The sequence below is a fragment of the Plectropomus leopardus genome, chromosome 18 (genome assembly GCF_026936395.1).
Source record: "Plectropomus leopardus strain MGB_pleo_1.0 chromosome 18, ASM2693639v1, whole genome shotgun sequence".
NCBI lineage: Eukaryota > Metazoa > Chordata > Actinopteri > Perciformes > Serranidae > Plectropomus > Plectropomus leopardus.
In genome coordinates this window covers 5,356,190-5,500,368 of record NC_142193.1, presented here as the reverse complement: position 1 = coordinate 5,500,368, position 144,179 = coordinate 5,356,190, and the positions used below count along the sequence as shown (strand labels likewise).

General features: G+C 37.9%; 5 protein-coding genes and 1 long non-coding RNA gene across 8 annotated transcripts in view; 2 read left to right on the top strand and 4 right to left on the bottom strand.

Moving 5' to 3' along the window:
- The window catches only part of spns1 (SPNS lysolipid transporter 1, lysophospholipid), a 20,148-nt gene extending 10,814 nt beyond the window's left edge, over positions 1-9,334 (bottom strand). The window contains exons 1-3 of the mRNA XM_042504528.2: positions 9,087-9,334; positions 1,328-1,543; positions 453-518 (exon numbers count right to left, since the gene is read on the bottom strand). Of these exons, the coding sequence (XP_042360462.2) occupies positions 453-518; positions 1,328-1,535 (274 nt within the window). The 5' untranslated portion in view covers positions 1,536-1,543; positions 9,087-9,334. The remainder of the gene's footprint in view (positions 1-452; positions 519-1,327; positions 1,544-9,086) is intronic.
- A 2,829-nt stretch (positions 9,335-12,163) lies between these two features.
- nfatc2ip (nuclear factor of activated T cells 2 interacting protein) lies at positions 12,164-18,733 on the bottom strand. The gene is made up of 9 exons (XM_042504551.2): positions 18,614-18,733; positions 16,614-16,712; positions 16,367-16,427; positions 16,137-16,278; positions 15,446-15,526; positions 13,866-14,106; positions 13,616-13,760; positions 12,712-12,827; positions 12,164-12,622 (listed from the first exon to the last, which is right to left on the bottom strand). Exons 1-9 carry the CDS (start codon positions 18,623-18,625, stop codon positions 12,461-12,463), a joined length of 1,059 nt encoding a protein of 352 aa, XP_042360485.2. The 5' UTR covers positions 18,626-18,733; the 3' UTR covers positions 12,164-12,460.
- Positions 18,734-19,982: 1,249 nt separating this feature from the next.
- sgf29 (SAGA complex associated factor 29) lies at positions 19,983-36,310 on the bottom strand. Of its 2 annotated transcripts, none has more exons than XM_042504566.2 (12): positions 36,267-36,310; positions 34,285-34,370; positions 29,180-29,315; positions 28,098-28,165; positions 27,625-27,700; positions 27,381-27,453; positions 26,635-26,699; positions 26,408-26,537; positions 24,541-24,687; positions 23,623-23,658; positions 23,057-23,219; positions 19,983-21,224 (listed from the first exon to the last, which is right to left on the bottom strand). In XM_042504566.2, the coding sequence occupies exons 4-12, from the start codon at positions 28,161-28,163 to the stop codon at positions 21,108-21,110; spliced, it is 873 nt and encodes a 290-aa protein (XP_042360500.1). In that variant the 5' UTR covers positions 28,164-28,165; positions 29,180-29,315; positions 34,285-34,370; positions 36,267-36,310; the 3' UTR covers positions 19,983-21,107. The 2 variants fall into 2 exon arrangements, with proteins under 2 accessions (XP_042360500.1, XP_042360499.1); XM_042504565.2 differs by having other exon boundaries at positions 28,098-28,171; positions 36,267-36,306.
- On the top strand, positions 35,573-37,770 carry nupr1b (nuclear protein 1b). The gene is made up of 3 exons (XM_042504605.2): positions 35,573-35,800; positions 35,941-36,076; positions 37,391-37,770. The coding sequence occupies exons 1-2, from the start codon at positions 35,704-35,706 to the stop codon at positions 36,066-36,068; spliced, it is 225 nt and encodes a 74-aa protein (XP_042360539.1). The 5' UTR covers positions 35,573-35,703; the 3' UTR covers positions 36,069-36,076; positions 37,391-37,770.
- A 24,515-nt stretch (positions 37,771-62,285) lies between these two features.
- doc2a (double C2-like domains, alpha) lies at positions 62,286-141,403 on the top strand. The gene is made up of 11 exons (XM_042504543.2): positions 62,286-62,631; positions 81,641-81,970; positions 89,173-89,252; positions 103,511-103,585; positions 105,099-105,208; positions 109,087-109,213; positions 110,000-110,059; positions 128,585-128,802; positions 133,636-133,717; positions 136,641-136,737; positions 138,040-141,403. Exons 2-11 carry the CDS (start codon positions 81,646-81,648, stop codon positions 138,174-138,176), a joined length of 1,311 nt encoding a protein of 436 aa, XP_042360477.1. The 5' UTR covers positions 62,286-62,631; positions 81,641-81,645; the 3' UTR covers positions 138,177-141,403.
- On the bottom strand, positions 77,671-100,579 carry LOC148186423 (uncharacterized). Of its 2 annotated transcripts, none has more exons than XR_015774841.1 (3): positions 100,400-100,579; positions 98,523-98,644; positions 77,671-77,892 (listed from the first exon to the last, which is right to left on the bottom strand). It is a non-coding gene; the product is annotated as an uncharacterized LOC148186423 (long non-coding RNA). The 2 variants fall into 2 exon arrangements; XR_015774840.1 differs by having other exon boundaries at positions 77,671-77,871.
- Positions 141,404-144,179: the final 2,776 nt, after the last annotated feature.

The window sequence follows — 144,179 nt, the reverse complement described above, 5'->3', positions numbered from 1 at the left end:
TGAATTTTGTATATTTACATATTACAGAGATGGTAAAATGATGGTTTAAAATCAATAACAGTCTCAGCAACACTTCGTGTAAAGAACATGAGCTGCACAGACAAACTGAATGTGCTGCAAAAATATTATTCAAGCTTTCACATAATTTTAAAATCATTGCTTCCCTGGAATATATCATTCTTTTTTCTAGAAAACTTGGACATCCCGCTTTCAATCAAATTTCAATATAGAACTGTGAATAACTAAATATAAAATTGTTGTTTTTTTTGGAATTTTCTGATGTTAATACTTTTTTGAACAGAACGGATGAATGCTGTTTTTTCAACACTGCATCACTAAATGAGATAATTTAAAAAAAAAAAGTCAGTGCTGATCTGAGGTCATTTCTACATGTTGTTTCAGTGATTAATGGATGGAAACACCTTGAAGGATTATTTTCATTGACTTCTTACCTGTTTGTAGTAGGCCGGACATCTCGTCATTAATCCCAAAGTACTGCTCGATGTCTGGGAGAACACCTGGTGGAGTCAACACAGTGGTTTTCATTTCACTTCTCAAGAAACAATTAACAAGCACAAAAAGGGTTAACATGGAGGTGTTACAACTAGCGCTGAAATGATTATTTGGCAACAATTTAATTCTATTTTTTTTAAAAACAAAACATAATGTATATTCTTCCAGTTACTCCACTGAGACGATTTTCTGTTTTTTTTTCTGTTATAAATTTTGAAAAACTGAATCTCTTTTGGTCAAAACAAGACATTTGGAGCTTAGACTTGGGAAACCATAAATGAATCACTTTAAAAAAAGAATCATTAGATGTAGCCCAAACACCTTTAATCTGGTGGTATCTAACCAGTGAACAAGGAAAATCTTTGCAGAAAACAAAGCCATTGTTCAAACTAATTTCCAGTCTTTTAGTTAGTGCACAGCTGGTCATCAGAACATGCCAAAGTTCATTATGTCCGATGGCAAGAAAACAATTTAACGTTATATAAGAATCTAGTTTTTAAAAGCATATGAATGATTAATTCATAGTTATGTGGGTTTTAAAATGAACTTTACTTTCAAGGAAATGTGCCGCTTCTTTCATTTGTTAGTAACAAATTCTTTACTATTATCAAATTCTTCTTTCCAGTAAATAATTAGATGATTGTAACATTCATCTTTCCTCTAAGCGTGGCTTTTTAAAACTCCTTCCATTAATGCTCTTGCTCAAAGAGCTTATCAAATAAAAAAACCCTGATGAGCCGCTCTGGAATATACATCTTTAATATTAAATAATATTCTGATTGGCTGTGATGCTGCAGCAGGTGGAGGTCAGCACCTGCGACGGTGAACCTGTCCATGTAGTTGAGCAGGTTGATGTAACACAGGATTAACACGGTCAGCAACGCTCGGGCGCTCGACACCCCGCTGGCTGACTCCTCCTGCGGTCGTGATGCCGCCGCCCCGCCCTGCTCCTCCGGGCCCTCCGCCTCGCTGTCATCTGAGAAGAATGGCGCCGAGTCCGATGTGGGCTCACCCAGAGACATGGCCGCCGCTGAGGAGGGGGATTGATAACAACAATTAGTCCATCATAATCATTATTCATTATTTATTAATGCAGATTTTTAAAAGCAACAAGGGTGACAGATTAAAATGCTGTTTAATTACCAAAAACATTATTTGTTGGTTTACATAGCAAACAAGTGATTAAGAGCAAAAGATGTTTCAACAGAACCATGCACACACATGGCTTTATAAATCTCAGAATGGCAAAACTCCAGCAAAACTGAACCATATTATTCATAAGTTCTGGTATCACAATTAAGTTGTTTTTTTTAACCGACAAGTGATGCTGAGTTTTGACCTCTCAAGATATTTTCTTCCTTTATTATGCACCTTGCAAGTGGGTGAAGTTGAGAAAGAAATTTCTTCTCAGCTTTTATCAAATCAGTCCCCTAGATCTTCTAATAAATCTTTAAAAGAAGGTTGTCTGCATATTTGTGTCTTTATACAAACACATAAGTTTAGTTATGAATCTCCAGAGACTTTAACAGACGCCATTAATGTCATTAACCTTTATCAACTAGATGAGCATGCAGTGTGTGCCTTTAAGAAATTTGAAAACTAAAATGAAAACAAAGTGGAAAATTTAAGCATGTAGACGATCCAGAATTCTTTAGGCATGCTGTCTTTTTTTTAATCACATAATTAAAGACGAGGGTTAACATTGCTCAAAAGAAATAAAAAAGAATTGAAAAGTAAAAACAAAAGTGAACTGTATTGTGGAAAGAAATTTGACCTTAAGTAGTCGTCTACACAAAGTGGCAGCTGCTACACAGGAAAATCCTGTTTGGACTGATCTCGGTACAGTACAACTGTTACAGAAGGTCACAACAAATACTCACATGAAAATGAAACTGGGATACTAATCAGAAAACAGTGCCTAAAAAGTGTTCGGTCCTCTGCCAGTGTTGGTGTTTTAATGTCTCGCAACATTAAATCAAAGTTCATTTAAAGTTTTTTTTTTACTCTAATACCCCAATATCATCATTATTATCATCCCTCCCTATTAGCAGCAAAGTGTACTTTAAGAAACAAAAGTACTTGTTATGCAAAGGGGCTATTTTCAAAGTGTTACTTTTATTGTATTGGTGGCTATGATAAACTATGGTCTTTTTTACTTGATATGGATAGACCTAGATAGATTGCCTGCCGTGCTGTGTCATACAGTGAGAAGACAGCAGCTGCAATCACTTTTTGGCAAGTTGAAAATTGCATTTTATGCATTGCATTGGCCCTTTAAAGGTATTTACACAGGTCAAAATGACTGGTGTGATTACAATTAGTCAAACAAAATCCCAAGAATTAAAACTGTGAGGCAGAAACAACTTTTCAATAACAAGATAGTAGCTGCAATCACTTTTTGGCAAGTTGAAAATTGCATTTTATTTATTGCATTGGTCTTTTAAAAGGTATTTACACAGGTAAAATGGACTGAGTGGGCTATAATCTCTCAAATACATTCACTCTGAATGAAATTTAGTCACTTTGAAGCAAAACCAAACTTTCTGTGGCAAGATAACAGCTGCAATCACTTTTTGGCAAGTTGAACATTGCATTTTATTTGTTGCATTTGCCCTTTAAAGGTATTTACACAGATTAAAAAAAAGATTACACTGAAATAATCAACTGATATCTGATGTTGTTGTGCAGAACAACATGTAAATATGCAGTCTTCAGAGCAAAGCCAGTACTTAGGGACTGTTCTGTAGCTGTGGTGCTTCCTGACATTTTGGGGAACTTTTTACTCTATAGTTTCACTATTACTCAAACAGAATATTATTTTGGGCATTATTTTTGTACAATCCGAGTTGACATAAGAAAATAAGAGGGGGAAAAAAACCCAAAAAAGTGTAAAAATGAAATTGATTTTGTGCTTGAAAATGACCTTCTTTGAAAAAATACTATTTTCTCAGCTTTTTGTCCAAAATGTTGCTTTTTTAATGAAAATTCACAACTTCAGATGTTGTTAAAAAGGCAGCGGGAGAAGCTAAAATTAAATTTCATGTGTATGAAAGCTGACTAAAAACATTTCATTAAAGAATACTTCAGTCACAAAATGACTATTTTGTTACTTTGAATTCATGAAAAAAACTCAAATGCCTCCATGGAAATGGCGAACCTAATGACTGATCAGGGTACCACGCTTAGCAACAGCAAAACTACATCTACTATATCAAATCATCAGTTTACAAACTCTCACACAGCTTGTGCTGTATCATCTAAGTCTCATTTTTCCAGTCATATGCTCAGTTCTTCACAAACACATGCATTTTCACTAAATCATTTTAGTATTGGAATCTGGCTTTAAAGAGAGCACAAAGAAGTTGCACTTTTAATTCAGTTATGACATTTTCTGTGAGGATGTACGTGTTTGAGCATGTGACTAGATAAATGAGACTTGGATTATAGTTCACGAGTTCTGTGAGATTGTGTAAAAAAGATGTCTTATTATAGTTTCTGCTGATAAATGAGGTCCTCATTTACTTTCAGAATTTTCTACGTTTTTGGATTCTTCTGTCTAAGTGGAGGCATGTGAGAAAAAACAATGATTTCTTCAAGTATTCAGGACTCACATGTTGAGTGACTGATGGGTATTTTGAGGGTGAAGTATTCCTTTAAAACAATAGTCAGCTGCCCATATCACCATGATATGACAACCATCAATTTTTATACCACAATATTCCTAGAAACCAGTATATATCGCTGCAACTCTACAATCCGTAAATCAACATGTTTGCTGTCTTCCATGGAGGCATGAAAAAGGCATATGAAAAAGATTTCTTCACTAATAATATGTTAACACTATATGACTGAGTGATTTACAAATAAGTGCAGTACTTGAGTTGAAAACAAGTCAATAAAATGAAGAATATGGCTGAAGCAGGGTTCCTGCAGCTTACAGCGAGGAACATTTAAAACCTTTTTAATACCACTTCGAATTGAGCTTAAGGCCGATTTTCTAATACCCAAACTTGAGGAAGGGCAGCTTTATTTTGCCCAAATGTTTACTATAACATAAAACATGACTTTTGAAAAGAACATGTTAGAAGACAATGAACATACTATATTATCATAAAATAATTCAGTTTACCAATAGGAGTGAGAAATATCTCACATTTCTGAGTGATTTGTGTTTTTAAATCTGCATGTGAGATTCCCATCATGACGAGTTTAAGAAAAGCATTCAGTTACTTAACAAAAAAAAGTTAAAATTTTGATACTTTACAATACCACGTCCAAAAAAACCCCAAATCATAAAAACTTACTTCCTATGTGAGAGCATTTTTAAGACTTTATTAGTTAATTTAAGTTAATTTAATACCATTTAAGGCCTCATTTTTAAATGTATGAATTTAATGACTTTTAGGACTTCTTAAGGATGTGCGGGAACCCTGGGAATATTTAATGCAAACACTTTCAGCAGCAGTAACGAATTTAGACTCTATTATCTTTATGATACCAGTTACAAACTCTCACAGAGACTCCCTGGAGTTTCTGCCCATTTATAGGCAACTCCAACAACCGCCACACAAGCTCTTTCTCCGAATTTCTAGTCTGACCGGTTTAAAACGGCAATACTCCAGTACATGTACTTACATTCCACGTATGATTAAGGACAACTAAAACAGAATACGTGAAAAAGCAGCTTCACTGTCTGCAGCAGGGAAAGATAAAGCTGCCGCTGCACAGAGCTGAGGGCCCTGAGCTGAAGAAGAGGAAGAGGCAGAGAAAGGAGAAGCCGAAGTGGACATGACTTAGTGAAACTACAATCATGTGAGCCTCCCAACATGCAGCAATCATGTCTGCAGAGGAGCTCATGACTAAGACGCTGAGCATGCAGTGCTGATGTGGTGACTAATTTGTGCATCCTCGTGCAAAAGATTACAGCGCACACACATCACTTTTCCTGTTAAAGACGACTGCACAGTTACAAACTCATCACGCAGATTAACAGCAGATTCCCACTGGGCGGTTCTCTGAAGCTTTAATGAAATGTACATGTTATTTTCCTCTCAGACGCTGCTCGTGTGACTGAGGATGTTTTTGTTGGAGATAAAGCAGCTGATAATTTTACTTTATCAGCTGTCAATTATTTAGCAATGTGGTCCTGTTCTCACTTTGTTTTTTCAGCTCACTGCAAACTAAATCTGACATGTTTCCTGGTCAAGATGTAAGAAAACATAAAGCTGCGGCATACAAGAACATCTGAAAATTACTATCTTGATAAATCATTTGGTCTATTAGACATGAATAAAGACAGATTAACAATTCTAAATTTCCAAATGACTTGTTTCACTGACATATGATACAAAAATGTTCCATTTAAAATAATATTTTTTCCTTTTTTCTTTAAAAAGTGAAAAATCACAATGTTTGGCCATTTGGGCTTGATAGACAACTTTATTCTTCCTGCTCCTCAACATTAAATAAAGCAAAAAAGACTTACTGGTTTAGTGTATCAAATGTCAAATATTGTTCATCACAAATTTATGCCCAAAATGACATCTTCAAATTGCTTCTTTTGGCCAACCAACAACCCAAAACCCAAAGTCTCTTCATTAATATCATACATTTTGTTTATAAAAACACTTTGTAAACTGTGTTTTTAAATGTGCTATATAACTAAAGTTATTATTATTAGTAATATTATTATTATAAATGACAAAGAAAAGCAGTAAATTTTAACAGTTAAAAGGCTGGAAACAGCAAACATTTTTAGAAAAATGACTGATAACTGATTTGCAAAATAGCTGGTGATTAATTTTCTTTTGATCAATTAATGGACTTGTTGCAGCTCTATTTTTAAATGTGGGCATTATTGCTTAATAATCATTGCTTAGCTTGAATGACTAGTTGATTATTGGATTGGTAGATATGAAGAAAATGAATCACTGGCACTTCCCATCATTGATTATTTGTTCAACTCAATTTTTAAAGCAAAAACACAAGAGATTCTGTGGCTTTAGTGTCCTAAAAAGAAGGATTTGATGGCTTTCTTTGTTTTCTATGATACTTAAGGGAACATACTTGGATTTTGGACTGTTGGTTGAACAAAACACAACTCTTTCACTCTACACTTTAGAGTCTTTTAATGTTTTTTGTGACATTTTAGACTAATTAATCAATTGGTCTAGACAATAATCACAAATCAATAATTGCAGCCCATGTCCTTATGCTCGGATAATATTGATGCGTTAATATCACAACCACTACTACTGCCACTCCATATACTGATGTTATCAAATTTACTGTATAATATTATTGAAAGTCTCATGTTAAAAGCTTAAAGTCATGTCCATCTTTTTGAATCCCACACATTAAAGGCTGCTGGTGTGATTAAAACCTAAAAATAATAGCATTATGAGTATTGAAAAGCTTCCTCTGTAACAGATTTGGCCAGAAAGACACTGTAGGAGTGCACTGCATGCACAGAGCGGCCATCCAGGTGTGTTAAACTTTGCCCCACTTGCCGACACAACTCATTGATCAGCGTTGCCTGGGTTCAGACTTTTGAACCCACCCTACTGGGTACGAGTTTGAAACGGAGTGTCAAAAGTTGACAGTTCTGTCTGACATCAGGCAATGATCAATAAGCTATTAGTACAAGACCAGACTCTCACTAAGCAGTTTCCATTAACCCTCAAATTGCACAAATTAAAATTGTGAATACAAAACATGCCTAATGGAAACACATCAATTTTGAAAAAAACTCCAGGTTATCAAAAAAAAAGTTTTTTTTTGCACTTGCATGAGGTGAAATGCTTCTGATAAATTTGGTAGTTATGTTAGATAAATCAAACAAAATTTCAAGAGCAAACACAAACTATAAAACTAGCTTCTGTGACATCACTCACTGCTTTGTCGACTCTTGTTTTGAAGCCTAAAGTTCTGCATTACAGCCGTTACCTTTTTTGTTTTTTAGAGCCAGAAGTGATCATTATGGGTCGACAGATCATCGGCCTGGCAGATTATCGGGACCAATATTTGGCATTTTGCAGATGATCTGTATCTGTATTTCATTTTAATAACTGCCGATAAAATTAGTTAAATAGTGCTCTACCTTAGCTCCGCTGCAGCTGTCTCTCTCCCTCAGGAGAGACTGTATATAAAGATGGACGACGCACCCCCACTTATCCCGAAATGCTAAAGAAAAGATCCAAAAGTGCAGTATTGGAATATCACACTAAACCAACACTGAAGATGTCAGTCTGCAATACATGCAAAGAACGTGTCAGCATGGGGGGAACTTTAACTTTGTAAAACCTCAAGGAGATATTTTATTTATTCATTCATTTTTTAGTTAAATTTCACTTGACTTTATATAAAAGTTGCTGGGAACTTGCTGTATATGATGCTGAAAACTGCCATTTTGATTTAACATTTTCTAAAGGCATTTTGTATTGGAGTTTGTTATATTCCAAATTCTAAATTAAAATTTTATTGTAAATGCATAACAGTTTCAAATATCGGTCATGTGTCTCAGTTACTACTAAGAATTGTTATCGGCTCTGAAAAACCAATACCGGCAGACCCCGAATGACCATATTTGGGAAGGTGGGTGGGGCTGTGGAGGAGCAGGGGTGGAGCTGACTGAGAGGACACTGTCAGCAGACAGCCTGTCACTCAAAGCCGCCAGACCTTAATTACGTGTAGCTTTATAAGCTTTATATTAAATTATAACCTTTAGAAATTCACTCCTGTAGAGCTGTCATGAATGCTGAAATTAACCACAGAGACGACATTTTTTTGTACCAGGCTGTAAATATGTTTATTTCTGCTGTAAAGTCACATTTTACTCTGGTTTGGAACCAGCCACATAAGGCTATTTAAGAAAGTACAGTTTTTGGCACTTCACGTTGGCTTTATTTTGTAGCCTCTGTGGTTTATTGCTTTTTAACGAGCACCCCAGACTCCTTTCAGAATTTCAACAGTTTACCGTAGCTTAACTCTCCTCGCAACAAACGTAATACTACTTTGATGAGAATTCACATGGGACATTTAAAGGGGTCTACCTAGCACATTCAGGATGTTATCAGTTTTGTGCACCAACCTTGGCGACAAAGCTAACGTTAGTAAAGTTATGCGGAGGGAAAGCCACACCAAACTCCATTCAGGATTCTGTCACTTTTACATACCCAGCTTAAAAGCACACAACGCGTTACCTTCAAGCGCTTTACGTGTGGCAGTTATCTTTTGATAAATTCGGCAAATAAATTAGACGATTAACTGAAAACATTTTCTCACAAACGACTTATTTCGCGTATTATCTACATCGATTTGTTGTGAAGCTCGGCGCCAGACAGTGAAATGGGAAATTCGCAATGTTTTGAATGGAGTCCGGCGTGAGGTTTTCTAAACAAAAGTATGGCACATGTTATAGTTCATTAAACATTTACTTTGCTTTCATGAGCTTTTATGAGTTAACAAAAACAGACTGGTTTAATTTTATCGTCCACTTGACGGTTCATTGTGCGGCTAGCTGGAGTTGAGGCGGTTGGCAGTGAGCGGGTGTTAGCCTGTATGTTGTTGTTTACCTGGCAGGATGAGTCAGGGCTGACGCTTCTCTGTCCTCCCGCCGCCGCTGCAAACACTGTCGTCGTCACACGGAGCTGCGAGTGCTATTCACAACCCATGCTGAGGGTTAACGGTGAAAACGTCTCCCGGGAACACCGTCTGTCGGGAAAACTTTTAAATAAAACTAAAACAATTACTCCGGGACACTTCTGAGATAACAATTCTGCACCGCCGCCATGTTGGATCTGACTACGCTGCCGCCCCGTCGGTCACATGACTTCAAGATCTGCAGGTCACATGATAATAACGATTGGGTAATATAAACAGTACCATGCATGTACCACGGGAGGAGCCATTATTATATTGTTTATACATAGGCTGTATATAAATAGAATACATTTGTAAGGAGTCTATGCGTTTATACTAAAGTGGTGAAAATATACACACAGATACTTAAACTCCAGTACTGCACAAGTTCAGTTTTGAGGCAGTATTTTCATTTTATACTACTTTCTACTTGTATATATCTAAGGGAATTTGTCTTGTGCTGAGAGCATAAAAACATAAAACAAAAGACATCAACCGTACTGGACAGCACATTATAACATGAAAAAAAATAAAAAAAACATCATTCAAAACCACTTAGTGCATAGTGCTGAGTTCATACTGTATTATCAGAGCAGATCTATCTATCTATCTATCTATCTATCTATCTATCTATCTATCTATCTCTGTTTTCTGATATTTTTTTGTAAATACTGTCATGTTTTTTGTATTTGCCCATTGGACTTTAGAAATTATTACCGATGAGCTCTGAAAAAATGAAAGGAATGGAGGTGATATTGATTATAATCAATATAGCAATATTACCAAAATAATATTAAAAGCATCAAGACGCCTAGAAAAGTGAATAGAATTACATCTTACACCATATTATCACAATAAGAAGACTAACTGCTATCCAGCAGGCTAAACTTCATCAAAAGGATAAAGTACCAGTCCTACTGCCGTCCTTCTGTCTCACTAAGTGGGAAGGGTGAGTGTCAGGGGACATGGTGGCTCATCTGTTCCTACGGGTCCACATTACCAATGACGAGAAACAGACAGATTATTAATATATATCACAAAAAGCAACTATCAGTAGCCCCCACTATTGTTTGCTTTAACCACTGGGCTCAGCAGGCTTATATTTGGGATAGGCGTCTATATGGGACAAGCTTTTATTTCCTTTCACACAAAACTGTTGCCATGCAAAGATGGGAAATACAGTCAGTGTTTATTTAAATGTCTTTTTTTGGCATCTCTTACTATATTGGTATAACCGTCTTCTTTGGTGCTCATGATTTCACTAAAATGAATCGTAGAGAATCACCATGACACTATCTCGATCCAAAAATTCCTAATCTTCAGCCAACCATGTGTGCTGTGTGTCCAATTTAACGAAAGGTTAAATATATATATATATATATATATATATGTAGAGAGAGAGAGAGAGAGACGATGTCAATGCATCAGCAGTAATAACCTAAGTATGTAGAGGTACAAAATTATTTGTCAGTCTATTGTTTTGATAAACAAAACATAATCATTTTTGATTACAGATTAATAATTTAAGCCAAACATTACAGAGTTCCACTCCACATTATACACTATTTTTCGACATTTTAAAGACCAGAAAATGAATCGACTGATCTAGGAAGTGAAGTGATTATCACATAGCTTTATATTGAAAAAATCATTTGTTACAGCCCTAGTTGGCTTAATACTTGAATGTAGAGAGGGCAATAAGGTAATAATATTGTGATGCAGTATTATTTTTTAAGTATCTGTATCCCAATATACAGCATTACATTTCAGATCAACTTATGTCTGATGATGACACTGTTCAGGAAAAAAACTTTGTTAAAATCATTGACACAAATAATCTCACTCTGATGGATTCTGATAATGTATAATGTTTTCCATTGTATTTAGAAAATCAAAGGATATATAATAATACAGTCTTTTTGATAGATTTGCTGGAGTTACTTATTCGTGATTTTTAAGTATGTGGTTATTCTAGATACTTACTTTTATTAAGACAAAGTATTATTATTTTATTTTGGTAGTTTTTGTTGCACAGTTGCAGTAAATTGTCATGCTTTTTGGAAATTTCAAACTTTTAACAGATGCTGTAGCACCACCTTCAGGACTACAAGCCCAAAGTTTTAGTTGAGGGACTTTTAACTTGATCTATTTGCAAAGTTTAAATTTTTCATGCATGGGAAGGCAGGTATTATTTTAGGACTATTAGCAACAATAATAATAATTGCATTGGCAAAGGTAGAGTTATCACGTCACAGTTGTGTGCCTCCACATACCAGTCAAGTTGCACCCACAGTTTACATTTATATCTGTGGAAACACGGATGCTTCACACACATCTTCCCCCCAGCAGCACAGAGGATCTCTACAATCAGCACAGTGTCAAAACTAGTGTCACCAATTCTGTCTGACCAAATGTCAGTGTTTTTGCAGAAAATTATGAATATGAAGTTGACCTTTTGAATATAAAATGCAATCACTTACTCAATTGATCCTATGAGACATTTGTGTGAAATTTTGTAATAATTAACGTTTGAATTCTGAAGTTTCAGTCAAAAACATGTTTTGTAAAGTTAAATTGACCTTTGTCCACCAATTTCTTATGAGTTCATTCTTGAGTCCAAAAGGACGTTTGTGCCAAATTTGAGGTAACTCTCTCAAAGCCTTCTTGGGATATAATGGTCACGAGAATGAGATGGACACAAAGACCTTTGACCACCAAATTCTTATCAGTTCATCCTTGAGTAAACATTTGTGCTAAATTTGAATAAATCCACTTTGGGTGTTCCTGAGATATGTTCACAAGAATGAGACAGATGATGTCACAGTGGCCATGCTTTTTAACCTATAACCCCTAAAATCTAATCAGTTCATCCTTGGGTCCAATTGGACATTTGTGCCAAACTTGAAGAAAATATCTCAAGGCATTCTTGAGATACCGTGTCCACAAGAATGGGACATTCAAGAAGATGTTAAAGGATTAATGTCCTCCACTCAGACTAATGACCTCAGAGTTTTCTTATAGATAGTAACTTCTACTCCTTTTATTATTTAAATAAAAACAGTAAAAAAAAGTAAGAAAAGGTTATTGTACAGTCACAAAAAGATTTAAACAAGTTAATAATTATACAACAATTTCATAGCTTGTCATTTTTACCCTTTAAAAAGGTTTTGAATAGGCTCTCAACATATAATCCAATTCTTTGTATTTTCATCATTTACAAATAACTGATTTTTACAAATAAAGTGAACTACCGATGAGTGGCTTTCTGGTTTTTTTAATAAACATATCATAGATGCATGAAATTAATCTACATCCAAACTTCGATGATGTCTCCGTCCTCCATGTCGAGCTGCTCTGGCGTCTGGCTGTGTTTCACTTTGCAGCCATCGAAGTGAAAGCAGACCTTCCTCTGAGCGGTGGTCGTCATCCTGGACAGGTACTGGGAGAAGATGGAGCCCAGTGGTGCGTTCTGAAACACACAGATTATTACATCACTGGTGTGTGTGCTGATGCTAAACAAACCCAAAGCTGATGACAGAGAGGAGAGGAACTACGAACTTTGTGCAGAGAGAACTCCTGTGAAGAGTCTTTGTCTTTGCTCTGCAGTCTCACTGTGATGCTGCTGCTGCTGCTGTCTGCTTTCGTTTTATCCTCCGCTGCCATGACGACGCACTCTGCATAATGAACAGAAACATCATTTGGGATTATGTATTTTTCATTTTCTGTAGTCTGAGGTCTTTTTAGTTAGCAAAAGTTTCATGTTTGCCATTTTGTCATAATTAGCATAATGAATTCATAGCATCTTTGTGAGGTCACAGTGACCTTGAAATTTGACCAGTAAAATCTAATCAGATTATCACAGAGTCCAAGTGGATGTTTGTGCCAAATTTGAAGAAACACCCTCAATGTATCCTTTAGGTATTGTTTTTATGATAACGGGATGGACAGACGCCCCCAAAAAATAATTCAATTGAAACGTCTGTTGAACATGTAAAAAAGGAAAGAATGAACATATAAATACACAGAAACATACAGACATGTCTGACACGGAGGAAGAAGTGCAAACTTATTAAATCCCACCTCTTCTCCTGTTTCTGCAAACCGGGAGCATGCTGATCGCCAGCTACTGTATCTGATACACTGACTACACAGAAGTATCTCACACAGACCCACTTCAAAAATCCACAACTATCCCTTTAACGTAAAAAAAAAAAAATCAGGTTTACTTGATCTGAATTTCTGAATTTTTAGAACTGAAATTTCAGACTTAAGTTGCGAAATAAAAAAAACAAACCATGATTTTAGGCTGAAAGCTTCAGAAACACATAATGAACTGTTTCTCTGACTGCTGCTCCCAAAACGAAGGAAGAACCTTCAAGCTTAACTGTGAATAACTGCATTTTTTACGATAAGAGCAATTTGCTAATAAAGAGAAAAATAGCTGGCGTGCTGTGTGACCCACCTATGATGTCAGCGATGCCGAGGCCGAGCTCGCCGACAGTGGCGTCTGTCGGAAGCTCTGCTGACTCCCTTTCCAGCAGGAGGCGAGAAGGAGGAACGTTAAGGATGGCGGACAGCTGGGTCAGTACGTCACTTAAAGGTGTTGACTAAAAACAAACAGACCCCGTGTTAGACACAAAAAGTGTGTACTACTGCACCTACCAGTGTTAGTGTTGCAGGTGTTTTTTACAGTATTGTCTCTGCGTACGTACAGACAGGACTGGGATCTTGTGGACATCCGTTCGGCAGCGGATCTTAAGGGGGATCTCCCGCACTGATGAGCTGTACGGAGAATCCTGAAGTCTAGAATCAGGGCTCGTGATGATGACATCGTCTTCTTTAGGGTTCACGATGATGATGTCGTCGTCGACTTTTTCACCTGGAGGCGAGCGAAATCTGGACCATTCAGGAGACAGGAGAGAGTTCACCGCCCGGAGCTTTCTGTCGATCTCGCTGAGGAAGACACACGAGGTTTGCTTTGTTTTTGTGGGAAGCACTTTCCATGTTCTGACTTGTTTTATATGCATGTTGAATCAGCAGCATTCACACTAATGTTTTTCAAAAAAGTTTGTGTGTGAATGCTTATTTAGCAGCACTCATGTCAACTACTAGCACTGCATCCTTTCAGCTACAGAAACCATTCAAATATCAAAATGTTCAGCCCTATTTTTTTCTGTTTCTACCTCTGATCAGTTTTTCAAATACTTCTTTACTTTTTTTCTTAATAAGATAACTCAATGGAAAGCATCCTCCAACCTTAAATGCTAGTCCTGCATATTTTCAGCTACAGGTTTCACTCAAACTTTTAGGTCACTACAATTTCAGCTATTTCAGGTTTATTATGGGTGTGTGTATTGTGCGACCTATAGTTTATCACATGACCTGTGATGTCACCGATAGATATTTTTTCCTTTCTGCATTTACAAAATTTTTCTGACTTAAAACTACTGTAGGTCCCAAAACTTTCGCTTCTCATACACAATTTAAACATTAAAACTTGGTATGTTTGACTTGTTTCAGCTAATGTACTTTAGTTTATACTAAAAGGACTTTTTAATTTTCTGCTTCAAAGCACCAAGAGAACTCTTCCACTGTCTCACTGACTGTTAAGTTATTTCATCAACTCTTGAGCAAAAACTGTGATTTCTAATTCATTTATTATTTCATCCTCACACAGGACATGTCTGCATCTTCAGCAAAGTCTTTGGGTGTTCTATGTGAAAATTTGAGCAATGCAGCTTACAATTTTTGATTTTGGATGTCTTTTTCAACTAATACCTCTCTGTGAGTTGTCATGAGTTATACTTCTTCTGTATATTTTTCATCCAAGTACTACTTCTGCATACTTTTTGCTACAGCAGCCATTGAAATGTCAAAAACACTAAGCCCCTGTGAACATATATTCTTGTTTATTCTCTCAATTTTTGTTTCTATCGTTCATGCTTTTTTTTTTTTTTTAAGTACAAAGCACATTCGTTCAGCATTTTTCAAGTCTTTCAGCTTTTAGCTTCTTTGGGTAATGCTGTTCAGCTTCAATCTCTGACAATTTAACAATGAATTTTCCAGTTTTTTTCAGCAGTGCAGTGAAATGCATTTTACTTTCATGTGTTTGAGCTTAAAGCTTCCTCTATTTTTACCAGAGCTTTCCAATTTCAGCTGTCAGTTTCACATGCATTTGCTGCAGGAAGCTGATTTTATTTTCTATTATTATGATCATATCTTGAGTTATGTCAGCTGTTTACTTACTTATTTTTTACTTTAAACTGTAACTGAGCAAAGAAACCGGACTCACTTGATCTTCTTTGTGACCTGTCTGGACTGTTTCTTGACCGGACTCTCTGGAGGAGGAGGAGACGGGCAGCGGATGGCTGCTCTGAAATAAAGGTGAGAAAACATATTTTTAATAAATAAACCTTGAATTTGACTAATTATGTTAACACCCCTGAATAATAACAACAATAATAATTGTATTTATATAGAGCTTTTCAAAAACAAGTTACACAGTGCTTTGAAAAGACAAGATAAATTACTCAATAAATAATAAATAAAAGTAGAATCAATACAATATTGTTGACAAGCAGAGTATAAAACACACTGAAAAGAAGTTAAAATGACCAATTCAAGAGAAAGCAAGAAAGCAGGATCTTAGACTGCATTCAGGCGTTAGTATGTCAGTGAATTACAAAAATTACTCACAATTTATTTTCCAAAGCTAACCAGTGTAGAAATACAAAAAGAGAGAGGTTGAATTGAGTAAACACGAATACAACAAGTTTCAGTAATCTAAGCGAGATGTAATAAAAGCGTAAATGATTCTTAGCAGATAATGGGGATGTGTTTTTTTACGATTTCATGAAGTAGCAGAATTTTCCAGTAATTCCAGAGCGTTAAATCCAAAAGTTCTTTAGTTGAATTTACCTGTTGTGAAGGAAACATTCAAAGTAGATTTACTGCTTGTATTTCCCACTTTTTAAACCACTTACGGCTCTGTTTTCTTCCCTGTGTGTTCTGGTTTGTTCTCCTCACATTCTGGTTCGTCCTCCTCAGAGTCACTGAGGGAGATGACGGCTGCTGACGGCCCCCGAGACGAAAACAGCGACAACAAACTGTCGTCTGCAGCGTCGTCTGTTCAGAGACACAAACATTCAGTAAATCTTAAAATCATCTGCTATTGAGTTGAACTCTTACCTGAGTTTTTAACTTGAACTTTTACCTGACTTTTCCTTTTCAGTGAACATAGCTGCCACTGGCTTCAGCTGCAGGCTGCTGTTTACCTGAAAACAAAACCACTCAGGTGATTTTGAAATCATTTTTGGATCTTCAGACATCAGTCATATCATCACAAACTCTCACAAAGTTCTAACGTGTGAAATGACCTCACAGTTTTTGTTTGAGTCAAAAGAAAAATTGAGCGCACTGTTCTGATGTCAGCTCTTACTGACCGCTGGCTGTTTGTTTACCTTATTGGAGTAAACAGGCACTGAGACGATGGCTGAGGGGTCGAGGATGCGTCGCCGTTTGGGTGGAGGCTTTGTAACCTGCTGCTCACTGTCAGACACCTGGAGAACAGAGACAGAGGCTGTGTTCAGCTGCTCTCTACATGAGATATGCATTTTTAAAAATACATGAAAGGTATATGATTTCAGTGTTTCAACAGAATGACAGTGCATGTGTGGCAATAGCTGATGACGGGGGGCAGACAATGACAGCAAGCTTACATTGTTTTTGATTCTTCTTTTAAATGTTTATGTGGGTCTGTGAACGCAGCACAAGGAGAGCCCTCCATGAGTTCTTTTTTTCCTCAGGAGCATTTTGTTGACATGGGATGTATAACTGATACTTGCAATCTATCGATCTGATCAGAGCTGATAGGATCAGATCGATTGGAGAGGAGAATGAACAGTTAGGTTTCACTGTCAATGCGTATGAGGTTCTGCTGCTCCATCTGTGTCCAGAGTACACCTGCACTCCAAGAGTGTGATGCAGTGAATAACAACACAGTATATATATTTCAACAACGCTCCTAATGAACAGTCAAGTTCCAAAAATAGAACATGTTTCTGTAAAGACAGATGTTTTGATTGTGGCAGGCTGCCACAAATTAATACATAAATGTGTGAGAAGCTTTTGATTTGTGACTGATCAGGGTGATGTTTTGAAGTCGTTTCATCGGTCAGGTGTTAAACCAGTTTCTGAGGCCACCCCCTGAAAATATGATTTATTAATCAACATTATCGCCTGTTTCTTTAGCAAAATCTTAACTGGAGAACTGAGCATTAATACACTAGTTCATTGAACTAAATGTATCATTTTACTCAACTCCCCATATGTATGATAACAACAAAAATATTATTAATTATTAGATACTATTTTAATCTACAGTTTCTGAATGACTGTGCCACCAAACAAAGAATACAACTCAAGGAAAAAATGTTCAGATTGAATGTACAGTGGTCGTAATTAGTATTTCTTTACACTTATCAACAGAAAAATACTTGAATGTTAATGAAGACAAAAACCTTTATCAAAATTAATTACCCACCAAAAAAGTCATTGTTAACTTTTGTAAAGTAAGTTAACTATTGATGCAAGCTTTCCAGGCAACAATTTTCAGGAGAGCAAGATATGGTGATCTTATTGAAAGTAATGAACTGCTGTAGAATAAGCTACCCAACAGTATATAAAGGAATTTAAATTAGCACAATCTGTAACATCTGCAGCAGTAGAATGCATCATGCACATTAACGCACCAGGAATATTAATCCAAAAACACCAAACAGAACAGGAAAACACTGCCAGGGAACATAGTACAGTATAATAAGCGCTTTTATCTATCATACTTAGATTTTTATAGATTAGATAGATTTTGCTGATTAAAAGTACATACAGAAAGTAAGGATTTGAATGCAACACTTTTAATTAGTATTTTTCAAAGTGTCTTAACTTAACTAACTCAAAGTAACATCACATCTACTTTGAGTTAACTTAGCTAACTATAGCTAACGTAAATCTGTTTTCTGTAAAGGATTCGGCGATATTATGGTTACTCTAACGTTACTTAAAGCCAAACAAATCCGATACAAAGTGTTTAGTGTTGCTCAAGTAGTTAAATATATATTTTAATAGCCATTAGCGGAAACCAAAAACGAAACCGAAAGCATTGTTAGCAGACCCTCTGTCACCTATGATACCTATAGGCTTTTATTTTGAAGAACTCTGATTAGACAATCACAGAGCCCTTTAGGTGCACTAGAAAATCAAGTTGTTAGCTAACCGAACTGAAGCTAATGTGCACTTCGGGGGTAGTTTAATCAATTTCTGTGGTTTCACACCTTAACTTATCACTTTTCGCCAGTAGCGCCTTACATGGCAACAACATTACACGTGTTGTTTTGGACACAATTCGTGGATAAAGAGGTATTTTAATACGATAAACGCAGCAGATGTGTCAGACACTCACCGTTTCAGCCATGATTGTTTCTTTTTCCGCGCGCTCCTGCTGCCTTCAGGGACTGTGGGATATAATGCCTCACTGGGATTCTCTGCGGTCTAATGTGACGTTCAGGTACTATAGGAACTATAGACAACATAAATGAAGGAGCAACTCAGCCACGATGACAAGCTAGATTGAGGACAGTTTAATTAGCAGCGCCAGTGGCGTAAAGTAACTAAGTTTATTCATTAATTGACAAAAGTATGTAAGTGTAATCAGTAAAATTTAGTTTAAGTAGTAAAGTAATATAAAATTGCCCCCTGTGACTGTTTTACCATTATATGTTATATCATTAATTATGACTCATGCATTCATGTAAACGCAGGATTTTACTGTTGTAATTGGTCGAGGTGGAGCTCATTTTGAAATAATCATAACTTATGATTATTTTCTTCTTCTTCTGTTTTTTAAAAATAAATTATTGTTTTTACAATAACATTTCATGGAACATACAAACCTCTATACACATATACATATATTAAGTATCATAACAGTAATAATGAATAGCATTAATTGAATCAAGACAAAAGGGAACGAGGGGTGTTAAAAAGTCTACAAAAGAAAGAGAGAACATAAATTAGAATGTAAAAAAAAGAAGAAAACGACATTTAGGGAGGGTGATGGATGCAATCTTTACTCATCAGAAGATTCATATGGATCTAAAAAAGGCTGCCAGATTTTGTAAAGTTTCTTATATTGTTTTTATTGGTCCATTTTTTTAACAATTCTTTTGTTGATTTCTGATCAGTTTTTGTGTGTGGCCTACTGGGTTTTCAGTCTCAACACAAATGTGTTCTTATTGAATAATATCACTAATAAGGATGTTTTCCATTATGGATAAATTTTTGGATAATTTGATCGTTTGGTTTGTTAAAACAGGGAAAATGTGAGAAATGCCATCACAATCCATAGCTCAACATTATTACTAATACAATTATTACAACTATTCAAAAGGAAAAGCAGCAAATCCTTCAACTAATTGACTAATAATTTCAGCATGAATTTGTATAAACCATTGGGTAGCTTAATTTTCATAACAAAACAGATTTTAGGATTCTTCATATGGTTTGTGCGTAAAAACCTTAATCTGCAAAGTAACTCTCGAGTAAAGCTGCCAGATAAAAGAAATGGAGTAAAAAGCACAATATTTACCTCTGAGACATAGTGGCGTAGAAGTATAAAAGTAGCATGAAAAGAAAAGACTCAGGTAGAATACAAGTACCTCATTTTTGTACTTCAGTAATACTTGAGTAAAAATATTAACATAACTGATTCCAGTGCTGAATGTGCAATTTTAAATGGAGAAAAAAAACAAAGAAATGAAGCACTGAAGACATTTTTGTGACTCTGGGTTTTAAGTTTTTCTTTCACACAACAATAATCAACACTTGACATGTAAAAAATATACACTTTAGGCCCTTCATGGCAGAATAACCAAACAGCTCCCAGCACAGGCAGCAGCTGGACGCTGAAGCTGGTGTTTGGAGTAAAACGTTCCTCTACTGACCACTAGATGCTGCTCCTTCTCCTCTGAATTTAAACTCCGTTTCTGTGTCCCAATTCCACACTACATACAAAGTACACACTAAGCCTTACAGTATCCTGTTTTTGCAGTAGGTATTCAAGGATTCAACATACAAAGCAGTTTTAACCCTTTAACACCTGGAGCGACATTCGCTCTGTTGTGCTCCATTCGGACATTGTTCACAAGAATTTAAACCTCTGAAACCTGTGAGAATTGTTGGTTTTTTTTCAAAAACATGGAAGACAATATAATGAGCAACCTGGCAAGAAAAGTCCTGCAAAATATTAAATATATTTTTTTTAAAAATTAAAGTCGACAAAAATGACCTGGAAATTAGCTAGGGGCATTATTAAATATTAAAAAAACTAGGAAAAAAATTCCAGGGGAGGAAAACAAAAAGCAAATTATAGAATTTCAAAGTATTTGATTTTCTTCAGCTTTGAGCAGCTCCCACACTCCCGTCGTGCAATGCATTGTGGAACAGCAATGTACAGCAACAGCTCACTCAAAAATCTGAGGTTTTTAGTCTCAATTCTGACTGTTTTGAGTATTTTAAATGCTCTATTTTGTCACTTTTTTCTGAGTGAACACTGTACAAACTGAAAATTGGCTTAGAATCAGTGTGCAGTATGGATTTGGGACGCAGCATTTTTTTTCCCCAGGAGATGATCAGGTCTTTCTGGTCAATTCCACTTCTCCTCTGTGTCTTAGTAGCGACAGGTCTTATGTAAGATGTTCAAGAACTGAAACGAATGTCTGTTCAGGAGTGTTTTTGCTTGTTATTTAAGTTATTTAAAACACTAGCAAGAGAGCTTGATTTGAGTTTTGACAAATATTAACAAACATTTTTCATACAAAAATGGAAATCAGTGCAATTTTAAAACATAAAAACGCTCCCAAACAGACTTCATCTCTGCCCTGATGTCCAGCTGTCGCTCACTTCTTCTTGTTCTCTTTGCAGGCGACCACGTACCGCTGAGCCACGTTGAGCGGGGGAGAGTAACCGTCAGCGTACGATGTGTCCTCAAACAGCACTGAGTAATCGTCCTGAGGCTGAAAACAAACACACGCTGAGGTCAGTTTAGAGGAAAGCTCCCACATCATGAGAACAATCTGGGGGAGCGTTTTCCTAAACACAGTACATTTAATCAGGAGAAGCTTCAGACCGAAAGCTTTAAAACATGAAGACATCCAACAACCAAAAGCAGCATTCAGAGGATTATATTTTGGATGTGACAGAGTTTCTTCACTCTGTCGTCTGCACTGCAGGATCAGACTCTGAACACACAGTACATCTGTAACAAGAGTGAGGCTGTGTTACTGTCAAAAGGCCAGACAAACTACTTTGACGTAGTCTCATGGTTGGTGGTTTTAGCAGGTGTGGGTCATTGTAAAAGAGGAGCTCTGCTGCTTAAAACCAGTCAAACCACAGTGTCTTTCTATGACCACTAACAGTGGTTTCTCATTCACAGCCTCTGTGCTCTAATCAAGTGCAATGCCAAAGTTGTAAAGTTTTCGTTTGTGTGCGTCTGTGTCTATCATTCTGTGTCCTCTCTTTAAATGTGGACATTTTGCGGTTCCATGAATATAGGGTCGGCGAAGCACTTCCTAAGTTTTTTTCCTCAGCAGCAGTTTGTAGAGTCTCAGTTGAATAATTGACCTGTCAACCCGATCGGAGCGGATTAGATCAGACTAATTGACAAGAGGAGCAGCTGCTGCAGAGACCCGGTCCGACCTGAGTACATGAGAATGAGTACTAGAGCGGTAGGTTATTATATATGTATATAATGGGGGAGCAAATGTGGAGAGAAACATAATTGGCGGGGGGTCTGAGGGTAATTTAATATAAAACAAATTTCATGCTGTTGTACACCACCTGCACTAGTCGAGATTAGTTTGATTCGGGGTACAGAGAACAGCATAATAACTGGGTGGACCCTGTATGAGAAAATGAGACTGTCATTATAATATTCAGAGGTGGGCTTTATCATTAGGGCCCCAACTAAAAGGGCCCACGCAGCTATTGATCTATTATAATGTTTAGATGTGAAAAATACTGAATCATGTGCTGATTGGTATTATGTGCTCATTGTGCCCCAAAATAACTCACAGAAGGCCCCAAAAGCTCCCTTTAAAAAAACAACATTAAAAAGACTAAATTTAGAGTAAAGAGAACATTTAAATACATTGTGCAAATAAAATTTTTGGACTTTGACTGCAACTTTTGCTGTTTGCTATTAATATTTTGCTAAGGAAAACAAGTTTTGAGTGCTTCTTCTACAGCTGCCAACAGCCTAACAACATTCCCTGTTAGAGAATAGGTGAAAACAAAGTAAGACAGTTTTTCTGGGAACCTGGCCCCCAAATCATTAAATATGTCTGTTTAGAATAAATGAAAACAAACGGATTCCCTTACTTCATTTATTCAAAACTCCCACTGATCTGTAACTTCAGTCTGTGAAATCAGTCCTTACTGGCTAAATAATCTGAGAGTGACACAAGTTTTTTTGGCTCCAATCTCTGTTGATATTTAGGAGAGCGCTCAGATGACCTGATTAATTTGGCATTGAAGGATAAAACGCTGAGCTTATTCAAAAATAAAAACAGTATATTATATTTTTTTGTGCCTATTTGTAAAAAACATCCTCAAAACTCACTACAGCAACAGGGAAAATGTAGCTTTGCAACAGTAATGATTTGGACTTGTGACACCTGGTAAAATATCATTTCACATGATTACTGAGCTCCCATTGACACCAAACTTTTGGCATAGCTCACTGTGCACCGACAACTTAACGTTGACATCATACATTTGCATTAGAGATCACAGCAGCGTTTTTAACCCTTGCTAAAGATACGTCAGAGCTGCGTGCTGGCAGTCTCACCCTGTGTGGTGGAGTGTGGATGAGGGCCCGGTAGAAGCAGGTGGTCTGGGGGTAGAGGGCCAGCACCAGCTGGTCCTTACTGAACAGGGCCTCTGGATCCGTCTCTGGGTTGGCCTTCCACTGAGGAAGAGGGATGATCCGCCGTCTGCTCAGAGTGTGTCTCCTGCACACACACACACACACGCACACACACACATACATACACACACATTTGAGACACATGGAGTCTGTTTGGAAAACCAGTTTTTGAGTCTGGAATCAGTTGATGAGATCATCCCTATAAGACTGTTTATTAACGTCTTCCATGTACATAAAATGTATTGTAACATCCAACTTTCAATACATTTAGATATTTTTCCCAGTCTTTTATTTTGAAATAAGCATTTATCTAACTGGGTTAAATAAATTATTTTGTATTTCAAAGTAAAGCATGAATTTAAAGCTGACAAGGAAAAAAAAACATAAAGAGAAGAGGAAAATGATAGAGCTCAGAGATTTAAAACAATGACGACTGCGGATGGAGAACACTTAATGACGTTCATGAGAAAGTATGAAAGAGAACTCACTCTTTGCCCTCTTCATCGATGTCGTCCACTTCATACCTGCGGAGAGAGGTGAGGACAAGTTTATATTTGACAGCAATCAAACTTGAGTTTCTCTTATTTTCGGTCCTGTGTGACTTCACATCCTGAAGGTCAAATCCTGATATTTGAAGTACTTTACACTTTGTGGGGACAAAGTTATGACATGAGGTGGAAAGTTAGTGTCTCTGCAGATAAATGTGCTGCCACACACTTCCAGTGGGTCACAGCTGGTGACTCCGAGATTACTTGCGTGTAAGTCCGTGTGTTGTTTTTCACCCTTTGTAACCTTAGCAAATTGGTTTGATTTCTTTCAAAAACAAGTGGACAAAGACACAAGCCCCTGAAACATGACATGACTTAAAAATTAGCAAAAAAAAAGTTTAAAAAAGAAAAAATCCAAGAATATTACCTGAAAATATGCTGTAAAAATATGTATATATTTTATGTATTTATTACATTTTTTTCTGTATCAGAATATAAAATTATTATAATTATATATAGTTTTCTTGACAATTTCCGCTCTTTCATTGAATAATTTTCTCATAAGCATTCCCTCATTTTTAATTTCATGCAATTTGTGGGACATTTTGCCAAGTTGCTCATTGCCTTTTTTTCCTGCATGTTTTTGAAAAAGAAAAAAAAAAAAAAATCAAACCAATGTGCTCAAGTTTCAAAGGGTTAAAATAGCTTGTGAAAGGCCTCTGAATGCAGCACAAGAAAACTGATGTAGATACAGGTTTCACAGGGTTAATCGAAATCCTGCATGATCTTTCTCTAAGTGACATGTTGAATGCAGGGCTGTCTTTAAACTACAGTATTGTTACGTTCACTGCAGTAAATGAACTGAATACTTCCTGCACCTGTGGTTATGATGTGTGTTTGAAGTGTGTGTTTTCTCACTTGTTGGTGGAGTGGTTGTAGCTGACCACTTCGGCCAGGATCCACTGCTCGTCTCCGTCCACCGCTTTCACCCTTGCTGCCACCTTGTCACCCTGTTTGGCCACGTAGTCGCTGCTGGCCGGGGTGGCCCCGCACAGAGGAGGGGGGCTGAGGGGGTGACACAGAGCAGGACGATGAGAAGACTTTAGTTGGTGTGTGTGCGGAGCAGCAGCTCCGTCTGTCAGAGCAGCTTTGCTGTAGAGGGAGTTTTTGCCTCGACAAACATACATTATATATAACATTTGGTCACCAGAACTCATTGAGAAGCTGCAAATGAAGCAACAACACGTCCATGGACACCTAACATAACAAGAAAAGATAAAGTGGCAGCTTGAGGGACACAAACATGATTTGATTGGGCTCACTCTGTTAATTATGCAAATTTACTTTTTGCTTTATATATTTAGATTTGCACAAAATAGTTACATTTTTATGTTTACTTTGTCCAACATTGTTGTTTTAGCTGTTACATCTATTTTTGTGTCAGTACATTGAGAGCAACAAAAAATGGGAGTCCGATTCCTTGCATGTATTCACATACTGAGTCGATGAAGCCGATACTAATACATTTATCTGTCCGTACGTTTACATGATGGTAGAAAAAGTCAAATTATTGTTAGCGCGATAAAATTGGACTTCTAAAACAAATGTAAACATGTTAGTGGGACTGAAATTGGACAAAACTGAATTTCTTGAAATCAGACTAACACACCCAGATAATGCAAATGTAAGTCAAGCTTTCTATCATATAAACACCTCAGTCGGACTGGTTCTGCATGTGTTCGCAGTCGCCGTGCTGGCCTCCTTCGGTATTTACAGACAGGGACTGTAAGTTACTTGTGAGGGAGAAAGGGGTGCTGCTAAACGGGTCAGGGAGTTTAAAAAATGTTAAGTACTTAGGAGGGACTTGTGTTTTTAATTTTGGCCTAGGTGAGGGACATACAACTTGAAAAGGTAGTGTTCTATATATTTATTTTTTTATTTTAAATGAAACGTCACACCACAGCCACCCCACTCCTCCTTTGATAAATAAAGTACAGTCCCACAGAACCTGCACGGAAGCTAAACGACGTACTGCTGTGGACGGGGCTGCAGCAGAACATATTTTAGTTGTCTAAAAAAATCAATATCAATGTCAATATCATTACCATTCTGTGGAGTATTTTTTTCCCAATGGAGTCTAACGTTTTTGATATAATGGCTTCAAAACCCTGTCGGTAAGGTAATGTTTATTGCACCTGGATTTAAGGGGAATATCTCCACCTACCGTGGTGGAGTCAGACATACTTCCGTCAATAAACGGACTCTCCCCCGGTGCTTGTCTACTGGTACAAGGACAGTAGTCCAAACTGTGCATGTTAATGTGCTGAGTGTGTTCATGACTCATCTGCTCAGCAGTATCAAAGACGGGTGCGACCATTAAACATTCTCCCTACATTACCCAAATCAGACTTTCGTTTTCATTTCAGTGCATCAATCATTTTGAAATCATATTTTTTATTACACTAATTAACTGCTTATGTAAACTGAGCTGAGAAAACAAATGTGCAAATAACAGACTGATCAGACACCTCAGGTGTTTACCTGGTTTCTGACAGCACTGCAGGGAGTAAAATTCATTTCTCTCAAGATCTTATCCAGTTTTATGATACTGATGTCCCTAAAAAACCACTAAGTTACCAGTTTATGAAGTGCCAGGAGCTCCAATCCAGTGAAAACAGCAATAAATTCTGCATTTGTGATGTATTACAGGAATATAGTGTGGTGAAAACTGTGTCCACAGGCTGTAAAGAAAACAAGAACCAGCAGTGAGACGAGCAGCAGCTACCTTTCCCCCGGCTTGCCGATCCACAGAGGGAGCGTCATGGCCGACTGCTGGAGGAGCGTCATCAAGACGCCTCGCCTCATCGTCTTTCTGGGAGGGTCACTGTCACTGTAAACTCCCGCTATCTTAGCAGCTGTAAAAACATATTAAAACAATTTTAAGACAGATTAAAGAAATCCTACTGCAGATTTTAAAAGAGAAATGGTTGAATTTTATCATCACACACATACCTATTCTCCTCTCCTCCAACAAAGACTTGATCTCTGCTATTTTATCAAGAGCATGACGCAGAATGCTGCGAGGAATAAAAGAAATAAGTGTACAGAAAGCATTATGAAAATCAACTCTAACGCTTACATTTTTTCAATCCTTAACAATGTTTGTGAAGGTAGCAACAAAATTAATCAAGCTGAAATTTGTTTAAATAAAAAAGAACATGTGCTTCTTAGTATGATTGTTTCTCATCAGTCACTGTTGTGCAAATGAAAATATATTGCCCAAACTGGCCTAAAGACACAAGTTTTTGCACTCTTGTCTATTCATTGTTCCTACAGGATTCCCCAAAACAGTTTGAGAATCACTGAATTGAGGGGATAGTTCACCCAAAAATGAAAATTCGGTCGTTATCTACTCACCTCATGCTGATGGAAAGTCCACACTAGGAGCTACAACATAGCTAGCCAGTGATGTTTTTCAAAACAACTTCACACTTCGGGCTTCAGGACACTCAGAATACTTCAGACAAGCAATATGGAGACATTTTGAATTATTTTGTATTTTTTTTAAATGTTTGAATCCTGGTCACCATTTGCTTCATATGAGTGCAACACCTTCTCCCTGTGAAACTCAGGCAGTGTTTTGTGGACTCTGAAACTACACCTAACTTTCCATTGGCATGAGTGTGAATAGAAAACGACTTAATTCTAATGTTTGTGGCTTCTTTAAACCTGTGGCTTTAAAGAAGGTGGCTACTCACCCGCACTCTGCCTCAGCATCTGCTTTGGCTGTGGTGTACAGTCCTCTTAGCTTGGTCCGGTAGTATGGAGAAGCTGGAGGAGACAGAGACAAAGGATGAGAGGGAATCAGGACTCATATAACTGCAACTGCTAACCACTTAAAACAGCAAAATTATGTTAAGATCTAACAATGGTTTTGGTGTGAAGACTGTATCTTCTTTACAGTGTTCGTGAATGTAAGAGTTCACAATGTTCATGACTGACTTTTGTTTTCTGTCTGCATCCTCTCGTGTGTTTTCTGAATGTTGAGCAGATTATGTTCACTGCGTGACCTCTCCTCCTGGAAACAGACACATGGTTATTTGGATTTGGTCAACCTGAACAACCTGGACAATTTTATACAAATATTTATTGTAACATAAATCGTGACTTTTTGATATTCATGCAAGAGGAATTTGGCATATTTTATATATTGAATGAATAAATAAAATACTAATAAATACAAGATGTTGCCACTTATTTTGAAATTGTACAATGCAATGTCAGGGAAAAGAATAATACAAAAAATCCTATTTCCCATGTCTACGAATTTTTAAGACTTTTAAAAGATATATTTAAGACATTTTAAAACCAATTAAGACCTTATTTTTTTGATAAATGAATTCAGTGCCTTTTAAGGCTTTTTAAAGATCTGCGGGAGCCGTGGTAATGACTATTAACCAATGACATTAACTTACCTGGGTCTGTTTGATGAGCTGATGGAGCTCTGTGAGCAGCTCAGCAATCTTGGTGTCTGCTGACATTTCTGTTCCTTGAATGATAGGATCTTGTTAGATAAATATATCTTGTTAAATATAAATATAATCTAGTATTGATAAATACTAAACCCCATAAAGAAATCCATTATTTTAAAAAACACAGCCTTTGGAAAAAAATAACATTGTGAAAATGTGTTATAGATTTTAACTATTATTACAATTGTACATTGGATGAATGAAAAGTTGATCCTTCTAGTATGGATTAACGTCATAATAGGTTTTATATCTCCTGAATAACTATGCATCTCTGAATTGACAGATTTCTGAATGGGGATCAGATAATGGAGCTCTGTGAGCAGCTCGGTAATCTCAGTTTCTGCTAACACAAACCTTTCCTGTTCTGGCATTTTAGGCAGGGTCCTGTTATAACAGCGCTGACACATATAAAACCCTGTTAGACAAATCTGCCAATTCAAAGGCACGCGCCGCGGCTTTTGATAAGAAAATGTCTGGAAGCAGTTGGTAGGACCAGAACAAATAGCGTTAAAATTTTAATTTTGTATCAAAATGGTATATTGGATGAACACCGAATAAAAAAGTAGATACTATCAGCTTTTCCTGATGTCACACTAGGCCCCTATACAATCGGAATAATACAAAAATAATAAAAATATTCTAAAGAGAAAGATTTCTTAATGGAGTATGGTGCATCTAAATGTACAAAAAAAAGGGCTCGTATTGGGGCTAAAGCCACAACTATGACATTTTGGGTTTAGATGGTGAGAAATTGCACAAACTTTGTATCAGAAAGCTGGCTTAAATGCTACAGTTGATTTTAGTGGTGGAAATACATGAGTCTGTAACATAACAGTTGCTTTATGGCTAACTGTTAGTTGACTGGGTTAGCAAGTGGTTTGTTTCGCTAATGTTAGCTAGGTTGCTAAACTCCGAGATTTGTTCTCCTGCAACAAAAACAGTAGCTGCATATATTGCCACTGTGGTAACTTTATATACACAGTGTGCTTTATCCTTTTCTTTCCATGACATGTAAAAACACTTACCGTGTTAGTTTTCCCCGTTTATTTATTTGTCGACTTGCTAACTCCACAGATTAGCTTCTGTTTCTTCTTCTTTGGTGTCGAGACGGAATTGGCAAACCAGCTTTACACACCGCCGACAGCTGGACGGAGGGTGGAACTGCAGGTTTGACACAGAAATACTGTCGGCTACTTTTTACTGCACTGAAGCATACAGACTCAGATAATAATAATAAATAATAATAAAAAATAAAAATACATCCTAAAATCCACTCAGTATTAAAAAATAATTAAAACAATCTTTTGACTGATTTTGTGAAGAAAACTACAAGCAGACTTTAAGGGACGGTGCTCTATTTATTAGAGTAAGGGGATAGTTTTGGTGTGACAAAGCTACCCCCTTTGGTGTATAAATAAGAAATATAAATCAAGTACTTTGAAAAACAAAGCAAAGCAGAAATGGGATGGTAATACAACACCAGTAAAACAGTACAACTAAACACAAGCGAGACCAAACTAAGGTAGAGCTAGGATAAAATTAAAACCAGAGGACAAATAATACAAGATGCAGCATGCATAATGTCAATGTAAAATAATACAAAGAAATAGACCCCCCAAAAAAAAAACCCTATAAATGAAGAACAGTCCCTTAGTACTTTTGTACAAGTAATATTTTGATTGCAGGTGTTTTACTTATAGAGGAGTAGTTTTATTTTGTTGAATTTTTACTTTTATCTATGGGCCTATTTCCTCCACCTATGCAAAATAATATCTGACAACATACATGCATGTACTACACAGTTCATGTCCTAAACTGTGGACAGTCCTCCTGAACTACACAGATTAGCTTGTAGATCAAAGTCAAACCTATTTCTGAGCCCATGTTTTACACATATTGACGGTACTTTGGCCTGTGCCAGATATCAAGTACAAACTGTGCTATTATCAGACTGTCGGCAGATAAACATCCTGTGCATTAATCAATGATTAATGTCTGCGGTGGTGTGATGCCCTAAAACTGAAGCCAGCGTGTCAGTCAGTCCGTAGCTGATCATTTTAAATGTGAGCTAAAGACATTTTAATAACCACGCCTTCAGATAAGCTTAATGAAATCATAAACTTCACTGTCAGCTGTCTTCCAAAGAGCCAAATATCTGGACATAAATACAAAATTAGTAATAAAAATGAAACCACTTTATAAATCTTACAATCTTATCAGTGTTTTAGTATTTTCTACAGTCTGATGATCAGACCCAAGTTAATGGCTGAATGACATCAATAATAAACCAATTTCTGCACCACCACACAACAACAACAACAACAACAACAACAACAACAACAACAACAAACCAAACAAAAAAAAACATGAAAAGCCATGAAACATCTATCAAATATTGTTTGGCTCCTCCACTATAGGGATAAACATAAGGAAGCAGTAATGCATTCACTTAATATAATAATAAAAGATGTTTTTTATAATAATTTTATATCTTTTTATTTATTATAATAATAAATTACCCTGTTTTTCCTGACATTATTTCCTAAAACCAACAGTTTTATGTGTGGAAAGAAATATGTTTTTCCTGAATCAACAAGATTTTTATTTCAGAATACTGGAAAATGCTTTTATGAAAAAGTCCTATTCATATATCATGACTTGATCAGATAATAATCTCATATACTTTTTCAGTTCCATAAATTAACTTGACAACTATCTTGCTGATTCAGGAAAACAAACAAAGGTTGTCTTCCCCCCATGTAAACTTCTCTCATAATTTTAAGATTATTATTTCATTAATTCAGCAAAAGGAGTTTATATTTTTTTCACATGAAAACTTTCCTTATAATTACAATATAGTGCCCTCATTAATTCAGGAAACAAGATTTTTTTATTCATGAAATTTCTTTTCAGAATTCTGAGATTATAATCCTGGCAAGAGCAGATTTTTTTCCATGAAAACTTTTCTCAAAATTTTGAGATAATAATCTTATTAATTTAGAAAAAAAGGGGGCTAATAATTTTCCCATGCAAACCTTCCTTAGAATTCCAAGATAATAACCTTGTTAATTCAAGAAAATCAAGAGCAGATTTATGTCTCCATGTAAACTTTTTCTCAAAATTTTCACATTATTTTTTTATCAGTTCGATCAAAAGTGCTATTTTTTCCATTAAAGTTTTCTTAGAATTATGAGATAATTATTTTGTTAATTTAAAAAAATAGAGCTGATTTTTATTTTGATGAAAACCTTGCTCTTAATTCTGAGATTATATTTTCATTAATTCACAATGAAGGATTTTTTTTCCCAAGAAAAGGTTTTGTTCTCCAGAATTCCAAGATAAAGATCTCCTTAATTCAGAAAACTAGAGCAGATTCTTTTTTTTCCTCACAATTCTGAGATTATAATCTCTGTAACTCAGAAAAACAGAGCCGATTTTTTTCCTCCCTTTAGTGAATTACACTTGTGTATAAACACAATCAAAAATGTAAAAGAAAACAACAACAAAACCCTTCACATATAAACATCTGGACCATCTAGAATTAAGACTCCAGATATCAACAGTGAGCTGAGAGGAGTCTGTGGATTGGGAACAACATCAGGGAGTGTTTATGATTTATGAAACATAAATAACCTATTTAAAACAGGGCTACAATGCCTGTAGTGAGGCCATAAAGCTGATATTTTATCTGTAACCTGGTTTACAGCGCTCTGTGTACACTGGGTGTGTTACAAGTTCCTGCACTCACAGAACCCAGGCCCAACCTTAACAGCTCGGCTCATATTTCTGCAAATATTGACAGTGCTGATACTTGTGGTGGCGAGACGAGGATGAGGAGAAGGAGAAAACACACAAGTTAAAAAGTGCAAAATTACATGTCAGCACAGCCAGAGCTGAGAGGAAACATCAGGAGCTGTGAATAACAAAAGCTGCTGCTAAAAAAGCAGAAACATGAAGGGCGTCTGCTTATGAAACAACTCCCCCTCACTTTGTTTTCTCTCAGACTAAAGACGGTTTATGACTCATGAGATGATGATTAAACTTTGCAAACTGTCACATAAACAAACTTTCCTTATGACTTTATAACATAAACCATTTTACTACAAGAGTGTTAAAATTCAGAGTTTAAGTTATTAACCTTTGTTAGGTTTGACTGACCATAATAATTATGATTTCCTCTTGACAGACTTACATATATGTATATAGTTGATACTGACAATGACAGAGGGGAACTAAGTGCTTTCACTCAAAAAATGTGCTTAACCCTTTGATAGCTGAGCAAACTCGCTCAAAAAAATCAAAATCATAGGAAGAGGGCGACAAGCAATTTAACAAGAAATGCCCCCCCCCCACAAAAAAAACCAGCAAGAAACTAGTAAAAAGTTACAAGAAAGTTACCTGAAAATAAGAAAAAAAAGTAAAAGTAAAAAAACAAACAAACAACAAGAAAATTACCCCCTAAATATCCTATTTTTCAAAAATATAAAAAAAATTCTGTAACATAATTTTAATATATAATGAAAATAATTATAAATATAAAATAATTTCCAGATCATTTCCTTCTTTCCGTCAATTGCTTGTGTCTAATGCTCAATGCAGTAGTTGGCAGCCCTATCAAGTCACTATATGCATAATTTTTGCGCACGTTCATACATCTGCACATGCAAACACAAGATCGTATATCAGAGGGCATTCCATGCAAACAGATGACTCGAAATCTTCAGTCAGATTGATTTCACCTAGATTAAGAAAAACTGTGCATGCAAACACAGATAACGTTGTGTTAAACCTCTTTTGTCTCAGCGATGCCGGCATGCTGTCTAAAATCACACATTGGAGGAGCATGACGCAGCCGTTGTTTGGGTCTGTAAAATTCTGAATTACAGCACATCACAGAGACGAACATTCAACAGTACATTATACTCCACTACATATTTTTAACACTTGGAGTTAGTAATTTCTGTAGAAAGTAGGATTTTACATTGAAAACCAGGAGATATTTAAGATAATATATAAAAACGATTTTATATAAGATGTGATGACTATGTTCAATCATGGAGTGATTCCAGGAGGAATGAAGGATGGTTTGACCATGAAGAGTCGATACACACTGTTCTTGTTTTTCATCTTGTAGCCACAATGTTTCACTGTTACACAGCCTCTGACCTTTTCTTTTTTTTGAGACAACAGATTCCCTCTTTGAGGACATTTGTTCCTGGTGAACTTGTCCTTAAGAATTCCTCTTCAAGTGACATATTTCTTCCAGCTCTGCTCTGCAGTGCAGTGACTAAAAGCAAAGCTCGCATGTCTCACTGTAACATCTGAAATATATTTAAGCATCGGATGACGGAGGAGGGTTGGTGTTGGAGGCCTGTAATTACAGCGTGATGACGGGAGGATGAGTGGAGTTTAAATTCGTACTATGACAAAATGTTTCCTTCTAAACAATGTCTGTGTTTACAGCTGCACTATGAAACACTTTCTTATGTTGAAATCCTCTTGGCTACATGTATGTGCTAATGCCAGACTAAAAACTCAGTCCTGCCCATTTTATGAACCATCTTGCATGGAGCAACTTATTTAAAAATACATAAGATGGCCTGAGATTGACCTTTGCACATCATGAATATAGTTAAATGTATACTATTAGATACAGTGCTGAGAAAATGGAAAAAGAAAACGAAGTTTGCAAAGAGCTTAAGTGTAATGTCCGCTCTAAAACAAGACACAGCAATAATTTTATGTTGAATAAATCACCGCAGTAAGTGTTATTCTCTGTACTTGAACGTTTAAGATTTTTCTATTCAGTATTGCAGATCTGAGCATGCTACATCTTTAACTATCTCAATCAAATGGTTCTTTGTTTATTCTACTGTAATATTGTTTACACGCTAGTTTCTGATTTGACTATAAAGTGTCTGTTGTTTATTCATTAACCTGGATGTGGACGCGCACGTGTTCAGGATGCACGATGACCTCTGTCTGTCTGCACTTTTCCTCTCTGATAAGTTCAGTTCAAAGTGTATTTTACACTGAAAGTCACAAGGTGTTTGACAACATGATAGGATGAGATATCATACACATACTCATACACACACACACACACACACACACACACACACACACTTACCGTGGACTGGTTCTAGAGTCAGGCCGAGGCCGTTTGGACAAACAGGGACACAGAATCAGGTCAGGACTGTGTGAACGCTGCAGCTGCTGATAAACAGAGAAAACAAAGCTGGTCTGATCACGAATGAAGGTCGGAGTCAAATGTAGGACGTTAAACACAGGAGTCCATACACTAATTCATCTTTCTTTAACTCTTTGAATACCTCAATCACCGTCACTGATCACAAACCTCTTGTTCCTTAGCAAATCTGTTTTTTCCCCAAAATATAGGGGAAAAAGGAAAAAAAAACAACTTATAGATATAGACAATTTTTTAAGGGCATGGGAAAAGTTTCTAGAGAACTAATTATCATAGTTATACATTTTAAATTATTTAATAGAACAATCATATTTTTAAGCATGTTACATGTTGCTGACAAATGTAAAGTTGCTTTTAAATCACAAAGAAGTGAGCATCACTGGGGCATATTGTGGTGCTTTCTCTGTCAGTGTGACTGATAACAATGAAGGATACGATATGATACAAATGTGTTAAAAATAGTGTACTTCATCACTAGGGTGGGAAATGAAAGGCTGGTCTCAGTGTTGACCTGCAGCTTTAACACTTTGAAACTTGGATCATCATTTTTCTTTGTTGGTTGTTTTTTTTGCATTTAGATGTGTTTCACAAGCTGTCTGACCCTTTGAAACCCAGGCAAATTGATTTGATTTATTCCAAAAACAGGCAATTACCAACAAAAATTAGTTTTAAAAAAAAAGTGGCAATAGGGACAAAGGCCAAGAGAACCATATTTATATATATCATATTATTATTTTTTCAAATAAATGTTACAGGAAAATATAATGAAATATATAAAATAAATACATTGACTTTTTTTTTTTGTTTAATTTAAACAGTTTTAGGTCATTTTCTTGTTTGTTTCCTTATTATCAGGGAATTCTGTTCAACTTTTTTTTTTAAAACTAGTTTCATGTAAATTTTGGTGCCATGTCTTGGGAAGTTGCTCATTGCTCTCCCAATGTTTTTGACAGAAATCAAACCAATTTGCCCTGGTTTCAAAGGGTTAATGATACCTTTAGCTGGTGAACTGATGCAACATTTCTTCATGAGAAAGAGGAAACCTGCCGGGGGAGTGTCTCTCTCTCTCTCTCTCGCTGTGTGTGTGTGTGTGTGTGTGTGTGTGTGTGTGTGTGTGTGTGTGTGTGTGTGTGTGTGTGTGTGTGTGTGTGTGTGTGTGGAGGAGGAGCTCAATGTATCCGTTATAAAAACACACCGAGACCTTTGTCAAAAACAGCTTGTTTTTGTGCTCAGGCAAAAAGAGGGAAACTGAGTGTAGCTGGAGGGCCTTTCCATTCTTGTTTGTTGTTTTCAAAGTTTGACAAACTTTTTTTCCCTGAAGAAAATCTCAGAGAAACAAACATGAGTCACGTCGACGTGAAAAACCTGAAACCCACCAACTTTGAAGACGAGTACTATGACAAATATGAATTTTATAACTTGACGGATAAATACACAGGTGAGTACTGCTTTTTCCCCTCCAACGTTCTGGCTAACTTTGAGCTGAAGTTACCTTGTTGAGTGACTAGTTCACACGTAGCTTTTTGTGTTCATTTGTGAGACTAACATTGGACTTTAAATGTGTGTTTTCTCGAACAGAGGGCTCGGCCCGTAAAGGCAGGACAAAGAAGGAGGCCAGTGAAAACACCAACAGACACAACCCCGCCGGACACGAGCGCAAGATTGTGGAGAAACTCCAAAACTCGGAGAAGAAAGCCAAGGAGTGAATACTGAGGTAATGGTAATATATTTATTTATTTTGCTGTTAGCTGTATATTTATGTTTCTTTAACTATGCCGAATTTAAGGGCGACCGTTAGATTCATGGTCAGTGAAGTTTCTGAGTCATCTGATGCGCTCGGTTTTGAAATAGAATTGGTCAACTCTTAAATTGGCAAATCTCCGAAAGACATCTGGCATACTGACCTGCCGAAAGTTCAACCTTGAACTGTTTTTCCTCCGCAGTACTCAAGTGGGCGGTGCTGTTAGTTTTTTGTTCGTGTCTTTGTTGTCCTACATCGAATTAGATAGAGCCTGTTTAGTTTGTGACTTGGTAGGTCGTTGACTAATTTTAAAAGCTTAACAGACACTTAAAATTGGCAGTTTTCCAAATGACATTTGTCATAATAAACTTTTGAATGTTCAAATAAGTCTGTTAGTGTGGAGGATCTAATCTTAGACATGACAAACATTTTCCCATAACCGCCCCATGTTTGGGCTGTGAGAAGCTGACTCAAAAGCTGATTTTTGCTCAAACATTAGTCTTAACTTTTTTTTTCTTTTTTTTTAACCAAATGGCTAAATTTGGGCTTGAGTGCGTTAGATGTGCCATCAGTGAAGTTGGTGACTCAGTGTATGTGTTCTGTGCTTTAACCCGTTGAAACCTGCAAACTGGCTTGGTTTAAAAACAAAAACATGGGGAAAAGGTGACAAGAATCTTAACAAGGCCCCAACCATCCCCAAATTAACAAGAAACTAGTAAAAAACAAACAAAACAACAACAAATTGACTTGAAAATTTTTTTTTTATTAATTTATTAATAATCACAAGTACACTTTCTGCCCCCCACCGTTTTTTTTTGTTTTTTTTTACAATTTTCTGATATTTGTTTCTCTCTCTGTCTCTCTCTTATTGTTTTAACATTTTCAGGTTGTTTTCATGTCACCTTTTTACCAATTTCTTCCAATTTGCTCATTGCCTTTCCCCACATGTTTTTAGGAGAAGTAAACCTGCCTGCTCAGGTTTTAAAGGTTTAGACACTTGCGAAAGTCGTCTAAATGAAGCATAAGAAAAACTGATGTCGGCTCAGGTTTCAAAGGGTTAATGAATCGCTAAATTCTTACAATTGGCAAAAAAAAAAAAAGACATCTGAAACATGCAACTTGACAAATGTTTGGGTCATTGGTAGGTCAATTTTAGGAGCTGCATTGGGGCAAAGCTGCTAGATTTAAGACAAGATAAAATGGAAACACACATTGAAAAGCCTTCAGTATAGTTTAGTGTTTTTGCCTCAACCAAAACAAGATGCTAATATTATTTTTCAAATCCAGGGCGACTCGGACGGCTCATCCCGGATACCGACCACAGCCTCTTTGGCGACAGAACGAGATGTACAGACGGCAGGGGCGTCCTGAAGCTCCGATGGGCGAAGGTTTAACCTGGGCGTGAAGAGGAGCCTGCAGATCCAGAAGTTCCAGTGAGGAGATCTTCATCATGGCAGCAGACTGCAGCTCCGCCGCCCGATGGTTGTTGTTAAGCACTCACCTGTGGCGGGGTGCACCCAGGGTCCCAGTCCAGACCATGACGGTGCACATGTGACTGTGGTGGTGGTGAAAGTTGGGTGATTTCTGTGTGTTGACAAGTTTTAAGTGGGCTTTTTTTAATAAAAAAAAAAAGTATTTTACCTATTAAAACGTTTTGTTTTTCAAAAGACTTGACTTTGTGGTATTTTTTCTTCTCTCAAAGACATCATACTGTGGTGAAAAAGCATTTAATTAAAGTAAATCCTGTATTCAGTTGGACTGGAGGTTAAACTTTAATACTTTTTGGCACAAATCAAAGATAACACTTAAGTTATCTGGAGGGAAGTTGTGCAGCAGTTGCAGTACAATGTAGGAAATAAATAAATAGGGTGAAAATATTGTACACAATGCCAAAAAAGAAAATAGGTGAATGGTAAGTGTCATAAATATAACTACAAAGGTGCACTGCAAAATAAACACATAATGTAAAAGTTTATGCTGAGTATCACTGAAAAAAAGTAAAAGTATTTTATTATAACAATTATTATTTTATTACATTTTTATATTTTAAATTATGTGAAAGAAAAAACATGAAAAATGAAAACAAATATATACATATTTTTCATTTCAGCACTTTGTTAAGTCGTTTTCTTTTTTGTCCACTTATTTAAAGGAAACTTTTTTTTTTTTTTAAGGTTTTGCTAATTTTTGGGCTATGTCTTATTTAGTCGCTCATCGCCTTCACTCCATATTTTTGAAATAAATCAACCCATTTTGCTCAGGCTTCACAGGGTTAAATGTCCTCTGAACCCCCAAACCCCCAAAGGCATGTTTTCTTAAATCTTAAAAATATTATAAATCTCCAGAATCACATCATTTACCATAGCCAGAAAATGTTAAATATGGATATTTATGGTTAAGGGAGGGTCATGAAATTTTCCCCCCGGTTACTCTAGGAGGCTCCAGGAATATATATATATGATTTGATTTATTTAGCACATATAAAAAACAGCAATTTTATACATTTCAATAAAAAGAGACATGCAGGGGAAACCCAGAAAACCATCAAGGGGCTTGACAAGTGAAGTTCCCCATGGAACTATCAATCAGTGCATACACTCTCTTATCATTGATAAGAAAAAACTGTTCTAAAATTGTTTAAAAATATATGTACATATAGGCCAAAATAAAAAAATATGAATGAGAAAGGACAGGCAGATGAGCAAAAACAAGTTATGTAAAGAAAAGGAAGAGAACAGTACAAAGAAAACAAAAACAAAACCTCAAGACATCAATTTGGACTATTGTTGTGGTAGGATATTTTTCATATTTTTTTTTAATAAAGGGGAAAGTCTAACCAGGTGAGGAGGAAATTAATGCCATATCTTGGAAGCTCTGTGGAATATCTGTAGCTCCAGGAAGAGTCATGATATTAAAAAATCCCAGACTCTAATAAATAAAGTCCCTTAATACTTTCCTTAGTCAAATTTATTTATTTTTTCATAAAATTGTGTGAAGTAAAAAGTAAGCTATTTTTCACACAGATGTCCTCAAGTAAAATAATGATCACAGTGAAGATAAATATTGTATCTGATTATATATTATCTTCCCACAACTGTTAAAGTGGGTGCTACTCGGACTTCATTCAGTGTTCCAGTTCAAAATGATGGCGTTTTTACAAATGACATACTCCTGTGCGAAATAAAAAAAAAAAATCTGCCCTTTTCCTCAGCTGCCCGTAAGACTCTGGATCCACCAGCAGGCGGCAGCGACTGTCATACTTACTGACACCAAATGTGAGCGTGTGAACTCTCTGCAGTGCAGGGAACTTAAACACAACCGCATGAACAGATTAGTGTTCAGTGAGTTTGCACTTCCAGAGAGCAGCATGATAAGATCAGAGGGAGGCTTCCTTTAGAGCTGTTTTCTCTGTAATATTTTAACCGCAGAGCATCAGACCCTCCAGACAGTGTTTTCTTACAGTAAGTTTAAATTTTGCTGCATCAGGACTGCAGTTTCAAAAATGAGGTTATGCAACAGTATAGAGTTATGTAAGAAAAACAAAGTCTGCAGCGCTCTCGCTGAACTTTAAACACCCATTAAAGGGCAGACACAACTAAATATTGTTGTTTCAGCACTGTAATATCTGACAAGATGATTTAAAAAAAAAATACAAAAAAGCTATGAAACCGATTACCTTTAAATGTAAGTAAATAAAACTAGAAGTCTTAATTTATGTTAACTTTATACCTAATTGTAAAGTTTACTTATTTTTTTTATATTAAATGAATTTTGTGGAGTTGTTGCAAAGTAAGGATGAGAAGTTTAAATCACCTTTAATTCATTAACTAATTCATGAGTTCATTCGCTTTTGAAGAGCAACAAAAGCAGAAATAACCCCCAAATTAGCAAGAAATAGTAAAAGTATAAGATTTTATCCCTGAAAATTAGTAAAATAAACAAAAGATGTTAAAAAAAACATAGAAAAGACCTTTGGAAAAATGCTTAAATATGTGTTAAAAGTCTTAAAAGTGTTGTCAGTGTGTGCTCAGTGTGGCCCAAAGTGACCACTATAGAGCTTCATAGTTGTATGAAAACTACCAGAACACATCATTAAGCTGCACTGTTGCACATGAATACTGCGTTAAACGCTAAATCATGAGCACTGCAGCCTCAGAAACATATGACAGCAGTACATTTGTAATATAATCATTGTTTGTGCATAGAGAAATTGGAGTGCAATTACAATCTGACCTGATGGCTCTCTGGCGGAGGAGCGGAGCACGGCCCGTTTGGCTCGCTGGAGGATGCTTCAGGGCTGTGGGACCGAGCCAGGCAGCAGAGAGTGAAGCCAGGGCCAGCAAAGCATTCTGGGGGCTTTACCAGAGGCGAGGAGGCAGTCACAGTGGGTGAGAGGAGAGCCAGGGCCTGCTGAGCATGCTGGCGGCTCCACATCCACGGCTGTTTCCACAGCCACACTTTAGGTTCACGCAGCAGATCACTCACATTCAGCCACTGACAAGACAAGACGCTGCCGCACCTGAAAGCATGATAGATAGATAAATAACATCTCTGAAACACTGAGCTGAGGAATTTATCTGTCAATCTTTGAAAAAGTCATTAACAACATTTACTGCTGTTTTGTTCAAAGAATCTTTAAAGACTCTTTTAACTGCCTAGAAGAATAACCATATTCCATCTGCTGTGCGATAAAAAAGATATAACGTGCTTGTCATTGTGAATGTGTGTTATTTCGTAGGAAAATAAAAAGAAAACATGAACACAACTAGAAAGGAGGACCTCTGCTAAAGCATGGACGTATGCAGGGTTTTATAAACAACGTGATCCAAAATATGCAATATTTAGGCAAAAACTCATGACAGGCTGGGAGCAAGCTATTGCTTTGGTAAAACAGTTATTAATGACCATATGAAAATTATAGACACATTCCGGATTTAAGTGTCATATCAACATGTTCATAAAGCATTAATCCTACAAAGAAATAGGCCCCAGAATAGGCCACTCAGAACTGAGTTTTTTTTTCTAATAACCACCATCACCCAAATGTTTATTGTAACATAAAACGTGACTTTTGAAAAGAAAAAGGTATATCACCTGCATCAAATTTTGAAAAAAAACCTCCCAAAACCCTCTTTTGAGTGGAACACATGGAGGATAATGAACATATATTATTATTAAACTATCTATTTAGTTTACCAACAGAAGTGGGAAATATCTGGCATTTCTGTCTGCTTTTCTGGGTGATTTTGTGTTTTTCAATCTGCATGTGAGATTCCGCCATTTGGATTCCCATCATGACGGGCTTAAGAAAAGGAATTTATTAAATGATTTTTTTTCAGAAAAAGGAAAAAGATGTTACCAATTATTTTGAGACTTAACACCACAACGTCAGAAAAAAACAATTAATCAGATCTTCCTTCCCATGTGAGCCTTTTTAAGACTTTAGAAAGATGAATTGAAGTCAATGAAATACGATTTAAGGCCTTATTTTTAGATGAATGATTTCAGTACCTTTTATGTTTTTTTTAGGATCTGCGGGGACCCTGCTACAGTGCAAAGCAGTTTTTATACAATGAACTAGCATTTTCTTTATCATCCCGTGGTCCCTCTACCTCACTCCTAGCAGATTTCTTTGTCAGGAGGAAAGAAAACCGAAGTTTTATAGACAAACGTTTAGTTAATGTCTGTAGCAAATCACATTCAGCCAGGTGATTTTTCCTCTGGACACACTGCTCAATCCACTCCTACAAAGTTATTCCACTATATTGTTCACGGTTTGTCTCTCCACTACATGTGGTGTTTTCCTGATATCAGACAGAGCTGTCATCTCTTTACTCTGCGTTTCATCTCGGTGGAGTGAGCTGATTCAAAGGTGTGGACCCAGAAAAACCTGCAGTGATACTGGATTGTGTAAAGGAATTAGTCATTATCACGAATATATGTAGTTATAACACCACGGCTAACAACCAGTCAAAATCAGAACAATCAGTCTCTGTATTTGTCTCTGATTGTTTGACTCTGTCTGTTTGTCCCTCAGTTTTTGTCTCTCAGTTTGTCTTCTGGTGTTTGCCTTTCACTGTCTCTCAATCTTTGACTCTCAGTCTTTGTCTCTCAGTTTTTGACTCTCAGTCTTTGTCTCTTAGTACGTTTACATGATGCTGGAAAAAGTCAAATTATTGTGTTAGTCTGACTAAAACTGGACTTTTAAAATAAATGTAAACATGTTAGCTATTCTGTCATGTAAACACTGTAGTCAGACTTAACTGGACATTGCTGCGCAGGCCTCCCTCAGTGGTGACGGATAGGGACTGTTTGTTATTTGTAAGGAGGGAAGAGGTGCTGTAAAATGGGTCAGGCAATAAGAAAATGTAAGAACTGAGGAGGGACTTGTGTTTTTAATCTCAGCTCAGATAAGGCACATACAACATGATAAGTTAGTATTTTGTATTTATTTTAAATAAAACGTCCAGCCACCCCCGTCCTCTGACAAATAAAGTAGGGTCCCACAGCACCGGCATGGAAGCTAAGTGATGTACTGCTGTGGACAGGGCTGCAGCAAAACATACTTAAGCCACCTAAAAAAATCAGTATTGGTTTAAATTTACACTATATTTGAAGATTTTCTCCTCTTTATCATCCAGTAATAGAGCAGCAGTTTTGCCATTCAGTGGCGTAAAATGACTATTTTTCTCAGTGGAGTCCGGTGTTTTTCATAGAACGGCTCCATATAATCATCGATAGGAGCTCTTTTACGGCAAGCTGAAGAAGTAAAAATATTCTAAATTTAGCAAAAACGTGCTAATATTATTTTTTAGGTGGCTTAAAACTAATCATTGAAGGCAGAGTTTGCTCTGCCAGAGTTTGATTATATGTACATGACACCAAATTTATTGTAAATAAACTGTTGTGGTTGTGATTATATATAGCATAGACTGTATAAAAAATATAGGTTTATTGCAAGTAGCTGAAAGGGGGCATATCTTCACCTGCTGTGGCAGAGTTGGACACACTTCTGTCAATAAATGGATTCTCCCCTGTTGCTTGTATACTGGGACAAGAACAGGAGTCCTGTTAAATTGCCTAATTGAGCCATAAGACTTGACTAAACTGTGCATGTAAACATACTAAATTTTTGACCCTCAGTTTGTCTTTTGGCGTTTGACTCTCACTGTTTGACTTTCATTGTCTTTCTCACAGTATTTGACTCTCACTGTTTGACTTTCATTGTGTTTCTCGCAGTACTTGATTCTCAGTGTTTGACTTTTAGTTTTTGGCTCAAAGTGTTAAATTCTCAGTCTGTGACTCTCAGAGCCAGACTCTCAGTGTTTGTCTCTTAGTTTTTGACTCTCAGTGTTTGTCTCTGTGTTTGCTCTGATGCTGTCGGGTAAATCTGACAAACAGGAAGCAGAGCGGTTCGAATCTCCCTTTCACCTGCAGCCTGAATGCAGCAGCCAGCAGGATTTGGCTCCCATGTTGAAGCAGGGATCAGGAAATATTTATAGAGATGACTGTTGTTACATAATCAGCTTCACCATACGGAGTCAACACAACAATGCAATTCAATTTTTTGTTCCGCGTGCGCATGCACGCACGCACACACACATGCACATACACACACACACACACACACACACACACACACACCTCCCTCTGCAGAGGAGATACCAGTGCTTTTGAGAAACTCCCCTGGTTGCCTAGCAACTGGTTCTCAGGATTGCCAAAAGAGACCACAGATCATTTGTCTGCTGTTATGAGTGTGTAATATGATATACTGTAAATGTGTGTTTGTGTGTGTGTGTGTGTGTGTGTGTGTGTGGTTCTCTGATCGTATGTCCCTTATGTATGGTGTCTTACAAAGGCTCCACTTTTTCATTCTTTCATTGAAGTTTTAACTTCATTTTATATGATGTGCCCCCACTTATCCAGGCTATGCTTAAGTGGGGCTAAAATGTTTCGGATACAGCATGGGATACGGCTGCTGCCATCCTGCGATGGTGATGTCATTGTCCAACCAATCGCGAGCAGCCCCACTGAATGCAAGTGTACGGATTGGCTGTCACAGCTGTCAATCATGGCTGTGAAATCCCCTTTGTGTAAAATTTAATAACTCTTTAAACCAAACTTATAAAAAAACGATCACAAACATCAGGGTGATGGGAACTACCTTCATTGACTTCCGGATGATCTGCTCAATTTTATTTTATTTTGCACGTACTTTGAGTTTTTAGTTTGGCCTATGTCCCATTCACTAACATGGAGGGGCGAGCTTTATGACCTATACTGCAGTCAGACACCAGGGGGAGATCCAGATTGAATGACGCACTGGGGCCCCTATTTGTCCAAAAATGGCTCAAACATGTAGGGCTGTACCACTCCAGTAGAGCAGCTGGGGGAGTCCATGTTTCCACTGTAGAGTTTTTTTTTACAGTCCAGAGCGAGTGGTAGTGGTCCCGTGAGTGGGTGTGGTCTTGACTGCTTCAGAGGTTATGGCCCCAGTGTCTTAGAGCAGCGAAAACTGCCTATTTTTCCATGACTTTGAAAGCCTACTTTACATACTTGAGGATGTTTATAGACATTCAAATTTGGTGAGCTGGTTAATAACATATCTCTCTATGGTGTAACAAACTCAGAGCACATTTTTATTTTTACTTTACATGGACTTTAATGTTCCAATTTTGGTAGGTCATAAGGGTGGTGGGGCAAAGGCTACATGGATTTCTCATATTTAGTTTTTATTCTGTAAATATTTTAATCTGTGAAGAACCCTATAAGTTTGAAAAGTGCCACATAAATAAAGATGATCATTACTAAAGATTATTTTATCACACTTAGAGTGTAAACTGTTCTCCTGGTTCATAAGCACATGAAACATACGAGAAATGGTTTCTCCTCCGTTTCCCATTTTCAAAGGTCAAAGCTGGCAGGTTACAAATCAAAATCAATAACTTTGGACTTCCTTCGTGCAGCTGGTTGACAACAAAAGCTATGCTCAAAACAAGGCAACAAAACACAGCAAAGTTTTATATGAAGAGTCAGGGAGATGAATAATGCTTTAGTATACCTGCTAGTGTTTTACACAAAACAACAGTCCGATGTGTATGAGGAGGAAAGATACTGTCAGAACACACATTCTACTGCTGCCACACCTGATATGTTGGTTTTATTACAGTGAACATGAACATGTCTGTGTGTATTTGATAGACCTTCAGCTACAGATATAGCATATCATGTTCAGAGTGGCCCATTGGTCAATAAATCAGTCTGCGAGGCGAGAAAAATCTGACACAGTGATGACAGTCTCCCAGCTCCCTCAGTTGTAGCTATGGAAGCAGCTATAATCAATATTTTGACAATGTCACTTAACGTCCTGTCAATCAGTGCTTGTGCATGTTGGAAAGAGGCAGCAGAATTCACTCTCTTATAACGTTTAAAGATGAAAATAATGTGGAAATGAGGAGAGTGTCCCCCACACTCACGCTGATCATTAATTTATTAAAGCTTTGACAGCAGAATAAAATCCATCAGTGAAAGAACAGAAAGCACTTTTTTCTGATGTTTTCAACTCTGAAGCAGCAGTTTATAGAAATGTTTCATATTTATGCCATAACAGTGTTTGCTCTTTACATCTTTCTTTGAGAGTTAGAGAATGGATTGAGTCAAGTGTATCAGAACACAGATCAGTATTTGTGTGTTTTTGTGGTCACATGCAGTATGTGTGTCTTTATCTTCCACAACAGCTGATGGAGGCAGCGGTAAAGCAGCAGCTCCACCATTCAATGGGGTAAAATGGCTCTTTTTCTCAACGGAGTCTGGTGTTATTAACATAATGGCTTCAAATCCCTGTCAGTAAGAGCTGTCTTATTGCAAGGTAACGCGGACAAAATATTCAAAATATAGTGGACACTTAAACTGGTATTGAATTTTTTAGTTGCCTTAAAACCAATCAATGAAGACAGAGTTTGCTCAGCGTTGTTTGATTATATGTAGATCACGGATTGTGATTCTGTCTATATTATAGACTGTAGCTGAAGGGGGGCATATCTCCACCTGCTGTTGCAGAGTCAGACATACTTTCATCAATAAATAGATTCTTCCCCAGGGTTTGTATACTGGGACAATGACAATAGTCCAATTAAATGGCCTAACTGAGCTTTTACTGTAACTTGATAAACTGTGCATGTAAGTGTGCTCACAGATCAGAGTGGGAGGTTTGCTATTAAAGTGGCCCCTGAAGCTGACCTTTGAACTGGGCTCGTGCTGTATGTGTTTGGCCCTCAGGGGACAAATACAAATCCGTTCCTGTGCCCTGAAATGAAACAAGCAGCAAGTACCGCATGTCATGTGAAGCAGAACAACCAATCACAGTCAGCACATATCCTTCCCACCCTGCATTAATATAAATTTGTTGTAAACAGGAAAAGTTGATCATTTTAGTGCAGGGATACTCAGAGCTCTACATCTGTTCTACACAATATTTTAATACACAATATTTAAATATACACTTCAAAAACATCTGGCGGAAGCTCAGCTCTGCACTCAGGATATTTGATTAGGCTATGATACAATGCTGGTTATGGTTGCTTAGCAACCTCAGAAGCAACCTGCCTCTATTTAAGTTTATTTAAGTTGGCACAGAGTAAGCACAAGAGAAGCACCCAGAGCCTGACCTCATATTTTGTTTATTTTTTTATTTGTTGGTGTCCAACCCATGAGGTATCAGCCAAAATACCCCTGTAGTATCAACACTACTCCTTGATTCCTTAATTTGAAACGTTTTGTCTGGGGATCTGATCCTGGACCATCCCAACTCCCCCCGCAGATCAGCAAACTTTCTGTTGCTGCCGTGTCTTGGGCTGCCCAGTGAACATCACCCTCTGCTTGGTTAGCACGAGCTAACACAGTAGCGGCAGACAACATCCAATGCTAGGCTGTTAAACATCCCAAAAAAACTCACAGCAGGTGGGTTTCCATTAACCCTCATATTGCTAGTCAATTTCAAAAACTCCCATTTATTGCCAAAAAGGTTTTTTGCTTTCATGAGGTGGTATTTCAGGCGATTCAACAAAGCCATATTTCCAAAACCACAATGGAAACACTTTTTTTCCTGCATTTATAAGTCACATGATGCTATGGCTATGCACTTGTTAGTAGGAACCGGCTCCTCTGGGCATGTGGGAACTCTTCAAAAGTTGAGCAGATCATCCGGATATCACTGAAGGTAGTTCTCATCTTCATGACGTTTGTTCAAGTGTTTGTTTTTATGTTAAGTTCAGTTTTAGTGATTTCAACCCTACAAAAAAGCTGATTTCGCAATTGGTCGGACGGGTGTTTGGGGGGAAATCCCCATCGTGGATATCGCTACTGTGCAAACTCAAGCTCCAAATGACATCACCTGCACAAGATGGCAGCGGCTGTATCCGGGATATTTTAACCTCACTTAAGCATAGTGAGGGGTACGTTGGGATGCGTCATCAATCTTTATATACAGTCCATGGTCTGCATCTACATTGGACAAAAGAAAAAAAAATGTTGTTTTCATCTGTGTGGCCACGGTCGAGTAGCAAAATAACATAGTGCATAATAAAGATAGAGATCAAATTACTGCGCTTTTTAAACCAATGTTTTAGCCTTCAAATTCCTATTACAAAAACAAAATTTGAGTCTCAATGGTCGTCAAACGGCTGTTAACAACTTCCACATTTTAGCTTGTGGGTCTTTGCAGAAGTCGTGCTGCCTGGTAATCAGAACAGATTGGTTATAATGTGTAAATAGTTCAAAATATCTGCAAACTGTTATTTGCCAGTAAGTTATCTTTTCCCTGAAGAAGATGAGCTCCTCACTTTATCCTGCACTGCAGTCTAAACATCGGAGGACTGTAAGAGCGGAAAAAATGAGGCTCATTTACAGACACGCTAATACCCAGCGATGTGTGTATAATGATGATTGCAACAATAAAGAAAGCTCCAGTTGTACTGTAGGAGACAATCACGCTCCCAAAGGGTTTATATCACAATTCAAGCAGCCCTCTGACTATTTAAGCCTTTCTTGTTCTGCACACACTTCATACACTGCTTTCTCTGTGTTGGGCTATAACATAAAATGTACAGACATCACATCAGTTGTGCAGCAGAGACTCTGGAGACTTCATGAGGACATGATTAAAGACAAACAGAGCGAAGAACAAGTGGGAAATATTAAAAAGAGACGGAGTGAAGCAGATATTATCCAGGCGCTATCGGCTCAGTTTGTCTTACTTTACTAACTGAATCACACATGTGGGTGAGAGTCATTTACATACAGCTGAGGAAAATCATAAATCTGCCTCTCAACACACCACCCAGACACAAAGGAGGCATTGGAAAAAGATTTATAAGCAGAAAAAAACTCCAAATACAATTCCATTGCAACTGGTGTTGTACAGCAGTGTTTAACTGGGATTGGTGGCCGAACTATTAAAAACATCACTCTGCATCTGGACACCAATGAGGCCAATAAGGACGACAGAGATACTTGCAAATCGGTTTTACAGCTCTGAGATTAACAGCAGGGAATTATGATCACTGCTTTCTCTGCAAAAGATAAATCTCACTTTTATAATACTTTTCTCATGCAGTTATACACAATAACTCATCATCAAGCCTCATGATACAGTGAGGCCATGATTATAATATATAAAATAAAATATCTTTGCGTGTGTGTAATCATAATTATAAACTAAAAATAGACTCCATACTAGGTGTCAACTGATATTGTTTTTTCATGGCCTATACCAATTATTAGTAGTTAATGAGACTGATAGTCAACGTTTACAATAAAAATGAAAATATTTTTATCAATATTTAGAATTTGGAGTACAACAAACTCCAACACAAAATTTTGTTTTAGCAAATGTTTAATCAAAACTGAAATATTCAACATCATATACAGCATATTCCCGCAATTTTTTTTACTAAGTCAAGTGAAAATTAAAAAAAAAAAAAAAAAAAAAATAGCTCACTAAGGTTTCACAAAGTAAAAGTTCTTCCCATGCTGACACTTTCTTTGCACTTTTTAATTAATTATTCATATGCTGTAAAGCCCTCTGAGGCAAACTGTGTTTTGTGATAATGGGCTTTATAAATATGAAAAGAAAAAAAAAAGCCGATACAGATAATCAGCAAAATGCCAAATATCTGCCCAAATAGAGTGGTGAAAGGATGACATATTTTTGTAGGCCATCCAGGAAGTTGGCACTGAACTGGTTCCCTTGTCAAAAACCTTATATAAACCTTATTTTTGAATGGGATTTACCATTATCGCTAAAAATAAGGTCTCTGACAAACACAAGTTTAAGAGACTTTAAGAGACATGTTTTGTTTAGCATGATAATCTTCACAAGTGGACACCACTTTTGTGTATTTTGAAGCGTAAATTAAATTGCCAGAAACAAAAATATTGTTAAGCTTTACACGAACTACATTGGGGTTGCACGACTTAAACATCACAACTACAAACACTGTAAAAACATGTTAGAACACGATCGAAAAATATTCTAAACAGATAAATCTACAAGTTGCAATGCCACTCTGTAAAGCTGTAAAAGCAGACAAGTGGGTTTATGAGTTTCTGTGTCTGCTATGATGACGTCTAACGTCCCTGACAAACACTGTAGTCCCATTTAGCCACTTGTTGGCAACCGTCTTTTTAAAGATGAGCAAAACCTTAAACGTTCAAAAATAGTGTTTAAGCGGACATATTTTATGTTGCAGAACAAAACGTCTCAATATCTTTAGCCCGTGTTAACCACAGACCATATTTAAGGCATTTTACCGAAAACCCATTCAAAAAACCCAGAGACTTTAAGACGAGGGAACGATGGACATCTGTGTTTTAGGACTCATTACTTCACCACTCTATACTCAGCCAGGTCAATAATTTGTTGACCCCTACTCCATAAAGCTCCTGTTACTCTTCCCAGGATATCTCAAATTGTCTCTCCCATTTGCTGAAATTGCAAAACTGACCGTGGGACTCATTTCCATTACTTTAGAGAGTGCAATCTAATTGCTAGATACCGGAGTCACAAAGCTTGTGAGTTGTGTGGCATCTTAACGACTACAATAAGAAAGGATCCAGGGCTATTCTTACCGGGTTTGCCTTCTAAAAGAGTAGCAATCAGCGATAACCATTATAAATTGAGGGAAAAACCTTAGCTCCTTGTACACAAATGCATATTGTTGAAATGCATGAAAGGGGGGGTCAGACTGATTATACCTTTTAACTGCTGTCTATATACACGTCGGATTTGTTTTGTAGTACTGTGAGCCTTGTGTTATGAAAATTATACAAATATGATAAATAAACTTAACAAATGTATTACTATTATCAAACTTATGATTACCACTGGTTCTAGTATCATGGTGTACTGCAGTTCTGTGTGTGGTTTCTCCAAGTTGTGTCGTCGTACCCCAGCAGGACCCGTTGCTCTGCAGCTGTGGGTAGATACAATCAGCGTCAAACACTGTACTTTCTCAATATCATTTCCTTCACATTTATTAAAGAGTGGTAACTGGAATGTAACAGGAGTGTTACTTTGGTTGCCAAAAATGTAAGTGTATCTGCCGTGCGTTATTGTGGTTTGACAGTGTGCAACATAACTTGACTTACACAATGTTCACGTTGCAAACCTTAGAGCTGAATTCGGGATGAATTTTTTAATGTACCTGGTCACATTAAAATGTGGCCAATATTAGAGTCCAATGTGGACTGGTACTGGCCCTGACGTGGCCAGTAGTAGTGAATGAGACAAAGGGCTTTCTTCATTCTCTCCCTATGGCAATTGTCAATGCTCGTGCAATTTTTAGATTAATATGGCAACCCAATAAGGAGAAAATGGATGCACACAGACGGAGAGATTTCGATCTAAAGTAATTTTCATTTCTGTGTAAAACACTTTAAAATGCTGAGTTTAGTTGTTGAGTTTCTAAATATTTCTCTTGAGGAAATCCCCCCTAGACCTCACTGGAGGCTTGGGTTGCAAATGATAAAGGTTGAAAATGGTCCCCCTATTGTTTAACAGGTGAATACAGTGCTGAGATACATCCATATGGAATATGTTTGGAAGTGAGAGCATTTGTCGATGATTTTTTTTTTTAATTAGAAAATTTTCTCAGTTATTAGTTTTCTTGTCACTTGAACTTAAAACCTTAGAGATACAATGCTAACTGTTGTAAAGCTCTGAAGGGTAAACACATTACCATCATCAAGAGGTCGAAGGCAGATTCAGATCCTTTTCTGAAGTAAAATCATGCTGTTAAAATACTCAACTGCAAGTAAAAGTCTTGCATTCAAGACCTTATCAGCAGAAATCTGAAATTAAAAAATGTTTGTGCAGTAAAATGTTTCCCTAGAGTAGAAGTAAAAACAGAAAATGAAATACTCTAGTAAATACAAGTACCTCAAAATTGTACTTAAGTATAGTGCTTGAGTAAATGCACTAAGATACATTGCAAAACTGGTTTGCAAACAGTGTTTTTTCATATACCTACTATGGCTGCAAATTGTAAGGACTCTCTTTAATCGATTAAACGGTAAAATTAATGATTGATTAATCATTAATCTTTATTTGAAAAAAACACTTTGCTTATTTTGAAAAACACAAAATGTGTTTTATCTGCAGTCAAAGCTTAAAGCAACATGTTGCATATACTTTGACAGCACTTCATAGCCTATCAATTAATTGCTTTAATTTCACGTTTGATTAAATTCTTAACAACCGATTAATCTGTCATCGATTAACTGATATCATCCCTAATACCTACATAGCTCATCAGGCCTCATGACTCCTTCAGGAAGGTAACCGCAATGACAGTTCTCTTGGTCTTTTTGCTCACTAGTTTAAAATAAAAACCACAGAATAAATCTGTTTATTCATGCGTTAATCTCATGTTTATGCAGCAATTCATCCTCTAAGACGTTACCCAGTCTCTTGTTGAAATTCCATTTAAGACTCAATCAGTCTGTTTCCTTTTCAGCTGAGAGAATATAATTATAAAGGAATTAACAATGTACTCATCATCCCGGAGATAGGAGATTAAAAGTGTCCAGAAGTATCCCGTTATTGTTTCATAAAGCTCGTAAACCCTCTCCTGGCATCAACATAGAAATGCTGTGAAGTGTTTTAGTCGGAGAGGATCTTATGTGTCCGTGTGAGGAAGCTGAAGACGGTTAACAGGATGAAGTTGTTGCTGTCAAACCAAAGGAGGGTCATTATTGTGCAGTGTTAAATCTGCGGTTGCCTCTTGACTTCATTTGGCATCCAGCGAGTGTGAAAGGATAAAAGTCCGTATGAACACGACAGAAAGACAATACTGTGTTTACAGCTTCTTGTTTTGAACAGGAATCAGATTCACTTGTCATAGCAGCAGTGATAGAAGTACTCAGATCCTTTACTGAAGTAAAAGTACTAATGCTTCACTGTAAAATGTTACTTCTGTTAAATCTGAAAAAGGTAAAAAAAAAAAAAAATGAACCAGGCAGAATTTGAAAATACATTCTCTTTCAGCTCTCTCATTGATTTGTTCAATCTTATTAAATTGTATGATTGCATGTGCCACATTCAGCCCCTTCAAGAAGATACAAGGTAATTCTAAAAAAAGACTGTATATAAAGATGGACAATGCGACCCACCTTACCCCCACTATGCATAAGTGAAGCTAAAATACCCCCCGGATGCAGGCGTTGCTATCTTGCTGGATTCTGCGCAGTAGCAATATGCGCGGTGAGGGAGTTCCCGCCAAAACACCTGTCCAACCAATCCCGAGCAGCTCTATTGAATGCGAGCGCACAGACTGGCTGTCACAGTTGTCAATCATGGCGGAACATCCCCTTTTTGTAGAACTGAATAACTCATTAAAACTGAAATTATCACAAAAACAAACACTTGAACAAACATCGGGGTGATGTCACCTTCAGTGACAGCGTACTATGAATTTTTAAATTGGCCTATGACCAATTCACTAACATGGAGGGGCGGGCTTTATGAAATATACTGCACTCAGACACCAGGGGGCGATCGAGATTGAACAGCTTCACTTAGGACGAGCTGTCGTGTTGTCCATTATTGTACACGGTTTATGTGTGGAACAGCAAATAGGAATGCCCTCTCTCTGACAGACATTCAGTCATTTCTTCCATCCCAAATAAAGTTATTGGTAGCCTGTTCGGCCCAGACAAAATTATTGGATGGGCTTCTTACAGGCCTGCGACTGCATATTTTTTTTACTCATGTCATTACTGATTGCTAACAGTATGTAATGTATACAAATGTAACAAAAACTGCTTTTAAAATAATATGTCTACCCTTACAACAAGCTAATAAAGCGTGTTTTGATGATGCTACTCTTATGTTAGCTTTTATATAGTGGGGGACGGGTTGTGTTAAGGATTGCTAGAGTGCATCAAGTCATGATTTCAGTCCCACCTAAAATACCCAGGACACAGAAACAGTGAAAAACAGTCAAGTTCCCAGTCTTCTCTCATTTTCAAAAAGTATTTTCTAACACTTCTATAATTAATAATTTAGCTTTACTCTTTATTCATTCTCTCTTGGCTTCTCTTCTTGAACTTCTTTAAAGACAAATACAACAGCTGGAGCTCCATTTGGTCTTTCTTCTTCTCCTGATAAGCAGCCAGAGGCAGACGCTCTGATCTCTCCTGATTAAAGAGGTGATAATGATTTAATGGATCTCTGATTTCGCTCCCAATGTACCTGTGAGTAAGTGATGATCACAGGTAAAGTGTCATGCTATGGTGGTGCAGGCGGTCATGTCTTCACGAGATGAGCACTGTCCACTTTGATGTCTGCTCCCTCTGAGCCTCATTATTTCCCCACTTCCTCTGTCTTCTCTGTCACTGTTGCTTCACGGCTCTTTGTTAACTCACAGTTGTACCTCAGAGATTTTATAAAGCAGTGCAGAGTTTAGGACAGGATGTAATTAGCAAGAAAAAGAAAAGAAAACTGCAATTTATTACAGGTTCCGGTAAAAATGCAAGACTGGAGAAATAATTCATCCATTTTTTAAAAAAATTGTACAAGAACCTACTTTTAAAGAACGGGTTTATACTGTTACACCTACTTAAAGGTGCATTTATAAGATCTGGACATAATTTTAGTTTAAAACCTTCAAATGAACTAACCGCATCAACAGAATGTGAAGAAGTCACACCTTTGACATTATGTCCAAGATGCCTATGTATGGTACTGCAGAGATGTCCACTGCTAAGCAGCCAGGGACGGGACGTCCCTTCTGTAATTATTCATCCGGGCCTTAGAGCCAATGAGTCACTGTAGCCTCTAGTGTGCTGCAGGAGAGGATGAAGAAGTTGAGATAGTCGGTGTTGTGTCAAAGTGTGTTCCCTTATCAAATACCTTCTCCCCTTTGTTAATATGTAGCGCCTCCCTTGGTGGTCATGGTTAGGCCTAAAGGTTTGGGTCAGGTTTAGGTGGAAGGGAAACACATATTGATGAGGAAACAGTCCACAACACAACATGGAGTCAATGCATACAGCGAAAAAGTTACAGTCTCAGTCATGTTAGTGTGTAAGAAAAACACAGCAATGGAAGAAGTTCTACAAAAACAACTGTTCCACAACGCAAGCAGCTCCCGGAAAGAAGCATCATTCCATGGTAAAGAGAACAATGTAAGAAGAAGCAAAATTAGAGTAAATATTGGTGTGGCTTTCCAACGCTGGAGACAGCTCTTTGAGAGTTAAAAGATGCAGTTTGATGCTGGACTCTTTCAGACTGGTAAGTAACATCTAACATTGACAATTTACAGAAACATATCTTCAGTGTAACTAAATGTTAAGAAAAAGTTTCTGTTTCAATTAAATAAATACATTTGTCACACACAGAATGTATATGGCCTATATTGTAAAGTGACATTAAGTATGTTCTGAAACAGGCTGTCTGCAAAGCATTACTTAAGTCTGGAAGTCAGATCCACCTCTCGCTCCCCCACAGCTCACTGACTGCAAATAACCATGGTGATAGTTCAAATGCCAAACTAAATGCTTTAAAATGGGAGTCCACAAACAGCCTGTCCTCAATCGGAGGTCGTCAAATACAGCTGCTTTATCAGTAATTTCAACATCAGATACTGGCGCTAAAAGCCACCTTCTAATATACCACTGGGTGGCGTCAGTTTGTAACGTGGCTGGATGGAACCTTTTCCGTTGTTAGAATATGCCACTGGTCTGTCAGATGCTACCTGGAGTGGCAGTATGATATACGGACGAGTGATGTCAGTGGCTGGACAGAACTTGTCTCGGCCATATGATATACTGTTGGACAGCATAAGGTTGACTTTCACTCAAGAGCCCAGGGGCCTCATGTACAAAGGGTGCGTACGCACAAAAACGTGGCGTACGCTCTTTCTCACGGCAAAGTTCAGATGTATCAAGAGTGAAATGACCGTGGAAATGTGCGGTGCCTCACGCCAACTTCATAGCTGGCGACGACGCTTCTACAGCCGTTGATACTTTGGCGACACTCAGAGGTGATCCTGGGAAACATAAAATAAACACGTGTAACCAATCCGTCCTCTGAATGATGACTTAATGATGTGCACATCAGAGACACATGAACAATTAACACCAGTGAACAATTAACACACACACACACAAACATACGTGTCTCCAATTACATGAGTGGATATAAAAGCGTGCGCAAAGTGGTGCAAAAAGTACCGCTGAAAACAATGGCAGCTTTAGCAGCATTAGAGGACATTGCAAATGGTGCAATTAGAAGAGAGCGTGTGTTTCGAGACAGAGACGATGTACTGGCACACGATGACGACTGGCTCATCAGCCGCTTTAGGTTCCCGAGGGCAATCCTCGTGGAACTGTGCGCAGAGCTGCGGCCGGCCTTGGAGCGCAACTCAGCCAGGAGCCATGCGCTGCCTGTGCCCATACAGGTGCTGACCACACTGGGGTTCCTGGCAACCGGGGCATTCCAGAGGGAGCTGGCCGACCGATCGGGACTGTGCCAGTCGACCCTCAGCCGAGCCATGCCAGCCGTATGGGACGGAATTATCCGCATGTCAGCCAGATATATCAAATTCCCGTACCATGCAGCTGAACAGGTCAACATTAAAGCGCAATTTGCAGCGAGAGCCAGTTTTCCTAATGTAATCGGAGCTATCGACTGCACACACATTGCTATAAAAGCGCCGTCACATGATGAATTTGTATACGTGAACAGGAAACACTTTCATTCCATCAATGTACAGATCATATGTGATGCGCAAATGCAGTTAACCAACATTGTGGCGAGGTGGCCTGGTTCAACGCACGATTCACGCATTCTGAGTAACAGCATGGTTGGGAACAGACTACAAGCTGGCACTGTGCGCGATGGGTGGCTTCTTGGTAAATAAATTTGTCGTGTAATTGTCCTAATATTAGTCCCTGTGATGCGCATTGAGCATGTGCGCCCCCAAATCATATCCCATCTTCACCGCATCATTACAGCGGTTAGAGTTAGTGACTTGCTGTGTTTTGCTGGTTAAACTACAGTTTCAGATCTTTCTAACAAGCCCCTATTTGTCACTGTGTGCAACGTACTCATGTTAATAACCCCGTGCGTAAAGACTTATCTGCCTCACCTTCTCCCCGGCGCACTTCTGCACTAATTTGCAACAATAGTGTGTGATCCGTGTAAGTGTATAAACTTAATGAATGGAAGCTTAAAATCCCGTCTTACTCATCTTTTGTTTCTTATTTTCTGATCGTGCAGAGAGGGGAATCTCAGGTGCAGGGCTTATTTAAATATGATTTTTAAATGGGGGCGTGGACAGGGAGTGGTCGGGTACTCCAACATGTGCGCTCAATTCCACGCTGATTGGGATGTACAAAGGGAATGTGCTTGGATTCATGCGTGCGCCCAGATTCATGCATCAGGATTTTTTTGTGCGTACGACGTTTTCTGGATTTGAGCGTACGCCATGTTTCAGTAGGAAATCCACGCAAGTCTTTGTACATGAGGCCCCAGGTGTTCGCTTCCAGTTTTAATGTAGAGCCAAACCAAGATGTTTTTTTTCTAAACCTGAACACCAGCTTATGGTACCTGAACCTAATCACATGTGCACCAAGGACAAATGAAATTTAGTTTTTTCTACCTTCTACCTTCTTCTACCTTCTTTATGCCAATTCTACCCATCTGCTTTTGTTGACATCCTGGTGTTGGTGTCTAATACTAATCACATGCATCTGTTGACATCCTGACATTGGTTGCCATGTGCTTAGTTAACGACACATAACCAAAGCTTTTGTTGCCTAATCCTAACTGTCTGGTTTTGCTGACATGCCATCAACAGCAGATGCAGGAGGATACCTAGAGCATAAATTGTAGATGCAAAAGTCCTCTGACAATGCTGCGATATTGGACGACTTGGGATGTGTTGCCACAAACCAATGGGTGACCAGTCTAAGGTTTATCTATTTACCCCTGTGGAACTTTGAACCACGAGTAGCACTATGGAGCAGAGTTTTATTGAGTTTTGTTTGTATTATGCATACAAAGATGCCGATTGACAGTTTATGGCACAAAAAAGCGAATAGTAAGAAACAACAAAACAATACAGGACACCATTAGCAAACTCTCCAAACTCCCAGTGAGTTTGACGAGCCAGATGCTTTTATAGCAATGCAATAAAAAGCAGTGTTCTCTTGTGTGTGTGGAGACTTTAGTCTCATTATCTACACTTTCCAAACACGAACAACTTGACAGTCTTTGCTGAAAATCATCCCAAGGAGCTCTTCAAATGCTTAAGTGAATGACGAGGACAGAAGTCCACCCGAGGGTTTTGGGAAACTGATGAAACTCTAGAGAGACTTTCTGTTTTGCTCACTAAGATTTTATCATGTTTAAGATCAAGCTGTCTTCAGGGTGTGAAGTATGATAAAAACAAAAGCGTGGGTGATGAGAATTAATCAAGAGTGAACTGAGCACATCATGAATAACTAATGATGTCATACACAGCTGAAGTTTTGGAAATGTTTCTGGGGGCATGACTGTTGATGGAGCAAGGTTTTAGTCAGATTTTTTGCTGAGACGAAAGAACTGAAGCTTTGAAGTGTGGACCCTCGAGATCGAAAGCATTCAAAGACATATGAGATGAGAAAGTTGTATCGACGTGAGCTGAATCAGAAACAAACGGAGATTCAGGTGAGAAGGCAAATAACTGCAGAGTGTTCACCAATCACAGCCACCACTACAAAGCAAGGGCCTTATTGTGAATAACAGACGCAATGACGGCACATTCAAATGATGTGTCTATGCCTAGAAAGTAATGGAGTACAAAGCAAACGTTTCCTGTTGGTGAACTTGAAGTGATGGTTGAGGAGAAGACATTTTTGGAACTGCAAGTTGGCAGAAAAATTACAATACAAGCTCTACGAGAAGGTCAATGATGAGGTGAATTATGGAAAACAGAGAGAGAGTAAACAGATTAACAGCAATATTATTGTCTACTGGAAAGGAAGCTATTACAGGTTGCATGAGTCATACCTAAGTGAACAAAAGATGCTAAAAAAATTGAAAAGACACAATCAAGCAGGACTCCACTGAGGGAAACAGATAACGTAAGGTAACGTAAAGTGTGAGCTCTGGTTAATTTATCTATTTTAATTTGCTCCCTGTCTGCTGAGGTCTCCTTCCTCTGTGTGTATTTAACATATGCGCACACAGTGGTACAATATCCTAACAAGTAGTGCTCCACGACTTATGTCCTAAATGTAAAATTTGAGAGGTTGGGTTTAAGCAAGTGAATTTATGTATGCTAGGTGTAGAAAAAGAAATATGGAGACAACATACCTTAAAATGACTCAAAGATCACTTTAAGTTCACAAGGCTTCGAACACCCTTCTCCTGGGTAAAGTCCTGTGTTTTTTGACCAATCGGCTGGCCCAGCCTGCCCCCTGACTATCCATATAACTTCCTTCTTTACTCCCGTCATAGAACTGTTTGATAAGTTGAGAAAAGTACATCATTTTACTGTAATGCAATCTTTAAAATCAGGAAAAAAACATTTACTCCATATCACGATATAACAATATCCCATATGTAAGACAAAATATATATAGTCTCATATCTTGATACAATATAATATCTTTATATTGCCCAGCCCTATACAATACACAAAAGTGACACTCAGTACATTAAAGTGAATGGTTCCATACTCTCATGTAGAGAAATGCAGTAAAGAGGAATCCCAAAACTTTTATTTCTTGAAATACTGCATCATTTGCATGCAATTATGCAGAATAGTGTCTGAGTTATAGAGGGTTACCAGTGACGCCATTAGCGGAGGATTAAGAAATGAAGGTTAACAAAGGGAGAGGGTGGATGGTGGCGAGGGAAGCGGCGGTGGACGGAGGAGTCCTGAATGGTTATTGTCTCATTTCTTACGGGCCATTAGGGTTAATAACACTGAACCTGAATAATACATGACCGATTCACTGGCAGCGCATAACTCCACGGCAAAGAATGGAGGAGGTTAACATTTTCAATTATCTGACTCATTATCATGAATAATTAACAGAATGGTGAGTGTTTGGCTGGTCATGACAATCAGCTGCAGTGAGTGAAGGAACGGCAGAAAAGGTGCTGAGAGTTTAACAGACGCAAGATCTTTTACCGTCACACTTCACCAGGATTATAATTAAACTTTGTCCGTCAAAGAGCAGCATGATGGCATGATCATAGATGATGTAGTGTGCCTGTTGTGTAAATGATTTTCTTTTTCTCCTTCCGTATTAAAAAAAAAAAAGACCCTCAAAATAAACGAAAATGGGGTGTTTGAGAGGAAATGTTGTTGATTTCCTCCAGAAAACAAAAAAACGTAATTCAATCCATATACACAACAATGGGAAATTGTCATAAACACCTCTTTTTGGATCAATATAACCTTATAATGCATTGACATAGAAAAATTAATTTAACTCTAAACAGGTAAGGAGACGAAGGTCTTTATTGCTTGCTTTATTGCCCACTTTTTGAAATATAGTATGTATTTTGTTACATTTTAGTTTTTTTTTTTATTTTTTTAGTTAGTTAAATAGTTGTGTTTAAGTTTTTTCCTAAAAAAACATTTAAACATTTTAAAAGTTCCAGTGTGTAAAACGTAAGGGGATTTAGTGGTTTCTGGCAGTGAGGAATACAGATTGCAACAAAACTTTGAATGATTAGAATTCTTTCAGTGTTTATGTCCGGGAGCTCTTTACCAGGAGCTCAATTATCCCCGGAGGTCTCTTCCTCCTGGAAACAAAGGGATACTGATTGAAACCAGTAAAAACACTTAATAAAGCGAGATTGCGTTAAAAAATGACAAACAGCATGTCACTCAAAGTGGTTTGCCCTTAATTATGCTTAACTTTAAGCCGTAACAAAATGTAAACTGGTGAGATATTAAAATAATCATCCCTCATAGCTCTGTTTTTTTTTAACCGGTCTAACTTTAGTATTTTCACTTGGGGTCTACAGATTCCCGGGGACAATATTTGGCATTTTGATGATTATCTCTATCAGCATTTTATTTTAATGATTGCTGAAAAGTTTATTTAAAAAATGAATGAATGAAAAAGTGTGCGTATTACACACACCCAACACTAGAGAAGGCAGTCTGCAATAAATGCATGGAAGCAAAGTCAGCATGGGAGGAACTCTTACTTTGTAAAACCTCAGGGAGCTATTTTTATTTATTCATTTTTTAATTTAAATTTTCACTGAACTTCATAAAAAAGTTGCAGGGAACTTGTTGTATATGATGTTGAAAGCTTCAGTTTTGATTAAATATTTGCTGAGGGCATTTAAACAGAGTTTTTTGTTGGTGTGTGGGGATCGTCTTTATAGGGTAGATTTCTGTATTTCCCTGGCACAAAAGAGGAAGAAATTACAACAAAATTAACATAAATTACACATAAAAACATTGTCGGCCAAATTATTATTTTAAAAATTCTGATCGGTATCAGCCCAGAATTTCAAAATCAGTGCATTCCCAGTTCAATTTCAAAGTAAATTTGTACTTTTATAAACTTTTAAAATTATTTTTTAGAACATTTGATTTTTTTATTGACTTTTTTGATTATAATAACACATGTACATCAGTTTATTAAATGATAATAAGCACATAGTCTTATCTTTAAAAAAAATTAGCTTGGTTGTTTATTTGCATTTTGGATTTTGGTAGTAACGTGCAGTATTTTTACACTGAGCTGCAGCAAACAACTTTTTATTTTTGTGGGTGTTTTTTGGGGGGTGGGGGAGTTGACAGGGGGAGGCTATCTTTGGGGCCTAAGTGTGCAAGAACCACCACTGTTCTTTACTCTCTCCAAACAAGGCTTTTCTTAAAAGCTGATGTTTCCATTATCTAAAAATACCTCCCCAAAATGTGCATTTATAAAACAAATTGCTTCTTGTAATCACGACGCATTGATTTATCTCCCATAAACAACCTTCTCTCTCAGAGATGCAGATCTGGTGAAAGGCTTTTCTCCGGGTTGGTTTGGTTTGGTTGGACTCCACCGTCAGCTGGTGGAAAATTGCTCCATCTGGGTTTTACAAGACAAAAACCAACACAGCAGCAGCAGCACTGGCTCTTTCTTTATTTTGTACTGAACTGGCCTGAAGGGATTTTATATCACGTTAGAGAGAAATGGAAAGAAGAAATGGGTGGATGAAAAATGGAAAAAAAAAAGTCAGGGTTCCCTCGTCCATTTGGCATGCATGGATGGGTAGAGAGAGAGAGAGAAGAGGGAGTGTGTGGGTGGATGCAGAGAGGAGTAGAAGAGGAGGAGGAGGAGTAGGAAGGATATATATTTATATATTTTTTTAAAGAGGGGTTCCTTCACTCCAGGGACACCTATCTGTCTGACCAGAGGAAGTGGAAGAAAAAAAGGGGGGAAAGGAGGGGGGATGCAGGTCCAGATTATTTACACCCTTTCCTGGAAGGGAGGAGTAAAAAAAATGCTGCTCTGCATGTGTAATTGTACATATGTGTGTTGGATGCACACATGTATCATTAGGCGTCATTAAGCACAAATTATACAGAGAGAAAGAGAGAGACAGATGCTGTTGTTGGCACATTATTTTGCCCCCCCTCCCCTCCCAATCTGCAGCCAGGGGGAGGGAAAAAGAAAGAGGAGAGAGAGAGTGAGGGAGAGTTAATCTAATACATGTGTGGTGTGATTAAAGGAAGAGCTTCACTGCTGTTGACATTTCAGATGAATGTGACGCCTGGAGAAAGGGATATTAAACATACAGGAAGATATCAAACAAGGGCAGGAGAAAAGGAAGAGAAAGGGTTAAAAATCCAAATCTATCAGAGGGAGATCTCCCCTCCTCTCTCTCTCTCTCTCTCTCTCTCTCCCCCCCTCCCTCTCTCGACCACTTGGCTGCTCGCTGCCTCTCTCTCCACCTGTTAGTGCGGACCCCTCATGCACTCACATCCACCTGTTTGTGTAGGAATCTCCTCCACTCACAATCAGAGGTAAGAAACATTTTTTAGTTTGATTCTCAGTGCTGTCTGGTGCGATTTGCTGCTCTTTTACTGGTTGCTGCCGTTTCTTGTTTTTTATTATTCACTTCTCAGAGGCTTTTGCATTTTTAAAAAATAAAAAAAAATTGCCTGCTTTTTCTGTGCTCTCGTCTGTTTCTCTTTTTAGATGTGACTGCTCTGCATGTGCATATCAGCAGCAGGAAATCATTCCTTATTTTACTCAATACTGCACAATTTTTAAAACTTGCACTTTACTTGAGTTCTGGTGCTTTTTATTCCATTTAAAACTTCTACTGCACTATATCTCAGAGGGAAGTGGAGTAAAGTCTGGAAGCTGTATTTAATAGTTGCATTTCAGATTGAATTTTTATCAAAATATGTATGGAAATGAATAATTTTAATGACATTAAGTTGTCTTTCTTATGAGGTTTAATTAATCATGATGCATTGTTAACATTATGAAAGGTAGTCCATTAACAAGAGAGTATTTTGTTATAAGAAATAGTTTACAACTTTTAAGGTAATGTGCTATAAAAAAGACTTCTTAGATTTAAGTCAGATTTTCTGGTATGTGTACTTTAAGAAATTAAAAGCTTTTGTGATCCAGTGATGACAGCTAAATGTTAACAGCTTTATTGTATTCATTTTGTGCAAATCATTTTTTTTGTAAAAAAATAAAAATAAAAAAATGCACAAATTAACTTTAAATTAATTAATACAATACTGGAACAGACCCCTGTGATCTGACATTAAACAATGGGTTATAAATGGTTAAAATGGGCTCATCCATGATCAGTTTCATTCTTAAAAAAACTATTCACATGTTGCTTTGCATTTGTTTCAATAATCCCATAATATATAATACACTCTGCATAATGGATACTTTAACCTTTAATAAACTTGTAATGAAACTGCCTTGTTTCAGGCTTCGTGATGGGGCTTTAATTTATCATTTTCAGCATATTTTTTTAGGATTATAGTGTAAAAACACAAATTGTAATCCTTCAGTTTATCAGAAAACAAAAAAATCCTTATATAAGGGAGATGACTTGATACTAGTATAGTTTTCAGATTAAACTTTACTAAAATATTGTGTTGAATGAAGGAATTTTACTGTTGAAAACATGCTTGTTTGACTTGCATGCTGCTCTTGGACGGACTGGTTTCTGTTCAGTGCACACAGAGGTAATCCACAGCCTGAAGGGATTACACTTCATGCATGCTTACCCTGATACGCCCTCCACCATTCTTATACCAGGTTTCTTTTACTCAGTCTCATATCAGTTTCACTCTGATTTGTCAGTGATATTAATCCTTTGCTTAATCAAAAGTAGTGATATTATGCTGTAAAGTATAATAATAATAGAATAAAAATGATGCAATTTAATCAGCAATATCAGCAAAATCTGCTTAAAAAGTAATTTATGTGGTTTTGCTGACCTCTCGTGGTTGTCTTCTACTGATGTAGATGTGCAGTCTAGGGCGTGTCAGTTCCATAGACTGTATAAATAATGGACGTAGCTACCATGACGTCACACATTCGTCTCGTTTTGAAGCCTCAAGTTTGGAATTTGCGCTGTTGCCATCTTGTTTTTTGCCTGTCCCTCAGGTAGCCCACCCTGAAATATGTGTAACTTTGGGCGATAATAGAATGTAAATTGGTGCGGTATAGAAAAATAAACCCACTGTACAATTGTCATGAATGTTGAAATTCACCATGGAGAGCAAAACCGTTTTCTGTACCAGGCTGTAAATGGGTTTATTTCGGCTGTAAAGTTGGACATTTTAACATGGAGGTCTATGGGGATTGACTCGCTCTTGGAGCCAGCCTCAAGTGGCCATTCAGTGAACTGCAGTTTTTGGCACTTCTGCATTGGCTTCATTATCCGTTTCAAAGGTTGCCGCTTGGTCAGTACACAGAAACCAACAGGGATTATGCTTGATGTGTCTTATACATTTAAGACAAGTCAGTACTGCCAAATTTCAGCCTGGCATCCTCACTAGTTCGGTGTTTTAGCAGCCCTAAACTCAAAACTCTGGCGCTGCATGTCACTGTCGACAGGCAAAAACGGAACGACGCTTTGTGATTGGGCGTTATAAGCCATGACGAATCCTTCTCTGAATGGTCACACCTCATGTCATGTGACCACTTTGCGGAAGAAAACATGCTAAATCAGCCTGTGAACCATTACTACCCGGCGTTATTTCAACATTTATAATGCGTTACAGGCGTTGCTGACCTTGTTGTCTTTGTTAGCAGCTGCTGTGGAGTTAAATTCTAAATTTTATCACGCTGCTACTGCTTACATGCACAGGGGGCAAGTTATTATCTAAGCGATTTGCAACAGTTACCGTGTTCAGTGATGCTTCCAGTTTACAGCGGCTTCTGCATGCACAATGTACCCAAACAGTCATGTGATATGCGTTTTAAGGCGTGGATGGAGATAAGAGCTGCAACGGTGCTAAAATGCTCATATGGGTGGGAATTGTTTTTGTTTTAAGACTCCATCTCATATTTTAAACAGATCAATGTTCTGACCTAATAGTTATGCTGGTTGCACAATCAGGACATAAGCCTTCTTCTTTCTAGACTGGGTGTAAATCTCTTGCCTTGTCAGGGGTCGGCAGAAAGTCAAAATTTAGGCTGTGTCTATAGTAACGACTTATAGTAACTACTGCTTGTAACAAAGTGGCACATCTCATATTTAGACTTTAAAATGAGTGGGCTTTTTGGATAAAGTATTTGGGACAGGAGCAATCCTGTATGTAGCAATCCTGTATGTGTAGAGTTTTCGATCCTGAGATCAATTTGAAGTTTTTGAAGAGATGTCGCCGGACTTGCAGTTTGTATCAGACCACAACACAGCACCACCTGCATTGTAGTAGTGGAAAGAAACATGTTTTTATGCAAATGATGTGTTTCAAAATACAGTTGGAGACATCATCAGCATCCACAAGTCCACTGCCATCCGCAGGGTGTCACTGGCACTGAGCTGCCACCTTGGCAGTATCCTCACCTCCATACTGACAGTGATAAAACAATGATTCTGCCAGGCCTCTGGCTTTCTTTGCATCATGGGCTTCATTAATGGGACTCACATTTAGATCCAGGCACCATCTGAACATCAGTATCTTTATGTCAACCACAACCATTCAAATGTTCACACTGCTATGTTATGTTGTCTTTGATTTGGTGGCGAGATGACAAACGCATCCTCTGGGAGAGAGTTTTATACCAGGACTTCAAGGCTGGCAGAGTGACTTGGCTGCACCTCTGTGACAGCAGCTACCCACAGAAACACTAGCTTATTACACAGATAATCACTCTGTGGAAAGAGCGAGAATGGCCTATAACACCATTCACTTGTTCAGTTGTTGTGCGACTCATTAAAGTGCAAGTAAGCTATTGTGCATATCTTTCAAAAAGTTTCCTTTGCACATATATATCTATTTCTTCTGTTACTTCCACTTGAACTTTAATATTTGCCTTTATGCTGTCTTTATTCTGACTTATTCATTTCATGCCTCCAATTATCTGCAAAACTGAAAAACTGAATAAATATGTAAAAATTGAGCTTAGTACAAAACAAATGAAAATTTAATATAATTAAGTTGAAAAATTAAGGTCATTAAATTTAGTAAAAAATATGGTTACAAAGAAAGTGAGAAAACTCAGCAGATGTTATTCATATGTCAGCACCATGGATAGCGCCATCTGCTGAAAGGGGGAGAGGGAGACAGACTGTGACGCTATCCATGGTGCTGAAACTTTGAATCAGTGCCTGCTGTCATTTCTAAATATGAAAGAGACAAAGATGAAGAGACTAAATACATAAATAAAGAAACAACTTGCCACTTAGTTAGAAATTCAGGCTTGACAGTACCCTAATCATTAGCATTTTTAAAGTTTCACTGCCTTCACATGGAGATGAAGGATGCTCCCCTAAAACTGTCTGCACTGCGATAGCAGCGTTCACTGTCCTCCACACACATCTGTGGCACCAAGAGGATCCCCCTCACCAAGCTACACTATCAGTCACTACAGGAGGTAGATGTGCACCCTATGGTCCCTGCAGTGCACTCGTCAGTGGACAAATAGTCCGTACACACCTAATTAGCTAAGGCAGATCTGTCCTACTGTTTAAAAACATCCTTATCATTGAAATAGTGTACTGCTACAGTACATACAAATACATTTTCTGCAAATAATCAATATAAAGGGCAACATGGAAGTTAATATCGCCCCGGTTCCCTCGACAAAAAGCTAATTGGACTTTTCCACTGGATTTTGGGTTATTGCAGAAGATAAGGTCTGTGGCCAACACTTTATGATGCTTGCAAATTTATGACACAAGTTTTGTTCAGCAAGATGGTCTCCACAAATGAACACCACTTTTGCGATTATTTAAGCGTAAATGCAATTGCCAAAAGTAAAAAGCTAACGTTAGGTTAAAAACGAACAACACCATGGTTGCATGATGGAAACAAAGTAGGAGGGCTTCGGCTTCCTATAGGCAGCTGACACATCACAGCAATAAGAAGGTGCTCTTTGGTGAAATAATGGAGATATTTGAAAAAAAGGCGCTCTTCTTCTGATAAAAAGCTAGTTCATGATGGAACAGAAAAAAATTTGCCAACATGTCTTGGCCAACACAAGGCCTTCATAAGGGCCTGTTTGTAAATAGTTAAATAGTGAAATTCCAATATGTGACTTAGGCTAACTGCTAGAACGCTGCTTTTTTCCACTGTTTCTTTTCAATAAAAAAAACAAACAAACAAACAAAATCCTTACATATATCACTTTTTTCATTTAAAAGAACAATGAAATATTCAGTGAAATTTTCTGCAAATGTTATCACTGGAATCTCTGGTTGGCAAAAAAAAACAACCAAAAAACCCTTTTTATTTCAGATTTTCAGTCTAAAAAAGACAATATGCATGTAACTGTAGAAGATCAATTCTTCCTCAGGTTGTTAAATCCCCCATATTCTCATATTCTGTTTGGCTGGAGTTGGTTGTTTGTTATTTCTTGAACATCATTATTTTTCCTCCATTCTTCCTCAGAAAATGCCTGTAACGCTCGTTTTTTCTTGGCTCATGCAACTTCTTCAAAACAGCCCGTACCATCAGGTCTGTGTCAGTATTGATTTACATGCAGCTGTTGGAGGGGATGAATTATAATGCGCTGTTTTGGTAACGGGAGAGTTTCAAATCCCAGAGAAAAGTTTGGCAGGCGGAGTGAATTAAATTATGTTGTTTTCTCCTCTAACTGCAACACGTGGTTAATTATCCATGAAACAGGACAGTGAAGTGTGAAGCAGCCTGGTGGTCGGTCATCACTCTGGATAAATACAATATTATCTACTAATAATTATCAACAGTCTGTCCAAGTCTCCCCTCTGCCTGGTGCATGCTGGGAGAAGCTCCTGTCAGAGTGGTAGTAGATTTGACACACATGGTATATAAGATTAATGGGTAGAGTTGAAGATAGTTGATTTTAAAAAAAAATAATTAAAAGAAGAGATGGCATCAAAACACAGATGGAGAGTAATGAGTCAGAAATTTGGGAGAGGCTTGAGTTTTAAGCAAGTACGAAGTGTACAAAATTTTAAGTGAGTCAGAGTCATGGTATTTTACAGGATAGCTCAGAGTGGTGCCTGCGTCACCTCAACTATTTAATTTTAGATGCAGATGGAATATCAAAGAATATACAACAGGTAGTTCCGACCAAGCAATCTGATTGGTCCACAAGACATTTAGAACATGCTCAGATTTGCATGATGGCACACCTTCCTCATCACTGAGAGAATTACTTTGCTGTTTCTGAATCACCACTTTTGAAGAAATCCCGATTATCATACCAATTGAGATAGTAGACAGCAACATCAATGAACATCTATTTCACTACATTGAAAAGTGAAAGCTTGAAGAAAGCAAATAAGGATGATCACATAAAGAGCAACAGCCAGCTCACTGATAAACTAACTATATGCTAACATTAACCAGCATAATCCACCATGTCCTGAACAGACACTTTATAAACACTGAGAAAAAGTGACATTTGCGTGTATGAACATAAAACAGCAAACTTCACTTCAAAACAAAAAACTTCTCAGTTCAGAAATATACGCAAAGTAATTGGGACTGCAGTGAAACGTTGTTTATATATATATATATATATATATATATATATATATATATATATATATATATATACGTATTAGTTGCTGGCCCATGGCCTATATATGTTACTTAATGTTTCCTCATACATATTGTAAGAAAATGCAAACACAACAGTTTGTATGATCGTATGAATTGGCACGCTGTTGAGTTATGGAGGTTTAGTTTAAGAATAGAAACATCCTGAAGACATATTTTAAAATGGCTGAAAGTTCACATGGTTTTGACTTCAGAAAAACCTTGTGTCATGTGACTTATCCACTGACGGGCCACTGTGGACCGCTTCCCTCTTTACTCCCAGCAGCACACTAGTAGAGTGATTGCAACCTTCCAAATTACATGGATTATGCACAAATTACAGGCTCATCACCATGTAATATATGTACAAAGCATTAGTGCCCGAGGTGCATTACTTTCAGTAGGAAAATGAACAGTACATGAGACGGCCTGGGCTTGCCATAGGAAATTAGTTATGTTGATTTTCTAATATTGTGCTTCCAAACAGACAAACGTTAAACCATGACTCATACACATCATGATTATGGACCACATATTCAGACAGTCTCTCCTTAAGGACTTGGCTGCTCTCAGATGTTCACATTAAAACTAACAGGAGTCATTTTTACCCAGAATGAAAAAAGAGAGATTGAGTGGGTGTGAAGTGGGCGTGATGGTAGCAGAGCTCCCAAAGAAGGTTCATGATGCTGTTGGACGGCAGACAAGCACTTTGTTTGAAACATAATGAGTTTAACGTTATTCCCCCGAAATCCCGAAACTCTACAGCCACATGTCCTGCCTGGCATGGATGAAACAGATGTGATCCCTCACCGACTTCCCATCTTTAGAGGCTGTGTCCAACAGACATTTTTTTCTGAGGCCACGTATTTAGGCCATGCTACAAACAGCAGCAACGCGACAAGCCGCTGGACATGAATTCAGCGTTGAGCACTGCTGGTTGGGTGTTTTTTTCTGAGCGCCCAGAGTTCAAATTTGGGAAAAACGTTGTGCACGTCACGATCACTTCAGCGGTTCAGTCACAGTGAAAGAGAGACGTATATTACAAAGACAAACCGTCATATATGACATGTGCAAGTGCAACAACAACAACAACAATGGAGGAGAAATCTGAATTAACCCTTAGGGCCTTGTGCTACTTGAAGACATCTTTCACAAGTATTTAAACCTTTGAACTCAGCTAAGCAAATTGGAGTTTTTGCTTTCAAAAACATGGGAAAAAAGACAACTTGGTAAGGAATGTTCCACAAATTGAATGAAATTAGTAGATTTAGAATTTAAAAATAAAAAAGCTAGGGAAAAATAAATGGAAAGGAAAAAACTACAATTACTTTTATCATAAACAGATTTTATGTTACTAAATTATTATACATTTTAGGCACTTTTCTGTGTCATTTCCTTGTGTATGTTTTATTTTTTACTTAAACTTACTTTCAAAGAGTTGACTGACCAATGCATCTTCACATAACGATTTGTATGATATCCTATAAATTAGTCGCCAAAGAATGGCATGACATCCTTAATGCAGAGTTATGTCATCAACTTAAAGTTACTGTGGTAAGAGTTTATGGAAAGAAACATGGTGAGGATGTACCTTAAAATGACTCAAAGTTCACTCAGAGTTTACATGGTTATGAACACCAGACTCAAGGGAAAGATCCTGTGTTTTGTAACCAATCCACTGCCCTCACCTGCCTTCTTACTCGACTGATCGGTACTGCGTTCTGGTTTACTCTCGTGATTATGTAGGGTATGTAGAAATTTGGATGCAATACTTTTTGGTCGTAAAAACTTACCAACAGAGCATGACAACAGGTTGAACTGACAGTAATAATTGAGTTAATTGTTGGAACTTTACAATTTTATGATGTTTTAAACACAAATTCATTAATGAATGAAATGAGAAAACAGTTGACAGATTAAGTGATGACAGAATAATTGTTAGTTGCAGCATGATCTGGTGAAATCAGGTGATGCCACAGCAGCATGAGCGTGAGTGCTTTGTGTTTCATTTGCAGAAACTGAATTCAGAAAGGATTATTTAAGTAATAATCACTGAGTATTGGCATGATATGTGAGGCCGCGATCGTCCATAGCTTTGACCCATCCCTCCTCAACCTTTCCTCATCTGTCCCTCTGAAACCTGTCAGTAAGTATTCAGAGTGACAGCACTGTGACCACTGAGCCACAGTCACAGCGAAGGGGAGGCCATTAATGCAGAGAGCAACATGGAGACAGTGACACGTCTGCAGACAGAAAAGACAAAAACAAGCGACACAGACGGGATGGGGGGGGCGGGAGAGAGAGAGAGGGAGAGAGAGGGACGAGAACAAAGAGTGACAGGCAGGTGAGACAGGATGGTAAAGAGGAGAGAGGGTGAGGGAGGGAGGTGAGGATGAAGAAAGAGAAGCATTTTATGTGTCCTCATTAGCATAGTCGGCTCTGCTTTCTCCCTCAGCTTAACTCTCCACTGCTGAGTCTCACCAGTAATCCCACTGTGACTGAATATCAGTCACTGGACCAACACCAGATTTCACTTTCAAGTGGGAGAATGTTTCCGCCGATAAATGCTGCTTCCTCCTGAATTAAACATAACTACATCAGCTCTACAGCGGAGCACCACTCATCTGAAACAGCCAGCATAAAGAGATGCACATAATGGAGCTGGGAATGATAGAATAACAAAAACTGCAAAACTTTGGTCAAATTTAAGAGACCGCATCTCATAATCGTGATTTCTAAGGCATAATCAGTCATAATTATACTTAGACGATGACTTAGTATCTCAAAAATATGACTGAGTAGGATACAATTTAAAAAATGAAAAAAATTATTCACTGCTTTAAATTTCAAACTGATTACTTTATAACGTTGTATCCTTAGACCAACAATTTGTATTGAGGCTGGGGGATATGGCTTTAAAGTAATATCCCAATATTTTAAGGCTATATCGCGATACACAATATATATCGTGATATTTTTAAATGTCCTTTAAACTGTAAAAAGTCAAATAAAGTTGCTACTGTTATATAACAGAGTTGAATACACTACTGTTATACATTTAATACAGTTAAAAGGAAGCTGATGACGTAAAGTCATTTGCTGTGCGTGCATTTTTGTAGGATATCATACTGCCCGCTCTATGAGAATACATTGTTCCTTAATGTGATGAGCAAATAAGATGTGCGTCATATTAGAAATTCATGTTGCATGTCTTTCAAGGGCGGAATTTTGACTTTCGTGCTCATAATTCCTGTTTCCTGTTAGATTACTAATTTCTCTCTTTTGACCTTAAAGTCATGGAAGAAAATAAAATGTTTGTCTCTGTGAAATCCTTACTCACAGCATCGTAAACTCTTGTGGTGTTTTATGAGCCTCCAGACTCATGAGCCTGCTGCTGAAACTGGATTTCCTTTGTTCTATTTAATTTCCTTGCCAGCACCTGTAGCCATTCTTGTAACACTCTCAGTCTGAATGCTTTAAGATCTACAGCAACGTGGTCAATTAAAGTCGCCTTGTAGCCTTGTGGTGAGAATTAACTTTGTTAATTTTATCTTGGAGTACCAAAAACTGCATGAATAAGCTCTTCATCTTCTGCTAATAACAGCAAACTAAAAACATCCGAGGGAAGAATCCAGCAGAACTCAGCACATTTTTATAGGGTGGATCACATAAACCTTTTTTTTATAACCAACTTCATGCAGAGCAAACCAACAAATCTTCTCCAAGCTACATTAAAAAAAGAGGCTGTCATTATTGTTAAGAATGACTGCGTAGGAGAATGAAATCATGCATCCCGAGATCCATAAAAGATACTGGAAGCCTGAAAATGGAGTCCAGTTGAGTCATTTTCAGTCACCAGTTTGATCAACCCACTCACTCTGTCCCCACCTTTTATTTTAGATATACTGTAAGGCTCCGCTTCAGCCTCCCTGCAGAGCTTTTTAAAGAGTCACATGCCAACATCCACGTCTCCCGCTGTTTTAATGTCTTCAGATGAGCGTCTGATTTGTCCTCTCTCCTCGCGATCCCCCGTCTCCTACCAGCAAACATGAAGAAGGCTGCAGGTCTTGCAGAGTCAAATCAGGCGACACGTTTGATAATTGGAAGCAGCTGTTTTGGGATAATGAGGAGTCCACTTCTTATCCGCTTTCCAGCGGATGCTTTGTTAATGCGACTTTAAATTATTTGACAGGAGCTGCGTTATAACAAGTCAAGTACGTGTATAGAAAATTAGGGGTCAACAGATTATGGGCAAAAACAAAGTTTTGTGTTGCAGTTTGTTATGTTCCAAATTCTAAATTTTGACTAGGGATGATAACAATTAATCGATGATCGATTAATCGAGCCTTAAGAATTGAAACGAACATGTGAAATTAAATCGATTAATCGACAGGCTATGAAATGCTGTCAAAGAATATGCAATATGTTGCTGTGAGCTTTGTCTGAGGATAAAACGCATTTGGTATTGTTTAAAATAAGCAAAGTTAATGTTTTTTTTCAAATTTACAGATTAATTGACTGTTAATTTTACAGATTAATCAATTGAGGATAGTGCTTAGAATTCGCAACCCTAATATTGACAGAAAGATTTTTAAGTTTTATTGTAAATGCATATCGGTTCCAATATCGGTTACTAGTCTCATTAACTACTGATAATTGATATCGGTATTGGCCCTAAAAACCAATATCAGTCGACCTCACTAGAAAAAAAGAAATTTTTTATATGTGTGGTATTAGTACTTTTACTGCAGTAAAGGACCTGGACACTTCCTCCACCACAGACAGTGATGAAAACTCTGGTTATCATTTCATGTTTTAGCTTCGTGAGGATGCATGTAGAGTGAGTTGATTATTGTCAGACAGACACACCAAGAGGCATAGACCCTCAGCATGTTGCTGCATTTTACAGAAGAGCCACTTCACTTTAACAGGAAAAGAGAGTCAGGTGTTTCTCTCTCATGAGATACAACACTGTACATTCAATCCACTGATGCGTGTGTGCAAAGGCTGAGCTCTGTGACTGCGGCACAGCTTCTTACAGTTAAGTCTTTCCTCGTGGGTGGATGAAAAACTGGAGCAGATTCATAGTTTTCCCTTGCTTTCATTCAGGTAAAAACATCCACATTACATACTGACTATTTTGACTTAACAGCATCTTTGACTTAACACCACCTTAAAGGGACAGTACGCTGACTTTTACACAAAAAGATCAAATTTGGGTGTCCACCTTGAAAGTGTGCTGATTGTATGGATGTTCTGTGCTGCTGGTGGGGAAGATGTTTGTGAAGCATCCATGTTTTCACAGACATGGATTTAATCTGTAAGTGTAACCTGACAGGTTTTGTGGAAGCATACAACTGTGAGGTTGTAATTTTAGTCTTTACACTGTCAGCAGAGTGAAATTAATTTAAGTTTTCGAATTTCTCCTACATTTCTTTCACGATGTGGTTTGCTTTAGTGCAGCGGTTCTTAAAACTCTTTACACTGTGCACCCCCTCTGAAAAAAACAGGCTCTTCGGGTACCACCACTATGACTGATGTTAAAATGCAGCAGAGTAAGTCTTCCCTACAGCTACAGATAGTTGACGCAGGAGGGAGGTTTATTCCTAATGAGAAGATTTACTTGTCATTGACAGTTAAAACTAAGCTGTGTAAAAGGGGCAGCACTAGAACTGGCACTTAAACACTTCAAATCAGCTCTCATACACCAAAAGAGCCAGGCCCTTATCAGCTGAGCTGGAGACTTCACTGGCACCGTTAAAGTAGCCACAAGCGGCCTTTTAATAGCCCTCCACTTTGGTTTCAACAGGGCTGCTTAAAATGTTCCTCTTGATCTGCGCTTCTTTTCTAGTTGGAGTCACGACTGCAGTGTAATTGATTTTACCTCTGCTCACTATCTTACCACCACTGCTTAACTCATAACTAATCATGGGTGAATGTGCTATGTTCATGACAACCTAGCAGAATGATGTCAGAGCTACAATATTATAGTTATAGTTATTATATTTTTGCGATGGAAGATTAAAGAAAAAAAGTTAGATTTCAAGAATGAAGTCATAATATTATAAAAATAAAGTCATTACTTTCAAGTCGTATTGTTACGGAAAAAAATACATAATATGAAGGAATGAAGTCATTGTTTTGTGAGAAAAAAGTTGTAATTTGATGAGAAAAAACTCATAATATTATGAAAATGAAGTTAGAATTTTATGAGAAAGGGGATATTATATTTTGGAATAAACATATTGCCAGCAAACTCTAAAACAGGTGAGAGAATAGGTCAACAGGTTACCTTTCAACTGTGTGTGGCACAGCGTGACACCGGGAACAGTGGTTGTCAAAGAGGCTGAATGTGCTCTCTCCTGTTTTATAGTTTGCTAGCAATATGTTTATAACTGTAATCTAATATCCCCTTTCTTGTAAAAATATGACTTTATTCTCATAAAATTAGGCCTTTTCTTCTTTTAAAATTATGACGTTATTCTTGCAATATTACAAGTCTATTCTCAAAAAAATCTGACTTTATTCTTGTAATGTAACAAGTTCATGCGGAAAAAAAATATGACTGTTTTCTTCTAAAACTACAACTTTATTCTTGTAATATTATGACTTTTTCTTATATATTCTGACTTTATGTTCAAAGTCAGTTCCTCAATGTGGCCCCCTAAAACTCCATTGTATATTTCAAATTACACTTTAAGGATCACATAGTTTAACTATTTCATTTGAAATGTTATAGCATTTTGACAGCATTACATTTTTTTAATATTTCAGATTTCTTCATGTACCAATAAAGGGGGGTTGCATACTATAGTTTGAGAATTTAAGTGGATCCTTCAAGAGCCTAATTTGTTGGGAAAAAACAGTTCAAAAACAACTTTTACAACTTTTATTATTCCGCTAAAAAATAACACATTTTTTTCTCCCCATCTATAAAAGAACTACTTAATTTCACAGTGCGTAAATTAATGGACACTCTGTTTGTAAATCTCTTCTAGACGTTGCTCTTGTGTTACACATCAGGTCCCTGACGTCAGATCTGACCAGTTAAGTTTACTTTCAGAAAGGTTACCAGCAGAGCCTGAAGCCTCAGCTCTGACTCATTCAGACTGTACAGATGGCAGTTGGTGTTAATCACACTGGGGACGCTGGGGACATGTCCCCACCACTTTTTAAAATGGCCAATTTTGCCATCTCCTCTTTTAAAAAGCACATTTGTTCAAACTGTCTAAAAAAAGCTTGCACAAAGATATGTTAACTAACGTATGAGAACGCTTTGAGAACATTTTATTTGCATAATAAGATGCAAATAAAAGAAACGTGGTTTTAAGCCTCCGTGAACCAGTCAAGTTGCACTTAGAGTTTACATCCACATCTGTGAAAACATGGATACTAATTAGTTCATCCTTGGAAATTCTTTTTGAGATATCACTTTTATGAGAATGAGATGGACGCAAAGTTACAGTGACCTCAATGTTTGATGACCAAATCCCAATCAGTTCACTGGTAAGTCCTGGTGGACCTTTGTGTCAAATTTGAAGAAATTCTCTTCAGGCATTCTTGAGATATCGCGCTCACAACAACTGGAAGGAGGACCCAGAAACATAATGCCTCTGGCCACTGCTGCTGCCAGTGCAAAGGCAAACACACAATGTCAACACACAAGAAAGAAAAATGTGTATTGATCAAAAATGCTTTTGGTCAAAAACATTGTGGTATTTGATATTCAATATATCCCTAATCCCAATATACATACAATATATCCCTGAAGACTTTTGTTTAGCTGCTAGCATTCACTCTATATGAGGGCCTGAACTCCCTTTGTTTCTTATTAAAAGACTGAATTTCTAGAGTCAGTTGAAGATATGACAATATAATGCGGACTCTCACAAAAAAAGGGTTTTGGAGACCAGTTGTCCCTCAGTATGGACATATATTTATTGCTACTTCTATGTTAGGAGCTCTCTACTCTGCAAGTATGACAAAAAGTTGTTGGGAGCAAAGGTTCAGCACTTTAACCCTTTGAAACCTGAGTAAATTGTCTTGATTTCTTTCAAAAGCATGGGGAGAAGGCAACGAGCTATTAAACAGGGAATGGCCAAAAAATAGCAAGAAAGTAGTATAATGTTATAAGAAAATTAACTGAAAAATTGAAAAAAATAAAAATAAAAAAAAATAAAAATAAAAAGGAGCAAAGAGAAAGACCTCTAAAAGAAAAAAGAAAAGAAAAGAGAGAGAAAATACTTTTAAAAATGTGTTACCTTCTTCAAGATAATTTTAAACATATAATTAGAAGTTTAATATTTTGTGGACTTTTTTCCCCAGAAAGACTTTAATAATGTTTGATAATAATCATCCCCAACTGATTTTCTCCTCACCTTCTATTTCTTTGTTTCCCCATTCATAGGACATTTCTCGTCAAGTTGCTCGTTGCCTTTTTCCTGCGTTTCAAAAAGAAAATCAAACCATTTTCTCAGCGTTCAGAGGTTTAAATACTTATGAAAGGCATCTGAAGGCAGCACAATAAAACTGATGTCACTCCAGATTTTAAAGGGTGAACCAACAGTCGGGCTGATGTTGATCAGCATTATTGTTAACGGAGCTGACTGCAGAAGCCATATCTGGTGGTTCCTGTACAGTATGTACATCAGCTTGACCAGGCTGCTCTGTGTCTGTGTTGAGCAGTAGTTGGGCAGGATCGACATTGTTCTTTTGGGGCACTCTCTAATTTTGAGTGGTTTGTGTTGTTTTCAAAGGGAAAGACCTTTTTTGTGTTTACTGCAGGTTGACCCAGACACAGAGTCAGAAGAAGATGAATATAAAAGGGATTTATTGTGAAAGATTGAAGGTGGGATAAGCGAGGAGGCAGCTGGCCGAGGCAGAGGGTAGAGAGCGATGAGCAATGGCTGAAGAGACCGGAGCGAGGCGGACGGGTGAGGGGGAAGGGTGGATGGTTGGTTGAGAGCAGGCAGGCAGGTTGAATGAGGTCCAGGGTAGCTGACTAAACGATCTGGCCATGAGAAGATGAAGGACCTGAAACAGTAGTGTGAGGAGCTTGATAGAAGGCAGATTTGAGAGATCAGCAGGTAACCAGGAGCCAGGAGAGAGTGTGAAAGAGTGCACGCATGCACACACACACACACACACACACACACACACACACACAAAAAGACATGGCCGTGACTGCAGGGGTCAACAGATATTGTTAACTGATAACATATTTCGATCAGATGTGCATTTACAATCAAAATGAAAGAAAAAAATTAATTAATGAAAATTAGGGGTCGACAGATTATTGGCCTGGCCATTTTTAGGGGCTGATATTTGGCATTTTGCATTTTTGGCATCTTATTATCTGTATCATCGTTTTATTTTAATGATCACCGATAAAATTAATTAATGAAAAAGTATGTATTACACTCAACACCAGGAAAGGAGGTCTGCCATGAAAAGTGTTCTTTACAAAATTAATGTAACAAGGGGGAAGTGATATCCAAATGGTCATATTGTGTGGTATTCCTTCAATCTGTAAACTAAGTAGTGGAGTGTTTCTCCAACCAGAGATGGGTGTTGACAATTAATATTGACCACATGAAAATCAGCAATACCTACAATTCTACAATTCTACAATTTCATTTAGCAGACGCTTTTATCCAAAGCGACGTACAACACAAGCAAGAATTTAGACTTAAGGAAAAAAAACCCTTAGTAAGTGCAAAAAGTGCTTCAGGTGTGATTGGTCACAGGTATTGCCGTCTAGTGGCAGAAGAAGTGCCGCACAGCCTTCCCTCTTATATTCGCTGGATACGAAATATCTTATATTTATATCTTGTATCAGATTGGATCCAGCTTCTTGCTAATATTTTCAGTTTATTTTAATTGGACCACACTGTTTTGTCAGCCTGAGTCCATCTAGCCTGCTCCTTCATCCACTCATTGCCACATTGTTTAGTCAGCTACTCTGGATCCCATTCAACTTGCCTCTCTGCTCTCCACCAGCAGTCCACCAGCCAACTTCTTCAAGTCACAGCATCCCCCTCCATCCACCCATCTATCTATAGTCTTCCACTTATCCAAGGACGGGTCGCGGGGCCAGCAGGCTGAGCCCAGAACTCCACACGTCTCTCTCCTCAGCAATGCTTTTCAGCTCCTCTTTACAAGTGGAAAGCGAAAGCACTCCCCCTCACCCCACTATTATTCAACACCATTCTGTCTTATGCTGATCAGCATTCATTTTACAAAATAATCTACCAGCAATATGCACTCGCAGACAGGAAAACTGCAGCATCATGTTAGTTGACGTCACACTGCAACAATCTCAGAACTTAATCATTTTGATGAGACCGAACAAAACTCCAGCAAGAAAAGCTAAAACTTCAGCCACATCATGCTATGCAACGCAATGCAATATAACACAACACAATCCAGGGCATTAAAACATAATACAAGCAATGCAACGCAACAATACACAGGGCTCAAAATTGCAAATATTATGCAATGCAACACTGAAAATCGCGATTATTTTGATTGATACTGAAATCATGATCATTTAATATGACTACTCACTGGCCTCCAGAACATCATGCAGTTATTGAACATTAACTCTGGTGTTTATTTTTAACACTGGATGTACTTTAACTTGAAATAAAAGTGAACTAAAAAACAATGAAAGCTTTGTTGAGCAGCCATGACTGTAACACATCCTGCACATTACTGTAGTTTGTTCACATTCACATAATAATAAAACCTTGCCCTACTAATATAATTTAACAATACATAACGGCTCTGTATCAGTAACAGCTAAACAAATTTTGAAGTGGGATCAATGATTGTTTCACTAACTCAGAAGAGACTCAGCTGACAAACATTTCTCAAATATATGTTTAGGAGCAGCTGGGAGTGTCACTACTATGAGAAAAGCTGGTCCACCTTAACAGTCCACCTTAAGGGAGCCTGGTCAGATTCCAGTGGGAAGCTAACTTAGCTTGCTAACTTTGGGGCTAACTTCTGTCGCTTTAATCAGCAGCTGGCGAGCAAGTCATGGGAACATTTCTCAGGTCTTTCAGAATTGTAGCTTTTGTTCTCTGACACATCGCACAGCTGCGTTTCACGTCATTCTTCGCTGCAGCCTCACTGTCATCATCACCAAGTTTCAAAACAACCAAAGAGGTAGCGCCCTGGGACTCGCTGTTTTCAACCCGTGCTTAAACTTCTATTTGGAATGTGGAGCACAAGAAAGGGTGCACTTGATTTACAAAATAAAACACAAAATGGGAGCAACATTGTAAAATTCATTATGCTGAACATAATTGTTTCATCTCGATTATCTTGTTTTGAAAATCGAGGGAAGCCAAAATCGTAATCGAAATTAAAATCTGATTAATCGCCCAGCCCTAACACTACGCAGTGCAACACTACGCATGTAAAAAAACAAACAAAAGAAACTTGGGGCTTGGGGCTGCATAACAGCATTCGCACTGTAACTTTAAGGGAAATGTTCTATGGATTGGTGTAAAGGAGAGCAAAAGAAGAAATATGAGCAGTGCAAACTGATTAAGATGGAGGCTGAACAAAAGACAGCAAAAAATGTTGGAAAATATCCCAAAAAATTGCTGAACAGAGCTTGTTTGGAACATCCTCCAATGAAGGAATTGAGTATACCTATGCTAGTTTAGCGAAAATTGTTTTTTTTGGGACACAAGATACTTGACACAAGATGCTGTACAAGAATTTTGAAAAAGTTTTTCAGATGTTTTCTCACCCTTTTGTAGTCTTTCGTTTGGACTCTGTAAAAGTCTGTGTTCACTTCTATTCTGCCAATTTTCAATTTATACTGCGTTGGGGGGGACTATTCCTTTACTACTGCTCTCATTCTGCACCCTGAGCACCGTACTGGGTGTCAGACCGGGCATGCCCCTGCATTGTGAAGCAGCTAAATGTTTAAATAATCTGGCTGGAGGCCTCTCAAGCAGTTGACTTGATCCCTGGCGTTCAATGTGTAGGACTCCTTGTTAGGGAGCTGTCTTTGCACCCTTGGGTGGTTCAAGCCCCGTATACGCCTCCTATATCTTTTCTGTTATATCTTCAGATCTTAACAGTTACTTTACAGCACAGTGGCTGCTTCATTTTTCTGTGAGCGCCATCACTATCTACTTTCTCAAACTCAATAGGATCCCTCACATATCCAGCCTCCACAGACTTTCAATTTACTCCCTCTTTTCATGTGTCATACACACACAAACACACACACACGTATCCTCATTAAACACTCGCTTGTCAGTTACCTGCCACGGGCCACGGAAGCTGTTTTTGGGGATAAATTGTGTCAGACCTGGTGTCAGAAAAAAAATGTAAGCATTGTGTGTGCTTCCATTAACATCGGGAATCGAACAAGTGAGTCAGTGCAGCATAGTCTACCCATAATGATTCCCAACTGCTGCAGAGAGTGAGTGGAAATATTAAAATTGTCAGGTCGACACGACCTGAGATGTAATCCGTCCACAAGCTCTGCTTTGAGCTCAACGGGTCATGGTGATATTTAAATCCCATGTGCACATTCAAACTGACTGTGAATGGATCGACAAGCAAGTAGCATTTGTGTATCAAAGCAAGTAGCGGTGGTGGGCGGGGTATGAGGTCAAAAACGTAATTTCTAAATGAGGGAAAAAGGACTAAATGTGTTTCCAGCCCTTTCTCAGAATTTTAAATACAACATTATGTGATCTGATCAAAAACTTCAGACACTAAATGGACCCTTGTGGTGGCACTGATTCGTTAAACCTTTCTGTCTTTGTCTTTTCAGACTCTATGACGGTGCGGAGAGGAAAGAAGCTCAGCATCTCCATCCAGGAACACATGGCCATCGACGTTTGCCCCGGCCCCATCAGACCCATCCGACAGATCTCCGCCTACTTTCCCCGCCTGTCCCCTACCTCCCCCGGCCCTGTGTCCCCGAACCCTGCCACCTCCCCCCTGGCCCTCAGCCCTGGCTCTGTGGCCTCTGGGATGGGTGGGACTCACCTACTGTCCCCTCTGCTGGCCCATGGCCGGCCCGGCGGTGGCGGATCTTTGTCTCTGACCAGCAGCGTGGACACATCGGTGGAGATCAACAGCTCCGACAGTGACGACTGCAGTGAGCCTCGCTGTTGGCATGTGTCTGTCTGTGTGTTACTGTGCATCTCTACACACCTGTAGAGGCTTTTTGCATGATCCACATGATGTTTCACATGAAAGTTCAGGAAGAGTTCACTTACAGGAAGATATCTTGACATTAGTTAAATTTCCATCCATATGTAGTGTGAAATTTAAACAGAATTTACAGAAAATTGGTAAAAAAAAATGCTAATTTATTAGTTTTCCCGCCAATAATGGAATATTTGGAGTTGTTTTATTGATAAACAGTAGGTGGAATTAATTCTCCTTTCAGATGCCATTATACCATTGCAGAAGAAGCAGACATAAATAAAAAAGCACAAACAAAACCACAAACGATGGGAAAAAAATATAAGGAAAAAATATAATATAATATAATATTATATAAAAATATAATGGAAATATAAAATATGACTCTTCTGTATGTTTTATTTATTAATAAAGGGAGGTTACTGCCTCTCAATTGCTCCATACAGATCTAATATTTTAAGCTCTTCACACATTTTTAAGTTATATTCTTTACATATGTCAAGATTAATTTGCTTAATTTGCTATTCACATAAATTTTTTATTGATATACTAACCAGGGTTTATGCTAGATTTTTTTTTCGACAGTAAGTATGGCCGGCAATATTCCAGAACAACTGCCAGCCACATGTTTTAATTAGCCATATATCTGCCATTTAAACAGCAATAAAACACTTCAAATTATATAAATTAAGAATAAACTTAATACAGAAGCAGTCTGTTGAGCAGAATGACTAATCCCAGGTTCTGTAACACAGGCAAAGGAGGAACAGGACTCTGTGTCCAAAGCGTCACCTCCATACTGGACCCAAAATGTTGTCACGCAGCTGCCAAGTATTATTTTTAAAGTCTCGCCCTTCACAGCAGAAGCTCATTTCTCTGTCAGCAAATGATTCTGCTCTTCTGCTGTTCTCTCTCTTTTTGTGTGTGTGACACAGATGACAAATGTGTGCAATGGGGCACATACTTTATCATTATCATAATCAGATCATTTAGATCATATCTAATATGTCATTTATGTCATTCACAACACTTCATCAGTGTGTTTTCCTGCCAGATTAGCTCGAGGAAAATAGTCCTGACTGCTAAACTATTGCTGCACATCTATGAGACTGAGACTGCCGTGCACATGTTGTGTGCTTGGGAGGGACAGGGACGCTCACTTCAGGAGATACAGTATATATAGATCTGTTAGTAATGCATCTCCAATAATCTAGGCTGCATAATATATGTTTATATTTAAGTTATCTCGTTAACATAGTCTCTGTTGTATGTCACTCAATATGGCTAATGTAAACTCTGACACCAATTTTTCCACTTAAACCAAGCGTAAAAACTTTTTTGAAATCCTTTAAGTTTTGAAATTATTTCTACTTTTAGCATTTCCACTCAGTTGTCTTTTATTGCCCAAATTGTACTTGGGGTCATTTTATGGTGCGTCATCCTCGTGTTTCTTTTCCTAAACGTGACCACAGTGACATTATGACACTGACACTAAACCTAACTGACTTTGCGTTAAGTACGAAACTTTATGCTAAGTAGGTGTCATCATTTGTGGGTTGCTAATTTGGAGATTTTCATATAATCCACTGTGTGTGTGCATTTATATGAGTCATTATATCAGGACTCATTGTAGTTAGTAATGGATGGTAAGGGGTCTGACTGCAGAATTCACACCTCCATGTCCCTGCAACAGCGGCAGTGGAGATTGGGGAGGTGTTGGAGGAGTCTGGCATTGTGCACAATGTGGTTGTGATGACTGTGGACAATGCGCCCATCATGGAATTTCTGCAAAGAAGCTGGACATCCTTAAACTTTGATGCTTTGTCCAAACCCTAAACTTGGCTGCACAAAAACTCTACACAGTTGCCACAGTGACCCAATGGGCAGCAAAACAAAGAGCGGTCATCGTGTGAATGAAGAAATCTGCGATGGCCAAGACAGTGCTGAATGAAAATCAGCACCAATTCAAACTTCCTCAGCACACCATGGTACTGGACATCAAAACCAGGAAGAACTCCCTCTTTGTGATGGTTGAGAGAATCCTTGAGCAGTATCTGGCTCTCCAAGCCATGGATCCACAGATTAGTAAACCCATAGAGAGGGACAAACTTGATAGGATGACAGTTGAGGACTTCACCACAGCAGAGGAGTTCATCAAGGTCATGAAGGTTCTGTACGCCTCTACACTGTGTGTATCTAGTGAGAAAAGCCCCATCCTTCTGATACTTGAGAAACTTAAGGCCATTTCAGAAAGGAGACTCTGCATTTGTATCTGGCATTAAACAGAATGTTTTGACTGAGCTCTCAACAAGGGCAAAAAGACAAGGCCAAAATCCAAGAATTTCTCAAGGAGGTGACTGTGATGGATCCCAGATTCAAAGCCAAAAGTGACAGAGAGAATACCTGGCAGCCGATGCTACAGAAGCACAAGAGGTCCCACTCCGAGACCTCAAGGACAGTGACACAACCCAGGAGGCAAAGTATGATGATGATGATGGCACACTGATCTCAGAGGTAGAAGAAGAAGAGAATCCTACAGTCAACTACAGCTCAGACTGCCTTGGAGGAGCTATTTGCTGAGGAGGAGTGAGAGTGATGGACCATCCAACTGAACAACTTGACCAGAATTCAGCAGATTGTTCATCAAGAAATCCAGCTCTACAGTCGCCTGCATCCCACATGCACCAAATTTCATGGCAATCCATCCAATACTTGCTATTAAGAATAAAGTAACCTGCACTAGAGTGTAGGGGTTGGAAATTAACTTTTTTGTCCACCTGCCACTGTGGCTTGTGGATTCCAAAATCTACCAACTACTCAATAGATTACCATTGAATTTTGGCTGGTGAGTGAAGCAAATGTAGCAGTCACTGGCATATTTTACCAGCATTTGGCTGTTGGCTGGTGCTAATTTCCAACCCTGTAAATGTTATAATTCTGTTTTGAGTTCTTTTGACAAAATGTACATTTGGTTGGTGGCTTGTCAGGTATGTCGTCTTGGTGGATGTTGTTCTGCTCAGACCTACTGTAAGGCTGACGGGATGTAATGATGCTGCAGTGTGATCGATGAAAAGAAAACACTAGAGTCCAATTTATCTGACTGGCCTCAAACAACGGTTAACCAGTTCAGATACAACTAATTAATAATTCATGACTTATGACAAACTAGCATTAATAATACAACACAAGCAAATGACCTTGTGAAACCATGTCTCGAGTGGACCACAGACATTTAAGTTTGATGAGGCAGCAGGCTGCAGATAAAAGCTCTGACTGCAGCTAAAACATGATCTATGCTTGAGAGGTGCCTCAAATGTGTTGGAATTGGCTCTTGGGTTAACAGCATCATCCTGCTGAATGAATGAAGGATGAGTTTTCTGAGAGGTGAAGGAAAGCAGAGAGGAGATTGTTTCTTTGGCTTCAAAGTAAGAATAAATTGTGATGAATGACTCTGCCTGAATGCTGGTCTCTGAGCTGCTGATAGGTTTTCGATCTCTCTGATTCAGATCCTGAAAGTACAGACTAATTAAGGGTTTTATTTCCTTATTAACATGTATTTATTATCAGATTTGTTTTGCAGTCACGGGTTGCTGATTTTTTTTAATAACGAGATTGTGTCAATTTGACAGCCTGTCTGTGTTTGATAGAACATAAAAGACATGGCACAGACGTGTAAAAGACCCCCCACAACTCTACAACTGTGTTGTCTTTTGTCATCTCTGGTGGGGGTAATGTGTCTCTTTATGTGGCAATCCCTTAGTCGTTAGTGCTTTGCATAATTTTGTGTCTCTTTGGGGTTGTTTTTGACTCTATGGTAATTCTGCATCTCTTTGTAGTCATTGTGTGTTTTGTTGGATTGTTTTTGTTTCTTAGTGGTTATCTTGTGCCCCTTTGTTGTCATTTTGCATCCCTTTATGGAGGTTTTGCATCTCTTTGTAGTCATTCTGTCTATATGTCTCTTAGTGTGTATTCTGTGTCCCTTTATGAACATGTTGCATCTCTTTCTAGCAAATCATTGTGTGTCTTGTTGGGTTGTTTTTGTTTCTTAGTAGTGATTTTGCATCCCTTTGTGGACATTTTGCATCTCTTTGTAGTCATTTTGTCTTTTTACTTTTGTTTTTTGTCTTGGCAGTCATTTTATGTTGCTTTGTGGACATTTTGCATCTCTTTGTTGTCATTTTGTCTTTTTACTTTTTTTTGTTGTCTCAGAAGACATTTTGTGTCCATTTGTGGGCATTTTGCATGTCTTTGTAGTCCATCTGTGTCTGCTTTTTTGTTTTTTGTCTCTGCAGTCATTTTGCATGTCTTTGGAAAATTGGCATCTCTTTGTAGTCATTCTTTTTAATGCTGATTTTAGTTTTATTGCTTTGAAGTTATTTTACACCCGTTTGTGAACACATTTGCATTTTTCACTGGCTGATGATTTTGCTGTTTTGCTTTTTATTAACTATAACTATCAATAACATTTTTGATTAGAATGAGTCATTTTTGTACCAATGCTCCCTACAGATCTCCACAGGCTCAGATTTCATCATTGCAGAGCAATATCACAGTGCAGTGATGTCTTTGAGATGGTGAAGTAGTGCATTTGTTTGTGCAGTATGTTTTACAGCAGCCGGTCGTGTCTGCCTCGGGCTGCTGGAAGTCAGTGTAGGTGGGTGGAATTAGAACCATAAGAATTCAGATTTGAAAGAACATGCAAAAGGAAAATGCACTTACAGCTTTTTTTCATTTCTATTTTGTGCTGAGGACTGCAGTGGAGTCAGAGGAGAGCGCAGACAGTGTTTATCCTTGTGTAGCTCTGAAATTTGTATCTGTACTCTCTGACGTTAAGATTAGAACAGCCCAGAAGACAAAAGTGGCATTGTACTTTTCTGCAAACCACAGATATGTTACGTTTGTAGGTTTTATATGTATGATATTGATCTTCATAAAGTTACAAAGCTTAAGACAAAGAATGGCAATGACGAGCAATAGCGTAATCACACTTAAGTCCCATTCAGACTAAATAATGTTAACTAATAGGTGGTGGGCTGAAAGAGTAGTAGAGGAGTAGAAGTATCAACATAAAATTGAAATACTCAAGTAATTAAGAAAGTTACTTGAGTGAATGGATTGCAATTATTTACTTTCCATGTCTGGATAATTAAACCCGATCATGGTTTTAGGTTCAAGTCTTTTTCCTGCTGATGTTCATGAGACTCACTGATGCAGGACTGAAGCTGCTGCTTTTGATTCATGACCACAGGTTCAGAATTAGGATGCAAATGATCTGAAGTGTCCCTCAGACAGCAGCTGTTATCCTGATATCCATTTCATTTCATTCAGCTATGGCAAAGCATTAAAGGGAAGTTGTGTCAGCTTTTCTAGAAATCCTCGCTGGGAAAATACACTGAGAACAGAGAGTTAGTGCAATCATGGAGAGAATATTTAGCCAACGAGCCAAAGACAAACAACCACACCACTCACCCACCCCTGGACTCATCAAAGACCCCCAACCATGCAACAAAACAACAAGTACCCCAGACTGAAAGACATATTTCTCTTCTCTTTGGGATTTTTTTTTTTTGTCTCTGGGGTGGTTTTATGGTGGCTTTGTATTTTTATATGGTCACAATATGCACCTTTATGGTTCTTTTATGTCTCTGTGGTAATTTTGCATTTTTTTGTGAATGTTTTGTGTCTCTCTGTGATTGTTTTACATATTTGTGGTGATTTTGCATCTCTTTGTGGTTGGTATCTGTCTCTTCGTAGTCATTTTATGTCAGTTTATGTCTCTTTATAGTTTTTCTTATGTCTGTGGTGATTTCGTGCTTCTTCGTGGTCTTTTTGTGTCTCTTTGTAGTCATTCTCTGTCTTTCTTTTGGTCATTCTGTATTGCTTTGCGATTGATTTATGTCCCTGATGATTTTGCATTTCTTTGTGTTTGTTTTTTGTCTGTTTGTGTTCGTTTTTGTTTCACTGTAGTCATAATGTGTCTTGTTGTGGTCTTTTTTGTCACTTTGTAGTCTTTTGTTGTCTCTTTATAATAATTCTGTGTCTTCCAGTGGCCATTTTGTGTCTTTTTGTAGCCATTCTGTGTGTCTTTGTGGTTGTTTAATGTCTCTGTGCTGATTTTGTGTTTGTGTGTGAGTTTGTTCTTGTTTCATTGCGGACTTTTTTGTGTGTTTATGGCCCTTCATTGTCTCTTTGTACTCATTCTGTGTCTATTTGTGGTGATTTTGTGTCTCTGTGGTTGTTTTGCATGCATTTACTGTAGTAATGTTACTCTCTGTAGATTTTTTTGTAGTTTTGCCTTTATGTGGTTATTTTTTGTCTCTTTGTAATTTGTGTCTCAGTGGTCATTTTGTGTCTCTTTGTGTTTTTTTGCTCTTTGTTATAATTTTGCATACCTTTTTGGTAATTTTCCATCATGTTGTGCATCTCATTTGCATGTCTTTGCAGTCAGGGTTTTATCTCTTTGTAGTGGTCTTTTTGTGTTTGTGTCGTTGTAGTTGTTTTGTGATCGTTTTGCATCATTATAGCTGCCTTATTTGTCTTTTAGTCACTTGAATGACTCTTTCACAAGAAATGATAGCAGTCACTTGAGGTATTTCTGTTTGAGATCGCAGAAGCTGAACTGGATGTGGGCAAGACTCCAGCTTGATAAACACACCGCAGTTTGCAGAAGCTTATAGTTTAGCGTATGAATGCAATATGTTGTGTAAGCAGTGGTTTGCTGGTATTTATGAGAGCTGAAGCCTAAAATAAATGTTTCCTCTAATCCCTGTGAATCACATTCTCCATGTATCATCTTATATAACCGCCCTGGGAGAGCACTTGGTTGTGAATGTTTGTGTGTGTGTTGTATGAACATGCACCTTTCTCTATGTATGCATGTTTGTAAGAAGCCCTGACAAATGTGTCTTCCGCTCCATCAAATAGGATTTTTCATGTTGACATGTGATGTGTTGTGTTCAGGTTCATGTGACAGCTGCTGCTCCACTAAATTGGATTTCTTCTGAACGCATGTTGAGATATTTCTTTGTTCTCTTGCATGCTTTCAATTTATTCTGACTGTTTTTTCTTGTGACGCTTCTGATGCGATGCTTGTAAATCATGTTTTTTTAATGAGTTATGATTATTGCCTTTCTCCTGTGTTATTTTCTTCAGCTGCTCTGGGAACGCTGGAGTTTGAGCTAAGATACGAGCAGAGCTCCAGTGAGCTGCACTGTACTGTGCTCCGGGCCAAGGTAAGAACACTCTCCAAATCATGAGCATTAGCGTGCTGCTCTAACAGCCTCAACTCATCTGCTTTCTGGCTTTCCACCAGATTTTGAGACCTGGCTGCAGAGATTTGTGACCATCCGGACACTGGAGCTTTTAGGCCTCAGTGTGCTTAAAATGAAGTGCTGTTTGGATCCTCTATTTCAACGTAATAGAATCAGAGCCAGCTTTATAAAATATCATGGGGTGCTGTTGCATAAAGAATTCTGAAATAACCCAAACCAGGAAAAACAAAGCAAAAGTACACCAAAGTATGTAGACTGGGGTATCCACATACATTTTGCCACATAATGTTCATTACAAGAGGTATGTTTCTCTAAAAAGTTTTTAGGAAGTATTACAACCCTGAAAAGTATTTTGAAAATTGTGCTACAGGACTGTGGCATTCACTTCTGCTCATGAGGTAGAAAACCTACATCTACCAGAATGCACTGCCCCACATGGGACCATTAATGCTCCCACTGAGGGATGATGTAATGCGGGGTGCCTTTCCAAAAACAACATGCAGCTGGCAACAAACATTGCTGTAGTTTGACAGTTATTAAGCATTTTGGAGTAATGTATATTATATTACTGGATTGTACTTATGAATACATTAACTTTGGTGCTTTGTAGTCTCGGAGTGGCTGGATGTTGCTAATTTTTACAGTAATGTGACAGTTATTGGCCCTTGACTCCAGGCGACCTGCTTTTGTCATGCTGAGTTTTAGTTGATTTGATATGGACAGTAAGGGTCAACAGATTATCGGCCTAGCCGCTTATTGGGGCCAATATTTGGCATTGTGCCTATTATCTGTGTCAGCATTTTATTTTAATGATCGCCGATAGAATTATTAAGTGCAAAGACTGAATTTTTACTTTGGAAAACTTTAGGGAGCTATTTTTATTTATTAAATTTAGGGCTGCACATAACGATTATTTCTTTATCGATTAATCTATTGATTATTTTTTCGATTAATTGATTAATCTATCGATAATCTATTTTTTTCATTGATCTAACTACTTTTTTTATTACTCAATTATTTTAACAGCATTATTCCCCAACAAAAAATAGCCCAGTCTTAACTGGTTATTTGTGTTTTACAGTCTGATATAAAGTCTCTCCAAAATAAAATAAATGCAAGAGCTTGTTCCATTCAGGTTAAATGGATGTAGTGCAATCTACATTTAGCAATCCTACAGCAAAATAAATAAAACAATGTAAAATTCAAGTCGAATAACAAAACCGTTATTCTTTGTTACAGTAACAAACCTCAAATCTAGCAGTCCAACAAACATCTTACAGTAAAATTAGTGCAATTTGAAAAACACTATAACGTTTCTCTCACAGAAATAATTATATTTAGTCCATTCTTTCTGCATCAAAATAATCCCAGCCTTAACTGGGCCATAAGGCATACCACTGCCTCCTGATATGAGTGCTGAATTTTTTATTATAATTATAACCACATATTCCACTCATTTATGAAGTTTCTGCACAGCTGACAACCCCATCCTGTAAATGTTTCAAAATAAAATGCATTGTATCAGCAACTGATGGCATTCTGTCCACAGTCAGATAGCTTTTGTTTTGAAAGGGAAGCAAGGAAGTTGAGGTAAAACAAACATCTCTGTATTTCCTCATCTCTGTGACAGAGAGACTTAAAACTGCAGTATAAAGTGGTATAGAGTCAATATAATCATTAAGTTTGTCAGCAGTCTATTCCTGCTGACAAACACAAACATCACACGCAAAAAAACAGCGAGCCATCGTTTCTTTTGATGTGCTGCAGCTGACACACTCAGGCGGGCAGTGCGAATACTCTAACTTGATATATGAGCACTGAGGCAATAAACACGCTCGGCGCTGCTCACACTCTCATGACGCACGCTGTGTGAAGCGGTACGATGCGTGAACGCACGTTACGTGAATCAACGTATTCATGTATCTGAATACGTCGACGCGTCGCCCCAGCCCTAATTCATTTTAATTTTCACTTGACTTTATAAAAAAAATAAAAGGTTGCTGCATCATATACTTTCTGTATATGATGTTTAATGTTTCAATTTTGATTAAACATTTGCTAAAGGCATTTAAACATTTTTTTTGTGTTGGAGTTTGTTATATTCCAAATTCTAAATATTGATAGAAACATTTTCATTTCTATTTTAAATGCATATCGGTTCCAAATATTGGTTATCAGTTTCAATGGCCAATATTCAACCAATATCAGTCGACCTCTAATGTACATCGCAGTTGCATTAGAACATGAACCACAAGAACCAGATGCACTAGTAGCCATGGTTTTCTCCAGAGTGTGTTGGAAAAAAAATAATACATATAACCTGAAGAGCTGGTCTTTAATCACAACCCCAACCTGAGATCAATCCACTTTTATTTGAACCTGCTAGCTTTAAAACAAGCCTCTCTGCCATGACAAGACAGCAGCACCAGCAGAGATCATAATTCAGAGCCAGCTGTCACGCCAGGGCCCGATTTAAGTGTAAGAAATAATAACTGAGCACTGTAAAGAGACAACACGCTGCACCGCCGTTAATCTACAGACTTGTTGGAGTTGAGGGACAATTCACCAGACACCTATCTACCTGTCACACAGCCCTGTGTGTGTGTGTGTGTATATGTACAGAGATCTGCTCAGCCGTGATCTCAGATGACTGTGATCAGTCATCTCAAACTCGACACCTGCTCTGAAGTGCTGCTCTTTCTTATCTCACCTGCCGACAATAAACACCTGCTGTGGGACTCATTGAGACGGACCGCGCGACAGACTCAGCAGTTCACAGACCAGACACACAGACTGTTAGCCGACAGCAGCGCAGGACTGCCTCCTATATCTGCCACAAATTTACTATGGTATGATTTATAGCTGTATGACTGTTGTGCTCCATCCTCGGCCACATTCACATTAGAGACAGGACTTTTTGTTTCAGTGAAATTTACCAAGTATTAGTCTGTACAGCAGACTGAAATGTCACAGGTCTTTAGCTTAATGAGCCTTAAGTTGCACTGAAATACTTTAGTTTTTTAGTTTTTATTGACATTTGACTCCGCAGCCTCAATAATTCTCCACTTGTAGGGGAATAAAAGAAAAAAAAATTCCCCACTGATTCAGGACGAGAGCAGCTTTATTAGTATAAGAGGTGTGAATCTCCAGGTGATAACAGTCCACTTTGAGTGATGCTCTAATTATATAAAACACTATATTTCGCTATATTTACACTTTTGATATAGCTGAAATACACCTGAGACACAGAGACTTCAACTGATCACAAAGATTGTTTCCCATGTTGTGTTGTAATGTAATGTTGAGAGATACATGTATTTACAACGCTGTAAGTGCAAGATAAATATAATAATAATAACAATAATAATGATAATTCTGGAAAGTTCTGCTTCATTATTTAAAGGTGATTTTTGCAACAAGTCCTTTGGTTTGTTGTTAAAATTACCCAAATGAGCGTATTCTAGCCTCCTGGCTGCTTCCCATTGAAACATGAAGGAAAGTGTTTGTGTGCTACCTTTTCCTGGAGCAGGAGAAGTTAACCAGATGTTCATTTTCCAAACTAAACCTGTTAGTCATCGCCATAAGTGCAGATTAATGATTTTACCTATGGGTGCTCAAAACAGTACCAACTACTCATGCCAAAGATAAACCTTCTGCAATGACCATAGCCTACGAGAGTTGTTGCTATATGGATTTGGAAAAAAATGCCGTCAAATGCACGCCTTGCAGAACCATGAGAATTTTACAGCATCTCTCTCTCTCTCACACACACACACACACACACACACACACACACACACACACACACACACACACACAGAAAACATATTGTAGATCAAAATTTACTTACAATACCATGAAACACATGACAAGTAATAATCAATGCCACCTAAATTATTCAGTATCAAGGCTCACGTCAGCATAAATCATAGGCTAAGTGCACAATGTGACACAGTCCAACACTACCATCGCTGCTTTACCCTTAAAGAATGCAACATGACAGTACAGGCCACTATAGCGGCCCACCTATTAACAAGCCAAACAAGTCAGAACATCTGACATAAGTACAGCATACAAGAACACTTGTAAAATACAGTCAGTTGACCATTTAAAAGTCAGTGTGTAAGATTGATGCAAAACGCAAATGTCGTTTGGTTTGTCCGCTGTAGAAACATGGTGGTGAACATTATAATCTCCGTAAACAAGGACCTGCTCACTTTAAATGGCTCACTCTGAAATGACAAAAACACAAGAATTCTTATTTTCTTTATTTTCAGGTTATTTTACACTAGAAGAAAACATACTTAAAATATCCCCTTAAATCCTGCACACTGGACCTTTATGATATAGGCCCACACAGCTACCATACGTAAAAAATTAAATGTGCTTTTCTTTCAATATTGATGTTAGCCAAGCTTGTGTTTCGTGATACTACACTCTAAAGACGGTTCAATAGGGAAGTGTAATCACAAAGCATTTTGGGGCGGCACCATACCAGAAGGATGAGTATGGAAGAATGCCCAATGAGGTGTCCACTATCAGGAATTAATGTCCAAGGCCATTAATTCCTGTTTGATTAATGTCCAAGGCCATCAATTCCTGTTTGTGTTTTTAGCCCTGCAGCCCCAGAAGAGAAGGTATAACAAAATAACTTGAAGCAAAGAACATCAAACTTCTAAACTTGGTTGAGACAAGAGGAGAGATTTATGCTTCGTGAGAAGTTTTATCAAACAATATTTTTTGTTTTAACAAGAAAAAAGACTTCAGTGCTAAAGATTAATTAGCTGGCTTGATGAATGTCTGATTAACTTCAGGCTGTTCTTTGATAGAACAGCTGCTTCTTAGTGAGAAGTAACTGAGACAGATCTCTCAAGGACACTCTATCATGCACTGACAGTGACTGCTGGCGTTACAGGTAAATCTTTTCTCAAAGATGTTCTGTGTGGCTGGATTTCTGTTCTCACCCAGATATACTTCTTAAATTTCCCGCATGACTTGTATTTTGTCTTTGAAAATGCTGAGTGGTACAAGCTTAAACGCTCTAAGGACCCAGAAGGAAAGCTCTGCCAAGCTACAACAAGCAGTAATTTGACTTTTTCCCATTCATACTGTCAAGATGATTGTGCATTTACAGATTTAAAAAAATAATAATTAATAAGTGGTTACCATCAGTATCACTGTAACCGAGAACATTATTCTTTTAGTATGAGGATCTTTTAAAACCTCACTTAAAAGCAAATTTAAATAAATGATGTGAAAGTTCATCCATAAACTATGACAAAACCCACAGATATTTTAGTCACAAACTCATACTGTGCGACCTAAAAGTCTTCAAACACACTGAAAACAGATTTAAAATCTCAAGTGGAGATCTAAAGGCTTCAAAGGTGCCTATATGTCAGACTGAATTCACAGGAGATGTGTATAAAATGATAAAAAAAAAAGCTTGTTATCCCCTTTTCCCACCAAAATTACAGCATGTATGCAGGTTTTTTAAACAAGGGAATACCAGTTAAAATTGCAGATAGACTACTTTCCCATTGTTAGTAGACCAGAGCTGTGCGCACTGCTCAGCAGTAGACAAGTATGCATCTGCTTTCTTTAAATATATATATATATATATATATATATATATATATATATATATATATATATATATATATATATATATATATATATATATATATATATTCATTGTGCGCCACATTTGATGTTAGAGATGCGCCAGAAAAAAAGGTTAGCAAACAGTTGAAAGCAGCATGGAGGCCAGTGAAAATGTTACAGTGGTTGCTTCTTTTTTAGATCTTGTACATAGTCGGTCTCTGTAAAACTCAGTGCCGGCTTACTTTGAACAATGTTTTAACACCTCTCAGACTAAGACTGACAGTATTTTATGAGCAACTCATTTCACTGCACTGGCAAAAGGACTAAACTTAGCACATCCATGCCTTATTTCCATCACTGCTGTTAGAAGCACAGTTGATAAATACCTGTGAGGACTGCAGGGTCATGGTTTCTCACACATTCTTAATTTTGGCAGCCTGCCACAATTAAAACACCTGCCAGCACATATTAATTTTCTACTTTTGGAGCTGGACCGTTTCTTAGGAGAGCTGTCAGAATACATGTAGTGTTATTAATTGTACTTCTGTTCATTGCACTGAGAGTGTAGAGTGTACTCTGCGCACAGCGGGAGCACAACACCAAGCGCAGCAAAAGTGAAACTTAAACGTTCGTTGCACTGTCTCTAAAAGTTTGCTTTTACTCGCAATGCAGCAGCCACTCCTCTCATCCATCACTCTCATCAGCTCTGACCATTTTAACAAATCAGTTATTCATCCTGTGGCTCAACTACTACTGAAAAAAAACTCATAAAGAGTTCTGCCTATGCTCGTTTCACGGACCCCCAAAAGTGTCCAAATGAGAGAGGATATAAAATGATACATACAAACACACAAAACCTAACGTTATGTCACTGAGCGCCAACTGGGAGAAATTATACTTAAGATTCAAGTGTGTACAAACACTACTGGTGGTCAAGAAAAAAACGAAAAACATGCAGGTAAAAACTATGACTTCAGGCACATTATGACTTCTTTGGGACTCAAAACTCCCAAGTTTAGGACATAGGCCTTGACTCAAGACTTTACTATCTTCACTTTGGACTTGAGTACAAAGACTTGAGAGTTACTAGTGACTAGCTGTATGTTTATAGATGGAGGTCTGGAGTCTATGATGGTGATTACTAAAAGACCAAGAGGTACAAGTTCATGACAAAAAAGCTGCATTGGTGTCTTTTAAAGCTGCACATTATTACTGCACATTGACACAAACATAATCAGACTCAGATGCTTCTTTGTGTCATGTCTCAGTTTATGACGTATCGAGTACAACAGCATCACAACGAGGAAGCACATTACAGAAGTGAGCTTTAGATTGCTTCATTATCTCAGAGGACGCACCTGCTGTCACTGAGCTTTGCCTCCTTTTGCCTCCACCAGTGATTTCTTTATATGAGGAACTACTTAAATGTTAATGATGTCCCCCCTGTTATCGACTCAGAGGCAGAAAGAAGCAGTTTCGGAGCTGAACAGATGGATTTAGAGAGTGCTGCCTGTTGTGAAGGCAGTTTTCTGTGAGGATGAAGGAATGATTTTCAACAAACAAAGGAACGTCTGGTGGCTGCTGCTGTAACTGAACATGTGGACAGGTTTGTGGTCATTATAAACAGCAGATTTAAAGGTTAAGCATTGGACAGGAGAGCTTAATGTTTGTCACAGTGAAGAATGAGAGTCATTTTGTAAACAAAAAATAGAAAAAAGATGTTACCTCTGAATGTTTTACTGGGAGCACTGAGGTTTGTGTTCAGAACAGCTGTTGGAAAAGTGGTTTCTATAAGTCCAACATTTGAGACTGTAGATTTGTAATTGTCATGGGATGACTAATTCTGATCTGTTTAACAAAGTAAAACAAAAAACCATTGCCTGTCCACTGTGCATCCGCATTTCAGTTGGGGAGCCATTAAAAGGACATTTGGTTCTTTGTTGTTTCAGGCTAAATATTCTCTAAATTAATTGATATGTATTGATATTTTTGACAAAGTGAACCAACTGTGTAACTACAACTTCTACATCCATCATGTGATGTCATTGGACCCAAAAGACTTTTTCCCATATACGTACAATCAGAGAAAGACATCTTAAAATCAGCGAAAACATTCCGAGCATTACAGACCTCAAGAAATGATTTGTTTTACTATTGGGATTTCATACGTTTGGTTCAATAACATTTCCAAAGTCCGTGGTCGCAAAATGTGAGAAATGAGCTCTATGGATAGAAAAACACACCTGCTCACACTACTACCATTACCATTCATTAAGTTAAACTATTACCGCAGCGCTGCTAATAGTGATGATTTACTCTCTGTAAGCTGGAAAGAAACTATCAGCTCTTCAGTGCATATATTAATAGTATTAGCAAGTCACAGTGGTGCTCCATGGTCACAAAATGCGACTAAATAGTCGCAGCCTGGAGCTCTGCAAAAGCCCTGCTTTCTGTGTGTGTGTCTGTAAAAGGCAGATAGCTGTAGAAGAGAGGAAAAATAAAAACATCTAAGCGAGGCTCATGCTGTTGGCCAAGAAAAACAGCAAGACAATTACTCAATGTTTACGAAAAAGTAATTTTATGCGACGTACGTGGAACAAGCCGCAACATACCAAATATTTGATTTATTTCCCACCCCTATTAAGAAGTAAAACTTTTTGTCTTCATGAGCCACTGAGCAACTTCAATAGGAATTATTGGGGTCCTTCCTTCAAAACTATATCCAGTTCTCTTGAGACATCCATGTGTTAACTTGCTAAGCATGCTAAAAAACAGCCACAGTACTGACAGAGCTAATGGTGTTGACCAGAGGGAAACCTGAAGGTAGGTGCTATGCCACAATGACAGCAATATTATAATATCCCAATATCAGAGTTAACTGCCACTTAAGCACAGTGCAAGGCGACGGCAATGAGCAAGTCAGTGGGATACACACGCGCACCAACATGCACACAAGTCCAAAGCGGCGTACAACCACAAATGACAGAGAAACTCAGATTACAACACACAGTCTCTGCTCAAGACACCATTACTCCATTATATCTTTACATTGCAAATAGTGGTTCTTTGCTATATTAATACTGTGAATGTTGCACAGAGAACCTTTAAAGAAATACACTGTGCACCAAATGATCACTTGTCAACAAACTACTCAGTTACATTGAACTTTGAACTTAAAGTAATTTGTGGACTTACCTTGATTCATGAACTTACTTTACTTTATTTACTTAATTTTTATTTATTTTTTTACTTCACTTCAGTTGTTGATGAATGATAACTTTGTTCACTTATACAATTCATATTCCTATTATTACCACCCCACTGGTCATCAGTAACTTGAATGCACTGCTGTCCATCAGAACACCTTCTTACAGCTGTCAATCAGCTGTCATCTGTGATTTATCTTCCTCTGTGCAGAGGATTGTGGCTCACAACAGCCACAAAAGCATGCTGACTGGCACACTACAAAGTCTGGCCAGATTTTGTAGAACATCCTGGTATTTTTGGCATACTGCATCTGACATACTATGTATTGCACATACTAAATCCTTGTCTGGCTATTTACTGTAGTAATGTAGCATGGGTATTGGAATGCACAGTCAGTGAATACAGGAAGTTCAGTCCTACCATGATCCAGGTGTGTGAGTCAGTGTCCTTATTCTTGAAGTGTCGGAAGCAGATGCCCATACAGCACGATTTCTTCTACAGGTGGCTCACCATCTTGTTTCTCCAGCTTCTGGTGTGTAAACCTATGGTGCAAACACCAATGATCCTCACAGTTAAAACCTGGCCAGTTATATATAACACAGCAATGCAAATAAAATTGACAAATGTTTTTGTCTTTCATATTTTGTCACAAAGTAAAGAACTTGAGGATAATTTGCAACTAATGCTGCATTCATGTGATGTCGTGTTCATGTGCTTTGAGGTCATAAAGTGGAAACATGGAAGCTACAGAGAAGATGGGTTGCATTTTAATGTTAAGAGCATTTAAACAAAAGATTTATAGCTGTTCCCAGTTAAATGTATATTTTCTATATAATTTCATTATTCATAAATTTTATATATTATATTTTTAGATTTAATCTAGGTTACTGTACATGGAGAGCAGTCCACACTAATACCATATTACACTTTTCATGTGATCAAAAATGTATTTTAAATACATAAATCAATAATGAAGTTTCTTATCATAGGCCAGGAGTTGGCAACCTTTACTATCCAAAGAGCCAACCCCCCCCCCACAAAAAAAAAAACCGATCTGAAGCCGCAAAAAATACTTGATGCTTAAAATGAAGATAACACAACACATTTAGTCAAAATTAGCCTATCAATATTATTAATGGGTCTATATGAGCATTCGTTAATGAGTTTTACCACTATCTATTTTTTGTTGTTACATTAACTTTGCAGCATTGGTGGTTAAAATTAGCAGATCTATCCATGCACTGTAAACTCCATTTCACTCTGAGACTTTTCCTCCTCTGGATTTGGAATCCATAGCTAGTCAAGTTTTTTGATTCAGGACTGTCCACCACTTTCGAAATTTATTAGAAAAGGCACCAAGGTCACAGAAATATGATGCATATTTTAGTTAATGAAATGCAAATACATTTTAATATTCTGTGTACAGGCTACATTTTTTTTTGCAACTGAAAAATGCAAGAGCAATTTTAGGCCTATAACAATGATAAAACTGAATGAAAATCTTAAACAAAATGATCACAATTCATTTTCATATAATGAACAGCAACACAGGAGCCACAGGAGAGGGGCTAAAGAGCCGCATGTGGCTCCAGAGCCACAGGTTGCCACCCCTGCCATAGGCCAAACACTGACTTTTGGTCTCCATGTTTATGCATTTATGACGTCAAGTCTGCAACTCCTGTAAAATAATGTTGTTATCAATGTTAGTATATGTTAGTATACTCGCCTGGCATGCTTTATATTTAAGGTTTTCTTGCTTGCTACAGCTAATAGAAGCATATATTAAAATGTGGAACTACTAAAAGTAAAAGATAACTACCAGAAATAAAGTAACGAAAAACATTAGACCACATTTCCACCATTTCTGCTGCTATGAAACGTCACGCCAACGTCACATCTCTGCAACTCCAACAGCATCTAAATGTCCCAGTTTGCAACTCATTATTCCGACTTTGCAGGACCATTCATGTGCTCATAACTCGTAAATATGGTAATTACTATATTTAGGAGGAGCATGTGACCATTAATAGGAGTTAACAGTTAACATGGTAAATTTAATCTGTCATCAGCCTAAAATGACAGTGGCGTTTACCTCATTTTACTAACAAGGCTAAACTTGACCACACCTGCTGCACCTAGTTTCTTTAATTACTTTTCCTAAAGTAAAACCAAAAATACATCAAAATAAACATATTCACGCCGTTTTAGCTCACCTTTGGGCAATCCTAGCTTTACATTCAGCTTGGAAAACAAAGAAATAGCATGCTAACTGACAGAGAAAATAGTCTTTTACTCACCAAATCCCCGTTCAAAATGGAAACAAAAACCATACTCCAGCAACATAGATGGAAGGTGAACACAAAATTATCCAGAAGTAGGAAAAGGTGAAAATGTACATTCCTGGTATTTCCCTCTTCCCCTCATTCGTCTGTTTGCAACTTCTCTGTAGTTCCTCTCTGGCCAGCAAGCGGCGCTATGTCTGCTGTGATTGGCTGTTATCGGAGCATTACTTAAAGGAACAGTACACAAAGTAAATTAACAACAACAAAAAAATACCTGAAACATGCACAGTGGTGGAAGAAGTTCTCACATCCTTGAATAAGTACTAATAAAGAACCAATTCTACACTGTAAAAATACTTTGTTACATGTTAAAGTCCCGTGTTGAAAATTTAACTTAAGTCAAAGTAAGTAAGTAAATTCAGGAAAAAGGACAAAAAGTATTAAAAGTAAAAGTACCGAATGCAAAAACATCTAAAAGAAAAAGGATAGATAGATAGATAGATAGATATATAGATAGATAGATAGATAGATACAGATATATATGGGTTTTGGGGGTGAATTTTTTATACAGTATATAACTATATTCCACCACTGATTAGACATTTTATAGCAGACACGTCTGTGAGGGCACAGTCTGCTCTCTCTGCCTCATTAAAAATATTGACAGAGAAGGTAAATCAGACTCACTACAAATGTCACAGCTGCTGAAAGAAATCTGGGACTAATTCACAATCATCTGACTCCCACTGATGAGGTTACGAGATCTGAATCATGTGTTTGATCCTTTGGCCATGTGAGGGAATCATTCATCCTAATGTCTCCACCTCCTGAATCATTTAAAATGCTGCGTTCATATCAGTGCAGGAGATCTGTGAGCTGAAGGTCAGTGAACAAAATACAGCTGATTTATATGTGTGATATATATAGTGTGTGTGATTTATGATGTGATGTTTATGCTGAAGTTACTTTTCATATGATGTGAGATAAACTTATAAATACAACTCTTCAGACTGCCGTTCAGCAATGCGTTGACTGAATGCTCATGATAACAAGCTTAGAACCCAAATTTGAATTTTTGCAAATTTCACTTACTCTACAATTCCATTGGAAAAAGAAAAAAAAAAAAACGCCTACAAACATGGCAACTTTGTGAAAAGCTGCATTGAAATCAGGCAATTCAGGCTACAACATCGAATATTAAACCAGCCTGTGGAATCCTGGAGGGACTGTATAGTGATGATTCAGAGGGGTTTTTTCCCCTGGTAGCACACACTGAGCAGGTACAGCACCTCACAACCACAGTCAAACCAATCCTTATTCACTATAAAGCATGCTTTAGGGTTGACGGTGTCAGTCAAGCACAGATTCCAATGCAGTCCTGAGAGGTCTAATCGCCTAAATAATTAAAAGCATCAGTGTGGATTATTCATGCTGTGCGCCTGCAGGTGTCTCATTAATCCAGAATGAGCAGGAGCAGGACCCCTGATCTGGTGCCCCTTAATGAAACACAGTCATCATCACTGTAAAACTTTTCTTTAAAGTCCAAGCAAAGCAAAAATGTGTAAAACGTGGCAAACCACAAAAATGTGTTATTAACCATCCATATTTGAATTTGTTGAAAAAAAAAAGAGCAGCATTCTCTCTGCTCTGAAATGCTGGGAAAATGTCCACTGAAGGAGCTAAAACCACTTTACAGTTACTATTAATGTTGGAGCTCATATAGCATTGGCAACGTGATACTATATCAAATTTACATCCTGAACGTAACCTTCAGTTGTTTCATCAAGAATCGGCTACTCAGCACACCAGCAGTTACTGCTCACTGCTGTGGGTATCTGCTTTATGCTAACATCAGCTGCTATTAGCTGCTGAAAATGAACCATGCAGCAGCTCTCTTGTTCTTTGACCAAGGATGTGTATGTTATACTCCTTTTCCAAAACTAGTGCGTTCACATGGGTATTTTAAACACAGGTTTAGCTACAAAAATATCGGCTATATAATCCTATCCAATTGACAGTAGACCAGAGCAGTGTACGTGGCTCTGCAACAGCTAAGCATGACTTTCTGTGTGTGTGTGTGTGTTTGTGCGTGTGTGTTTGTGCGTGTGAGTGTGTGCGTGCGTGTGTGTGTGTGTGTGTGTGTGTGTGTGTGTGTGTGTGTGTGTGTGTGTGTGATGTTTTTCTTTCTTTTTTTTTTTAAGTGTGTCATTTTAGACAGGCTGGAAAACAGGAAGGCAGCAGCATGGATGGAAGTATGTCAAAACGTAACAGTGGTTACTTTTTATGTTGTTTCTCTTTCTCAACTCTTTTAAAGTCAATGCAGACCAATTTGGTAAAAAACAATGAGCAACTTAACAAATAATGTGCATATTGCAAGATTTGGTAGATTTTAAAAAAGCATTTTTTCAAAAAGCAAGGGAAAAATCCTGAAAAATATATTTAAAATTATAGTAACTTCACATTTCAAATTATATTTTGGAGTCATTATTATCTTTAAGCACTTTTTTTTCAGGCAAATTCCTTGTTTGTTTGTTTTTCTAAATTATCTTTTCTTTTTTTTTCTTTTCTTTGTTTTTAATAATTTTCAGGTAATTTTTTTGTAACTTTCACCATATTTATAATCATCACAATTACACAATTTAAGTCAGGTTACAGAATTATTACAATTTTAAGCACTTTTCCGAGGTCTTTTCTTTGTTTCTTTTTCACTTACTTTTTTGTGTACTTTTTTCTTTTTAAATGCATTTCTTTTCTTTTTTTCCTTTTTTTAAAACAACTAATTTGCAGAAATCTTTCTTGTATGTTTTACTAATTTCTCATTTCTTCTCGCATTTCTTCTTAAGCTGCTCATTCTTCTTCCCATGTTTTTGGGAGAAACCAAGCCAATTACGTCAGGTTTCAAAAGGTTAAGGATGACTCCAGTGTGTCAGCAAACAGGCTTTTGGACCTGCCCAAAAAAATGAATGAAAAAACAGTTTAACTCAACCATGCAGTATACTGCACAGTTTTCAGTCTTTTCACATATATTCAACTAGTATTTCCAACACGTATAGTGTGTTTAAAAAGAAATCACTGATTTTGCTTTGCACTGTAATTCAAGTGACCTGCTGTCATTTCTGTGTGCAGGGTCTGAAGCCGATGGACTTCAATGGTTTGGCCGACCCGTACGTCAAACTGCACCTGCTGCCTGGAGCCTGTAAGGTGAGATTCAACCACCGAAACACCAAGGGTTTAATTTAACTGAGTCTGAGGACAACTCAAGATGTTCTGAGACTTAAAACACTAAAATATTTAAACATTTTTTTTGGTTCACATGTTATGTAATGTTGGAGTTGCTTTTCATTTATCATCATATTGTTATTGTAAACTTGGGCTGTTAGGAATTAAATATAATTTATGTACATACTTAGATACAGATGAGGTTCAGTTAAAAGCTGTTTTTGCTGGGCTGACAGTACAGTGTGGATTCATCTGATTTCAGATGAGATCATTTATTAAAAATCCATGAAATTAAATCCTCCTCACTCACAGCTGATGTGTGGAGCATGAAAACTAACAGGTGCACAGACTAAGAGAAAAAATTCATTTTCTACTCTGTATCAATCTTTGGAAAAATGGAATGTCTTATTTGCGGTTTGCTGCTATCTTCACAAGCTAAGCTCCTTAAACTGACCCAAATGACTGTTTCAAAGTCATTTTTGATTAATGGGGCCGGATTACTGACCGTCCCAAGAGTCAGAACAGACATGGTGAAGCAGCATTTTGTTATCATGCAGCACAGACCTGGAATAACTTCCCAGAAGATGTTATACAAAACCTTCCTTTTTTAAATTTACCAATTTGAAATAATCACAATATTTTTGCACCTCTTGTCAGCACTATTGTTAAGGGATTTTTATTTTAATTTTGCTTTAAAAACAATTTTTTGTAACTAATATAATAGCAGTCATGAAGTGCATTTTATTGCCAAAGAAGTTAATTTATTTTTGATACTTTTGTTACTTTGATACTTTGATCTTCTTACTTTAACTAAAGTTGGGTATTGAATACACGTATTGTTTAACATTTTAAAACTATATTTACCCACAATTAAATCATTATACTATATTTATAATTATCAATATGACATATTTCAAATTATGTTACAGTATTATTACAATTTGTAAGTACTTTTTTAAAAGTATCTTCTTTGTTTTTTTAACTTTATTTTTGTTTTCTCCTAAAAAATATTTCTTTTCTTTTTCTTTCTGTTTATTTTCTTTATTTTTTAATATTCTCTCTTTTTTTTTTTTTTTTACCAATTTATTGCTGATTTTATGGTCATTTCTTCTTTTGTTGCTCATTGCCTACCACCCATGTTTTTAAAAGAAATCAAGCCAATTTGCTCAGATTTTTAAATGGTTAATGTTACATGTAATATAAACAAAACCACCTTGCCTTGCCTAATATGAGTAAATATGAGTCTGCAGCTTTGGTGAGATCTGACCAGACTTAATCTCAATATAAACTGAATTATGAACCTTCTATGAATCTATTTGGATTAGATTTAATTGTGGTTTAAATGTTTTCCAACAAGGGGAGAGAGAGCTGTAAAAGCTGGCTGCATTTATGTGAACTACAGTGTGGATCTGCAAAATGTGAAAGGCTCGACTACGATCAATACCTATCAATATGTCTGTCTGACTTTCTCTCTCTGTGTGTGTGTGTGTGTCAGGCCAATAAACTGAAGACGAGGACAATCCGTAACTCTTTGAATCCAGTGTGGAATGAAACGCTCACTTACGTTGGAATCACAGAAGAAGACATGCACAGGAAGACGCTCAGGTGTGTATGTGTGTCTGTGTGTGTGTGTTGGTGTGTGACAGTGGGAATAATTCATACCTGCTTTTATCTGATCTCATTTTGGACTGATTACACTTACAGCCATTAATCAAGTGCAGGGACTTCTTGACATTCAGATATGAAGCTCAGCTGTCATCTTTAATTAATTTGAGTGTCAAAGCAGAAAGCTGCTGTGTTAGAGACACAGAGCTAGAGAGGTGATGTTTGATCTTTTCACTGTCTTCTGCTCTCGTTCTTTCATGTAAATACGCATATTAAACTCACGCATAATAAACATTCATCAGCTCAAATTCAAGAGCAACATAATCAGTGGTGCCATTTGGAGAGATTTGCATTTTTTTCAATGAAGTCTGGTGTTAGCTGCAGCCGTTGTGCAGCCTGGAGGAGCTCAGTACAACACGGATGTGTTTTCAACCCTTAAATGATGAATTAATGTTTGACGGCACAGAGAGGGGGGTGAGCGTCCATAATCAAAAGAAGTGAAATAACAGAGTGGAAAGCCTTTAATTACCGAGCTCAGGCGCAAACGCTCAATCTTAACTAAACATGAAGCAAAGCTGGCATGTAATTGTGAGAAAACCTCTGAGGAAATGAAAACAGGAAATGTGTGTGTGTGTGTGTGTGTGTGTGTGTGTGTGTGTGTGTGTGTGTGTATGAAAACAAGGGAACACTGTGAAGGATACTGATCAGTAACAGTTTGTACCAAAGTGAAATACACCCCTTTTCAATCCAGAATCACGACCCTCTGTCTTCCTCCTGAAATCTACAGGTGGAAAAAATATACACTGCCTTTTACTTAAGTGAAAGCAGTAGCACCTCAGCTAGCAGGGAATGTTCCCACAACATTGGCTAACATTACCTACAAGTAAAAGAAAACATTATTTTACACCTTTTAGGGACAGTTTGGTGCATTTTGCATGCTTTTCATTCTTCATTTTCTGAATTGTTTTGGCTGTGTTGTGATTGATTGTGATTCTGATTATGTATACAAAAAGGTCCCACTGTCATACTGTTGAGTGCATAAAAATACACCAATAAAACCCATTTAAACTGCATTTTTGTTATTTCACAGCCATCAAAGCATAGAAACATGCATTTTATTATTTTTGGGTGTCATACTGGGCTTTTGTCTTGGAATTTGTCATTTTTACTATTTTCCACCTAATGATGTCATTTTCACCATTTGGCATATGGAGAAAATAAATGCTATTTCCACTAGGAGCACTATCACAATCAATGTTGCTGCAAATCACTGACATATCCCAGGCTGTGATCATCAGCAGCTGCTCCTTTCATCCATCGACCTGATCTTATCAGTTCCGATTGGATTGATAGATCAATAATCCACCCCTTGACTCAAATTCTACAAACTGCTGCTGAGGAAAAAAATGGACCTGCAAAAACAATTACATTTATATTATTGATTGACATTATATTGATATGGCACACTGATTACCATATCAAAGAAGTTGCTGATCCTTGCTCTACTGACAAATTATGCACAACAGCTGCAGTATAGTTATAGTTTACATATATTCTCTAACACTATAAGTGAGCAGAATTCAAATTTCCGTTTTACTTGAAACTTTTTGCAAATTCTAACTAAAAACTAAAAGTTTCAACTTCCTCAAGACAGAATAAAATTTGTTAACTTTCCCAAAACCACTCTCCAGGGCTAAAACTGGTCCTCACTGAAATAGAGGTACACACACACATTTTGGGCTCTTGGGGGCTACACCACAAAATGCCTTTTTCTTGTTTGAAAGCTGAAGGAGCTGAAAAAGTGTAACCTCAGAGGAGTGTTGTCAGGAAGGTCTGAGGAAGCAGTGAAGCAGATCACAGGGCGACTCTCTCTTATACTACAGAATATTCCTCTAATTATCTTTGACAAACGTGTTTAGAGGGGGAATATAATTGCTGCCAGGAAGTGTGATGTTCTTGTACTGCACAGAGGTCGTGCTGAGAGGTGTTTTTCTTTTCTCTACTCAAACAGAATAGGCCTGCTGGATTCACAAATATATTTACAATTGTGATAAACAAACACTTGTGAAACTTTATGCTGATAGGCCCTAGGAGACAATGGGCTCACACAGTGTGTCAGACTAATAACCCACAAGTAGTAAAACATTTTGGCTAACCTGTTCAGAACTCAATTATTTTACAAACACATGAAAAATGTTGTAATGTCACGAAAAATTTCATTGTATCAATGAATAAGTTATGTGTTAAAACACATTACATATACTGCCTTTTTTATATATCGTTTTTGCCATTGTGACTCTAAATATTCTCAGTTTCTGAAGTATCTGCTGAAATTTTATGTGGAATATCTCCTGAGATTAATATTCTGTAATCAATAAAATGCATTAAAAGCTGAGTTTATAATTAGAAAATAAAATCTGAACAGTATTTCCCTGTTTAAAACTGCATTTCCTCTTTTCATTTTTTGGTAACATTCAGATCCACCATTCATTCCAAAGGATGGATACTTTTTTAACAAATCCTGTGTAAAAGCTGTTTTTTGTAATGATTTCACTGAGGTGATTTTGTAATGATTCAACTTGTCCTTAAAAATTTTGGGCAGCCTGGATGCTAAATATTAAAAGATTGTGCCTGGGGGTGGCGGAATAAAACAGGGTGAATTTTGGGTTTGGTTAGAATGATTGAAAAGTTCACAATGGTAAGACAAAGTGGGGGAGCCCCCCAGGTCCTACAGACCCAGGTCATCAGATGGATGTGGTCAATAAATAAAACATAAAAATGATAAAATAGGATGAGAATATGTTAAAAATGGTTGCAGATGGGATATTTTTCTAATAAATCGAACTAAACAGGTAAAAGTAAGACAAATAAATGGTGAGCTTAGAGACTAATGTGGAGATAGTAGCTCAGCAGGCTGCTGACCTTTGAACGGCATCAAATCTCATTTAGATTCAGTTCATTCATAATAAATGAGCATTTTGGATGGACACCAGAGGTCACTCATACACACACACACACACACACACACACACACACACACACACACACACACACACACACACACACACACACACACGTTCACACACAAACGCACACACACACACACACACACACACACACACACATTTTCAATATGAGTGTATATTTTCTGTGATGTCATTTATGTAACACACATCCAGGACATTTTCACCCGCCTGGCTGGCACATGCTCATCTCATGCTGCTAATCTCGGCATGTTTCCCTGTCGGTGTTTCCGCTTTGTTTACCTCCTCATTTAATATGCTGTTTGTGTTTGCTTTAATCCACAGCTCCTCGCTGTGCTGTCACTGTCTTAATATGTCACTTCTGTCATTGGTTCTGAATGAAGCTGCCTCCTCTTTCATCTCACCACACAAATGTCTTCACTCCTCTCTGCTGTTAAGTTCATTTTCCTGCTGTTCAACCTCTTCTGTTTCCTGTTTCCTCACTTGTTTCCTATACAAGTTTCCTCTCTCCTCTTCTGTTTCCTCTCTCCTGTTCTGTTGCCTCTCTCATTTCCTCTGATTGTTTCCTCTCCTTTCTCCTTTTTCTTCTCCTCTCTCCTATTTTCTCTCTCCTCTCCTCATATGTTTCCTGTTTCCTCCTTTCTTATCATTTCCTCCTTTATCTCCTAGTTTCCTCTCTTTTCTCATTATTTCTTAAACCTGTTTCTTCTCTCCTCTACTCGTCTGTTCTCCTTGTTTCCTCTCCTCTCACTTTACTTCTTCTCTCCTGTTTCCTGTCTCCTCTCCTCTCCTCTGTTTCTTCTCTTTATTGTTTTCTTTCTCTGCCTTCTTCAGTGATTTCCCCCTCGGTTTTTTCATCTCTCCACTCCTTGCTTCCTGTCTTCTTGTCTCCAGGTTGACTGTGTGTGACGAGGACAAGCTGACTCATAATGAGTTGATCGGAGAGTCGCGGGTGCCTCTGAAACGTGTGAAACCCGACCAGACGAAACATTTCCACACCTGCCTGGAGCACCCGCCGCCAGTAAAACACACATACACACACACACACACACACACACACACACACACACACACAGTCTATCTGTGCTACTCTATCTATACATGTGAGGACTCTCATTAAATAGGACCTTTTATGATTTTCATCATTTTCTGACATAAACACACATAAACATTTATGTAAATACATAATCTATAATATTTATAGTGTTATGCATAGTTTTTTTTATTAATTTCTTGCTAACTTTCCTTTTATGTTATACAATGCCTTGTATCCATGTTTTTATTTTTATTATTTGTTTTTTATTAAACCAATTTGTTTAGGTTGCTATACTGGTATATTCAGGCAGACAGTATGTTTTTTCAACATTAAATCATGTGACAATGTTTTATAGAAACCAAAATACAAGTATGAACCTGACAATGAGCAGAAAAGGTCTCTTTTAAACATAATGCAGTGTTGTTCAGTGTTGTTGTTACACTTTCTCAAACAATGGTAAAAGGAAATGTGTGCAGGAATTGCTGTAAAACAACGTAGTTTGTTTTGCAAATGATTAAAGAGACACTCTAAGTACTTGTGCTGCTCACTTGGGAAAAATTAATCCAGCAGCTCCATTGGCCCACCAGACAGGAAGGATGCTTGGAGATGAAAGATAAAAAAAATTGTTTCAAACTCTAATTTATTTCAGTTCAGCGCTTTCCAAACACAAATACAGTCATTGTCTGCATCCCAGAATGTCACAGTTTCCTGCAGCAGAAGCTCAGCACACAAACACTGAAGCATTGTCACTGTATCTGCTCTCTCTTTCAGCTCCCCTCTCCCACCGCCATGGGTGAAGCCCTTCGAGGAATATCCTGCTACTTAAGAGAGGTAAGAGCCTTTCTTGTGCCATAAGTGCAGGGCGCCGAGTTCACAGTCACATTCAGCACAGATCAGTGTGATGTGGAGAAACAAGACGAAGGGTCATGAGGTCAACAGCATCAACAGGTTTCTGTCTCATGAGAGTGACGTGATCACATGATCTCCTACTCTTTGGTGGTGATATAGCGTCTTCAAAGATTTGTGGGTGTGAAAAGTTGCTGGATTGACTTTTGAATTTCTTAGCAGTGATGCATTTGTTTTTATTGAAACACTGCAGACACATGCTGCCTCACTTCTCCTGGCTGAATTTAACCCTTTGAAACCTGGAGCGACATCACTATTCTTTTGCTGTGTTAAGGCACCTTTTACAAGTATTTAAACCTTTGAACTCTAATCTAATTGCTTTGATTTTCTATCTAAAACATAGGGGAAAAGGCAATGAGCAACCTGACAAGAAATGTCCCGCAAATTGCAAGATATTAGTAGATTAAAAAGATTTTTAATATCTATTAATAATGATATCTATTTAAAATATATGTGAAATTATTTTACTGAAATATAATCATTTTTAAATGCTTATTTCAGGTAATTTTCTTATTTGTTTGCTTTTACTTTCCCATTGTTTCGTGTTGTTGTTGATGTTGCTAATTTTCAGGTAAATATTATTATTATTATTATTATTATTATATTATTTAAATGTATTATTATTATTTTAATTTTTACTTAAAATATCAGGCATATAAAACTAAATGTTATAGAGCTGAAAACTGATGCTACAGTGAGAGGTTTATTTGTATAATCTAATTATCGTCTACTGAATCTTATTAGTTTCTCATCGTCATTAACATCCCTGTACTTCTAACAGTGTGTTACACTGGTTGAGGAATTGAATTTAACAAGATCAAATTGAATGCTGGTAGATCTTTTTTCACAGTGCATTTTTAACTTGATTTTTTGTCAGGAGAGGCTCATGTGTAACCACTAGGCAACTAGACTTGCTGAAGTTTCTTGAAGACTTTTCACATCTCAGTGTCTTCTTCAGAGTGTCTTCTTCAGTTTGAAATGACTGGTCGGGAGTCGCAGGCTTTAAACCCTGTGTGTGTGTGAACCCTTACAGAGTTGTTGAGGTCACATGTAAGTCTTTGACCAACCAGGCCATCCCGTGTGTTGTTAGGGTTAGGTGGGTCCAGGTGTGAATGGGTGTTAAGGTGTCTGTGGACTCAGGACTGCATTGTACGTGGGTGGTAAATGTTGTCATAGGCCACCTCCTCTGTTTAACGAAGGTTGTTCCAGTTTGACGCAAATGGCTCCTTTCACACCTGTTTCTAACCGTCTGGCCAAGACGTGTACGCTGCTGTCCTTGAAGGAGTGTCCCATCTCCTTCAGACGTTAACTAACAGCTGAATCTTGACCTGAGGAGCTGGCTCTCCTGTAGTGTGCCATGCGCTTTTATAGTACTCAGGAGAACACCACATCCCTGTTAATGGTAAATGGACTATACTTGTAATGCGCTTTTCTAGTCTTTTGACCAATCAAAGCACTTTCACACAACATGTCACATCTACCCATTCACACATATTCACACACTGGTGGCCAAGGCTACCATTGATGGTGCCACCTACTTCGCAGGATCAGAATTTTGGGGTCCAAGGGTACCTCGACCTGTTGCCTGGAGGAGCTGAGGAACAAAACGCTGAGGTTCCTATTAGGGAACGACCTGCTCTACCTCTGAGCATCAGCCACCCCTGTGTACTTCAAACCAAGCAACCAGCCGTTCTCATTTCCAGCTCTTCAAATAGCTCCACTCCCAATTCTTTAGGCATGAGAGGTGTATAAAGTTCAGTACAACCAGGAATGCAGAGACTTATACAAAACAACCACTAGACAAGTCTGCACTCATTGTTACATCTTGCACTGTGCCTCTCGTCCATGAGTAGATGCATTCTTCCTTCTGTGTGGTGATACAGTTGGCGGGTTTATTTTGGTAAAAGAAAATTGTTCCTACATGAAACTGCTCACAACAAGCTCTGTGGATTCTCTTGAGTAACTGGATCATGATTTCTGGAAAGAGACACTGTTGTTTAGTTTTTCAAATGTATTTTTTTTTTTTTTAATTTTGAGCACCACAAGCCAAGTGCCACCTAGTTCCATTATATTAGAGAGAAGGCAGACATCTCTATAGCCGATATCTCCAACACTCTGCAACTCACACCAAAACTATCAATCAGCCTACTGATGAATAGCACTACAGGTAAGAGAAAAAAAATATGTGTTCTTATTTTGGGGTGAACTGTCCCTTTAACTTAATAAGTTACATCTAATTAGTAATTCTACTAGTTACATCTTTTTAATAATTATCATAGTTTCATCTTGTTGTTAACATCTTACTAATTTTAGTGACACCTCATTATAGATGTTTGTTATTCTAACCTGTGTGTGATGAGCAAAGGTCTGTCAGATTACAAACAGAATAAAATGTGAAATCAAATAGTTGCACTCCTAATGAAGACTGCTGTTGAAGAAAATAAATCCCGTCTGCATGAGCCTTATGGATTAATGACTAAAGACAGTGTGTTGTCTTGGTCTATTGAGCAGAAACTGAATGTGACTTTCACTGTGAGATGGAGTCAGAAAGGATTATCTCTGATGCTAATTAACAGCTGACCAGGAGGCCGAAGGAACTGATATTCTAATTGGGCTCTGTTTGTTTTTCTGTGCATATTCAGCTTTATCTAAGTCTGAATATTTACTGTTCACTTGCTTTTTTTCTAAATCATTTGAATTGGAGTTAGGCTGCTTACTTTAATTAGAATCAGTCAGAGGGAATATACTCTGCATGTTCAAGAGAAACCTCTTTAGGTTGAAGTAATGTTTGACATTAAATGTCTCTGGATCCTGTCAAGTTTAAAGCCATAAGAGAGAGTTAAGTGGCACTCAGGGTTCCGCAGCATCGTGGATTACGGTGAGAGGAGGCTTCACACGAGGAGCCGCTTTAAGCTTCCACTCGAGTGGTCTTTTGCAATGTCATTATTCAGAAGGGAAACACTTTATTTGTGGAGTCAAAATCAGAGCGTGTGCCCTGCATTTAAAAATTCAGAATCAGTTTTTCACACACAATTTTGATTCAGCTGCCACAAATACATGACTGTGTGGGAAAAACTGTATTCCGAACACAACACACTCTCAATACAAACGAGAGTGGGATGTTTTTTTTTTTTCTTTTTCAAAATGTTCTAACACTCCTCAAACAAGGCAGCACATGCATCAGGCAGGTACAAAATTGTGTAGCTTTAGTGTGTTGATAAATTGCAAACTGAACCTAAAATAGGGATTTGTGTTTACAGTTTTGCAAAGAAAAAAGTGTAATATTAATCAAACTAAACATAAAACAGACAATGTGCATTCAGTGAGGGCACATTCTGGATATGCATTGGCTACAAGTGGTTTCAGAGATAATGCTTCAAGAATTATTCTTACAGTTTTTCACTTACGCTTCACTGGGATCCACTTAACCTTCATTTTCTCCTTCCTTGCACAGCTGAGTTACTCTTATAAATGTTTTAACACTTTTTTCATTGGTTTCCACACATTTTCACACCTTTTTCACAAAACAGTCAACACGGATCTAATAGAAAGACCCAGAACTCTATTGGATTAACTGTGTTTAACTAAATGAAAACAACTACTGACAGCTGATGGAAAGAAACTTGCCTAATGACAAATCTCTAACGCACCTGTGTGAAACTCGTTTGCAAAACTGTTAAGTCTTTATTCACTTGAAAAATATTTGACGCGAAAAATTAGAATTAATGTAACACAATTAAGAAGAAAATGCTTTTTTATTTTTAATAAAAAAATTAAAATTAAATTTTTGCCACATACTATAACTATCTAAGGTATCAACACATGGCACAGTCATATGGTACAAATTACAGTAGAGTAGTAAATTACAGTTTGTTCATATTGCTAGCTGTTTGTTTCTTTTTAAATTTCATTTTGTTGTCCAAGTTGTGTTGTTTGATGGAAATATTTGCTTTTCTGCATGTTTTTAATGTCTTGTGGGTGTTTGAGCTTTTTATGCACACCAAATGTGTCACTTTGCCTAGCGACTTTCAGTTTAGGCGTCTGTGTAAACTGTTTTTAAAATGTGACTTCTGAATGGCCAAATGTGTTCGAGCAACTGAGAACAACTGTTAATATTCAGAACAAACTGTAACACTTTGGACGAGCAGACTTCTGCTGTGCTAAGAAGGTGATGAAGATCAAATAAGTCCCAGTTTCAGTAGAGTGAAAAAAAAACCCCTGTGAATGTCACATTCTGCCCACATTGTTTGGATCCAATTCTTTAAATTTAATCCTTAAGTTAAACATCTCATTGAGATCCCATGAGAGAGCATGTGTACAAGAATGAACATGTACATTTTAAACATTCACAGACAGACAATGATTTGACACATTCAAATACTCACAGCTTGCTTGAGGAGTTTTCATCATTTAGTTTTCTGTCATCTCCACAGATTTATCAGAGTTGTTGAGGAACATTTTAAGACAATGCATTTAGGGAATGTGGAGTGACATGCTGTCCCTTAGTGACTAAATCTGACTGAGAAAGGGCGCATAGTGCATCATAATTTGACATGTAGGGCGACTGTCCAAATGTCAGAATTTGATGAGTTGAAAGTGAGAATATGTTGGAAAACATAAGTTTCACTGTGGACAGATGAGCTTTCAGATGAGTTCTTAGTGTAAAAAGAAGCTTTAAGATGAGTTTTCATATGACTTTTAAGTGTTAACGAATGAGCTCTTTGATGAGTTTTCAGATGATTTTTTTGTGTGTGCAGATGAGTTTTCAGATGAATTTTAATATTGATGAATTAGTTCTCAGATTTGCTTTTTCAGATGAAGTTTTAGTGTGAATATATGGGTTTTCAGATGAATTTTTTAGTGTGAACAGGTGAGTTTTCAGATGAGTTTTATCAGACTGATTTCAGTATGAACAGATGAGTTTTTTAAGATGAGTTTTTAGTGTGAACAGATGACATTTCAGATGAATTTTTAGTGTTGATGAATGAGCTCTCAGATTATTTTTTTCAGATTAAGTTTTAGTGTGAATAGATGTATTTCCAGACAAGTTTTTAGTGTATCAGATGATATCTCAAATAAGATTTCAGAGTGAACAAATCGGTTTTCAGATTAGTTTTCAGTGTGAGCAGATTAGTTTTTGGTGAGAAATTGTGTAAAGTATCTGCTGTTTGAGTTTGTAACACCAACAAACTGTCATGACTAGGTTAAGTAGTTGCCCAACCCCCTTCATTATGATAGAGTAGCAGACCATCAGGGACCGACTGGGATGTATGGTTTGATTATGTCCTGAATGTTGGTTGGGCATGGCACATTTGTAGCACAATAAGCAAATATGGTCAGGTTTAGAAAAAAATATCATGTATGCTTGTTACTGGTTAGATATCACATATATAGTATGTTTTAAATTAAATAAGGTTACGTTAAAAGTCAATTGCTTTCACTTTCACACGAGACATGAAAATGTGTCTCCTGTGTTTGTTTGACCCATTCATCCCAACCTCTTCCTCACATGGATTTTGGCGCTCTTTCTCGTAATTGCTCTTCAAGTCTTAAGTTTCTGTGGATGGGTTTATATTGGAGTTTGTTGAAAGCCTGGTGCTTTCATACAAACACTAAAGGATGCCTTGTGTGTCAGTATCAGCTGAAGGGTGTGACAAAGTGTCAGTATGTGATGACCTGTGAATGAGACCAGGCTGGGTGTGAAGGAGCCGGGTAGTGTGGGAGAACTTTGGTGGCTTGAAGACCAGCCCACATTAAAAATCACAGTCAGTAAACACCTCTACACTGCCTGATTTCGTCAGTTGACAGACACCAGACAAATGTCCAGCACTTTGGCCAGAGTGTTTTATTCATTTTGCTTAAAGGATTGAAACTGGATGATTTGTCCCTGCTGTCATTTCCTTCTGCACCATGATCCGGCAGACATTCATCACAATTTCACATGCCTCACAGCTTAATGTGCAGTCTGACACAAATTGAAACCAAGATTTTATTAACCCATCTCACACAGTGTGACAAGATCCCTGTTATTGGACAGGTTTCAACTACAGACCTTCTAATGTGAGACAACACCGCAGAGCATCCTCAGCAGCTGTATTACAACCAGGAAAGGTCATTAATTATATTTTTCCCAGGTGATGAGATTCTGCCCCTGCAGACTCCATGACGGTAAAATAATTTAGTGAGGGACCGTGGTAATCCAGGGACACATGTCACCTGGCCTCAGCTGCACTTACTGGCAGTTACTCTGACATTAATACAGATGCACACATATAAAGTCTGAATTTTAAGGAGAAAGGACACAAATGCCTATGTTTTGGGGAATAACAAAAATTATGCAACAAGTAATGAATTATTGATGGCAAGGAGTAATAAGTAAAGTAATGATAAGATTCAAAAAAGAGTAATTAGGTATAAATTACATTTTAGAGTAATAGCCCAACTAGCCTGTTGTCATTCTGAAGTCTGAATTCTGCCACTTTTATAGTGATTTTGATATAAGATCCTGACGCCAAAAGCCACCTTTTGAGAATGTATGATCTGCCCCCGGATGATGTCAGCTGAGAAACAGCACTGTACAGAACTCATGGTGTTGTGATATGGCACCTTTCGCAGCAGCGCAAAACGCAGACAGATGGCGTCAGTTGAGAACCCAACCGGACACAACCTGTCGCGTCCGCATGATATGTCACTGGACAGCATCGGGTTGAAACGCTGCGAGTAGCTACGTAATATAATGAGCACAAAGGTTCCTATAGGGTGGGCTTAAGGGGTGGTGGATTTGTTTGATACCAAAAGGTTGATGTTTGCTTCCAATCTGAATGTAAGTGGGTTTCTATTAACCCTCAAATTGTGCACATTGAAATTACGAATATTAAATAGCACTAATGGGAACATGTCAGTTTAGAAAAAATACACTCAAATGAGGTGGTATTTCAGGCAATTTGAAAAAGCCTTATTTTGTAAAACTGCTATGGAAACACTTTTCTCACATTATAGGTCACATGATGCCATGGCTATGTGCTTGTCAGTAGGAGCTGGCTGTTATTGCATCACATAACTCTTCAAAAGTTGAGCGGATCATCCGCAAGTTTTGAATCCACAATTCATCTGTGCAATTGTGGACTATCACCTCCCAGAAATTCCTCATATGTGGCCACTCCCATATGGGGGCTTGCCTTTTCATTATCGCTCTCATAACACGCCTACGTTGCCTTTGATTGGAAATGATGATGGCTAGTGCGGTGGATGCAAGAGAAATAAACCTGCTAATGTTTTGAACATCCACCACCATGCTTTTTGGAATGTTATCTCAAGAGTATAAGTCATATAACATCCCTTAGTGGACACGCAGTCATCTCACAATTATGTTCTATTGACATTTCGTAAAAGCTTTGCGCAAATCTGTAATGGAAACCCACCTTGTGATGTGTTTTCTCCACACTTTACCATGTGCCCTTTTACCTAAATCTGATAACATGCCTTTGTTGCCTAATCCTAATAATCCTTGTCCTAATAATGGGCTTTTGCTGACATCTTGGCATTGCTTGCTATGTGATTTTGTTGATTTTGTAGCATAGTCCCAACTTGTGCTTTTGTTGACATTTCAGCAATGGTAGAGGTATCCTGCAATGTCAACAGGAGACACAGAGAGATACCTAGCCTGTAAAATGTAGACGCTGAGGTTCACTGACAAAGCGGCAACATGTGAAGACTTGAGATGAGAACATGTTGGCCCAACACTGCTCCAGAGTCAGCTAACATCAGGAGGTTATTTGTTACCGTGACATATGGTAATTATTTAGATCTGAGACCAGTTCTTGACCTACTGAAGGGGCTTTAGGATTTTGAGCTGTTCTGAAAATGGGCGCTCTAAGGTTTTTGCCAGGAAGGGCAGATTAGAGATAGGTTGGAGAGATCTTCAAATCTATCTCTCATCATCAGTTTTAAGTGCAGAGGGAACAATACCAGCTGACAGGCAGGAGATAGAGAGAGAAAGGAGGCAGAGAATCACAGAGGGTGTGAACAGAGATGAAATGACAGATGATGATTCGCCCAAAGGAGTTTAAACCGACAGAGGAATCAAGATGGTCTCCAGGGAACAGAAAATGACACTTTTTTTTCTGCCCTGAATAGTTTGAGGAAAAGTAACCGGCTGGAACAGAAACTCCTCTCACAGTTCAAGTCCATGAATATGAAGTCATGTCACGTAGCTGAGGCTCATTCGAACTTTTACAACTTTACTTTAAGGCTTGAGGAGATCTAAACGCTTCCACAGATACAAGTACTGTCTTTCAGGCTGAGGTACCGAGAGGTGAGAGGAACATAATTTACATGGCAGTGAGAAACCAGCAAAATGTGTTGTTTTTCTGTCTTTGTCAACAGATAGATAGACCTCTGGGGGAATTAATTATCGCATATAAAAGCAACAGTGTACAAAACAACCAGCGATTACAAAATGTGAAAACATACGTTAAAAAGCCATTGTATGCATAGCAGTGTGGAAATTGCCACAAGGTGTGCAAAACTGATGTAATTATAAGTTTTACGATATGAAAAAATGCTCAAAAATGTCGTTTTTAGTCCAGTTAGCAGGTGAACAGGTGTAACACTTGTGTTACTTAAGTTAAAACAAGCAAACATTACAATGGCTTTTAAGAGTCACTGTAAGGAAAATGAACTTAAAAGCAAACTACAAACCTACCTTTTTAGAATGGATTTTTAAAAATTTAAATATATATATTTCTCTCTCTCTCTCTCTCTCTCTCTCTCTCTATATATATATATATATATATATATATATATATATATGGTATGTTGTTTTATTATTTTTTAGCATTTTTATCTATTATTATTTGGGCTGTTATCCTTTCATTTACATTTTATCTATCATTTAGAGTATTTATTTATTATGCGTATTACATTTATTTATTATTAATCTTTTTATCTATAGCTTTTATCCTGATTCTGGTGTTTTCTTATTTATGATAGCATTTCCTCGGTTCCTGGTTTTAATAAGTACTCTTATTTTAGTGCTTTAATCAATTACGAAGTCTTGCTTTTTTATGTGCTTGTGTACTTGTGAGTGTGTGTGTGTGTGTGGGTGTGTTTGTGTGTGTGTGTGTAGTGGGGGGGGCGTTTTTGTATGAAGCATTTAGTTTTGCTTGTATGAAAACTGCTATACAAATAAAGTCTGACTGATAGATTGATTGAACATGTTGATTTTGAGGAAACCAAAAACTCCTAACATCATGAGGTCAAAGAAGTAAGATAAGAATTTTATTTTCTTATGTCTGTGCACAGTATAACAAACTGTGTCTCCTGGTGCAGACAGAAAGAACGGGTGATGCAACATTCAGTGGGAGCGAAGCAACATTTAAACAACACATCAGGTGCTGAGATATAAAAACGGCTTCAACATGTTGTGGAATAACATGTGGTGCAATAGAAGAGAAATAAAGATATAAGTAATGTGAAGTGAAGATGTGAGGTAGCAACAGGACAAGCAGTTTGTGGATCCCTCCGGATATTTATGTTGTAACGTAAAAATAGTGAGAGGCCTATCAGTGTGAGACGCGAAGCAGGTGGACCTTAATGTAGACAGCAGACAACAGAAACCCAAACAAATCACTCTCTTTCATGCCAGGGAAACAGGAACTGAACATCACTCAAACAAATCAAGGACCCAACAAAGACTGATGTGAAAACCAGGACTTAAATACAAACTAGATTTAAGTGCAGGTGAAGAAAAAGGGCGGAGAAGCGCAGGTGAGGAGAATAAGGTGATAAGGCAGAAGAACAGGCAGTGAGCTTACTGGCTGAGAGAAACTGAGGAGCAGGAAGGACTAATGAGGCTGATGTAAGACAGGTGTGCGACTGGTAAAAGAGGGAAAGGCAGCTCAGGAACACAGGAGGGGATGAACACAATAAACTGAAATCCAAAAAAAAACAACCAATCATCTCACTAATAACCTGACCAAGTAAACACAAAGAGTTTAGACTGAGTAAGCAATAAGCAACTTAGATGAGTCTTCAACACTTAAGCCCGGATGTCAGTCCAACATCAGTCCTAATTTTAAATATCAAATATTCAATTTCTATAATTTTAACCCTTTAAATGCAAGGTGTATGTCATGATGCCACTATGTTTTTAGATGAAAAAACACAAAAAATGAATTATTATTATTATTATTATTATTATTATTATTATTATTATTATATTATATTATTATATTATTATATTATTATATTATTATATTATATTATTATATTATATTATTATATTATATTATTATATTACAATATTATATTATTTATTATTATTAATAGTCTACATGCGAAGTAGATTTTTTTTATTATCACAGCCTGATATATGTCAATGATTAGCAGCAGCATTGACTGTGACAGTGCACCCAGTGGAAATGGCATATATTTTTTCCAATGGTAAAAATGACATTACCATTTGGAAAATAGCAAAAATTATTCCAAGGCAAAAGCCCAGAATGACACCCAGAAATAATAAAATGCATGTTTTATGCTTTGATGTCTGTAGGGTCAAAAATTCCAAGTTTGAATGGGTTTCAGTCGTGCACTTTTTTGCACTTAACAATATGAACGTTCGTGGTTTGTTTACAGTGTATTTTAGACTTATTGTAGAAGCTGAGCTGGAAATTCCAGGATTTAACAAAAACACACAATCTTGCAAAATGTATGCCATATGCATGATGATCAAAAAATGAAGAATGATAAATGCGGAACATGCGGCAAACAGTTACAGACGCTACAGACCTAAACCCCATTTAGCATTTTTGACTATGCTATCACTATTAGCTCTGTTACCACTGTTAACAGTGTCAGCTAGTGCTGCTAACATTAGGGTTTTTAGGCTCAAAGTGAAGATGCTTACTCACCATGGCGACCTGAGGACCAGAGGATTGGCCTAATGTAGGATGGCGTTACCAGCTGTAATAGCAGAATGAGCAGCACTTCTAGCTAGATCATGTTAAAATAACTTTAAAATAAAAGGCAAGACATTTACATCTCAAAACATTTAAATTTCACCATTTCTAAACTGTTACTGCCTTAAATGTAGCTGCTTTAAATGTGCTTCATAGAGCCAGATTACAAGAAAAGGCCTCTTGTATTTCACATCTTTTTTTTCTGTGAAATTAAAGGGTTAGTTACTGGTTAATGGGTGCTTGCCTATCCAGTAATTAACTGAAACTGACATCCCCATTGTGTGGGGTTTCATTATTGTTGACCACAGGGGACAGCAGAGTGTTGAGGGGTCTGACAGTGAGGGGGAGGAAGCTGTTCCTGTGTCTGGAAGATCTTGCCTGGATCATCTAATATCTTTTTCCAGACGTTGGCAGAGTGGAGAGCCCATGGGATGGGCCTGACCTCGGATACCCTGTTTGTGCAGTGTAGAGGTAAAGCAGTATTAGTAGATAGTATAACAATCCAAAAACTGAAAACACAGTGGTGCATCCGGATTATGTTTTTCTTCTTTCAATCATATTAATTAAATTTCTTTTTAGATTATCTTGCCTCTTTAAAGGCACCCAACCCATAGATTGTGAACCAAAGGATAAACACTTTAAAACCTGAGCGAAGTGATTTTATTTCTTTCAAAAACATTCATAAAAAAGGCAATGACCAATTTGACAAGAAATGTACCACAAATGACCAGAAAAGGTAAAAGTAAAAGGTGACAAAGAACATGACCTAAAAATAACTAAATAAAATTACCAAAAAGCTAGGGAAAATGTCCCCAAAACTATACCCATATTCATTTTAACTATTTATTTTAAATTATGTTACAGAAAAAAAAAAATACAATTATTTTTTAATATTCTTCTCTTTGTTTCTTATCATTTCCTTGTTTGTTTTGGCTTTTTTAAAAAAACAATTTTTGGTAACTTTATTGTAATTTTTCTTTTCTAATTTCTTGATATTTTTTTTGGGATTTGCGATGTGAAGTTGCTCTTTGCATTCTCCTGAATGTTTCGAAAGAAATCAAACCAATTTGCTCAGGTTTTGAAGAGTTAAACTGTTTATTTAAAGCAACTTCAATTGCAAAATGCTACTTATTTGTTGATGCAGCAGTGTAAAGACTTTTTCAAACTTTTGTACTTAAAGTACATTTTTCTGATAATAGTTGTGTACGCTATAGTTGGATTTTGAATACATTACTTTTACTTGTGATGGAGTATCTTAAACTATGGCATTAATACTTTTAAGTAAAAGGTCTGAGTGCCTCTTCTACCTCTGGCAGTTTTCAGCCAACAGCATGACTTTACAGTTACACTTCACTTGCAATGTTGCTGAAAAGAAGCAAAACAACCACGTGTATTGTGTAACCCATCATCTCCATATCTGTCAATTGATTTTACACACTTCTTTGGATGTTCTATGACTCTGAAAACAGAAATGCACCAAAGATTCACACAGCTACTGTGAAGAAAAAATATACCTAATTTCAAACAAACACGGGGAATCATTTTAAACTAAAAATATGGATTTTTTGGAGTATCACTTAAAAAATGTGCAAACTGTTATTTTTTGATGTAATTCTTGTATACATATGTGTCAAACTGTGAAAATAGCCTGAAGGAAATTGCCTTGGAAGGTGCCAAACCACCTCACAGCTGAGTCCAGCACTCTTACAAACCTGCCAGGAGGATTGAATCCCCTTGAAGTGTCCCACAGGTGGCTTTATTTTCTCATTTCTAGAGCTGTGAAGATGGTTTAGGAGGGATTAGGCAGAAACTCGCCGACCTCAGGGTTCAAATAATAGAAAATGAGTCATATTATTTTGAAAAATAAACAGACGTGCTTCGATTTGTCCAATCATCAGTTTGAAGAACATGAATGCAGCCTCAGTAAATTCTAGCGTGACCAAGAACCTCCAGCAGTGGACACTGAGAAGGTCTCAGAGTTTCAGGTAAATTGAGTTATAAAATATTCATCAGGGTTAACGCTTACTGTCTGATTGGTGTGTTTCATGTTAAACCGCATTCTATCATGGATGGCTGGAGGCTGTTTTCTGCATGTGTGTGTGGACCAAAGTAGTTAAATCATATTAAATGTAAATATATTTTTTTTCCTTGAGGTCCTGATGAAAAGTTCAAATGGATTTAAATCGTGTGTGTGTGTGTACTCAGTACAGAACACAAGTAAGAACGTGATTAGCTTATCTAGGTATAAAGACTCTGGCCAGAGGGAAACCAGGAGGCTCTGTGCAAAGTAAAACAGTAATCATAGTCATGACTCTGCGCTTGTTGGCCTTGATTTTGGTCTTGACTTCTATTTTGTTGTCATGATTTAAGTCTTTACTTGAGAATTATTGACCTGGATTTAATTCTTGACTTGAATTTTGTTGGCCTTGAGTTAGGTTTTGACTTGAGACCTCTTAGTCTTTATTTAGGTTTTGACTTAGGACTTGCTAGTATTGATTTAGGTCTCAACTTGTGACTTGTTGGTCATTATTTAGATTTCGACTTGGTAGGTGTATTTTTGTCTGTAGCTATAGCCGCTTCCCCCTGCCTCTCCTTTTTATGCTAAGCTAGGCTAACCGTGTCCTAACTCTAGCTCTGTTAACACACAGACATTATATTGCTATCCATCTGAACATCTCACTCTCAAAAAGAGAGTAAGATGATTTTTCTAAAACCATGTTAGCAGAAGGTCATGGTTATCTCAGAGAGCAATGTGAGCCATGTTTAGCTGAACTGGATAAAACTGATCTCCGTTTAAAGAGAGACATTTTCAGAATATTTAATTCCTGCTGTCTCCATCAGTTCAGACTTCCTCCTCTCCATGTGGGCAGAAAACAGCAGCAGAGTGGAGTGAAAACCTATTATCTGAATTAGTTCTTATTATACGCCCTCTAACTGGGATCATTTCCAGTAAATTAAACTGTCATGAGATGAAACTACTTCTCATTTTTTTCCTGGATGACTCCTGGACCTCTTAAAGACCTCTGGGAGTGTCTGAACTGCAGGTTAGAAAATCACAAGTCTCACTGACTCATTTGGCCTCTTACACTCAGCCAATGGACTGACATAATTTCACTTATTCCCAGTACAGTTTCAGTCCTTTCAGGAGCTCTTTGGAAATTATAGAAACATTAGGAAATGTCACTATCAAAATGCAGTCAAGATGAATCTCCTAGGTTATTCTGGTTACCTACAACTTGGTGTTCAGTTTTAGTCTGACACACAGGAAAAATAATGCCCCTGAATTGTAATAAACCAGAACTAAACTTTATGTCTGAAAAATGTATCGCTGTTTTCACATATGCACTGATCAATCAGCAACATCTGTGAAGTGTTAAGATGATGTTGTGGCTTTTCCAAACTTCCCAAAACACGTGAAAAAACTTTTAAAGTCAACATCATCAACATTAAATGAAAGCTTGGCTCGAAAAATAGAGGTGCAGACTCTTCTGCTTAGAGTAGTAAGTCTACTTGAACACACAGATGGCTCATGACTTCACTTTGATTTCTGACTGCCAGCTGTGACAATGTCACAACAGCTGGTATTATTTTCACCATGTGAGTTTGTGTGTGTGTGTGTGTGTGTGTGTGTGTTTGTCGCATCATGCAAAATGTGGCTTTGAATATTTTCCCAAGGGTTTATAGGCATGTCTGTCTAGTGGAAAGATATTGTCACCATGTCAGCATTGTAAGTGTGGAAGATGCAATCACAAAACTTTACAACTGTGATGTTGAGATAAAAATGTATGCCCAGTTTGAAGATGGGTGAGGTCCGAACAAGGGGTCTGGAATTACGGTGGAGCAAGATGTAAGAAAGGGGCCACTGGCTGCCTTACTTCATGCTCACAAAACCTTACAGGTATGTATCACCTGGTGTGTGCCTTTCCTGAAGTTACATCTGTCTGTAGTGTGTGTCATTCCATCAGCTGATTCTGTCCCTTGTTTGTAGAAAACAAGATTTCCATGTCGCAGGTGTGTTTGGATTTTGGTGTCCAGGTGTGTGACACAGTTTTTGTTCTGTGTGTGAAGTCATTAATTTTCTGCCTTCGCCTCTGCGGTTGTATTCATGTTCTAACAACGGCAGACGTGTTTTATTATCGGCAAAATTCCTTTTGCTGTTTTCAGCCAATTGACCTTGTTGTGACAAACAGGAGCTTTACTTTAATGACTCACCTCCACCTTTTGTTTGTGCGTGCTGGCTGATTGAGAGCAGCCGGCTGTAAAACAAACAGCAGCTCAGTCTGTTAAACTGCCTCTCTGTAACTGTGAGATCAGAGGACAGCTCCATTAATTTACACTATTGATCTGCTGATATAAGGAATATAAAGTAGTCTGATTGATTAGAAATGAAATCGATGGTTTTCCTTCAGCCTGAACTAGGAAACATTCAATTATATTTTGGCAGCTTTGAATATTTCCTCGTCATATTTTTTTTTCCAGTCTGTTTCTTCCTTAGCCAAAAAAAATATCTCTATGTTGTGCAGTGTATTCTCATGAATATTAATGGTATCCCCAGATGTGCTGATGGTAAATGTTTGTGATTAACTGGAGGATGAAGTGAAAATTCTCCTTCTTCTTATTAAGCCAACTAAACTCATTAAAAACCATCTTGGATCAGCTGTGACTTTGGTGCATCAACAATTTTAACATGTTCACTTGAATAAAGACTGGTGATCATATTTCACTTTCCTGGAAAACATCAAACACTGAGAAGCCTTTTTCTAACTCCCTGCGAGGTCATCTGTCAATTGACCTCTGGAGCTCACTTCAAATCTGAGGTAGGAGCTGTCGCTGCGGCTGTCCGTCGGCCGCTCATCTGGAACATGAACCTGTGGCCTGATGACATTTCCTCCAGCATGTTCATTGAAGTATGGACTGAGGCAGATATCTGGGGGCTGCAGGACCGATTGCTTGTTTCATTTCACCCAGAGAGGCTGACTTTGTAAAAATGTAGCTGAGCTGAAATCTCAACCAGTGCATCCAGGGTTCATCTACAGTGCCTCTCCCACCAATCAGAGGTGGGCGGGAGAGAAATCCTGCCGAGCTCTGCTGGCTCAGGGTAAAAGCCATCGATCTGCTTATTTCCTGACCTTTTTCTTTTGCTTTTCTTAGCTGCAGTTTTATTGTGAAGGGTGCTGGGAAGCAGGCTCTCTCTGGAGCTGAACGACAACTGAATTTGTAGGAAGCATTTAGTAATGTGAATATCATTTTCATCTTTTTTTCTTTTGTTCAAACAGACAAAAACTAAAGCTCCTTGCTCTCTTTAAGTGTGGTGAAAGGTCAAAGAGGGGAGGGGGATGAGCTGATCAAAGTGAGAGTTGCAGGTGGTAAACTGCGTGTGTGTAATGAGGACTGGTGGGGGATGAGGTGAATTTTTGGAGGAGAGAGTCTAACAGAGACAGGAGGGGGCGAGACAAAGAAGGAGGATTAAACTATCGATCGTCTCCCCAGCTGCTGTGTCATGACCACAAAGATCAAATTAAACAGCAGCGGTGAGTTGAGTTTTAATGAACACCATCAGGATGTGGTCATGTGTGTCTCATGATCTCTTCTTTGTGGGTGCATTTTGGGATGAAATTAAAGTCGAAAATGGGATTAAAGCTGGACTCAAAAGGCTTAACACCCACAAATTGCAGGTCAGTTCTCAGACAAAGCTTAACGCAGATTTAATACATTTGTCATCCGGTCATGGCCGACACTTTGACTCTACCTATACACAATTAGAGGACCACTGGCGCTCTTTAATTCTATTTGCATCTTTGCTTCGACTTTATCTAATCTGCAGAAATAATACTGTGTTTCTTCCTGCTAAGACTCCTCTGTGGTGATTTTGGTGATAACGTAAGCGAAAACTGCAGAAATCTTATGTTGTCAATCCATAGTTTGGAAGTCTTCCACAAACCAGTCCAGTTGCACTTACAGTTTACGTTCATATCTCTAAACAGGGATGCTTCATACACATCTTTCCCCCAATATCTTTAAAATCGAAACAGTTTCAAGGTGAAAACCCAAGAATAGTGTAACCGGTTCATCTCACCAAATGTCTTTCCTTCTGTTCCTGATTTAGGATGTTCAGTAACAACAAGAAAAGTGTTTTTGCAGAAAATTATGACGTGACAGTTACGTTGACCTTTGACTTTTTGAATATGAAATGTTAGCACCTAACCATATCCTCTTAGATATTTTTGGCCAGAAATGTGCTTTGTTAGGTCCCCATGACTTTGACCTTTGATCTTCGACCACCAAATTCTCACAAGCTCATTCTCTAGTCCAAGTCAACGTTTGTGCCAAATTTGAGTAAAATTCCTTCCTTCTTGAAATATTGCTTTCATGTGAATGAGACAGATGCAAGGTCACGGTTACCTTTACCTTTGACCACCATAAGTTAATGGTTGAGTCCAGTTGGCCGTTTGTGCCAAATCTGAAGGTATTCCCCAAAGCTTTCTTAAGATATTGCTCTCATGAGAATGAAATGGATACAATGTCACAGTGACCTTGACCTTTGATCTATAACCACCAAAATGTGATCACTTCATTGTTGAGTCCAAGTGGACGTTTGTGCTAAATGTTATGAAAATCTCTTGAGGCATTCTTGAAATATTAGGTTTACGAAAAATAGGATGGACAGATGGATGTATGGCCAGACTGACCTACGTGCGTTCGGATGGATGGAGGTACAACCAGAAAATGTAATGCTGCAGTGGCATAAAAATCTGGTTTTGAAATTGATTATAACAGCTGAGAGTCCAGCCTCGCTCAGAGAGAGAGAGTCTGGACAATCTGACAAGAAATACCAAAACATCCAGAGCGACCGAGTCGACATGAACAAAATGAATCCTCAGAGGAGCAAATCACAGATTGTGAGTTCGGTGTCCGTGATGCCCTCACCTGGGGGAGTGACACCGATGGCTAGATATGAAATGTTGGAATATTTTCAATTTGAAGCACCTGAAGCGAAAGCAGCTGGAAATACCAGAGGCAATCAGGTCCTGCCAGCTTCACTGAGTCCTTAATAAAAGCCAGACACATCGGAAAAAGTACCAAAATGGAAGACAAATGGAAACAAAACTCCTAAAAAAAAGACTTTTTTTTTTTGGTTTGAATCTTTGAGGCTCATTGCTTATCTGTTATTTCTTTTTGTTTTAATATAGCAACCATAATAAAGGCTTTTAGGGTCCAAACAAGCAGTGCCTTGATTTATGCAGGAGTTTCCTTCAGAGAGTTTCTTCCATCATTTGTTTTGAAAATCTAAAACATGATTCTGTGGTTTTATTCTAAAATTAACTAATGAAAAGAGTTAAAATTGGTGAATAATCCTCCTCCTTGGTAACCTACACATCTACACAGTAATACACCCACCTCATCAACGACAACTACACCTTTTATTTCAACCAAACTAATGAAACCATCTAATTTGACTAAACTAATCTGTTTACTCTGACTTTGTTCACAGTGGGAGAATGAGCAGCTGCACAGCCTGGAGGAGAGAGGTCGTCTTCTCCTCTCCCTGCAGTTTCTGCCTCCGCTCAGTTCAGAGGAGAAAGACGTAAATGGAGGAGGAGGGGAAGGAGGTGAAGGACGTCGCAACGGAGGTCTCTGTGTGGGTGTGAAGCGTTGCGCCCATCTGGCAGCTATGGACGTCAATGGGTTCTCCGACCCCTACGTCAAAATGTAAGAGCTCTGGCATATTTTATTTGGGCTTCTTTCAGATCTCCTTTGAGCTTCCTCTGAGCTAAGCTAAGTTTTCTTCATTTAAGTTAGTAAAGTTAATCAGATTCCTCAGTAACACCGCATTCACGTGGAATTCGGCAGATGACAGACAGCAAACCAGATGCCATTTAAGTGAATAAGAGCAGGACAGTAAAATTAGGCAAGGCCAGCTGAGAATACTGGCAAATAGCAACAGTAGACTGCATTGCCGTCTAAAGTTAAAATATTTTAACTTTTTGCCGTCCTCTGGAACAGAATTTTCAACCACATATTGCGTGGTTCCCACACATTGAGAAAACATGCCCGATGTGGATAACAAAAAAGGAGTAATTTTGGTGCAACAACACCTGAAATTGAATCAAGGGAACCGAAGGTGCTGAAATGTGAACTGATTTCTGTGTTTTAGGACTGATCACTAGGGTTTCTTTATTGCAAGTTACCTTGCTGCACAGCAGCAGCACACTGATGATGTCAGATGGTTGCGATTGGTTGATTGCAATGTTGATCCAGGAGCATTTCCTGCTTGGCTAAATTATGTTGTGTTTTAAGGTCATCCCAGAACGAGCAGTCTAATCACAGCAGCTCTTTGGTTATTACAACCAGCTCTCACAACAAAAGACATAATTCTTTTATGGAAGATTAACTTAAATCTAAATCAAATATTTGTTCCTGTCAAATTTGTCTGAAGGTAAAGTTAAGGAGAGTTGTCTGGGAAGTGATAGAGTGAGCGAAGAGCTTGAAAGCATCTGTCACATGCCAAAAACAGTTTTAAATTATGAGCATGAATTATCAAAATGTGGTCCAATTAATCTTCTGTCAGCAGACTACTTGATAAATGGACTAATCGTTTCAGCTTACTTGTTTAAACAGTTGGATAGTTTAATTCAAACAAAACATACTTATTGTGAAAAATTCTTGATTTATTATTAAAATAACTAAAGCTGTCAGATAAATGTAGTGGAACACAAGCATAAAGTAGCATGAAAAGACGTATGTAAGAGTACCTCAGATTTGTACCTAAGTACCGCATTTAAGTAAATGTACTAAAAGTTACATTCCAGCGCAAGACTTCTGCACTAATGAGACAAATAAAAATTCAATCTTATTAACTTTTTTAATCAATGATGGAGTTACAGAAGCACCATATGTTTCACAGCAGGAAGGATAATCAGCGAGGACAAGGAAACAGGCAAAGCAGTACGTCTGTCTGAGGAAACACTGTCGGACAGAGTCGGGGATTTAGAGGCTTCTCTTTGCTTTCGTTTCCTCAAGGGATGCCGGCTTTGAAGAGGAGGAGAGTTTTTTTCTGTCGCACACTATCTGAATACAAACTGAGTCTGAGCCAGAACAAGGAGGCGACTGACAGCTAAGAGGTCTAGTGAACTCACAGAGATTCGCCAGTTTTAGAATTCACTGCAGCATCCAGAGTATCAGCATGCTGTGTCACAGCTCAGCTTCAGCCAATACATCACTTTAATTAAAGCGGGCCAATTTTGCCTCTAAAGGTCCAGACAGTCCTGCCCGCCTGCTCCTCTCTGATCAGTCTGACTTTGCTATTATCTTTATATCCATTTTTTGTTTTTATGCCTCCATGGCAGTGATAGCCATGACTGGAGACATTATGTTTTGGGGTTGACCGTCTGTCCGTTCCATTTTGTTGAATGTTGTATCTCAAGAACACCTTGAGAGAGTTTCACCAAATTTGGCACAAACATCCAATTGGACTCAAGGATGAGCTGATTAGAATTTGGTGTCAGATGTCACTATGACGTTGTCTGTCAGTCTTGTGAATATGATATCTCAAGAATGCCTCAAGGGATTTTTTTCAAATTTGGCATAAACGTCCACTTGGACTTAAAGATGAACTGGTAACATTTTGATGGTCAAAGATCAAGGTCACTGTGACCTTGCATCTGTCTAATTCTTGTGAACACAATATAATAATAATAATTTCTTCAAATTTGGCCCAAATGTCCACTTGGACAAAAGAATAAACTGATTAGAATTATGTGGTCAAAGGTCAAAGATCGAGGTCACTGTGACCTCTTCCACTTCACTCTTGTGAATAAGATATCTCAAACATGCCTTGAGGGATTCACATTTGGCCCAGACGTCTGCTTGGACTCAGCAATGAACTGATTAGATTTTTATGGTCAATGATTAGGTCACTGTGACCTTGCATCCATTTCATTCTTGTGAACACAATATCTCAAAAAAACACCTAGAGGTAATTCCAAATTTGGCACAAACATCCACTTGGACTTAAGAGTAAACTAATTAGAATTTGGTTGTCTAAGGTCAAAGATCAGGGTCACCATGACCTCACAAAAATTTCACACAAATGTCTAATAGCATGTAGTTATAAAGTGCTGACACATATACAGAAGGTTAAAGGTCATCTGCACTGTGACATCATAATATTATGAAAAAAACAAACACTTTTCAGGTCAACATCATATGTCAGGAACAGAAGGGAGACATCTGGTCTGATACTGAATTGGTGATACTCATCTTGAGCATCCATCTTTACACTGATTGCTGATTGTAGAGATCTTCTGTGCTGCAGAGGAGGAAAGATGTGTGTGAAGCATCGATGTTTTCACAGACATGGATGTAAACTGTAAGTGCAACTAGATGTGTTCTTGAAGGCATACAACCGTGAGGCGATAATTGTATTTAATTCTAATACATTTCAACCGCAGCAAAAAGGGTGATATCAGTCTGACATTTATCAAACAATTTTAATGTCTTGTGAAACTCCGAATACATTTTAAAAAATTAACAAAAAACATAACTGTACTCTGTAACGTCACTAAAGCTGTCAGATAAATGTAGTGCAGTAAGAGTACATTTTTTCCCTCTGAGATGTAGTAGAATAGAAGTATAGTTAGTTTGAATGGAGATACATGTACTATGGATTTTTACTTGAACACAGTACTTGAGTAAATGTGCTCATTAGACAGATCGAAGTATACCAAGGGTCCCAGCTGTCTGTCCTCCCCCTATAAGTGTGCAGCAGAGAAGTAACTGTGATAAAGAGGAGCCCATCTTTATTATTTCTTCATCTGTTCAAACTGGTCAGAACCAATCACAGCACAGCTTTCTTTGTTGAAGCGGCTCCGCTACAGCAGTGACCACTAATGATGATGAAGATGTGTGGAGCTTCCCTGTCCTACTGTCTGCCAACTGTGAATCACTGAACCCACAGTTTGTGTATGTGTGTTTTTCTTGTACAGGCTACATAGTGAGGACCAAAAATAGTTTTTCTGCAGAGTGAGGACATTTTTGAAAAGTGAGGACATTTTGACCAGTCCTTGCTTCTTCAAAAGACTGTTTGCTGGTTAAAACTTGGTTTTAGGATTCAGGTTGCAACTAGGATTGGGATAGAGGTTGGGGTTAGTTGTGATGGTTAAGGTTAGGATAAGGGGCTAGGGAATCCACTATTTCAATGACGGTCCTCACAAAGAGATAAGTACAACTATGTGTGTGTGTGTGTGCGTGTGCGTGTTGCACTGTAAAATTGACCCACTATGATTTATTATTAATTACGGTCCCATTAATGATGATTTACACAATTTCATCAGACTGCAGGATGAGAATAATCCTGCAGAGAGCAAATGTTCACTCCCAGCACTCACACATTGTTTTAATTAAGCATACTGCATCATTCCCAGTCATGTAATTCCACATTGTTGTGTTTCCTCTTATTAATGACTTTCTAATTAGGCTCGCAGCAATACATGATGCAAATATTAAGCTTTTTATTAAAGTGTCTGCAAGTCACTGCTCTAACGTGATTAACGGAGGCTAATCTCAGATCACAAAGACTTTAAGATTTATTTGTCACACACAATTCATTGTGCAGTGAAGTGCTTTGTTGCTGCATAAACAGTGCACAAGGTGCGCATAATCAAACAGAAAGGTGTATATAAATACTTAACGATTGAAAGGCAAATATATACATTGATTATAAGAAAACAAATAAATAGAGAAAAAATAAAAATGCAATATAACATAAAAATATATATAAAACATTTGAGAAATATATATCAAGTCAGAGAAAATATTATTTAACAAACAAATAACGACTGCTTGTATATGACAGCTCTTTATTTATGCTGTAATGAGGGATTATTGTAGAATTTAGGAAGCCTGAAATGTTTAGATCTGAACTGCAACAATATGTACATATTTTCAGAAAAACAGAGTAAAACATTTTATAAGATAAAGTATTGAAAGAATATTTAGAAAAAGAGTAAATCTCAAATGTATGTCGAATTCGAGAAAATATAAAGAAAAAATTAGAAATACATAAATATAGAAAATATAACAGAATAGAGACATATAGAGACAATATATAATGAATTTATATTGGAAAGAAATATATGGCACAGTAAAACGAAAAAAAATGTAATTACAGAAAAAAATATTTATATTGTTTGTACATGACCACTCTGAATATATGCTGGGGAATTATTTAGAGATTAGAAAGACTTGAACTGGGAGATTTGAACTGTGGCATTGAAATGTCTCAGCCAACAAAATGCCCCTCTGTGATTTTTCCTAAACCTAATGTTTGACTGACTCAAACACTGATAACTTTTCTACTCCTAAACAATGTGATATCATGATGTACAGGTGTACTCTAGTACACTGTAATATTACTGTTTGGTGTGGTTGGAGTACATTTATGACCAAACCTGGTTACACACAGGTTAGACAGACTTGGAACTGTCAACCTTTCTTCTGGAAAAAACTAATGTGCTTGTTCCTGTTCTCTCTTCCTGCCGTCAGATACCTGAAGCCAGACATACAGAAAAAATCCAAGCACAAAACAGCAGTGATGAAAAAGACCCTCAACCCTGAATTCAATGAGGTAAGAACCCCCAGAAGCCCCCACTCAGGCTGCCACGGCAACTCAAATACCGACCAACCTGAGCTCCACATCAGCTCCATACGTGCTCCACTGAGATCACATTAATGAGCTCATGCTCTCTTCCCTTCTGCAGGAAAAGACCTCTCTAATGCTTCATCTTCTGTTTCTAAACACCTGTCTTCCTCTCAGAGAAAATGTCTCCAGTGTTTCTCCCACATAAATCATAACCAGAATATTTATAGAGATAGATACTTTGCCTCTCCTGGACTTAATTTAATTATTTTCATGTCAGAAATCAGGCAGTGCTCAGTGGTGTTTACAATCACACTACTGGATCATATATGGTCAGAAAAAAAGAAGATAATAACTACTTTAGATGCTGTTTTAACCAGCGTGTTTAATCAGGATTTCTAGGGTGTTAAATACGGCACCTTGGTCAGTTAGCATATGTTTCTGATACATATACACTCTTCAGCATCTTAATGGGACACACTGGGCTTTCCATGCTAGTGTAAAGCTGCAATGATGTAGAAAGCAAGAAAAGCTGCTTATGTGGGATGGGAGGTTGGCAGATTGGTCAAACTAACACAAGACTTTGACCCAGGAGACCGCTTTTAGTGTAAGTGCTTAAAACCAAAGGTCAGTTTTGAGGATTTTTAAGTCATCTGATGGTCATGCCACATGACTTACTGTTTACATATATCATTTATGTCACATGCTTGTTAAAAGGATACTACGGCAACTTTCAGCCAGCTTTGTGTCATAATAACGTAGGTAGTATGTTAAGACGAACTGTGGTTTGCATCTTTCTACTGCAGAAACGGCCTAGTTTTATGTGAGGGCCTTCTTTATATCAATGAAATACTTCTTAACTCTCTTACTAAGTAAGTAAGTATTTCAACCAAAACCATGATTTTTTTCTAAATTGAATGTTTACATATGTAAACACCATTTCATGAATTAAAAGCAACCTGTAACCATTCGCTGACACTTGGCAGTGGAGACTGGCCCTGTTTCCTTTCCAGTCGGTATAAAGAGGGCATGTTACACCTACCACAGGTGTGCTTAATTTTGTATAATGCTCCAAGGGCAATAGACACATGGTTACATGGTTAAAGGTTCACTGAAATAGAATAAAACTAACAAAGTAGTTTTGCTGCCTAAACTGAAAGTGCTTTTGGTGTTGCAGCCTATGTTTCCTTTGGTTACGGATGTTCTTTTTGAAAAGACATAACACATGGAACAAACAAAAATTGATACAAGATCCCTAATTATCCAAAACTGGCATTTGAGGGATATTTTAAAGTGTCATAGTTTAAAGCATAAGGCCTCTAAAGCTCACAGGGAATAGACCCACATGCACAACTCAGAGCTAGATTAGGTAAGTGATAATCAAGGTCTTTAATCACAAAGATGTGTCCAATACAGGAGTGTTCATTCAGAAAGGCAAATAAATCCAAAAAAGGGCTAAGCAAAGGCAGAGTGACAGAAAAATCAAATACCAGCAGGCATGAGAAAGTGAACACAAGGAAATACTGCTGAAGTGCTTGGTACAAGAGACAGAGATAAACTGGCACAGAAGGAAGGGAACAGCCGGCTTTTACACACAATTGGGAGAGTAAGATGACAGGACACAGGTGAAACACATGAAGGCAGGGCAGGTAATCACACAGGAGGGAAACTTGACAGGATGTGGGGACCTGAAATGATATGAGACAGAGTTGCACAAAATAGACCTAAAACAGAAAATGGGGAAAAAAATGATGAAATAATGAAAAGCATGACCTAACAGAGAAGCATGATGGGGCCACTGATTAAGCTGCCTTATTTGACGAGTTGGATGAGAATGTGTAGATTCTAATTTAGTGGCTGTGGTACACACATTCCTTGTGACCTGCTAGATTTGTGTCTTTTTTTTTTATTTGTCACTGTGAATGGGCGATCGAACTTGTTACTCCTTTGGTGTTTAACTCTTTGAAACCATCTTCATCACTGTATCCAAATCTCTGAATACATCTATGATCAGAATCACAGAGGTTCTGATAGCAATGAATGGACTTCCGGCTGACTCACATATGCACTTGAGCTAATAAATAAGGCATTAATATTGATACAAAGGTATCTTAGATGTAGTTAAAACCCTTTAAAATGGTTAAAACCCTTGTTTTCTTCTTTTTGGGGGGGATTGTCTGAAAACTCTTTCCAGAGTCCATTTAAAAAAATATAGTGAGATCTTGACATGGTCAATTCTTACTTTGAAAAGACAGCTCAGGAAGACGTGTATGACTCTTGAACACTCAATGAACAATGAGACTTATGTTATTCTATATTTTTGCTTGATTGTCAACAAATCTCAATCAAACCAACAATGCACCAGTCCATTTTTTGATACTTTCTGACTTCCTGTCTGTGGTTCTCAGCTCCAAACCAATCAGTTCCTACCAAGGAGAGAAATCTTTACAAATATACAAGGTATATTTAAGGTATAAGGTATAAATATATAGTGGCATGTTAAAAAATAAAACTCAGTAATGTCCTAAAACAGCTGGTCATTGTAGTTTTTATCAAATAAAGTGTTCACATTTGGTGCTGTGTGGAATACAGTGAAAGCTACAGAGTGTGTGTTCATGGTATTGAAGAAACATGTCACCTAGTGTAACATTTTGGCTCTTTGATATTTTTGGACAGCGAAAGAGCTCTAAGGTATAGTGGAAGAAGATGTAACAGGCTTTGATACACAATACTTGTGCTGTCAACATGTTGACAATAAGAAAAACAAAAGAAAATCATCAAGCTTACACGTGAATATCCTTCAGATATAACATAGTCAACACAACATGATGTCGGTTATTTTAAACGCTGGACTTCACAGACCTGTATTGCCTTTTAAATCCAAATCCCTGCATGTGTTTGATCGCTGCAGGAGTTCTTCTACGAGATTTCCCTGTCGGAGCTCACAAACAAGACGCTGGAGGTGACGGTGTGGGACTACGACCTGGGACGCTCCAATGACTTCATAGGTGAGACATCGATGGTCCATTCTGATCTCTGAACCTCTCACTGAGTTTCACTTTGAACACAAAATTATGCGGAAGAGACCCAGCGGTCCAGAGAGACCTCTCTGAACTGTGTGGCCTTTGTGCAAAAGTCTCAGGATTTTGTTTCATGGATAAGTGGATAATGTCTGATTAAATAATCACAAAATAAACAGGAAATGATCCCCTGATTCAGCTGTAAATATTAATGAATTTAACACATGCTGCTCATTAGTGTTGGCAAAGCTGTTCTGTCAAAGCTTGTGTATGTTTATCTTACCAACTGTAATCCTGATTGGGCTCCCTTTTCACCTCTATTTTTAATGATTACTCAGTTTCTAGCTATCATCATGTTCATATTCTTGTTAATTATGGAAACAAAGAGCACTCGAGGGTACCCATAACTCACCCCAAGATCACAACTTAATTAGACCTGTAGCTTGTGTTTGGTCTCCTGCTGTTTTTCCAAAGCAAAAGCATTATCAAAATGGGCGCCAGCTGGAGTTTACCATCAAAAATACAACTATAACACCAAAGATATCTCCAGCAAGAGTTTAAAGGTCATTTTGTGTTTTCTGTTTGTCTTAAAACAACAGTCAGGTCCTCACATGTACACTTAAAAGGTTTGTTATGCCTCCGCACTGGCGATAACTGTGGCTGTGGCAATATCTCAAGAACACCTTGAGAGAAATTTCTTCAGATTTGGCGCAACTGTCCTCTTGGACTCACTGATGAAGTGATTACATTTTAGTGGTTATAGTTTAAAGGTCAAGGGCACTGTGACCTTGCATCCATCTCATTCTCAGAAAGCAATCTCTTAAGAACAGCTTGGGGAAATACCTTCAGATATGGCACATATGTCTACTTGGACTCAAGGATGAACTGATTAGATTATGGTATACAAAGGCACGAAACTGTGTTATGGTAATTCTAGTTTATTGCTATAATTGTTCCTCATGTAGATACTGGATATTAAGGAGCTTTTCACACCTACCTCATTGGGTCTGGACTTTTGGACTTTTCAGTTTGAGCTGAACAAAAACTACATATTTAAAAATTCCCCTGGATGGACAACAGTCCAGACCAAACAGTTGAACCTTGGGCCAGTGAAAAGATGTGGTCTACTGTGGTCGATTGGTTGCAAAAAATTCTGCACATCTCAAGGTTAACTAAATCACCACAGAGCACCTTGTAGTGTTGTTTGTCCAGAATACTGGAGTTCAGAATTCAAAGTGGCACTGAGACTAAGTGTCGACACTTGTTGTTATCTGTTTGCTGTTTGTTCAGGTGGTGTCTGTCTGAGCTGTCACTCCCAAGGTGATGGCCTCCGTCACTGGATGGACTGCCTAAAGAACAAGGGCATGAGGGTGGAGCGGTGGCACATCCTGACCAATGAGCTGCCGCGAACCCTCAGCCACGACTAAACCCGCAGAGCACTCAGTAGAAGATCGCTGTCAGTGATCACATGGTTCACAGAGATCCTCTTTATGGGACGGACTCGAGCAACTTCACCACAAGAATCAGCAGCAAGTGAGAGGAAAAGTGTGTTATAGTAAGAGCCACCATGGCCTGTGGAGAGCAGGGCAAAGCTGCAGCAGCATGGTGGTGTGCCTTCATTATTGATCATTGAGTCATATAGAAGAAGAAGCTCCATCAACACCGTCAACATTAACACCAGAACACATACATACACAACCGCATTAGACCCATATACTCAACTGATGAGGGGTGGAACTAACAAAGATTGAATTGAAACACAGCTGTACTCAGACTAGCTCTTGAAAACATGAAACTGCATGGGTTTGTTTTCTACTATAACGTAAAGACTTGTTAAATATTTAACTACTATTTATGTACACCAATAACCCAAAACATTCAAACCACTGACAGGTGAAGTGTATAACATTGTTCATTTTGTTACAATGCAATGTTCTGCTGAGAAACCTTCAGTTCTGGCATTCATGTGGATACCAATTGACATGCCCCACCCACCCAAAAACTGTTGCAGACCAAGTACTGCCTGTCATGGCAACTGCACTCCCCAATGGCATTGCTGCCCCCCCCAAAATTTCTCAGATCACAATGTGAGTGAGCATCTGTGGCACGTGCTGGTACCACAACTCAAAACCGACAGGACTCAAAGAATCCGCCACCCAGACACCACAGGACACCCCCCAGAGGTCCTGTTTTCATGCCTTGACATGTCAGAGCCACGTCAGACCCATGTCAGAACCAAGGAGGCTCCATGTTAGATTGTGGTACAGCATGACCAGCATCAGGGAGTGCAGTTGCCATGAGGAGGGGTACTTGGTCTGCGGTGTTTGAGTGGGTGGAGCATGTCAAGTGGCATCCACATGTATACCCTACCCAAGGTCTCCCAGCAAAACATGGCCTTGTGATGAAATGTTCAATGTTATTCACTTCACCAACCACTGGTTTTACTGTTTTGGCTGATTGGTGTATATTGTGAAGAAGGAAGCTTGTATACGCTCCAATGGCAAAAAGCCATTGGAGCGTATACCCACTTCCTCCTCGGTAACCTGCACATTTACTCAGCAACTACCACTACACCACTACGTACCAGCACTGAATCTTTCAGTGGTACAGAGTAGCCTACTGGACCATACCAGCCCACTTTCACCTTGGATACGTTATATCCAGCAAGATAATCTTCATAATTGAACATCACTTATGCGATTTTTTTAAGCCTAAATGCATTCCTCAGAAGCAAAAAGCTAATGTTAGGTTATAGACAAACTACACTACAGTTGCATGACGTCATCGTTACCACCACAACAAGACTATAAAGCCATGTTTGGCATGATGACGTTCTGTAGTATCATTGAGCTACTTGTTTGCCTTGTTTGTTTTGAGACAAGTAAAAGCTTCAAAATCAAACAACAAGGTTATTCACTGATATAATTTACATTGCAGAACAAAATGTAAAAATCTTGGTTTAAGAACAGACCTCATTTCAGGCATCTAACCAAAAACCCGTTAAAAAACACTTTGAGATGAGGGAACCAAAAAGTGCTTAATTGTAGATCATTTTCAGTTTTTAGGACTCATCCCTGCATCTCTCTACACCGAGAGGGCCCTGAGTTCAGGCGTATCAAACAACGATACAACACGTACAATGATAGCTGATGATCAACAAAACCAAATGTAATTAAAGTTAATGTGTTGCAGGAGATCATTTTCAATATTGTAACTTTGGTTTTTAGTCTAATTATAGTGAAAAGACTGGGGGCACGTCCTTGGATGGAATACTTAACTTTAATTTTTACACTGATGTCAAGCTAGGGATCATTATGCGGCAGCTTGAGGCAATATTTATGACAATTTGGCGAGTTCAAGACACTGAACTCAGAGCAGAAATTCGTCTGGAAAACTGAGGTATTATATTTTATTTATTTCTACAACTATCTTTAAAGGTGTGCACAGTTAGGGAATCTCCCACTGTGAGTTGCAGTATAAGTCTTACAGATTTAAATGCTCCAATCAACAAGACTTATTCTGTAAATTCATGAGAAACCCTCGTAATTGAGTGTTTAATAAGCCCCTCTCTGACTAATAGTAGTTAATGATGACAGAGGTAGACTTACCAACAAAGTTTACATTATGAAGCAATGGCTCCTGGATTTTAGATGGAAGTAAACAAAAGCAGCCTTTAATTTCTAGCCAAGGACTGACAACTTTACCGCCTGAAATGACAACTTAACCAGCTGTCCCTAGCTTGCTACGCTAACGCTAGCTTGATGAAATAACTTTTTAATGTTTCCCGTTGACTCTTTTTAAAACATGAACCTCAAAAAGATATGTATTGCTGCTTACATAAAATCATGCTTAAAGCTAAGGCTAAAGCTAGCAGGTACCAGGTAAAAAAACCCAAGTATGATAATAAACTAGCAGATAAAAATGAGCAGCAAATAAGGCACAAACATTACATTTGTACCATACCTATTGTTTACAATCTGCTTACATTTACCCACATGATGTTTATAACCCCTCAAAACAAGGAGGGTTGAGGGGGTCTCTGTGCTTGTATACCATTTCACACCCTTGGTGCAGCTTGTAATGCGTCAACTTTTGTTATGGAGCATCTTTCATTTCCAGATACATCAGATATGAGCACTCGGCAGCTTTCATTTAAAAACTGTATAGGTGTCATGTTTCATACGCTCACATTGGTGAAACCCTAATATAATCTAAATTTCCTTCATATCATTTCTCTGCTCTGTAATGCAATGATAGCATTTCTATTGCACTCCTCAATAAGACTGTGAAAAAACAAACTGCATCTTATTGTTGCCATGATGATGATGATGATGATGATGATGATATTTCAATACAAGTGGTTCTTCCTTAGTGTTGCATGATGCAATATGTTGATATACTTCTTTATATCTCTATACTCCCCCCCTGCCTGTTTTCTAACTCAAAGTGTTGAGACATGATGAAACATTCAGGTATGGCTCATGTGCTAACTCCTCTGTTTACAGTGTTACTGTTCTTTTATGCACGACTGAATGTATGAATGTGGCTTTCTATACGATATCGTTGAACTGTTGTTTACACTGATCTTGTGCTTTACAGGTGTTCTTACATTTCTATCAGGTGTTTTATGTACAATGCAACAATAAATTTGGAATGCAACACAGAGAGATGAGTTAAGGTTTGTTCCCACAATGTGTTCGGATGAGTGGTTTACTACTGCCCCCTACAGACAGGAAAGAGGACTACAACTTTACACCATGAAACATCCCAACACTGTTCTGCAAGTACTTATCAGCCATCTGAATGTGTAATAAATGTACACAAGATGAAGGTGAAGAATTTTCACTCACACACTGCAGCACTAACAGATGGCTTAGTGTGTATCACTACATTTCTAGTTTTTATCAGGAGGAAGTGGTAAAAGTGGCAGGTCCTTAATATTAAAATACACAATTGAAAGTAGAAGTCCCACATTTAGAAATGTACTTATGCAAAAATAATATGTTCTTTTTAATCAATTAAATGTGCTTAAAATATAGCTATAAAAAATATGATATAGTGAGTAAATAAAAGTAGTCTCAATGTAGATTAGCCCCTGTCATTTTGGTATTATTAGATCATTATTGATTAATTCATGAGTTTGTGGAACTTTAATGTGATCAATGTGGAGTTCATTTAATGATATATTATACTTTTAAACAGTTTAAGCTCTAATAATGCATCATGTTTTAGAAACTGATCATATAATCATGTCAAAGCTTAAGCTGAAAAGTAGGCGGTATGGCTGCACTGTTAAAACAAAAAAATTTGCACTTAGGTTGTTTGAATTTTAATTCATGTCAAGAGTGCTTAAATTTAACAGCTATGACAAACTGAAAGTTAAACGGTTAAGAATACTTGACATTTTTCATTATATTCCTCATTAAAAGTGAGTAATATTAACTCTTGATTGTATATAGGCATTTATTCATCTACTGTATAACAATTATTGATTAGTGCTTGGTATGACTAATTTACCACATTATTTTAATTAACTGAAATTAATATACTTTAGAGGTGGGTTACACCCTGGACAGGCAGCCAGACCATAACAGAGCTGACACTTACACCCCTTTTTCACCAACATGGAACCAGTTCTGTTCTGGTTTCTGCACCTAATTTTGAACTGTTCATAAAATTTCCACCCACAATAAAGTGGTTCAGAACCAGATTAACAAGTTCTAAGCTGGAACCAAAAAATAAGGTTTTCCTTATTTGAGGACATCAGTGGGCGTGTCCTATTCTTCAGGTTGGAAAGAGGATGGAAAAGGCAATAATGGTGAAATCAAGTGAAATAAAGAGTGTGCAGTGGCCTCATTTAAATTAGTCTGTGCTTGTTTTTTTTATCTGTAATAAAAGAAAAAATGTTTGTAGGTAATCATTGTAATACACGATCTTGCTACTACTGTTTGTGTGCTGCAATTTGCTAAGCCCTCTACTGCTGACACATCCTTGATTAAAGTGGGTCAACTCAAAACTGGTGGAAACGTAGACAGGTTCACCAGATAGAACCAAGGTTTCAGGAATCCTAAACAGAAATGAACGTGTCTGAATCATAGCTAATTTGGTAACCGTTCATACTAACATTCACACCTACAGCCAGTTTAGAGGCACCAATTAACCTAATGTGCAGGACTAAGGAAGCTGGAGAAAGCCAATGATGCGAAGCACAAGACGCAGTTACTGAGCTGGTAATAAACCCTTTTCTCTGATACTAAAACAACAAAAACACAAAACGTTCAACTAAAAGTTTACCTAAAAACATTCTTGTCTCTGAATGACTGATTTCAAATCCTAAATAGTCTTCCAAGTTTGTCTTTTTAGAGGATCCCCATTAGCTAATGCAAGGCAATGTGTTAAGAAGAGTGGAGCAGATGGACCCAAACGCAGGACACACACTCAGAGTGATGGAATGGAAGCAGATTTATTACTGGTTCCAGGGAATGAAGATGGATGAGGGGGAGGCAGAGGATGAAGAAGGAAGCTGATAGCTGGAGAAGCGAGGTAAGACGGGGGAGATGGCTGGGGTTGAGCGTGGCAGAACGACAGGCAAGTGAATATGTAATGTGAAAAAATAGTTGTGAAGGGCAGGACGGTGCGTAACTTTGAATGTTGCTGCTGCTGCAGCAATTGATTAATGGAGGGCTCTATCTCCTTACCTTAAGTAAAGAATGTCCACTGTGCTACAGAGGATGAGAGAGGATGCATTGCAGCTCTGTATATGGACCTTTTGTTGGCAGCTGTAGTGGCTTGAACTCTACCAGTGCAAACCCACAGCAGGTCTCTGGCCAGCAGCAGTTGGTCTAACCTGTGTAATGGAAACAACAAGTTTGCTGATCCAGCGGGGGGGGGGGTCTCTGGGATCAGAACCAAGCACTTAGTCTTTTGCGGTGGCTGAAACCTGGATTGACATCAGTTTTCTTGAGCTGTGTTCAGATGTCGTTCACGAGCTATTTGACCCTTTGAAAACCAAGCAAATTGGGTTGATCTCTCTTTATTCTTTTAAGATATTTTTTAGGGTGTTTTTGCCTTTAATTGATAGGACAGCACAAGTGTGAAAGGGGGACAGAGAGAGGGGGTAACATGCAGAAAAGGGCCGAGGCTGGAATCGAGCACGTGGACGGTGCGGCGAGGACCCAGCCTTTAAGCATGGGACACCCGCTCAACCACTGAGCCACCAGGCGGCCCAGTTGATCTCTCTATAAAACATGACAGTCTGTTCACCCAGCTGCCATCTGGAAAAAGATACACAAGTATCCGCCACAAAACCACGAGACTATGGAGCAGCTTCTTTCCCCAGGCTGTGAGACTCCTCAACTCCTCCTATGATGCCCAAAAATATGTAGCAGGATTCAGGATCTTGAAAATATTATTGTAGAGTAATATTTTAT

Bases quoted from the DNA above. Each gene is read 5' to 3' on its own strand.
- nupr1b (XM_042504605.2), top strand. From the start codon at position 35,704: ATGAGTCACGTCGACGTGAAAAACCTGAAACCCACCAACTTTGAAGAC. The intron at 35,801-35,940 runs GTGAGTACTGCT...TTTCTCGAACAG, and splicing joins CTTGACGGATAAATACACAG to AGGGCTCGGCCCGTAAAGGC.
- sgf29 (XM_042504566.2), bottom strand. From the start codon at position 28,163: ATGTCAGCAGACACCAAGATTGCTGAGCTGCTCACAGAGCTCCATCAG. The intron at 24,688-26,407 runs GTAGCTGCTGCT...TCACCCCCTCAG, and splicing joins ATCGGCAAGCCGGGGGAAAG to CCCCCCTCCTCTGTGCGGGG. The intron at 23,659-24,540 runs GTGAGAAAACAC...CTCTCTCCGCAG, and splicing joins TACAACCACTCCACCAACAA to GTATGAAGTGGACGACATCG.
- doc2a (XM_042504543.2), top strand. From the start codon at position 81,646: ATGACGGTGCGGAGAGGAAAGAAGCTCAGCATCTCCATCCAGGAACAC. The intron at 110,060-128,584 runs GTAAGAGCCTTT...CTTTGTTCACAG, and splicing joins TATCCTGCTACTTAAGAGAG to TGGGAGAATGAGCAGCTGCA. The intron at 133,718-136,640 runs GTAAGAACCCCC...TGATCGCTGCAG, and splicing joins TCAACCCTGAATTCAATGAG to GAGTTCTTCTACGAGATTTC.
- nfatc2ip (XM_042504551.2), bottom strand. The intron at 15,527-16,136 runs GTAAGTGGTTTA...CCTTTATTTCAG, and splicing joins ACAGGGAAGAAAACAGAGCC to AGCAGCCATCCGCTGCCCGT. The intron at 13,761-13,865 runs GTACGTACGCAG...GTTTGTTTTTAG, and splicing joins ACAAGATCCCAGTCCTGTCT to TCAACACCTTTAAGTGACGT.